Genomic DNA, 114,039 nt, shown 5'->3' with positions numbered 1-114,039 from the left:
GTAAAAAAAAAAAAAATGAACTAGCCATTAATAATTAAATAAGAGAGAATTATTTTAACAATTGTTTATCATTATTATTATTAATTTTTTGATTAGACTAACGAAATTTTTACAGCTTAAATTTTTTTTGACCACTTCAAAGTAACTGAAAGAAAATAGTAGAAAAAATAGTAAATTTTGTAATTGAAAAAATAAAAATTTAGTGTAGTAACATTTTTTTATTTTTTATGAATTTTTCTTTTTAATAATAATAATAATAATAATAATAATAATAATAATAATAATAATGGTAGTGATGATGGTGATGATGATAACGATGATGATGATGATAATGACAAGAATGATGGTGAAATTATCTCAGTAAAATAACTGTTTACTTAAATCAAGTCAAATAAAAATTATCCTCAGTAGTATTATTTTAGTTATTGTTTTTAATCGTTGTTGATTTAAACAAACAATAATAGTAGTAATAAATCATGCCAAATAACTGTAGGTGTCCTTTTGTCCTTCGGTCCGTTCCAGATACTCTTTTTCAATCAAAATATCTATACATTTCTGTAAGAAAAAAAATATTTATTGAATAATGACTTTTGTTAAATTGCACTGTAATTTCTTAAATACTGATGTTTTTAGAGATATAAGCTCATCCTCATGTTACACTCATCAAGAGCTTTCATTTGAGTACCCACATGCATTTTTGATATATTTTTCATATATACATATATATAATATATATAAATATATGATATATATAAAAAATTGATGTGGGTATTCAAATGAAAGGTCTTGATGAGTGCAATGTCAGAATGAGTTTATATCTTAGAAAATGTCAATAATTAATGAATGACCTTGTATCTTGTGAACTATTGACATTGTTAAAGATATAAGCTCGCCCCGACATTACACTCATCGAGACCTTTCATTTGAGTACCCACATCAATTTTTCATATATTTTATAAATTTATATATTCCACAAATATCATATATATAAAATAAATATAAAATATGTCATGTGGGTACTCAAATGAAAGGTCTCGATTAGTGTAACATTAAAATGAGTTTATATCTTAGAAAATGTCAATAATTAAGAAATGACAGTGTATCTTGTGAACTATTGACATTTTTAAAGATATAAGCTCATCTCGATGTTACACTCATCGAGACCTTTCATTTGAGTACCCACATCAATTTTTCATATATTTTGTATATTTATATATATATATATATATATATATATATATATATATATATATATATATATATATATATATATGTATATATCAAAAATACAGTCGTCGTCATTGATTTGTAACGGTTGGCAATGATTCGGGTAGAATAAAAAATTCTCAATTTGGACATCTCTCACTAAAAATTTCAATTAATAATATGTTCAGAAAATAAAAAAAATATACGAAACTATGAAGAAAATTCACATAAAATAAATAATTGTAAGCTCAGACAAACATAATTATAGAAATTTATCCAAATAAAAATTACTATGCATAAACATAATTAAAGATGAAAAATTCCTACATGGTAAATCACCAGAGAAATAATTTGAATATTAAAAACTATCCAAATAAAATATTTCAAATAAATTTGATGTTTCAATTAAAAGAAAATAAATAAAATATTAGTCTCCTTATAATTACAGTCGTAAAAATAAACAATATCAAATAACTATAGCTCAATATAAAGACATTTACTAAATTATTAGATCATATTATTATACAAAATTAAAATTGAAAGGGCCTAAAATTATAAAATTGTCCATTGAAACAATTTAGATTAAAAAATAATGGAATTATAAAACGAAGATACAAAAGAAATTAAAAAATAACGACAAACCTAAATTCAGACAGTTTGATTAAAAGACATCAAGGTTATTTGACATATACACAAATTAACAACTCTGAATATAGAAAAGCTTTACAAATGAACATCTCTAATAGTAAAAAATCCGAATCTATTCGAGACTCATCGGGTTGATAAGAGAATCAAACTTATTTTATAATAAATTTCGTATATTAGAAAATATACTAAAAATGGGTAGACAACAAAAATCCTGGACAGAATATTTTGAATTATTTTTCAAAAAATGATTTTTTATAAAATGTTGCAAAATCAAGATAAGAATAAAATTTTATACTGGACTTAAAGTATAAAACCTGGAGTATAATTATGGACAAGAAAATTCGGAAATCTCTCAATTTGGACATCTCTTATTGAAGAAAACAAAAAAAAAATACAATATTTTCCGAATTAAAAAATTAAAAATATTAAAAAAAAACACGCTTTAATATAAAACCAAATTTTTTAGAAATCTATCTATTAAACTGGTCTTTATGAATTTTATCATAGATAACCTACGACCTGGACAATTTGAGCGACGATGAGATGACGGGCGACTTGTCTCAATCATCAAATTCAGTGCATCATCAAAAGGGATCATCGCGTATCGGCGCAATGGAAATTACAACCGCACAATGAGCCGCGACTCTAGCACGTGCCGGTGCTAATACTCAATCGGCACCACACCCCTCAAAAATCTACCTAAAAATTAAAAAATCGTACATTATCTATGATGAATAAAAATTAATTTTTTAGAGGAGTTCTCCGAAGAAGATGTCTTGGTGCAGAGTTTATAACCCTTGAACAATTGTTTTTATCTGATCCCCACACTTATTTATATAAAAACGATTTTTTTTTTATTAATCACTTTGACTACATTTTGAATTATCCAAAAAATTTATTCCTACTTTTTAGTTTGGTTTTATATTAAAGCGTGTTTTTTTAAACTATTACTTATTTTTTAATTTTTTAATTCGGAAAATATTGTATTTTTTTTTTTTTGTTTTCTTCAATGAGAGATGTCCAAATTGAGAGATTTTCGAATTTTCTTGTCCATAATCAGAGATGTTCATTTGTAAAGCTTTTCTATTTTCAGAGTTGTTAATTTGTGTATATGTCAAATAACCTTGATGTCTTTTAATCAAACTGTCTGAATTTAGGTTTGTCATTATTTTTTAATTTCCTTTGTATCTTCTTTTTATAATTCGATTTTTTTTTTAATTTAAATTGTTTCAATGAACTATTTTCTATTTTTAGGCCCTTTCAATTTTAATTTTGTATGATAATATGATCTAATAATTTAGTAAATGTCTTTATATTGAGCTATAGTTATTTGATATTGTTTATTTTTAAGACTGTAATTATAAGGAGACTAATATTTTATTTATTTTCTTTTAATTGAAACATCAAATTTATTTGAAATATTTTATTTGGATAGTTTTTAATATTCAAATTATTTCTCTGGTGATTTACCATGTAGGAATTTTTCATCTTTAATTATGTTTATGCATAGTAACTTTTATTTGGATAAATTTCTATAATTATGTTTGTCTGAGCTTACAATTATTTATTTTATGTGAATTTTCTTCATAGTTCGTATATTTTTATTATTTTCTGAACATATTATTAATTGAAATTTTTAGTGAGAGATGTCCAAATTGAAAATTTTTTATTCTACCCGAATCATTGCCAACCGTTACAAATCAATGACGACGACTGTATTTTTGATATATACATATATATATAATATATATATATATATATATATATATATATATATATATATATATATATATATATATATATATAAATATACAAAATATATGAAAAATTGATGTGAGTACTCAAATGAAAGGTCTTGATGAGTGTAACATCGAGATGAGCTCATATCTTTAAAAATGTCAATAGTTCATAAGATACACTGTCATTTCTTAATTGTTGACATTTTCTAAGATATAAACTCATTTTAATGTTACACTCATCGAGACCTTTTATTTGAATACCCACATGACATTTTTTATATATTTTATATATATGATATTTGTGGAATATATAAATATATAAAATATATGAAAAATTGATGTGGGTACTCAAATGAAAGGTCTCGATGAGTGTAATGTCGGGGCAAGCTTATATCTTTAGAAATGTCAATAGTTCACAAGATACAAGGTCATTTCTTAATTATTGATATTTTTTAAGATATAAACTCATTCTGATGTTACACTCATCGAGACCTTTCGTTAGAGTACCCACATGACATTTTTTATATATTTTATATATATATATATATATATAGTATTTGTGAAATATATAAATATATAAAATATATGAAAAATTGATGTGTGTACTTAAATGAAAGGTCTTGATGAATGTAACGTCAAGTTGAGCTTATATCTTTAAAAATGTCAACAGTTCACAAGATACAAGGTCATTCGTAAAATCTATGATAAATATTTACAAATAAAAATTTTTTGTAATAATTTTATGAATAATAAAAAATTCTAAAAATTTTTAGATGTCAGTTAAATTAATTTTGATATTTTTTCGAAGCAAAAAAAACTTACTTTAATAACATGTACTCTCGGTTTGAATCTTGAACTCAATTGATTTAATACTTCAGCAACAAGCTGTTGATGTTTCAATACTTTCCGCATCTTCATGATCCGTACAATAGCTGCTTGGATCAGTAACTTCCTGTCTTCTTCAATGTGTTTATGTGTTGTTTCCTGTTCAATTTTAAGCTCCGTCTTCATTGGTATGTTAATATTAACTCGTAATTTTTTACTGAAAAAAATAAAATAATTAATATTGAAAAACTATATCCAATTTAAAAATTAAAAAATTAAAATTGAATATACTTTTTGTAGCCGGTGAATAATTCAACAGATGACAGTGGAGTAAGTTCAGCCTCATCGTCAACGGGAGCAGTTAGTAGCTTAGCTTTTAACAGTATTTGAATGACTTGTAACAAAAAGTCCATTTTAATTTGAGTAGCGTCGTGAAGCTGCTGAATTGTCCATGAGGTTGCTGCATTGTATTGCAACAATACCGCCATTTGAAACGTTGATGCCTGCAAAGTATATCTGTTCTTGAAACAATTAGTGTGCAGCTCTCCCTTGGACATGTTGTAAAGCCAGTTTAATTTTCGACCGCTGTGTTGGGAGCTGTAGAATGTTGTAAATCTATGGACCGAGCGCTCCAGCTGGAAAATAAATAATAAAAAAATTAGAAATGAGTCATTTATATCAATACAAAAAAAAATTAAGTACAAAGAAAAATTAATTCATGTACAAGTTTGTTTTTCAATATTTTATTGTTTTTAAAAATTTTTAATGAATTTTTTACCAGCAACCTTGTGAACTATAAATGAATAAAATTTTGCTTTATTAAATAATGAATTTTGTTAAATTGCAGTGTACTTTTTTAACTATTGACGTTTTTAACGATATAAGCTCATCTTGATGTTACACTCATCGAGACCTTTCATTTGAGTACCCACATGCATTTTTGATATATTTATCATATATACATATATATAAATATATAAAATATATGAAAAATTGATGTGGGTACTTAAATGAAAGGTCTCGATGAGTGTAATGTCAAGATGAGCTTATATCTTTAAAAATGTCAATAGTTTACAAGATACAAGGTCATTTCTTAGCTATTGACATTTTTAGAGATATAAGCTCATCCTGATGTTACACTCATCAAGAGCTTTCATTTGAGTACCCACATGCATTTTCATATATTTTTCATATATACATATATACAAATATATAAAATATATGAAAAATTGATGTGGGTACTCAAATAAAAGGTCTTGATGAGTGTAATGTCAGAGTGAGCTTATATCTTCAAAAATGTCAATAGTTTACAAGATACAAGGTCATTTCTTAATTATTGACATTTTTTAAGATGTAAACTCATTTTGATGTTACACTCATCAAGAGCTTTCATTTGAGTACCCACATGCATTTTCATATATTTTTCATATATACATATATACAAATATATAAAATATATGAAAAATTGATGTGGGTACTCAAATAAAAGGTCTTGATGAGTGTAATGTCAGAGTGAGCTTATATCTTCAAAAATGTCAATAGTTTACAAGATACAAGGTCATTTCTTAATTATTGACATTTTTTAAGATGTAAACTCATTTTGATGTTACACTTATTGAGACCTTTTATTTGAGTACCCACATGCATTTTTGATATATTTATCATATATAGATATATAATATATATAAATATATGAAAAATTGATGTGGGTACTCAAATGAAAGGTCTTGAGGAGAGTAACATCAAGATGAGTTTATATCTTTAAAAATGTCAATAGTTTACAAGATACAAGGTCATTTCTTAGCTATTGACATTTTTAAAGATATAAGCTCATCCTGATGTTACACTCATCAAGAGCTTTCATTTGAGTACCCACATGAATTTTTGATATATTTTTCATATATACATGTATAAATATATGAAATATATGAAAAATTTATGTGGGTACTTAAATGAAAGGTCTTGAGGAGAGTAACATTGGGATAAGCCTATATCTTTAAAAATGTCAATGGTTCACAAGATACAAGGTCATTTCTTAGCTATTGACATTTTTAAAGATACAAGCTCATCCTGATGTTACACTCATCAAGAGCTTTCATTTGAGTACCCACATGCATTTTCGATATATTTATCATATATAGATATATAATATATATAAATATATGAAAAATTGATGTGGGTACTCAAATGAAAGGTCTTGAGGAGAGTAACATCAAGATGAGTTTATATCTTTAAAAATGTCAATAGTTCACAAGATAAAACGTTATTTCTTAATTATGTATCTAGAAATAGAGCATTTTTACAAAAATTTCGTCTCAAAATTTAATTATTGTTAATTTTTACTCAAATTTCTTCTTTAAATCATTAAAAAAGTCCATTTTTAATTAATTTTTTGTTTAAAATAATATAATAAATTTTCATTAAAACTTGCTAAAATAAAAATTCAACAATTATTAATTTTAAATAAAATTTCTTCTTTAAATTCAAACATTAATAAATTTAAAAAAAAAGTTATAATTCCTACCAAACCAATAAATAAAAAAAACTACCTCAGTCGGCAGCGAGAAAGTGAAAGATTGCTGAAAAGGCCAAGACCCAGACGACAGAACCTGAATGCTAAAATCAATATCCAGCGGTTCAGCAGAATTAGTGAGATGTCTCTTGAAAGCCTCATTGAGATCCTTGGACACGCCAATATCCTGGAACATCCTCTGGAGTTTAGAAGTGTATTCGAACCCGCAAGCCTGCTTCAACTTGGAAATCATAGAAGCTTCAGCATCATCGCTGGCAGACATGTGCTGCACGAGCCTCTTGGCCAGCATCTTGCTGTAGAATTTCTGGAAGACATCCTTGTCTTCAATGTACTTAAACACAACCATGACCTGGTTCAACGTGTCCTCAAGCTCAGCTTCTTCTGGATTTTTGCTGCTTTTTTTCAACAGCAAGTCGCAGTACTTGGCCAACAACTCCGGAGACTTGCTGCTGCTGTTAGCAGCTCTGGTCACTGAATTACTATTTATAAATCTTCCGCAAGCTTTATCCAGAGCAGCGACGAATCCGCTGTCATTATTAAACGCGACTAAAACAAGTGCATTGTATTTTTTGTGTACTTCTAAAATAGTATTAACATAAATTTTTGGATCATTAGCTGCAGTGTCACCGCACTTGTCAATAGCTGCCAGACCTTGATTGGCAATGTGACACTCCAATAAATTACGGAGCTCTCCAAGCCCATTGGGTATCCTCGCGACCAATAAATACATTCTGCCCAGATCGGGATTTTTGTCAGAGTCCAGCAAATTCTGGAACTCTGCGTGAAATATGTCCAGGTGTTTTTCTATCAACACGCGCTCGCATGTCTTAGCCAGCCGCTCGTTCGTCGTCTGATGGAGATACACTTGCACGCGCTTCTGCTCTTCCGACAGTCTCTGCTCGGCTTTCTTCATGTACTCTGTTACTGGGTTTTGGCGCAGGAACTCGACACTCTCCCGGGTGTAGAAGCGCTCAGTGTCCTCCAGAAATACATTCTCAAATGAATCTTTGTATACTGTCAGATTTTGGCCCTTGGCTGATGGATCCTCTTCGTTAAGACCCAGCTCTACGTAACAGTTTATTACGCCGCTTACTAAACGTGTGTTTATTGTTTCACCGTTGCGTTCTCGTTCGATTAATTTCAATACTGCATTTGTAACCTGGAATTTTTATTTAGTTTTTATTAAATAAAACAAAAATTTTGCTGTCTTAAATAGTGACTTTTGTTAAATTGCACTGTACTTTTTTAAATATTGAGATTTTTAAAGATATAAGCTCATCCTAATGTTACACTCGTCAAGAGCTTTCATTTGAGTACGAACATCAATTTTTCATATATTTTATATATTTATATATATGTATACATGAAAAATATATGAAAATGCATGTGGGGACTCAAATGAAAGATCTCGATGAGTGTAGCCTCGAGATGAGCTTATATCTTTAAAAATGTCAATAGTTCACAAGATATTTGTTAAATTGCACTGTAATTTTTTAACTATTGACATTTTTAAAGATATAAGCTCATTCCGATGTTACACTCATCAAGAGCTTTCATTTGAATACTCACATGCATTTTTGATATATTTTTCATACATACATTTATATAATATATGTAATATATATAAATATATGAAAAAATTGATGTGGGTACTCAAATGAAAGCTCTTGATGAGTGTAACATAAAGATGAGCTTATATCTTTAAAAATGTCAATATTTCACAAGAGATTTGTTAAAAATGCTCTGTACTTTCTTAAATATTGACATTTTTAAAGATATAAGCTCATCCCAATAATACACTCATCAAGAGCTTTCATTTGAGTACCCACATGCATTTTGATATATTTTTCATATATACATATATATAAATATATAAATATATGAAAAATTGATGTGGATACTCAAATGAAAGGTCTTCAAATAAATGTAACCTCGGGATGAGCTTATATCTTTAAAAATGTCAATAGTTCACAAGATATTTGTTAAAAATGCTCTGTACTTTCTTAAAAATTGACATTTTTAAAGATATAAGCTCATTCCGATGTTACACTCATCAAGAGCTTTCATTTGAGTACCCACATCAATTTTTCATATATTTTATATATATATATATATATATATATATATATATATATATGAAAAATATATGAAAATACATGTGGGTACTCAAATTTAAGGTCTTGATGAGTGTAACATCGGGATGAGCTTAGATCTTTAAAAATGTCAATATTTCACAAGATACAAGGTCATTTCTTAATTATATAGAAATAGAGCATTTTTGAATTGACAAAATTTACTATTAAATAAATCTAAAAAATTTTTTTCACACTAAAATAAATTAATGAGACATAATTTTTAATAAAAAAAAAAAAACTTAGTAAAACTCCTACCTATGAATAAAATTACCTGTCTATTAAGATGCTTAAACAAATTATCCCTCCAAGTAACAAGAGCAAGCTGATAAATCTCATAAATTCCTTTCCTGCCTTCCTCGCACTCCCTGCGAACCCAGTGGCGATTTAAATACGCACAGACTCCATTAAGAACCTTGCTGCTAAACTGATACTCTTCCCACTGGCGAGTGTAGAATTGCAAGACATCTTCATCCATCAGATCAATGCCATGTTTTAACAAACTGATCAAATAATTCCTCAGAAAGTCTCTCAGGCGTTTGTACAGCTCCAGTCCAACGAGCTGAGCACCACCCGAAGCGTGTCCCTTTTTGAGCTTTGTAGACGTTCTGCTGACCTGCTGGTGGACACTGGTGCAGTAGTTGTAGACATGAGTGTACAGCTCTATGTACCGAGGCTTGGACATGCACTGTCGGTTGTACACTTGCTCGATTCCTTCTCTAAGATCTCCCCAGATCTGGTCCAAGTCTATTTGCTTCAGTCCAGGTGGTCCAGCTTGATGGCTGCCTCCGCTTCCTCGGTGACTTGACATGTTTATTTATATTCACTCCTTTTGTTAACTTTTTCTCAATTTATTATTATTATTATTATTATTATTATTTATAATAATAATTATTGTTAATATTATTTTATTTTATTTCTTCTTGATAATTACAGCAATTTTCTGAACAAAAAAAAATATAATAAAAAAAAAATTTTATTTTTGATGACAATAAATTTTTAGAAATTTTTTATTGAAGAAATTTCAATTAAAAAAAAATTGCACATGTAAAGAACTTGAAAAACTACAAGTGCAATTTTTTATAAATATTTTTTTAATTGTAATTTAATTTTAAAAAAATTTTTAGACGTCTGCTAACTTCAGTGTCATAAAAAAAATGAAAATGAAGTTAGCTGACATTTTAAAATTTTTCTTGAAGAAATTTCAACTAAAAAAATAATTGCATTTGTAAAAAACTTGAATAAACTACAAGTGCAATTTTTTATAAATATTTTTTAATTGTAATTTAATTAAAAAAAAAAAAATCAAAAATTATTAGACGTCTGCTAATTTCAGTGTCATAAATTTTAAGAATTTTTTTTATTGGAGAAATTATTAAAAAAAATTAACACGTAGAAAGTTTTAAAAATTATAACATGCAATTTAGTAAAAATATTATGAAAATTAAGTTAGCCGACATTTTAAAATTTTTAGAAATTTTTTATTAAAAAAATTTCAATGAAACAATTAAAAAAAAAAAATTTCACATGTAAAAAACTTGAAAAACTATAAGTGCAATTTTTTATAAATATCTTTTTAGTTGTAATTTAATTAATAAAAAAAATTAAAAAATTTTTAGACGTCTGCTAACTTTAGTGTCATAAAATATTTTGCTCTAATTAAATAAAAAAAAAATCAAAAATTGTTAATCTTAATGTCATTAATTTTCTAGGTTAATTTTTTTTTAATGATATAACAAGATTATTTTCTCCGAAATAATTAATCAAAGAACAAAGATCATGCTTTGGTGATACTGATGACGAAAAAATCCCCGTTAATATTTGTGATTGATATTGATGACGAAATTACAATAAATAAAAACTAAAAAAAAAATATATATATATAGTGTGTACAATTATTTATAACAAAACAAAAAAATACTGACCTTTGTCGACAATATTCCGAAGGTAATTGAAGCATGACCAATATTTAGCTTGGATTAAAAAAGTAAAATAAAATAAAAAAAAAAAACACGTTATCCGAAGATTTTTTAGTAAGTTAGCAAGCCAGCCAGCAATATACTTTATTCTTAATACTCTGCACAGTTACACACACAGTTACACAGTACACACAGCCAACACTTGACATGTACACACTGAAAAATCTAACGGCCTCACCACTATACTCAGACTCCAGACTATACTTTTAAATTCGATATTAAAATATATAAGCACTTTTTACATTATTTTATTTGTTACTTAGATTTTATCAACGAAGATTTTTTTTAAATAATATTGACTAAAAAAAAAGGTAAATTTTTAGCTTAGATTTTTTACGGGTTAACGGACCCCTCGTTACCCCTGGTGTTGTTCTCTTCCACTGTTCCACTGGCTCCAACACACCAACACACACATCCAGTTTCTCACTTTGCGTTTTAATAGATTGCTTGGCTTTTCCAACGATGCAGATGCATCATGCCTATATTCCCGTCTTTTTCGTACTCGTCTGGGATATTTAGGTACAATGTCTACTAACACAACCTTACTTTTATTTTTTTTACTGCAAATACGTCATGCTGACCAACTTTGATGAAAGAAAATTTTATTGCGTTGGAGTTTTTATTAAATTAGTTCTTTTTTATTTTTTTTAATCATACTATCCTTTATTTTAAAATTATTTATTATATTTAATAAATTATTTCTCTAATTAATCATTTTATTTTTAAGTTGTTAGCTTAATAACTGCGGAGTGTCAACTGAGAAAATTAAAAAATTTCCGCGCTTATATAAATGCGCGCAGAACTACTGCGCATAATTTTGCGCATGCGCAGAGTTCTGCGCATGCGCAGTATATTTTTTTAAAATTCGAAAAAGGAAACCTTAAAATTTTTTAATTATCACACCTCAAAGTGAATTTTAAATTGAATTTATGTTCGTATTAATGAGTAGATGTCATTTAAACATATCTTGATGATACATAAGTCTAAAAAATTAAAAATATTGGCCTCGATTAAAATTTCAAAATTTCAGACACTTTCCGCCACGCCAGAGTTGTATAGTTAAAACAAACATGGCGGCTTTGTTTATTTGTGGCAAGCATTTTTATTTCCAGGCCCAACACAATTGTTAGAAAGAAAAAGTTGTGGATTATTTATTATAACACTTTTAAAAATAATTATTTAAAAATAAATAATTAAAATGCCAAACCCACTGTTGACTGAGGCAAGAGAACTCGAACTTGGAGGTATTTATTATTGATTATTAATATTAATTTCATTTTATTAAATCCATAACCTCATTCAATCATGTCATCTAAGACTATTTTAATATTAAAATATTTATGAGAATTAATTTAGCAGATATTTAATAATTCAAAGAATTTTTTCAATAAATAAATTATTGCCTAAAAAAAATAAGAAAAAAATTGACATTCAGAAAATTAAAAAAAATTATAAATGCAATTTTTTAACAATAATTTTTTAGAAAATATTTAATTGTTAAATAAAATTAAAAAATGGTTAATTGATAGCTAACTTTAATGTCATAAAATATTTTTTTCATAAAAATTAATGACACTTAAGTATGAAAATTAAATTAGCTAACATGTAAAAATTTTTAGAATGTTTTTTTTATTGAAAAAATTCTTACAAAAAAATAAAAAAAAAAAATTTTTACTTGTAAATAACTTTAATAACTGTAAATACAATTTTTTGTTCTAATTTAATTTATCACTGAAGTTAGCAGACATCTAAAAATTTTTAAATTAAATTACAACTAAAAAAATATTTCTAAAAAATTGCACTTATAGTTGTTTAAGTTTTTTACATGTGAAATTTTTTTTTTAATTGATTGAAATTTTTTCAATAAAAAATTTCTAAAAATTTTGAAATGTCAGCTAACAATTTTCATAAAAATTAATAAAAATAAGTTAGCCGACATCTAAAAATAAAAAAAATTTTTTTTATTGAAAAAAATTGTGAAAAATTTGTTAAAAACTTGAAAAACTGTAAGTGCAATTTAAAAATATTTTTTTGTTCTAATTTAATTATTAAAAAATTAAAAACGTCGGCTAACTTTAGTATCATAAAAATTACTATTTAAAAATAAATGAAATAATATTTTTCAGCCCAAGAATTATGGCCACAATTAATAAAACTGTATCAACCACTGGAAGTCGAGCAAATATTATTACCCGACAATGCAAATTGTCTTGCCGTGCAAGCTTACCTGCACATGTGTAATTTAAATTACCAAGTAGAACCCCGTAAAAATGCAGAGTACATGTCTCCGTCTGGAAAAGTGCCTTTCATACAGTGCGGAGGCACTGTAATTTCCGAGTTCGACAACATTGTGTCCTTCATCAATAACAAGGGGACTACTTTGACCAATGACTTGACTCCAGAAGAGAAAATTGACATGAGAGCTTACATATCGCTGATAAACAACGGGCTAGCCAATGCTGAGCAGTATATTTGTTGGGTTGATCCAGTTACTCTTGATACTGTCACTAAGCCGAGGCACGGCAATGTTTATGCCTGGCCTTTGAACTATATTTTGAATTGGCAGAAGCACAGGCAGGTTGTTAAAAAGCTTAAGGTTCTTGGTCTTTACAGCAAAGGTATCAATGATATTTATCATGATGTCAAAATGTACTGTACTGCACTGTCTGAGAGACTCGATGGAAAGCCTTATTTTTATGGGAATAAGTAAGTTAGAAAAAATTATTATTGGTAATTAAAAAAAATTATTTGTTGAAATTTTCAATTTTTTTCAATTTTTTTAATTCTGGGCCAAATATTGAAAATTAAAAAAAAAATATATCAGATCTTTTTATAGAAAATTATTAATTTTGTCCTATCTCTAATTTTTTATCCAAAATTTGAATTTAAGGTTTCAGAAATCAAGGTAAAAAATTTATCCCTAGTTTTCAAAAGTTTAAAATACTTTCTGTGGCTAAAATATTGAAGATCAAAAATAATAAGAGACTTCTTTTATAGAAAATTGAATTTTCTATCAAAAAAAGTCCTTATCAATTTTTTCCTCTAATTTTTTGTCCAAAATTTGAATTTCAAATTAAAAAATCTAGGTAAAAAATGTATCCCTAGTTTTCAAAAGTTTAAAATACTTTCTGTAGCTAAAATATTGATGATAAAAAAATAATAAGAAACATTTTTTATAAATAATTAAATTCTCTATAAAAATTCTTTATCAATTTTGTCCTATCTCTAATTTTTTTTTGCCCAAAATTTGAATTTAAACTCCAAAAAAAATTATAAAACTTATTCCTGGTTTTCAAAAGTTTAAAATACTTTCTGTAGCAAAAATATTGAAGATAAAAAAATTATAAGAAACATTTTTTATAGAGAATTAAATTCTTTATAAAAAATCCTTATCAATTTTGTATTATTTTTAATTTTTTGCCCAAAATTTGAATTTAAAATTCAAAAATCATTATAAAACTTATCCTTAGTTTTCAAAAGTTTAAAGTACTTATTGTGGCTAAGATATTGAAGATACTGTTGTATATATTGCTATAAAATCTTATAAATTCTTAACATGAATTAGTGATTTTATTTCCAAACTTTTAAATCTATATCTTTTGTTAAATTTTTAATTTTTATTGAATATATATTTAATAATTTGGAAATAAAATCACAAATTTATGTTAATAATTCATAAGAATTGTATTGCAATATATACAACACTCAACAATATATACAACAGAGATTTTGAACTACCAAAATATTCTACTTTTGCTTTAGAAAACTCTTTTGTAGTCACTGCAATACAACTATGGCAAATTTTGACTGCAGAAATTGTAAATGCTAGTAGTTTAAGTTCGATTATCTACTTGAACTAGATTTTCAGTAGCTTCTTTATTTTAAATTAGCTTGCCTAGTCATTATTTGATATTTTATATTACAAATTAGTAAATCTGTGCAATTATTTTAGTTAGGTCCAAAAGTCATTAAACTTCAAGTTTATTATTAAATTTATCTAGTCAAATAAATTCCACCGAAAACATGTAATGTATTTTATAATTTATCATAGCAGCACTTATGTTATGTAAAAAATTAATTAAATTTTGTATACTATTATTGAAAACAGAACTATGTAAAATTTCTTGCCATTCGGCTAATTGCCTTGGCATAGTAATAAACACAATACAATACACTCGCTAAAATTATAAGAAACCTTTATAAAGGATTAAATTCTCTATAAAAAAGATCTTATTCTTAAATCCTTGAGGAATAATTTTAAAAATAAAAACTAACTTTCAATTTTATTCCAGGGGACCTACGGAACTCGATGCATTAGTATTCGGGCATTTATTTACAATCATAACAACACCTTTACCAGCAAATAAACTAGCTGAGATAGTTCGAAGCTTTCCTGACCTAGTTGATCTGTGTAAGCGCATCGATCAGAGGTATTTTCAACGTAAAAACGATGATTAGGGTTTGCTAAAAAGTACAAGTTTCAAATTTATTGATATTATTTACACGGATTATGACCGCTGTCAATTTTTGTGCTTAGCTTCTCAAACGGACAAGTGTCCTGAGGGTAAATTAATTTGTTCTGTTATGTAAACTTTACTTTGATTTTTTTTATAAAAAATTTTTTTTAATAAAAAAAAATTTTTTTTTTATTTTATTTTTAAAGTCAAAAAATTTAAAACTTGTACTTAAATTTTGTGTAGTTGTAAAATAGCAATAAATAAAATGAAATGTTAAAAATTGTATAAATAGTATAATATAAAAATTAATTATATAAAATAACGTGTTTCAGCTTTTTTACATCCCTCCGTTCCATTGGAAGCTTCAATTACGATAAATTATTCTCAACAATTAATCATGATGATTGCAATAATTTAAATGATGATAGCGATGATAATGAAGATAAATTAAATAGTGAAAAAAAAAATAATTATTTATTTTTTCCAATGATGTGAATTTTTTTTATTTTATTTAATATTTATTTATTTATTTTTATTTTATTTATTTATAAGGAAAATTATTTCCTATCATACTATTTATTACAATTATTTTTACTATATTTATAATTAAATCTTATTATTATTTTCTACTGAATTGCACTGACCTCAAAAACTGTTTTCAAAAAATTAATAATTATTTTTAATTAGAAAAAAATAAAGTACAAATATTTTAGACTAAAGAAGACAATTTGATGAATAAAATAAATTTTTTAAATACTGAGTAAAAAATATAATCTTGTTTTAGATTTTGTGCTGCTATTTGAGCTAAGTTTATTAAACATGTAATTAGTTTTTTATATGTGTGGATAATAAAAAAATTTTTTATTTTTTAAATAAGATTTTTTTACTATTTTTATTTAAGATATGTGTTTAACTATTCACTATTTATTTATTATATTATTATTGTTAGTTGTAATTGTTATTATTATTATTGATTAAACAGTAGCTACAATACTTGATTCTTTATAGAATAAAAATTTTAATAAATAACATTTGATAATTTTAGCCAATTTTTTTTATATTCTTTAACAGTGATTCCTTGATTAATATTAATTTTTATTAACAATGATTGATAATATTACAATTATTTCAATTGTATTTAAAAAATTTTTGATTAAAAAAAAATAGAATTACTATTTTTGAAGGGTATAAATTTGTATAAAAAAAATATTTACAATTTTAATTAAAAAAAATTTTTTTAATTAATAAAAAAACACTATAATAACAATTTCGAAAAAATAGAGTTAAAAAAAAATATTTACAAATGATTCAGTAATTTTGTAAGATTACAATAAAAATTTTTTAAAAATGTACCGAGGAAAAACGATAAAAAACTAGCAACCTTGCAGTCACTATGTGACTTGTGAACTAAAACAATTTTGCTTTATTAAACAATGATTTTTGTAAAATTGCGCTGTACTTTCTTAAATATTGACATAATTAAAGATATAAGCTCATCCTGATGTTATACTCATCAAGACCTTTCATTTGAGTACCCACATGCATTTTTGATATATTTTTCATATATACATATATATAAATATATAAAATATATGAAAAATTGATGTGGGTACTCAAATAAAAGGTCTTGATGAGTATAATGTCAGGATGAGCTTATATCTTGAAAGATGTCAATATTTCTCTAGATATTTATTAAATTGAACTGTACTTTCTTAAATATTGACATTTTTGAAGATATAAGCTCATCCCGATGATACACTCATCAAGAGCTTTCATTTGAGTACCCACATCAATTTTTCATATATTTTTCATATATACATATAAAATATATGAAAAATTGATGTGGGTACTCAAATAGAAGGTATTTATGAATATAATGTCATAGTGAGCTTATATCTTTGAAAATATCAATATTGCTCTCGATATTTATTAAATTGAACTTTACTTTCTTAAATATTGACACTTTTAAAGATATAAGCTCATTCCGATGATACACTCATCAAGAGCTTTCATTTGAGTACCCACATCAATTTTTCATATATTTATATATATTATATATATGTATATATGGAAAATATATCAAAAATACCATGTAGGTACTCAAATGAAAGCTCTTGATGAGTGTAATATCAGAGTGAACTTATATCTTTAAAAATGTCAATATTTCACAAGATATTTGTTAAAATGCCCTGTACTTTTTTAACTATTGAAATTTTTAAAGATATAAGCTCATCCTGATCTTACACTCATCAAGAGCTTTCATTTGAGTACCCACATGCATTTTTTATATATTTTCCATATATACATATATATAATATATATAAATATATAAAATATATGAAAAATTGATGTGGGTACTCAAATGAAAGGTCTCGATGAGTATAATGTCAAAATGAGCTTATATCTTAAAAAATGTCAATATTTCATAAGATACAAGATCATTTCTTAATTTAACTTATCCTGAAAACAAAATTTTTCTCATTCTTCTAATAATACAAATAATTGTAATATTAAAAAAAAAAAAAAAAAAAAAAGAAAGTATCACTGTTAAAAAACAAAAATTATAAAATTTCAATAAAGAAACAAGTATAACATTTAAAAATAATTCCAGTACCTAAAAACCTTAATCTGGAGGTAAAAAGCTAAATAATCTAAATTCATTCCTAATATGTGGCCTGACATCTCCGCCCGAAATAACCAAGTTCTCCAAGAAGGGTAGCAACTTAATCAACTCGCTATCAGTGCGGTCCGCGAACCAGCTCTCAATAGGAATACCATTTTCCAATTGATACCCAAACGCCTGCGGACTGTTATCAATAATGACCGTCTTTGATAGATCTCTCCCCAGAATGGACAAATCTTTAATATAATTACCATTAACACAAACGCAGTGCTCTCTAAACAGCCTGTACTTGATCAACTTCCTCGTGGGGTCAAGTAAGTTCATTAGTTTATTAGCATAGACCCTCTTGCTCGCAGTGAATAAAATTACTTCATACAAATTCGACACATGTTCCAGGAACTCTCTAAAGTAAGGACGAGTTCTGACAAAAACAGTGTAAGTAACGTCCTGGAACACCACTGGGAACCTGAAAGCCGCGTCTGAGAGCTCCTGCAAGCTGCAGTGGACCAGAGTCTCGTCTAAGTCCAGGACCAGACTGAACTCCGGACAGCTGCGGGTCTTCAGAGGCAGAGCTGGACAGCGAGCTCGCATTGCTGGGGTCAGAGGCGGCAAGTGTTTGATAAACACGTACGGGTCGAATGGCAGCCAGTCATCCTGAGACTCTTGGGTCACTATGTTCGTCATGTCGCTGCCAGCAACAACCTCGCTGTCATAGTCTTCATTGTCATTGTCGTCATTGTCATTGCAATTACTGACTATCTCATCACTGCTGAGGTTATTGACGTACAATTTATCGTCGTAGAATTTGTTACCATTGTCGTCAGAGCTTTTGTTGTCATCGTAATCACAACTAGCTACCTTGCAGTCACTATGTGGCTGCCGGGACTTGTGAACTGTAAATAAATAAAATTTGTTAAATTGCACTGTACTGTTTTAAATATTGACAATTTTAAAGATATAAGCTCATCCTGATGTTATACTCATCAAGACCTTTCATTTGAGTACCCACATCAATTTTTCATATATTTTTTATATATACATATATATAAATATATGAAATATATGAAAAATCGATGTGGGTACTCAAATGAAAGGTCTTGATGAGTGTATCATCGGGATGAGCTTATATCTTTAAAAATGTCAATAGTTCACAAGATATTTGTTAAAAAGCCCTGTACTTTCTTAAATATTGACGTTTTCAAAGATATAAGCTCACCCTGAGGTTACACTCATCAAGAGCTTTAATTTGAGTACCCACATGTATTTTTGATATATTTTTCATAAATACATATATATATATATATAAAAAAAATATATGAAAAATTTATGTGGATATTCAAATGAAAGGTCTCGATGAGTGTAACATCGGGATGAGCTTATATCTTTAAAAATGTCAATAGTTCACAAGATATTGGTTAAAATGCTCCGTACTTTCTTAAATATTGCAATTTTTAAAGATATAAGCTCACCTTGATGTTACACTCATCAAGAGCTTTAATTTGAGTACCCACATGCATTTTTAATATATTTTTCATAAATACATATAGATAATATATATATAAATATATGAAATATATGAAAAATTGATGTGGGTACTCAAATGAAAGCACTTGATGAGTGTAACATCAGGATGAGCTTATATCTTTAAAAATATCAATAGTTCACAAGATACAAGGTAATTTCTTAATTATTGACATTTTTTAAGATATAAGCTCATTTCGATGTTACACTCATCAAGAGCTTTCATTTGAGTACCCACATGCATTTTTGATATATTTTTTATATATACATATATATGATGTATATAAATATATAAAATATATGAAAAATTGATGTGGGTACTCAAATGAAAGCACTTGATGAGTGTAACATCAGGATGAGCTTATATCTTTAAAAATGTCAATAGTTCACAAGATACAAGGTCATTTCTTCATTATGTATCTAAATATTGAGTATTTTCGAATGCAGTCTAAATTACTACTTTGTAAACAAAATTTTTCTTATTCTCTAAATAATATAAATTACTTTTTGAATACTTACTCTTGTTTATGTAATTACTAGTGCTGTTATTAATATTTGACTGGGGTGGTAATGACGTTTGCATTATTGAGTTGTAGTAATCATTAGTACTGTCGGTGTTGTTGCAGATAGCTGAATAATGCAGTGATAATATGTCAACTACTGACAGCACTTGGGAAGTACTGTCGATATTTAAATCCAAGTTTGCTTCTTCCTGCAATAAACAAGACAAGTCAACGCTCTCCTCGATTGTCGGAGGAAGGAACTCGTTTATAAGCCGATTTGATAGAGAGTCTTGATCTTTCTTCGGCACATTTTTTGAACTTTCCAGTTGTAAATTCAACGGAGATTCTTCAGTTATTACACTCGCAGACGATGTCGAGGGATTGTCGATTTTTGGAGCCCGCTGGATTGGTGTTATAATCATTGAGCGTTTTATACACTTTCGCCGGCGAGGTAATCTCTCGTGGCGAATCACTGGTGATTTTTTGTAGCTCAACACATTCTCTTTGCAAACCTAAAATTCAAATTAGATACATAATTAAAAAATGACCTTGTATCTTGTGAACTATTGATATTTTTAAAGATATAAGCTCATCCTGATGTTACACACATCGAGACCTTTCATTTGAGTACACACATCAATTTTTCATATATTTTATATATTTATACATATAATATATATGTATATATGAAAAATATATCAAAAATGCATGTGGGTACTCAAATGAAAGCCCTTGATGAGTGTAATATCATAATGAGCTTATTATATCTTTAAGAATATCAATAATTAAGAAATGACCTTCTATCTAGTGAACTATTGACATTTTTAAAGATATAAGCTCATCTCGACGTTACACTCATCAAGAGCTTTCATTTAAGTACCCACATCAATTTTTCATATATTTTATGTATTTATATATATCACAAATACCATATATATAAAATATATAAAAAATGCCATGTGGGTACTCAAATGAAAGCCCTTGATGAGTGTAATATCATAGTGAGCTTATATCTTTAAAAATATCAATAATTAAGAAATGACCTTCTATCTAGTGAACTATTGACATATTTAAAGATATATGCTCATCTCGACGTTACACTCATCACGAGCTTTCATTTAAGTACCCACATCAATTTTTCATATATTTTATGTATTTATATATATCACAAATACCATATATATAAAATATATAAAAAATGCCATGTGGGTACTCAAATGAAAGCTCTTGACGAGTGTAACATCACAATGAGCTTATATTTTTAAAAATTTCAATAATTAAGAAATTACCGTTTATCTTGTAAATTATTGACATTCTTAAAGATATAAGCTCATCCTGATGTTACACTCATTAAGACCTTTCATTTGAGTACCCAAATCAATTTTTCATATATTTTATATATTTATATATATTATATAAATAAATATATGAAAAATATATCAAAAATGCATGTGGGTACTCAAATGAAAGCTCTTAATGAGTATAACATCGGGATGAGCTTATATCTTTAAAAATGTCAATAGTTAAGAAAGTACAGTACAATTTAACCAAAGTCATTATTTAATAAAGTAAAATTTTTTCAATTAGTTAATTAATTTCAATATTTTTGTGACATTAAAGCCATTTTTTTTTATTTTTGTTCAGAAAAATTATTTTAGTAAATTATTCTTCTGATTTTATTTCTATAATAATAATAATAATAATAAATTTATTTTACAAAAAATATTTACTTCTTTCAATAAATTCGGAGATCTCCTTCTCCACCGCGACAATCTTGCGCACCTGCTGGAAGTATTAACCCTCTGACTGCTATTATTAACCGCTGGAACTTTCCTCACACCTCCTGGAATCCGTCCTGGAACCTTCGCCCTGAATGAAGCAGTAGAATTAATACGGCCTCGGAGCCGTCTTCCAACATGTTCACTTCTTAGCCACATTTCAGGAATGTCAATCAATCTGAAAGCATAAAAAAAAAATCATCAAATCTTCTTAATTAAAAAAATAAAAATAAAATAAAGCCTTTTTTTTTCAAGGAATTTTTTCTTCTGCGTCACACCACTCATCTTTGGCTTGGTATCGATTCTATGACGGGGGTGGTCGACCCACTCTGGAGAACTCTCACAATTATTTGGATCGATATATTACCGGCTAATAAAATTCCTATTTTTTAACTAATAATTACTTTTTTTTTTTAAATAAAAAATTATTAAGAATTGTTCAATAAAAAATTATGACTTGAATAATTAATAAATAAATAAATAAAGACAGAAAAAATAAAAAACACTTAAAATAAAATATAAAATTTTAATTTAAAAATTTTTTAAAATAAATTTTTAACAAAAATAAGTGGCGTGTGCAAGTAAAGAGAAAAAGACACTAAATATATGTTTGTCAGTGATATATATTACACGAGCAAGCAAAATAAAACAAAAAAAAAATTCCCGCGTAAATTAATAATTATATCAGACATTTTAGAGTTTTATTATATAATACTTTTAATATTTACCATATTGTCTTTTCTTTCGGTGTGATTATTTCCAAAATACTTTTTAAAACACTTTATTATTTGAAATTTGTTGACATAAATACGGAATGAATGCTTGCGTTTTTCGTCCCGACTGAAAACTAAACAAACATGGCCGTCGAAGACGCTCCAAAAAAATATCCATACTAAATATTGACATGAGATTGATTTTTTCTACAAATTGTAAGTTTTAATTTTAAAATATTTATTTCAATATTTTAATTAATTTTGTTAAATTAATTTTTAATTTTTTAATCACTTTTAAGGAGAATAATTAGTTTGTTTTGATTTTTAATTTGACTGCGTAGTTGTTGTCTATATATACTTCCGCCATTTTCTGATAAATTATACCAACTAAAATTAATTATTGCTAATTAATTAATTGTTGGAATTGTTTTTAAATAATAATGAGATTTAATTTAATTTTAAAATGATTTATTTTTGTTATTTTTTATAATTATAAATAAAAAAAATCTGTCAAAATTATTTAAATATTTTGGAGTTTTTTATTAAATAATTTTTTTATAAATAAATTATGGCAAAAAAATTGACGGAGTAATTAAAAAAAAAAATAATTTTTTTTAATTATTAATAAAAAAAAATCTGTCAAAATTATTTAAATTTTTTATGTAAATATTTTGGAGTTGTTTTTTTATTAAATAATTATTTTTACAAATTATGGCCAAAAAAATTGACGGAGAAATTTTAAAAAACTTAAAAAATAAATTTTTTTTTATAAAAAAATTTTAGGGGTTAAAAATAATTTTAAGAATTAAAAATAAATAAAATATTAAATAAGTTTATTTTTTAATAAATTAAAAATTTATTTCTTTGATGATGGAACAATACTTCCAATCCAATTTAAATATGGCTCATTCCCATCATTGATCTGTAATAAAAATAATTTATTGATTTTATTAAAAATAAAAATACAATATTAAAAAAAATATCAATATAAATTAATAAAAACTTACGGGAAGAGATATTACTTCACAAACTTCATAAGGATGATTATTTCTGAAAAATTCCCTTAATTTAATAAAAAAATTTTAATTATACAGACTAATTAATCAAAGGATTTTACTCACTTAACAAAATTTGTTAAGTTTCCAATAGTTTCTGTTCTTGTTTTAATCATCTGAAATTAATATTTTTATTTATTTAATTTAGACGCCAAGGCATTAAGCCTAATGGTAAGTACAAAATGTGTAACAGATTTATTAATAATAAATATACAAAAAAAGAAAAATAATTAAACCCTTATCTTACCAAAAGAAGTTCCTGGTCCTCATTAATTTCATCTTTCCACTCATAAACTGATGTTACTTGTGGAATAATATTGACACAGGCTGCTAGTTTATTTTTGACCAATCCGCTAATTAAAAAAAATAATTATTTATGTAATACTAAAGTTAGCCGACGTTTTTAATTATTTCATTTTTTTTTAATAATTTAATTAAAACAGAAAAATATTCTTAAAAAATTTCACTTGCAGTTTTTGAAGTTTTTTACAGGTGGCATTTTTAAAAAAATTTTTTTGTAATAAATTTTTCAATAAAAAAAAATTCTAAAAATTTTCAAATGTCGGCTAACTTAATTTTCATATTATTTATTTATATATTTAAATTGATTATGGAGCTTTTGCTCCCTCTATAAATTAATAATTACATTGTTTTATAATAGTTATTATTATTAACAATAATGTATAACTCTAAATTTTATTAACAAGTTATAATTATTGGAGTAATAATAATAATAATAATTATAACATGAAAATTAAGTTAGCTGACATTTAAAAATTTTTAGAATTTTTTTTGTATTGCAAAAATTATTAAAAAAAAATAAAAACAAAATTGGACTTGTAAAAAACTTTAAAAACTATAATATTAAGTGCAGTTTTTAAAAAAATATTTTTTAGTTCTAATTTAATAAATAAAAAATTGAAAATTTCAGCTAAGTTTAGTATTATTAATAAAATTAACTATTTTATTTACTTACTGGGCGAGTTTTTTTGCAACATCAATATCAGGAACTGTAACATAGGCTACAGAATAAACTCCAGCTAAGGTAGTCATTGTCCGCTGTGCTAAGATTGGATTGAAATAATTTTTGACTAATAATAAACTAAATATTGGTAAAGTTAACGACAGACTTTTCATTTATTTAGTAATTAATATAATCTTGTTTACAGAGACGGTAAAAAGTCAATCTCTAGGTTATGTTAAACTGTTTTGTTATTAATTCGTTTGAATTTTAGAGTGGGGATAGAATTTTCTAGATGATACTTAACGTATGTACATATAAATTTAATTAAAATTAAATTATTAGCAATAAATAATAAGAAATATTAATAGCGATATTTTGTAGAATAGTCTTTAGGTGATACAACTAAACCGCGACCTTTTCTCGCTCCTCTATAAACAGTTTCAATAATGTCAATCATCTCTTGCTTGTCCTCCAAGGTCCAGTTTATTTTGTTGTTGTTACCAGTCCCAAGATCAATCATGATATGCTTGTTGCGGAAGAAGAACATTACTGTACACGGGTCGTACAATTCGTACATTTTGTTGAAATCTGGGACCTCGGTGATGTCTACTAAATAAATTACTGCAAAGTTTTTTACTTTCTCGGCTATGTTGTAGAGAACTTCGTCCATTTTCATACACATTGGGTCCCAATCGTGACCAAATCTAATAACCTGGAGAAAAAAAATTATTTTTTATTTTCTAGCTGACAGCTGTTAATTTTTTTTAATTATTAAATCAAATTAATTAAAAAAAAGCTTACTAATAATTATAATCGTTATTTTTATTACGATTTATTTATATTAAAAAAAATTCCATATTTATAAATTATTAAAAATTACAAGTGTTAATTCTTTAAAAATAATTTTTTTTTTTATAAAAATCAAAAAAATGATATTAAAGTTAGCTGTCACTTTACAATTTTTTAATTTTATTTAACAAACAAATTCGTTCCAAAAAATTATGTTTAAAAAATTGCATTTTTAATTTATTAAAATTTCGACATGTCAATTTTTTTACTAATTTTTTTTTGACATAATTTATGACATTAAATTTAGCTGTCACTTCACAATTTAAAAAATTTTTTTTAATAATTAAATTATGGCAAAAAAAATTATTAAAAAAATGGACTTGTAGAAATTTTAATAAATTAAAAATGCAATTTTTTAAAAACAATTTTTAAAAAAAAATTTTATTGTTAAAAAAAATAAAAAAATTGATGAAAATTAAATTAGCCGACATCTAAAAATTTTTAGAATTGTTTTTTATTGAAAAAATTATGAAAAAAAAAAAAAAATTCATTTTTAAAAAACTATGTGTAATTTTTTAAAAATATTATTCAGCTATAATTTAATAATTTAAAGAAAAACTCAAAAAATTAACAATGTCGGTTAACTTTAGTATCATAAAAAATTTTCAAGTGGCAGCTAAGTTTAATATCATTTAATTTATTTATTAAAAAAAATTTTTACAATTATCAAATATCATCTAAATTAATGTTAGTTTAAAAAAATTCTCAAATGTCAGCTGATCAGTATGAATAATAATTTTTTGCACATGTGGAATTTTTTGAATAATAATTTTATAGTTATAAAATTATAAAAAAAAGTCAAATAAACACTCCAAAAAATTATAAATAAATATACTTACAACAACTCGATCTTCTTCAGATAAAATAGCTTGATCCACTTGCCAACCATTGTGTAAATGTGATAACATATAAGACATTTTAAGTTTTTTTGTTTAACAAACTCCAATAATAAATTTTATAATAAACAAACGTTTAGAAACGTTTAACAGCTGATGTATGTAAATAGAATGTCAGTGTTCTTTTAAATAGGTTAGATCTGACATTTCTAGAAAACTACACTAGCGCCCCGGTGGCAAAAATTAGAACTAAAAATAAAATTTTTACTCCGAGATTTCTCTAGAAATTTGTAAAATTTGTGACGACATTCACGCGGTGAAATAATTATAATAGTAATAATATTCAACGATCCATAATTACTTTCTCGTGGAGCACGTTAATAAAACAAATATAAATTTGTTTTTTGAAGCTTTGATAATTAATTAAAAAAACACGATGGCAATGACACCAAGAACGAAACAAAAAATCGCAACAGTGTTGGAAATTTCAAAGACTATTTTTCACTGGGGTTTCATACCGACAGTCTTGTACTTAGGTTAGTAATTTTAATAATTATATTTAAAAAATAAATAGATTCTTTAGTAATATTATTATTATTTTAATTTGAACAGGATTTAGAAAAGGCGCTGATAATGGCATGCCGGAAATAAAATTAATGAGGTATGACATTTAATTATTTATAATAAATATAATGAATTATTAATTAATTAATTATTATTTTAATTTCAGCATACTATGGTACTGATTTATTGCTAAGAAAATAATTGTCTAAATAAAATAAAATAAAGCTGAATTTATAAACCAAAATGAATCTCGGTATTGATTTTCATCTATATAAGTCATCAAATAATTTTGCTGCTAAAGAGTACGCTATTTATGAATTAAACCCATTTAATCGACAAATTTCACTCCTCGAGCACAATATTGTCCTACCAGTAGCACAAGAACCACCTGATGAGTACTCCAAAGACGCGCTCATAAATATTCCTTGGCCGGCAGGGAATGTCGATCAAGAACAAATGGTAGCAATCATCAATGATTATTTAAAAATCAGCTCCTGCGTTATTGTCAGAGATGAAAGCATTAAAAATTTTATTTTAAATTTATGCAATGTAAATTTATCTTTAACTAAAATAACGAGCTTGTCTGAGCTGGGTTACATTGAAATTATTCCGAAACGCAATGCTTGCAATTATCATGACACTCAGGACAGCAACTGCGTGGTTGTTAACGCTAAAAATATGCTCAGCTGGTACATTGAATATTTTAGTATTTTATTGATTTAAAAATATTTTTTGATTTAATTTATTTAATATAAATTATTGAATAATGATGTTTTTTTGAGAGAAACTTTAATTGATCTTTATAACTATAATAACTCAACCTAAATACATAAAAAATTTAATCTTGGAGTTCTAAACTCTTTTAGGACTATCAACAATACATGTTTACACGTATACATTTGATACAGTGTTCGCAATACAATTTGAAACATTGATAATTAACGGTACTAACATATGAAAATATTAAACCATAGGATTAATGGTAACTAGCAATTTTGCAGTCACTACGTGACGGCAATTACTTGTGGACTATAAATGAATAACATTTTGCTTTATTAAATAATGGCTTTTGTTAAATTGCACTGTACTTTCATAAATATTGATGTTTTTAAAGATATAAGCTCATCCTGATGTTACATTTATCAAGAGCTTTCATTTGAGTACCCACATGCATTTTTGATATATTTTATATATATATATATACATGTATATAATATATATAAATATATGAAAAATTGATGTGGGTACTCAAATGAAAGGTCTCTATGAGTGTAATTTCGGGGTGAGCTTATATTTTAAATAATGTCAATATTTCACAAGATATTTGTTAAAATGCACTGTATTTTCTTAACTATTGATATTTTTAAAGATATAAGCTCATTTCGATGTTACACTCATCAAGAGCTTTCATTTGAGTACCCACATGCATTTTTGATATATTTGTCATATATACATATATATAATATATATAAATGTATGAATTATATGAAAAATTGATATGGGTACTCAAATGAAAGGTCTCTATGAGTGTAATTTCGGGGTGAGCTTATATTTTAAATAATGTCAATATTTCACAAGATATTTGTTAAAATGCACTGTATTTTCTTAACTATTGATATTTTTAAAGATATAAGCTCATTTCGATGTTACACTCATCAAGAGCTTTCATTTGAGTACCCACATGCATTTTTGATATATTTGTCATATATACATATATATAATATATATAAATGTATGAATTATATGAAAAATTGATATGGGTACTCAAATGAAAGGTCTCTATGAGTGTAATGTCGGGGTGAGCTTATATTTTAAATAATGTCAATATTTCACAAGATATTTGTTAAAATGCACTGTAGTTTCTTAACTATTGATATTTTTAAAGATATAAGCTCATTTCGATGTTACACTCATCAAGAGCTTTAATTTGAGTACCCACATGCATTTATATATATTTTTCATATATATAATATATATAAATATATAAAATATAAGAAAATTTGATGTGGGTACTCAAATGATAGGTCTTGATGAGTATAACATCAAAATGAGCTTATATCTTTAAAAATGTCAAGAGTTCACGTGATACAAGGTCATTTCTTAATTATGTATCTACAGATAGAGCATTTTTGCATTTACGAAATTTAAAAATTGATTTGATGAATTTTTCTTGCAAAAAAAAAATAAATTTCCTCATAATTTATATTAGAAGCAAAAGAATTAATTTTTTATTTCTAATTATATTAGAAGAAGATTATAACTATTTAAAGGGTGATAATAAATATGATAGTTGTAATTGATTTTATTGCCTACCATCTACCGAACGAAACCTTCGCACTGAAAGAATTCGGACTGTGGTCTATCGCTCCTGATAAGAATAATACTACAGTAACCTCGCATTATTCCTTCAAGCCACCTTACGAGTGGTCAAGATTGCCCTCAGAGTACCAACGGACCTACGAAGCGCATTCTAAGCACCACGGAATCCCTTGGGACAAGGGCACTACGCCGTTCAATGCGATGATACCAGCCATTGTTGATGATCTAAGACATGTTACTGGAATTTATGTAACTTCTGCGAAAGCTAAAGTTGTTTTGACCGAATTAATTGGCGACCGGAAGGAAATTGCTATCCTGGAGAACTTAGGCTGGTTCGATAAGAATGAAGTTATTAAGAATACTTGTAACTTACATACAGGAAAGGAAAAGAATTGCGCCTATGACAACGCAAGGAGGATGTCTATTTGGATTGGTATTAATCAAATGATTGTTGAAGCTTCTGGGTTTGATCCTACTGTCTCTATTATGCAACATGTTGATGTTAATAAGCGTAATTGATTTTTTATTTCATTTTAAATTTAATATTGATTTATTTAATAATTCTTCTTTTTAATTTAAAATTTGATGATTTTTTTTTTTTTTAAAGAAATTAGAGCAAGAAAAATTGATTTTAAAAACTCTAAAAAATTATAAATATAATTTTTTTTAAATAAATACATTATAACAATTAATTTAAAAATAATTTTAATAAATAAATTAGAGCAAAAAAAAATTAATTTTAACAACTTTAAAAAATTATCAATATAATTTTTTTTCAATTAATAAATTATAACAATTAATTTATAAATCATTAATTCTAAAAAATAATTTCAATAAATAAGCTATAGCAAAAAAAAACAATTTTAAAAACTAAAAAATTATAAATATAATTTTTTTTTAATAAATAAATTTTAATAATTAATTTATAAAACTTTAATTATAAAAAATTAATTTTAATAAATAAATTAGAACAAAAAAAAATTAATTTTAAAAATTCAATTTTTAGAAACTAAAAAATTCTAAATGCAATTTTTTAAAAATAACTTTCTAGACAGTTTATTTAAAAAAAAAAATTGTCAAGTACCTGGTAATTTAGATATCACATAAATTACAATAAAAAAATGTTTTTTTTTAATTCTATAACATTAAAGTTAGCTGTTGACCATTTTTTAATTTTTTTTAATAAATAAATTTGTACCAAAAAATTATTTTTTAAAAATTGTATTTAAAAATTTTTAAAATTTCTACTTATCAATTTTTTTTGCTATAATTGTTGATAAAATTTTAAAAATTATTGAGTATCTGCTCAATTAATTTTCATTTTAATTTTCACTTGAATTTTTTTATTAAAATTAATTTTATTGTTATAAAATTATAAAAAAATTTTTCTTACCTGTCAAATTTAGTGTCATGCACCAACAAAGTCTTTCACTCAAAGATAAACACTAATTTAATTGTAAAATACCTATTATAATAAAACAAGTAATTAAATAATCAATTATTAATTAAATTAATTAACAATTAATATAATAATTCCTGAAAAAACTGTTTGAAACATTTTTTACTCACAAATCAACTGAACAAGAAACCGTCACTAGCGCCATCTTGAATTCCAAAGAAGAAACAACAATGGCGGGACTCTAGCCGCCATCTGGTGAATGTAGTTCCCGGGTGCACATGCATAAACACACACGAGTAAATTCTGGTCATCAGAAAGCTAACCTGATTCTTTCTTTTACTATCCAAGATGTCGAAACGAGGTGTGTAATTTTTAAGTAAAAAATAAATCGCTTTGAATCGGGTATTTTTAAACAAATCATAAACAATAACAATTTAAATATTCAAAATTTAATTACTCAGTTTTATTTTTCAACTAAAATTTTTCACTTATATTGTTTAGTTTTTTATTTAATTGGATTTTAAGTTTTGATGTGTGAACTGTTAGTGGGAGTGATAAATTAATTTTTTTTCTTAAAAAAAAAAATTATTAAATAATTAAAATAATCTTTTTTTTTTATAAAATTTTGATAATAATTTAAACTTTTCAAAAAATTTAACCCGCGAAAACGTGTTGATAAAAATTATAAGGTTAAGTTTAAAAAAACAAAGATTAATTAATTATTGTAATTAATTACAGGTCGTGGAGGTTCTGCGGGAGCGAAATTCAGGATATCTCTTGGTCTCCCAGTTGGAGCCGTTATTAACTGTGCGGACAATACTGGTAAGTAATTAATTAAACAATTTTTAATACCTAACATGTCACTGAAAATATCAAACATATTTTAATATTTAAACTTTATCTTTTTTTTTTATGAAAATTAAATTAGCTGTCTTAAAATTTAAATAATTTATTGTATTAAAAAATTATTTATTTATAGGAGCCAAAAATCTCTATGTCATCGCTGTCCAGGGAATTAAAGGACGATTGAATCGTCTCCCAGCCGCAGGGTCTGGTGACATGATCGTCGCTACTGTAAAGAAAGGAAAGCCTGAGCTTCGTAAGAAGGGTAAGTCATTATTTAATTTATTATTTTGCATTAAATTTAAAAATTAATTAAGCTACCAGTGAACCTCAGACAGTTAGTAAAATTATTTTATTTAGCATCTACACGGAAAAAACAAGATGACATTGGATATTATCCTAGATTATACTCAGTGATATCTGTGGTGAAAAAAAATTTAAGATAGCTAAAAAAAATCCAGATTATACTGTGTGTTATCTGGATTATACTCATTGTAATCTGGATTATACTGGCTACTATCTGGATTATACTCATTGTAATCTGGATTATACTAGCTACTATCTGAAATTTTTTTTCACCACAGATATCACTGAGTATAATCTGGGATAATAAGATTATACTCAGTGATATCTGTGGTGGAAAAAAATTTCAGATAGCTAAAAAAAAATCCAGATTATACTGTGTGATATCTGGATTATACTCATTGTAATCTGGATTATACTAGCTACTATCTGAAATTTTTTTCACCACAGATATCACTGAGTATAATCTGGGATAATAAGATTATACTCAGTGATATCTGGATTATACTCATTGTAATCTGGATTATACTGGCTACTATCTGAAATTTTTTTTCACTCAGTATAATCTGGAATGATATCCAGTGTCATCTTGTTCTTTCCGTGTAGGGATAAATTGTTTGAGGTTCAGCTGACTTGGAGACATTAAAAAAAAAAAATTTTAACTAAAATTAATATTTTAACTATACTTTAAATTAATATTATTTTTCAGTAATGCCCGCGGTAGTCATTCGCCAGCGAAAACCTTTCCGCAGGAAGGATGGTACTTTCCTCTACTTCGAAGACAACGCCGGTGTCATCGTAAATAACAAAGGAGAAATGAAAGGATCTGCTATTACGGGTCCTGTTGCAAAGGAGTGTGCTGATTTATGGCCTCGTATCGCTTCCAATGCGAGCAGCATCGCTTAATTTATTTTAAATCTGTTTTGCTTCATTTCTCAAAAATAAAATTCTTTAAAAATACTTACAAGTTTTATTATTTTTATTGTTTTTCGGACAAATTAATTAATCAGCAAATTACTAGATAATTTTAGTAAATATTAAAAGTTTTTTTTTACTTTGCAAAAGAATATTTGTTTGCTTCTAATTTTATAATCCACGTGGTTAGTCTATTATGATAAAAATCTATTAGCCTTAACCTCTAAATCTATGATGTAGCCACAATTTAAGATATTTTAATTTTGCATGAAAGAAAATTAATATTTCAACAGTATTTATAGTATTAAAAAATAATAACATTAAAATTTTTTTATAATTTTTCACAAATATAATTATTATTAAAAAATTGCAAGTGGAAAAAATAAAAAAGAATTTTTTTTATTTAAATCGATTAGTAAAATTTAAAAAACTGATAATACTGAATGAAAATTAAGTGAGTCGACATTTAAAAATTTTTAGAAATTTTTTTTATTGAAAAAATAAAAAAAAAATTTTCACTTGTAAAAAACTTTAAAAACTGTAAGTGCAATTTAAAAAAAATATTTTTTAGTTTTTATTTAATAAATGAAGCAAAATCAAAAAATTAAAAATGTCGGCTAACTTTATTATTATTAATACTGAAGTTAGCCGTCAGCTGTCAATTTTAAAAATTTTTATAACAAATCAATTATAATAAAAAAATGCTTCTGAAAATTTTTACTTGTAATTTTTTTTAATTTTCACATGTCAAATTTTTTAATTAAATTTTTTTTATCATAATTTTATTACTAAAAAATTGAAAAGAATTTTTTAATGTCTGAACTTCAGTGATGAATATTAAATTAGCCGACATCTAAAAATTTTTAGAATTTTTTTTTATTGAAAAAATTATTTAAAAAAAAGAAAAAAAAATTGTCATTTGTAAAAAACTTGAAAAACTGGAAGTGTAATTTTTAAAAAGTATTTTTTTTTAATTTTTTCAATAAAAAAATATCAAAAAATTAAAAACGACGGCTAAATTTATTATTATACTTCAGTGTCATAAAAACTGACAGTTCTTAGCTGACTTCAGTCTTACAAAAATTTGACAGCTGTTAGCTAACTTCACTTCATACTATTTTAAAAATTGAAACTAACGTTTAAAAGAATGTCGGCTGTTATTTTAATTAAAGTGTTTTAATCCTTAGGCTCCAAAAAAAATTTATTTAATTATTCTTTTTTATCAATTTGAAGAGCTTTACATACAAACAACAATACATGTAAGTAAAAATAATAATAATTAAAACAATTTGATAGAATTACAATTTATTCATATATTTTTTTGGCATATAAAATATATATACATTCAATTACCCTTAATTAATTATTATAATGTTAACTCTTATATTAAAAATTAAGTATGAGTAAATTTATCATAAATTATTATGAGAATTATTTATTTTTTTTTTAAATTAAAAAAAGAATCCCTAAATTATTTACAATGTAAAAAAATGAATAAATAAATAATAATTGTTCAACTTAAATTAAATTAATCAAGTCATTTTTTTACATCCATTTTTTTTATTTAAAAAATAAAAAAAAAAAATTACTTGTTACATAAATTTAACTGAAAATATTTTTAAGCCTCTGAATTATTTTTTAATTATCCTTTTGCTACTTATTCTAAAGAGTTTAATTTAAAAAAAAGATAAATTTTTTTCAATGATTTTAATAATTTTTTTTTCGAGTTTTTCAAGTAATTATTTAAAACAATAAAAATAAATTTCTTAATCTACTTATTAAGTATTTAAATAATAATTATTAACATTTTCTTACTTCTATTATTTCTTCTAATTTTTTTTTAATAAAATTACATGTGTAATTTTTATTAAATGAATTTTATAATTTTTTTTTTGTTAAATATTTTTGTCGCAAACTAACATTGCAATAACATATAATTATTCCTAATTATATAAATTAATTATTAAAGTTGAACTTTGCTAATTACACACAATCGCATTCATTCAAAATCACTCTTACAATTATTAACAGTATTAATATATTTTAGAATTTTTTAAAAAATATATCCTAATTAATTAATCGCAATTTAATTTTTAAACTCAATAATTAAATCTTGATTTTTCATCACTACGTTTGATGTTGCGATATTAATTTACTGGTTGAAGTCTTCGTGTCTTTAGTAGAATGTTTTTCCTGCAACATTAAAATATAAAAATATTTTATAAATCTATTTTTTTTTTTCAAAAGAATTCAAACAATTTTTTATTTTAAATTATGTTAGTAATGAATGTGAATTAAATGAAGATGATGTGACAAAAAGTAGACAAAATAAATACTAAGGTATATTCATTAAATATTTTATTTTTTATTTATAAACTTTTAAGTTTAAAAAATAAATTATTAAAACGTGTCGTATGTACAATTTAAAAAAAACAATTTAATTTTATTAACAGGACACGTTTTAATTTATTTTATTTTACAAAAATCAAAATACAAATTATTATGATTTTTTATTAAATATAAACTTTTGATTATTTGAATAAATTTTTTACATTCACACTCATTCTTTGATTTTTTAAATATTTTTTATAAACATAATAATCTATTTATTTTTTTTTTATCTTACAAATATTATTATTTAAATAATAAAATTTTTTAAGACCTTAGTTATTATTTTGTCTATTTTTTTTTTAATTTTTTGATTTTTTTTTTACATTTTAAAACACAGTAAAAATTTTTTAATTAAAAAATAATAAAATTTTTTGATAAAAAAATTTTTTTTTTATAAAAAAAAAAGTAAAATTTTTTAATAAAAAAAAGTAAAATTTTTTGACAAAAAAATTTTTTTTTCAACTAATAAAAAAGTAAAATTTTTGTTTTTGATAAAAAAAGTAAAATTTTTTGATAAAAAAAGTCAAATTTTTTACTTTAAAAAATAGAAAAAAAAATTACTGTGCTTTAAAATACTAACAGCCATTTTAAAACTAAATAAATAAAATGAAAAAAAAATTTTAACAAATACAAATTATGCAAGAAGTTAAAAACCATGCACAAAATTGGCAAGATCAAAAATAACATTATAATAATAAATTTTTTGACATTGAAATCATTTGAAAAAATTACAATTATTTTAAAAACAACTTTTAAACTCTCAGATTTCAATATCAATTTAACACTAATATTTTATAATACTGAAGTTATCCGTCAATTTTAAAATTAAATCAATAACAATAAAATGCTTCTAAAAATTCCCTGCAATTTTAACATGTAGATTTTATTTAACAATTCAACTGCCCTAAAATTCAAAGAACATCTTTTAACTTCAGTGTCATATTTTAAAAAATTTGATTTAATATAATACTCTGATAAATCCCCCAAAAAACATCTAATAAATCATTAAAAAATCAACCACTAAAGAATTATATACAAAAAAAATTATTCCGGGTTCTCTGGAGGGGGCGGAGGAGGCAACGGTTCCGGAGGATGGTCAGGCAGCGGTGGTAAAAGTCCCTTATCCCCAAAATTCGGCGGTGGCACGGAGGTGTCAATCCCCAGAGGTTCAAAGTTATCAGAAAAATTACCCTGAGAATAGAGATTAAACTGGGAATACTGAAAATAAAAATTAGGATCGAAGTATTGTCCGTTGAAAATCGGTGGGGGAAAATTAGTAAAAAAATATGGATTTTGATAGATAGGCTGCTCAACAAATTTACTAAAACCATGCTCAGTAATACGCGAGTGTGGATAACGACCCAGTTGTTGACCAATGCAATTGCCGTCTCCACGTACCTTATTATTGCTCGTATAATGGCGTCCGTTCTGGCGATCAGAGCCTCGCTGCCCCTGATTTGGCTGCCCAGTCTGCCCAGTATTTGTCTGCCCACCCTGTCCGGTCTGCCCGCCCTGGCCATACTGTAACTTTTTAGCCGGAGGCTGGCCGCCACTCTCTTCTCTTTCGCGCTTGCGATTATCAATATTGTACCCCTCGGGCTGCCCAGAAGCCGCATTAGTCCTAATCTTGATCTTGAGCGGTCCTTGATGGCCAGCAGCGGGCAGCTCTTTATTCTTGAGCCTCTCCTTGGGAATCTTAATCTTAATCCCAGCACTTGGGCTCTTCTTTTTACTATCTGGCGTGTCCACAAGGTTAAGCTTGTCCTTAGGAATAGTAATTTTAATAGGGGCAGCAGTGACAGCGTCCTCATGCTTGTCCCTCTTCTCTGCCCCATCCTTTTTATCCTTCCCATCCTTATCTTTATCCTTATCCCGATGCTTGTCTTTATCTTTATGTTTATGCTTGTGTTTATCTTTACTTTTATCCTTATCTTTATCCTTATGCTTGTGCTTCTCCTTCTTCTTCTTCTTCTCGCTCTTATGATGGCTCTCCTGCTTTTTAGCTGCCCCTGCAGCTTCCTGGGTAGCAGGCTGCGTAACTATTGGCACTGAAGAAATAACCGGGGCTGAAGCGAACGCGCTGATGTCAACAGTCGACACAAAAGGTTCCTCAGAAACTTGACTAATATTTGGCTGAGTGCTGCCCAGAGATTTCTGCCCAGTAGGAACACTTGCAGTAACTGCAGGTAATTCCTGAAAATTCTGGCTGGACTCTACGGGCCCGCTCTGGGAGAAAATCCCCTCGTCTGAAGACAGAGTTTGCAATAACGAAGGCATAGGAGCTAAAGGTTCTTGGAGCAGCGCGCTGATCCCTTGGGCAGACTTCATAGGGCTCAAGTCGCTTTCTGTTTTAAACGGCTTTATGTCCAATCCGTTAAACATAAGCTCTGCTTCAAATGTCGGGAGTTTAAGACCCTCTTTTAAATCATTGCTGCCCAAAATGGGCAGTCGTTTTTTATCTAAATTATCTTCAGACTTAATCTTCTGTTCTTGATTTTCTTTTTTAATATTCAAGGATAATTCCGGAGACATTGAAAACAATTGAGTATTTAAATCTTCCTCCTGTTTAATCGATTTAATCGACACAGGCGGTGTTTTTTGTCTACTTTTACGCTGTAAAGTATCAGGTGTAATTTTATCTGGACTAAATAATGATTTATGTTTAATTAAAGGTACTTGAGTGAGTTCATCATGCTTTCGCTTATCAATTTTCTCATCAATAACTCCTAAATTAGGATTCTGAATTCCATTTTTATCTTTAAAAATCTGAGACATCTGATGCTGCTGATGCTGCTGCATCAGCTGCTGCTGATGCTGCCCCTGATGATGAGACTTAACAATATTCTGACTCTTGGATAAATCATGTGGAAAAATTCTAGAATTATGAACTAATTTATCTTGATTATATTTATTAGGATTATGCGACTGCTTAAGCATGTTAGCAATGTACTCTTCCTTCTGAATCTCCGCCCGAGGTTTAGGAATGGGCAGCGGCTTCTCAATGAGCTTCCTGACCTCCTCGCTGCGCTGCTCTAATTCGGGCAGCTTCCTACTAAGCCGGTCATTTGAGCGAATATGCTCGGGATACTTTGGCGGATTAGGATACTGGGAATTTTTCTGCTCCTCCTTCCGATGGTCAATCAATTTATTTCGCGGGTCGTAGCTACGTTTGTCGAACGGAACTGGACGAGTTGAACTAGAGTGGTGATTATTGCTGGGTTTGTCAACAGCGTGGCTAATATCCGGGATGGCTGGGTCGATTATATCAGGGGCAGAATTGCCATCTTTAGGGGCAGCTACGTGATTATTAGTAGTTAATTGATGTTGAGAATAATTAGGAGGTTGTTGTTGTTGTTGTTGTTGTTGTTGTTGTTGTTGTTGTTGTTGTTGTTGTTGGTAGTCCCGGGGGATCCGCTGTCTTGAGCTGTCGCGGTTTGGGTCCCGGGGGCCGGTCGAGTTGGAATGCTTCTGCTGGAGCTTTAAATCCGGGCGGCTGTGATGGTGGTGATGATGATTATTATGATGAACTGCTGCCCCTTTTTGAGGAACCACCATGTGCTTTGACATAGGAGTCCCGGAGCTTGCTCCAGACATGGTTAAGGTTGATGAAGCAGAAGAGGGGGTGTTTAACAGAGGACCGGGCACGGACGGCTTGTGGTGGTGGGAGTGGTGGTGCTTGGAGTCTTGAGGCAAGTTTCCGGAGTTCTGACTCATTTTCTCACGCTCCAGACGCTCGCGTTCTTTCTTGTCGCGGTACTCGCGGTAGTCTGTTGGAGGCCGAGATGAAGGCTGGCTTGGTGGCTTCTTCTTGTCCTCCTCGGCGGGGTAAGGACGCGCGGACTGGAACGATGGACCGCCGTCGTCTACCGCGGCTACTCGCCGCGGTTCCACGTCGAATGGTGAGTTAGGTAAGCTTGGGTGGTGCATGCTCGGGCTCTGACGCTCTGAGATGCTCATTATCTTCTTTTTTAGTCTCGAAGGGCATTTGTCGAAGATGTGAAGGAATTCTGCGGTTAATTGAGCCAGGAGTTCGGAGGTTACGCTTCGGTCCACGTACCAGAACCAACTTTTTCCTTCGTTACTTTGAGGAATCTGTTAAAAGGAATTTTTTTGGTTAGAAATGAACGTATCTTGGGAACTATTGAGATTTTGAAAGATATAAGCTCATCCTGATGTTACACTCGCCGAGAGCTTTCATTTGAGTACCCACATCATTTTTTCATATATTTTATATATTTATATATATGTATGTATGAAAAATATATGAAAATGCATGTGGGTACTCAAATGAAAGCTCTTGATAAGTGTAGTATCAAAATTAGCTTATATCAATAAAAATGTCAATATTTAAGAAAGTACAGGGCATTTTAACAAATATCTTCTGAACTATTGACATTTTTTAAGATATAAGCTCATTCTGATGTTATATTCATCGAGAGCTTTCATTTGAGTACCCACATCAATTTTTCATATATTTTATATATTTATATATATTATATATATGTATATATATAAAATATGTCATGTGGGTACTCAAATGAAAGGTCTCGATGAGTGTAACATCGAAATGAGTTTATATTTTAAAAAATGTCAATAATTAAGAAATTATCTTGTATCTTGTGAACGATTGATATTTTTTAAGATATAAGCTCACTTTGACATTACACTCATCGAGAGCTTTCATTTGAGTACCCACATCAATTTTTCATATATTTCATATATTTATATATATTATATATATTAAAAATATATGAAAATGCATGTGGGTACTCAAATGAAAGCTCTTTGTGAGAGTAACACCGGGATGAGCTTATATTCTTAAAAATGTCAATATTTAAAAAAGTACAGTGCAATTTAACAAAATTAATTATTTATTAATAGTTCACAAGTAACAGCAGTCACATAGTGACTGCAAGGTTGCTAATAGTTACTTAATAATTATTAAAAAAATATTTACCTCCCAATTAGACCATTTACACGCTAAATGAATGCAGAAGCAAGCGACGACAGTTGGCTTGTACTGAAGACACATCGTGGTGAGATGCAAGCTATTGAAGTTTAATGAAATTAATATCGAGTTTAAAAGAAATTTTAAACTTTTTTTTTAAATTCATTTTTATAGAAAAAGTCATCGGTCTATTTATAAATTTCATCCAAAAGGAATTAGATCTTTTTTTATTTTTCTTGATTTTAAAATTAAACTTGCGTAATATTTGGAGAAATTAGACTTTAATAACTTTGGAAAAATAACTGGGAATATAAAAGCCGTGTAAATTGAAATTAGAAGATAGAAGGAAGTATAATTTTGATAATCTATCAACCTGTTCGATGCCATGAAGTATGAAGTCTGGGCTAAGTCCTTGCTCGCTGTAAGTACAAACAATTGTTAATTTTTTTATCTTTAAATTAAGTTATGAAGTTAATCTACAATAAAATAATTTATTGTTTCTATTAATTATAAGAAAAATTAATTATTTTTATAAGTAATTTTAAATTTTAAATTTACCTTTCACTAAATGACAACATCTTACAACATGAGTGTGAGGATGATCAATGGCAACATCAAAACCCAGTGTTTGAAGTAAAACATTTTCATTGAATACTAAATCATGTGCTTCACTTTGATATGCCTGTAAAAAATAATTATTAATATTAAAAATTTAACAAAAATAAAATGATTAAAAGTTTAGAATTTTTAAAATAATAAAATCTATATTATTAAAAGAATAAGAAAAATTTTGTGGCCAGAGTATTTATATGATAAAATGGGTTTTTAAGAAATGGTGTTGTATCTCGCTAACTATTGACATTTTTTAAGATATAAGCTCATCCTGATGTTACACTCATCAAGACCTTTCATTTGAGTACCCACATCAATTTTTCATATATTTTATATATTTATATATATATTATATATATGTATATCTGAAAAATATATCAAAAATGCATGTGGGTACTCAAATGAAAGCTTTTGATGAGTGTAACATGAAGATGAGCTTATATCTTTAAAAATATCAATATTTAAGAAAGTACAGTGCAATTTAATGATAAAAAGATACATAATTAAGAAATGGCCTTTTATCTTGTAAACTATTGACATTTTTTAAGATATAAGCTCATCCTGATGTTACATTTATTGAGAGCTATTATTTGAGTACTCACATCCATTTTTCATATATTTCAATAATATATATATGTATATATGAAAAATATATCAAAAAAGCATGTGGGTACTCAAAAGGAAGCTCTTGATAAGTGTAACATCAGAATGAGTTTATATCTTTAATAATATCAATATTTTAGAAAGTACAGTGCAATTTAATAATAAATAAGATACATAATTAAGTAATGACCTTTTATCTTGTGAACTATTGACATTTTTAAAGATATAAACTCATTTTTATGTTACACTCATCAAGACCTTTTATTTGAGTACCCACATAAATTTTTCATATATTTATATATATTATGTATATGTATATATAAAAAATATATCAAAAATGCATGTGGGTACTCAAATGGAAGCTCTTGATGAGTAGTATAATTTCGGGATGAGCTAATAACTTCAAAAACGTCAATATTTAAGAAAGTACAATGCAATTTGATAATAAATAAGATACAAAATTAAGAAATGACTTTTTATCTTGTGATCTATTGACATTTTTCAAGATATAAGCTCATCCTGATATTACACTCATTAAGACCTTTTATTTGAGTACCCACATCAATTTTTCATATATTTCATGTATTTATATATATTATATATTTTTATATATGAAAAATATATCAAAAATGTATGTGGGTACTCAAATGAAAGCTCTTGATGAGTATAACATCAAGATGAGCTTATATCTTTAAAATATATATTATATATATATGTATATATGAAAAATATATAAAAAATGCATGTGGGTACTCAAATGAAAGCTCTTGATGAGTGTACCATCAGGATGAGCTTATATCTTTAAAAACGTCAATAGTTAACAAAATACAGTGCAATTAAATAAAAGACATTATTTAAATAATTGGTAATTTCAAGGATAAAAAAATAATTAAAAATACCTCAGATCTAACATCAAGAGGACTATTATCCCTGTGTAAGCACATATGCGCAACTTTAATAACATGTTCCAACTTCCTTGGTTGTTCTTCAACCTTAGCTGCCAAAAAAAGTGCAGCGGATGCAATTGAATTTCTATGAAATTGTGACAGTGAGTGAAACACATAGAACCTATGCATATAAACTATCGCCGTATTTATACATAGCTGAGTACTGTAAATCCACCAGAGATAAAAAATTACAGTTAAGGAAAATATCAAAAGTAAAAATCAACAAAATTAAAATAAATAAATAAAAGCATGATAAAAATTTTTTTCCTCGTTTTAGATTGTTGGTACACCTGTCAAACTACACCAAGAGCATGACCCGATTTTTCACCAAAAAAATAACACAAATTTCATTGAATTATTTTTAAAATTTAATTAAAAAATTATGTTATAATTTTTCATGACATTGTTAATTAAATTTTCAGGGTTTGCTTTCGGAAAAACGCCACTAAACGTAAACAATAACCAATATGGAGGTGCGGATATTACGCGTGACCTCAGTTACGTGTCGCAATGCTGTTTATTAATGAATAAAATAAAATAAGTAATCTAAAGGAGATTAAAAATCGAGGTGATACTTTGGAATAATCTTTAAAATTAATACTTATCAATTTATGATGAAATAACGGTGAATGTTGGGCTGAGAGTGTGATTAATGCGTAATGGGCTGACGGGGGTAAGAGTGAAGAGAGGTGCTGAGATACTTGATCAGTAAAATGGTAAAATTTGATGAGTTTAGTGTCTTAAATTAATAATTAAGGTTTGTTGTTATTAAAAAGGATACACAACAAGCCTCTGGCCCATATCCTGGATGAAATTAGCAGCTTGCTGTCTGTAACTCAATTCTTTATCTGCGTCGATCCCACATTTTCGACTTGGTGTGTTTGCTAATTGCTCCTTGGTGAAGTACCATTTTTCCTCCGTAGCCATTTATATATTTACACAAATATAGTTTTATTAACTGTCACTTAGCTTTAAAATCCTCTGTACATTTTATTACTATTTATTTATTAATATAAAACAGTGGTACATGCAAACAAGCGCTTGTGCACCATCACTTTACGTAGAAACTTCAACAGAAGGGAAAATATAGACTGACATCTTTGTTGTCATTTTGGCCGGATGAACCCACGCGACATCTGGTGAGTTTTTTTTCAAGTACTTTTTAATATTTGTTATGTCTGTGATGTTATATCACGGTTTACCTGGTCGCTGGAGGCGCTACCACGTGAGAATAAATTATGACAAGTTATAGCGCGAGAAATTCAGAAACCTATAAAATGGTTTATAGCACGCTAAGGAAAATCCCATTAATATTTTAGTCGTCTGGTCACTCTCTAGAAATTTCCCATCCGTTGTAATTAGAATAAGTATCGTAAAAAGATAAAATACTATTGTAATAGGATTAGAGTAAAATATATATAGCTATAAGTTTAGTATTGGAGATACTCCTCAAGTGTTGTAGGCTTATAAGGTTTATTAGACTTATTACAAATTATACCTTAAGTACTATATTTTACATTTTAAGTATTTATGAAAGACAGTCTGGGCGGATTATTGACCCTTATTTGAGGACAATATTGTCTGGCCGCCAGGCCTCTAAAAAGGTTCCCAGTCATTAGGGAGTTGGGAAATTCTCCTGCCAGACTCAGGATCCAGGGTGCCTTCCTGTAGTTGTTACAGGATACTACACTATATATTAATAATGATAATAATATTTGCAAGATTAATTAATATTTAATGATACTAGAATTTAATTTGCGCGCGCAAGCGCGCGCCTCATATTTTTTGTCATGATATATTTATGTGTCGTTTATGTATATTTTATTCACTTTCAACCAATCAGAATGAGATTATTTATTTTCGACCAATCACAACACGAATAAATTGGTTTCACATACGTTTCATCTCAATTTTACTATGGGAATTTTATTATGGGACTAGAATTCAAATTTGCGCGCGCAAGCGCGCGCTTCATATTTATGGTCATGATATATTTATGTGTAGTTTATGTATATTATATTCATTTTCAACCAATCAGAATGAGAATAAATATTTTCAACCAATCACATCACGAATAAATTGGTTTCACATACATTTCATCTCAATTTTATTATGGGATTTATTACACAAGTTACTTAGCGTCTCTTTTATATCTAGTCAGGTCACAATCAATAATAATAATAATAATGCACAATTACGCCACAGCTATGGCGTGCTAAAAGGCGGGATTATTTGAATCTGTGCGGGATTGTTTGTTGGAGAGAGTGAGAGGGTTTCCCGCTCCGATGACTGGCGCTTTGGTAGGTTTGATTTGACTTCTGGCCGCTGGGAGCGCGACCGAGGCGGCAGGACCGCATATCTTTAGTACAGCAGGTTCCCCAACCTTAGAATTCAAAAGTTCCTTATACCTTCTGCATTTTGTCCCTCCCTCCGCCACATTCCATCCGATATAAGTGACATCTTCCGAATGATGATAAAACCAAAAAAGTCCCTATCCTCAAAGACAATTACATTCAGTAAACTGATTTACTGATTTGACCCGCCAAGACATTTTTAAAATAAGATAATTCATAAAATAGACATTATTCGAAAAGAATTTTTGATTTTACAGAAGTGTCTCCTTCCGAAAGGTTATGAAATCCGAAAAGACCCTACCCCCAAAGACAATAACAATAAACTAATTTAACCCGAAAAGACATTTTTATAATAAGACAGTTTAACAGTATTTAACATAAGGTTGAGTTCAGTTTTATGAAATTGTACACTAGCGCCACTGGTGTCAGCTGATTAAATTAAAAAATTTATTTATTTAAATTTTTTTAAGAATTAAAAATTAATTTTCTATAAAAATTAATTTATTTTAATAAAATTTAAGTAAATAAATTATTTTAAAAGAATTTTTTTTTATCATTTAATTTTTATTTTTAAAAATTGTCAGCTGTTTTAAATGTTACTAAAATTCGAACCCCGCCATTTTGAGATTTGCAAATAAAATATAAATTTTATTCTGACATAAAATTAAAAAATTTTTATTTTTAATATCAAACTTTAAGAATTTTAATTCGAAACAAATTTTTAAATAAAATTAGTAAATTATTAAGAATTTTATTATTTATTTTTGCAAAGTTTCAAGAAGTGTGAATGTAGTTGTAGACCAACACAGTCAATAGTAAGGTAATTGTATTAGAGCTCAATATTTTCATTGCAAATTTTTTAGTCGTAGATAATCACTTTGACATTTGGTTGTAGAATAAAACAAAGCTGAGAACAAGAATACATATAAATATATTTTATAAAAATCATGCCGAATTTATCGAGTATTTCTCACTCTACATTGAAGGTAATGTTATTATTATTGACAATTGACAATCGTTAAAAAAAATATTAAAGAAATTCGAGCGTGAGTTTTTTTTTTATTGCGTAAGTTATTTTTGAAAGATGATATCATGTAAATTATATTACAATTTATTGTAGTGGGCGTATGGAAATTTAATGAGTCATATTTGTTATCTATTAATTGTATTTTGATTACAGATCATCTTTGTCATACATTTTGTCCTCACAACATGGTAATTTTTTTTAATACACTTGTTTGAATTATGATTCATGTTTATTTATTTTATGCAAATGAATTATTATTTTTAAAATTATTAATTAAGAATTTTTATAAATATAATAATTTTTCAGGGGACTGCAAGGAAGATGGTGCCCGCAATCGGCAATTTTTTATAATTTATTATTTTTTGGATGTTTAATTTGGGCTACGCATAATACTGAGTCGGATGAACCTTTACAGTTTGTAAGTATTAATTTTGAAAATTTTAAAAATTAAAAAAAACTATCAAATCAAATTTTGCTTTATTAAATAATGACTTTTGTTAAATTGCACTGTACTTTCTTAAATATTGACGTTTTTAAAGATATAAGCTCATCCCGATGTTACTTTTATCAAGAGCTTTCATTTGAGTACCCACATGCATTTTTGATATATTTTTCATATATACATATATATATAGTATATATAAATATATGATATATATGAAAAATTGAAGTGGGTACTCAAAAAAAAGGTCTTTATGAGTGTAACATTTGGATGGGCTTATATCTTTAAAAATGTCAATAGTTCACAAGATATTTGTTGAAATGCCCTGTATTTTCTTAACTATTGATATTTTTTAAGATATAAGCTCATCCTGATGTTACACTCATCAAGAGCTTTCATTTGAGTACCCACATGCATTTTTGATATATTTTTCATACATACATATATATAAATATATGAAAAATCGATGTGGGTACTCAAATGAAAGGTCTCGATGAGTGTAACATCAGGATGAGCTTATATCTTTAAAAATGTCAATATTTTACAAGATACAAGGTCATTTCTTAACTATTAACATTTTTTAAGATATAAGCTCATCCTGATGTTACACTTATTAAGAGCTTTCATTTGAGTACCCACATGCATTTTTGATATATTTTTCATATATACATATATATAATATATATAAATATATAAAATATATGAAAAATTGATGTGGGTACTCAAATGAAAGGTCTTGATGAGTGTAATGTCGGGATGAGCTTATATCTTTAAAAATGTCAATAGTTCACGAAATACAGCCGTCTTTCCTTAATTATGTATCCAGAGATAAAGAATTTTTGAATGCAGCCTAAATACTGATCATAATAAATTAAATATCCTGGAGAAAAAATTTTTCTTATTCTCTTAATAATATTGATTGATTTTTATTATAATTAAATATTAACAAATAAAAATTTAAAGGCGCTGATTATAAATGTCCTGGCAATATTATTCGACGTGATAATGCTAGCGATTTACTTCAATGGTGACAGTGAGTAAATAAAAAACAAATACTTGGTAAAATGCATGTATAAAACTGTGAGAGGAAAATAGTTACTTAATCATCTGACCTACAGAAGTTTCTGTCTGATCGTCATCTTGTAGATGCGTCCCAGAGATTCAGCGGGATCCTGATGATCGCTAATCTGATCTTCCGGCTCTTTTCGACCAAGTATCTGGTGAAAATCGGCCAGCAAAGAGGCGGAACTCTTGCTACATTATTTCCTTCTGGAGCTGGAGGTTCGTTCTTACGACTAAATCCGATTAATTATTTATAAAAATTAAATTTATATATTTATATTTTTTTTAGAGTTTGGAAGACAACAGTATGAAGATATTTCGTACCCAGTACCTGAGAACAACGACTTTGCTGGAATTTAGGAGGACTTTTTTCAGTATGCTTAATGTATAAATACAATTGCTATTTTTTAAATATTTATCAGCGGCACTAACTTTAATAGCACATTTTTATTATAAATATCTACGAATTCAATCACCGATACTGTTAAAGTTTAAAATAATTATGTATCAAAATATTTAATTGTCAATTTTTTTTTTATATATATATTTTAATAATATATACTCACTGTAAGTAATAAATTAATAAATAATTATTAAAGTAATTTTTTTTACAATTAAAAATTTATAAATACTAAAAAATATTTATTTTGTTTAATATTTTAGTCAAAAAAAGATTTTTAAATATTAATTTTATTAAAAAATTAGCAGACATTTAAAAATTTATTTTTTTAATCAATAACAATAATTAAAAAGTTGCATTTAGAATTCTTCAAATTTCCTAAAAATTATTTTTTTTTTAATTATAAAATTTTAATAAAAAAAAATTAACCGGTGAAAAAAAATATAAAAATTAATTTAGCAGATATTTATTAAATTTAATAAATAAATTTTGGCCAAAAAAAATTGACGTCAAAATTAAAATAAAATAAAAATTCAATTTTTTAAACAAATTTATGACAGTAAAGTTAGGAGTCACTCTAAAATTTTTTAATTTTATTCAATAAGAAATTTATTCCAAAAAATAATTTTTAAAAAATTGCATTTTCAATTTTTTAAAATTTCTAAATATCAATTTTTTTTATCATAATTTTTTTTGTTTTAAAATTTTTTAAATTATTTAATATATGATGAAATTAAAATTAGCAGTCACTTAACAATTTTTTAATTTTATTTAACAAAAAAATTTGTCCCAAAAAATCATTTTAAAAAAAATTGAATTTTTTATTTTTTCAAATTTCTAAAGATCAATTTTTTTTGTTAAAAAAAAAAATAATTGCAATGATAGTTAAAGTTCAGAATCATAAAAAAAAATTGATGAAAATTCAGCCGACATTTAAAAAGTTTTAGAATTGTTTTTATTGAAAAAATGATTACAAAAAAAGAAGAAAAATAATTTCCCTTGTAAAAAACTTTAAAAATTGTCAGTGCAATTTTCAAAATATTTTTTTGTTCTAATTTAATTAAAAAAAAATCAAAAAATTACAATCGTCGGCTAACTTTAGTATTATTTTAAAAAATTGCATTTTTTATTTTTACGTCAATTTTTTTTGCCATAATTTATTTAAAAAAATTCTTAAAAATCTTCTAAATTAATTTTTATTAATTTTTATACAAATTTTTTATAATAATAAAATTAGCCGACATTTTTGATTTTTTTATTTTACTTAATTTATTAAATTACAATTAAAAAATATTTATAAAAAATTGCACTGATAGTTTTTGAATTTTTTAACAAGTGAAAAATTTTTTTTTATATTTTTGTAATCATTTATTAATAAAAAAAAAATCATTGAAATTTTTAGATGGCTAACTTTATTTATGACAGTAAAGTTAGCAGTCATTATAGAATTTTTTAATTTTTTTTAACAAACAAATTTGTTCCAAAAAATAATTTTTAAAAAATTGCACTTTTTATTTTTTTAAATTTCCACATGCCAATTTTTTTTTGCCATAATTTATTTGTTAAAAAAAATCATCAAATATCTTCTAAATTAATTTTTATTAATTTTCATACAATTTTTTCATAATAATAAAGTTAGCCGAAATTTTTGATTTTTTTATTTTGCTTAATTTATTAAATTACAATTAAAAAATATTTATAAAAAATTGCACTGATAGTTTTTGAAGTTTTTAACAAGTGAAAAATTTTTTTGTAATCATTTATTAAAATTTTTAGATGTCGGCTAACTTTATTTATGACAGTAAAATTAGCAGTCATAGAATTTTTTAATTTTTTTTAACAAAAAAATTAGTTCCAAAAAATAATTAAAAAAAAATTGCACTTTTTATTTTTTAAAATTTCTACATGCCAATTTTTTTTGCCATAATTTATTTGTTAAAAAAAAATTCTAAAAATTATTTAATATCTGTTAAATTTATTTTCATAATTTTTTTTATTAAAAAAAATAAAAAATTGCAAAGTGACAGTTAAATTTAAAATCATAAAAAAATTGTTTAAAAAACTTCAAACAAACTATATCAAAGCATAAAATAATAGAGTATAGAAAATAAAATATAATACATACAGGCAGAGGATAAAGTGACGGGAGTATAGTATCTCAGTAGCTTGTGATCTGATCACTAGTATTTACTGGCCTCCCCTCCAGTAGCATCACATCTTCCCACACACACACACACACACACACACCCACAAAGATCTCATCTCATTGTCGGCGTACAGTGGCGCCGCAGACGGCAGTTCCCTCAACAGATATCCACAACCGACAGTTCATAAAAACATGGCTGCCAGCGACGACGAGCCGATGCACCTCTACGAGGTTTTTCAAAATTGTTTTAATAAAATAGCCAACAAACAACCCGGTAAGTAAACCACTGATTAACACACTAATTAATAATTTATTTCTTCACTGCATCCTGCAATTTACTCTCAGTTACTCATTAATCACTGGCGAATCTTCGAGTGAGTTCGCAATACAATAATCTTTGCTAATCCCAGTCGGTTTTCGTTTTGTCGTTAAAGATTCGCTCCAGCTTATTTTTATTTTTAATTTTTTCTTACAATTATTCTGAACTCTGGTGTGTTTAATTTAAAAAGTGTTTTCATTTATTAATGTTTTTTTTACGAACCACGGCCTGTGTTTTGGTTCTACTTGTCAATGTGCTGAACAGTGCTGCCACTTATAGGTTTTATTCTAGCCAATATAATAACCTACCCCTTTATTCGCTGAAAATTTTATTTGTCTTGCAGAAAATAATTTTACATTTTTTTTTTCTTAATTTTATTTCAAAAAATTTTCTAAATTTTTAAGAGAAAAATAAATAAAAAAAAAAAAATTTGAAGAAATAAAATAAAATAAAGAGCGCAATTAATTAAAATTTTTCGCCCAAGATTTGTTCGGGATTTGTGTAGCGGAATCGAAAGTTGAATCAATGAAGTTACACCTGCCGATTGGGAATTCGTGTGGTATATGGGATAGAATGCATTGCAGTGTTTCTCATCCCTATAAAAAATAAAAAATAAAAAATAAAAAATGAAGTATAAAATTAAAGTGAATTCTTTAGCTAGAACTTGAGTACTCGATTGTAGTAATTGAGCTAGAATTGTCGAGAGCAATTTAAATCGTATGTCAAGTACGTAATTAATCGACACAATTAACCCGGGGTTAGTTTTATATTTTTTTTTTTATGCATATTTATTAACTATTCTTGATTTATATATGTTATTAAAAAAATAAGCAAAATTTTGTGGCCAGTGTATTTATAATTAAGAAATGAGCTTGTATCTTGGGAACTATTATTTTTTAAGATATAACCTCATCCTGATATTATACTCTTCAAGATCTTTCATTTGAGTACCCACATCAATTTTTCATATATTTTATATATTTATATATATTATGTATATGGATATATGAAAAATATATCAAAAATACATGTGGGTACTCAAATACAAGGTCTCGATGAGTGTAATGTCAGGATGAGCTTATAGTTTTAATAATGTCAATTGTTAAGAAAGTACGGGGCATTTTTTAAAATATCTTGTGAATTATTGACATTTTAAATGATATAAGCTCATCCCGATGTTACGCTCGTTAAGATCTTTCATTTGAGTACCCACATCAATTTTTCATATATTTATATATATTATATGTATGTATTTATGAAAAATATATTAAAAAAGCATGTGGGTAATCAAATGAAAGGTCTTGATAAGTGTAACATCAAGATGAGCTTATATCTTTAAAAATATCAATAGCTAAGAAAATACGGAGCATTTTATAAAATATCTTGTGAATTATTGACATTTTTAAAGATATAAGCTCATCCCGATGTTACGCTCGTTAAGATCTTTCATTTGAGTACCCACATCAATTTTTCATATATTTATATATATTATATGTATGTATTTATGAAAAATATATTAAAAAAGCATGTGGGTAATCAAATGAAAGGTCTTGATAAGTGTAACATCAAGATGAGCTTATATCTTTAAAAATATCAATAGCTAAGAAAATACAGGGCATTTTAACAAATATCTTGTGAACTATTGACATTTTCAAAGATATAAGCTCATCCCGATATTACACTCGTTAAGACCTTTCATTTGAGTACTCACATCAATTTTATATATATTATATATATATGTATATATGAAAAATATATCAAAAATGCATGTGGGTACTCAAATAAAAAGTCTCAATGAGTGTAATGTTAGAGTGAGCTTATATCTTTAAAAGTGTCAATAGTTTTCAAGATACAAGGTCGTTTCTTAATTATGTTAAATTGTACTGTACTTTTTTAAATATTGACATTTTTAAAGATATAAGCTCTTCCCGATGATACACTCGTCAAGATCTTTCATTTAAGTACCCACATCAATTTTCCATATATTTCATATATTTATATATATATTATATATATGTATATATGAAAAATATATCAAAAATGCATGTAGGTACTCAAATGAAAGCTCTTGATGAGTATAACATCAGGATGAGCTTATATCTTTAAAATATATGACATATATATTAATATATGAAAAATATATCAAAAATGCATGTGAGTACTCAAATGAAAGCTCTTGATGAGTATAACATCAGGATGAGCTTATATCTTAAAAAATGTCAATATTTAAGAAAGTACAGTGTAATTTAACAAAAGTAATTATTTAATAAAGCAAAATTTTATTTATTTATAGTTTACAAGTTTAGGCAGTCACGTAGTGACTGCAAGGTTGCTAGTATTTATTAACTCACTATTCTTGATTTATTTTTATAAAACTTATCTCAGCTGATATTTTTTTATCATTTAATTTAGATTTTCCAGGCTGAGAGGCTTGATAACTTTAAAAATTATTACTTAACTTTAAATCTAATCTTCATAATAAATTACCGAACCTAAGTAAGAGCAGGATCGGTCTATATATAGCCGATACACACATGAAGATAAATATGAAGAAGGATTTTTATCTGTTGGAGTTTCTATAAATATATCTTGCGTGGAAGTTACCTCGGATGGCCGGTCGTAATTTTTGAATAAACTATATAATAATAAAAAAAGAGAAATCTTTGTTCGATCTACCGACAGGTGTTGGAGCGACGAGGCTGTAAAGATTATGATGGACATTCTGTTATCCTCTCAAGAAATAAATGAAATAAACTGTTCTTGATCAAACGTGAATTTCCCCATTGAATTTTCCTCAGTATAAAATTTTTAGAAGCCGGCTGCATTTATAGTTTGTGAAAAAATCCGGATCCAGACACAACACTGCGTGACTTGGGCCTCTAGCAGCCTCAGCCTCTGTTACTTTAACAACCAGCATAGTGTGTAGGGAGTGTCACCATGATGCACCTGCCTCTTCTCCTCTTTCTCATTTTCTTCCTGTTTCTCTCGCCGCCGGTCCTCTCCCTCTCGAGTCCTCACACGCGCCTCGCACACGTCCTCGGAATTATAATAACTGTTGTCGGATAAAAATTGGCATATTTTACCGGCCATAAACTAACGGAATTTCCAGTCATAATTCTGATAAATTTTTTTTTTTATTTTTTCGGGCTTTGCAGTTATTTTATCAATTTTTTTTTTATCAAAAATTATTGTACTAACATTGAAAAAAAATTAGTGAAAAATTTTTAAACCAAAAAAAAATTTTTTAGTCAAATTAAAATAATTAAATTCTCCAAAATTATTTACTTGATTCAATTTTTTTTATATAAAATATTAATTGCAATTATTGAAAAAAATTCCTTAAAAATAAATATAGAATTTTTTTTAACGAGCAAATTTATGTTGATACTTTTAAATTGCTTTGTTTTGGTTGTAAATGTTATTTAATTTATTTAAAGTAAGCCCTGAAAAAGTAACTTTTGGTCACGAAATGTTTTTCTAATAAACAAAAATTATTTATTCTTCACTAAACAAAAAAAAATTACACATTTTTTTTTATGGCAATAAAGTCAGCCATCTAAAAATTTTTAGAATTTTTTTTATTGAAAAAATTATTAAAAAAAAACTATGACAAAATTTCACATGTAGAAAGTTTGAAAAATTATACGTGCAATTTTGTAAAAATGTTTTTTTTTGTTCTAATTTAATTGATAAAAAAAAATCTAAAATTGTTGAACGTCGGCTAATTTGAATGAAAATTAAGTTAGCCGACATCTAAAAATTTTTAGAATTTTTTTTTTATTGATAAAATGATAACAAAAAAACTAAAAAAAAAATTCATTTGTAAAAAACTTCAAAAATTAGCAGTGCAATTTTTAAAAAATATTTTTTTGTTGTAATTTAATTATTAAAAAAAAATTAAAAACGTCGGCTAACTTTAGTATTATTAATTTCAATGTCTTTTTTTTTTTTTTTTTCAAATTATATTAATCTAAAATCTTAAAAATTCATAAATTTTCCACAGTTTGTTTAAAGATCTTAGAAACAATCCCTTTTTCTCAAAATTCTAATCTCTACCAAATAAATCCTCCAAATGTCTTCATTTTACAATTAAAACTTTCCATTAACAAAACAACTTCCTCCATATTTGTTTACCGCGAAGAAGACCATCTGCTCGTACACTTTCTCCGGATTACCTTATTCATTCCAAAAGGAACTTACATGCTTTAATTTATCTTTCCAACATTATTTTTTTTGGAAACCCTGGTCCGTGGATTTACCACCCTAGGAGCGCTCCATAGGCGTGGTACGATAATTATTCTCAAGTTCGATATAACTTAAAACATTCCCTCCACATATACATCCCAACGAAGTTAATACCATATTTCGTAACATAATTTTTCTTTTATTTGTTTATCGTGGATTTAAAAGCATATGGAGTAAACGATTTGGCACCTGTAGAACCTGAGAGCTGGACATGGGGCAATACACCCTGACACGACCTGCCTCGAAGTAGACATCTGGCCAGATTCCGTAGTGAGCCCTTATGTTGTTTAGTGGCTAAACATCCCCCAATAAATAATAGTACGATTAATTCCTGGGTCTCAAAATGTTTTGATTATGTCAGCAGAGCCAAAAAATAACCTGCCCTTTGCCAGGTGTCACTCTTTCAATCGGTACGATAATGTCTATCAGTTTGTCAGGCGAAAAGGTCACCGAGTTTTCCATGACAGGGCTGTATAAATTACCGAAGCAAATCTTTGTGTTTCTGAGCGAGTGTAAATACAAACCCAACATAGGTAAACTGTACATTAGCTCTGTTAACAGATAGCGTCGGAATACACCCAGAGACCCGCGGAAGAAAAAGATGGGGGGGAGTGAAGACGAGTAGACACGTGCGGGTCACGTGCCCTGGCACGCGTTTGCGTTTTGCGCCAACAGCAACCCTGCTATTTCTTCCTTTATTGTTACACCTTTCCACTAACAATTCGATCAATCTCAGTTATGCAATCTTTTTCATTTATTTTCCACTAATTACACCCTGAGTAGTGCCTGTCGTCCTAGATAGTGACGTCAGTCCCCAAATCTACCGATTGCGACGTTAACTGCCTAGTTAGGTAGCCAAATTCGGACCAAATAAAGTTTAGATAGTCACCAGCAAGTGTGCTTTCCAAATTGCAACCTAAATTAGGCTGAGCTTACAACTCAGCGCAATTGCGTTACATCCCAAACTTTGGTCTGGTTCGGATGCCTCACTTATTGCAATTTTGCAATTCGGCATGCCTTACCTTGCGCCAAATCACTGCCTCACTGAAATTTCTAGTCGGAAATGGGTCTAGTGTGGCAATTTGGGGTCGAATTTGAAGACTAATTGGACTAGCGTGGAAAATTTGATCAAAAAGGGAACGGAGAACCTCTGATGGGTCTTTGGGCCCCAGCGCCCTACGCCAGTGTCCCAGTTGGGCCCCAGTGTAACGCGAAGGGGGGCAGCAAACGACAGCTGCTAAGTTCCCCTGCGTCTCATTCCCTTTTCCCCGTGTTCGGTTTAGTTGCTCGCTCGCCTTCTACAACTTTTTTTTACCCCCGTGCCCTCCCGCGCCCCGTTACCGAGTCCCCCCACCAGATTCTGGTCGCGTGGCATCACCCGAGTATACGTACGCGTTCCGTTTACTCCCGAACGGTGCAACGGACGATCATTTTGCTTTTGTTTTATTGTTTTTGGGCTCCTCTGCCTCCTCGGCTTCCTCTTCTCCGGGGTGCTCAGTTTTGGGGTCTTGTTTTTAATTTTGACACTTATTATAGAAACCGAATCAAGAAACCAAGCCAAGAAACCATCACTTGCATTTCAGCAAAGATGGAAAATTTGAAGGGTAAAATTTTGGGATTTTAAATGAAATCAAGCATCGTTTTTTAAGACCAGGTCTCGCCCCACTATTGTTACCTGGTCGCGTGGCAGACGGCCTTCTCCGATACACCTTCGCATTAAACTCACTTCCAGCAGCGTCCCGTCTCCTTTCTCTCTTACTTTTATATTTTATTTTTTCTTCCAAATTCTCGGTCTTTGTTAGATCCGAAAAGAGTAACCCGGGACACCCTGGGGCTTCATCAAAGTATCAAATCTCTCAGCCCCTCTACTTATTTAAAATAAAACGCAGAATATATTTTATATGATACATATTAAAGTAATGAATTAAGAACAGTGAGTAGTTTTAGAACGGAAATTGCGAAATAACTTGAATAACTGGTAGAAATCTTTGGAGAGAAGGGTACCGGATACCCGGGAAGGGTCTCTACTACCCAAAATGAGAGTTTTATCGATGGTAAAACATCAACTAACATATTTAATAAAAATCCACCGGGTATATCATCAAGTTATATTATCTATTGAAAAGGATGTTTGACCTCTTCCTCCTCGACATCCTGTGAGTAAATCCCGAGTGCATATATTTCTTGGACATGTTAATCCCCTGGAGTTATCGATCAATCGAATGGCCGGATGCAGTCTTAAAACTGTATCGTTCTCCCGTAATAAAAATACTGCAAGCTGCGCCTTTTAAATTTTTGACCGCGGTCGTTCATCCTCGATTATAAAAGGGTCTGGCTACTCTCATTCCCCTCTAGCCCAACTCAGACAACTTAGTACTCGGTATTTCGTATAAATATAACCAAGAGCAGACCCAGGAGTTGTTATTTTGTTGGGTTTGGTTGAGCACCAGTGGCTACCTGAGCCCTTTTAAATGTTTTTATAAATTTTTTTCCTTGTTCATTCTTCGGTAGTTTCAGCCCGGATTCTCTCTATTCTTCTCTCGGCTCCTCGACTTCACCCCTCGGCGATCCCATTGGGGTTGTAAGGCTCCCTGACAGCCGAACCAAGAGAAGGTACAAGGTTCAAGGTATAAGGTATTATTTTCTCTAGGTAGTGGTATTCTACTGTAGCTATATACTCACAGAATTTCCTTTTTATTTCATTTTTTGTCATGTCCCTTCTCAATTTTATTTTACCTGTGCAAGAACCCTTTGAGTCGCGTGGCACGGCCACACCAATTCACATACTCTCTCCTGGTCTACTCGATATCGTTATTCGATTCCAAAAACTATCCTTTAAAAACTTGGAAAAAAAAAAAAAAAAAAAAAACGATTCATGAAATCGAGAACCTTTTGTTTTATATTTATTTTTAGTCATACATTCGAAAGTACTCTTGTAGTACGCCAGCAAGGCAGGTGGACCGATTTTAAATCGTCTTTACTTCGAAGGTGAACTGGCTGTTACTCACCTGTGTTAAGTCTGTTGAAATTTAATGAAAAAAAAAATCCACGGAATATTTAGGAATTAATGCAAACTATAAGAATAAAAAAATAAATGTCTTGGTTTTGGTCCTGGTCTTTGGGAAGGATATGTAGAAAGTTAGTTAAGACCAGACGCAATTTAATCTTGATCGATTAAGAACACTGCAACGAGCATCATCGCTTAGGTTTTATTTACAATCCTACTAGAGTTACTTTGAATTTTTAAAATTCTCAGACGACATGTGGCTAATATATACACCCCCTTAATCTAGTGGAAAAAATATCTCTGCTAAATTACTCGAGTGCGTGGGAATAAATAACCGAGTCTATTTGCCGGCTTAGCTTACAAACCAGAGATAATGTCGACGGGTGAGAATATTTTTCAGAATATTTAGATATAAAGAACTTGGCTTTAATTGCAGTTTGACCATTTTCGATGATTTTATCTAAAAGCGTATTTTTCAGAATGATAAATCAGTTTGGGCCATCTAATTGGGTGATGCTGCAGAAAAATGGTAACCTTTTAGAGAAAATTATTGTAACCGTGAGAAAAGCTTCAGTGACAATTGCTTTGTTGGAAATGACTAAAATATTTACTATAAACTCACTCTAAATTCATTTATTTATTTATTTATTTATTGATAAATACCAAAGTATAGGCCGGATGGTAAGGTATTTAAAGTATTTATTTATTTATTTTAAACACCAGAAAAATATAATACATTCCTAAAATTGATACAAATAATTAGTTAACTAAATAAGTAGTGTACAAAGTATATGCTTTCTTAACCTTTTATTAAAATTTAGAGCTTTCAGATTATTGGGAAGTAGATTGAAGTATTTTATTGCAATATAAAGTGAATTTTTAGTGAGTGTTTTATTAATTTTTGGTCGAGTTAACTGACTGGACCGTGTAATAACTATTCTCTGAGAGTACAAAGTTTTACATTCAGAAAAATAATAAGTGAAAGATTATTTAATTTTCAGTGGGATCAACGAATCATCTGTAATTTTTATTTTAACAATTTACTTTGAAGATTTAAGGTAAAAGCCCCTATATATGATCATGTACCAGTATATGATCACTCCATGTATTTGTATACCTATATTTGTGAGTATAGATATACAAATACATGGAGTGATCATATACTGGTACATGATCATATAATGGGGCTTTTACCTTACTATAGGTTTTAATGTTTTATCATAGGAACTACTCCAGGGTTTAATTCTATAGTTGATAACACTTTTAAATAGATCATAATATATGATTTTCAGTATCGATGAATTTATCCAATTACTTAGTTTATAAAACAGGAAGGTTAAGTACTTAACTTTTTTCATTAGTTCCGAAGTATGTTTGTTCCATTTAAACACGGAAAAAAGTAAACTGTAATATTCACTCGAATTACGGTTAATTTTTATAGTTTCAAACAGTAAAGCGGACATCGGGGTAGCTAGAATATAAATATTAAAGAACTTAATGTAGAAAGTATAAAAGCCACAATTTATAATTTAATATCCAAAATGAGTGATTAGCAGCTGTCACTATAGTAATTAACGACTCTTTCATCTTAAAAAATTACAGTTTCAAACAGTAAAAATTGCCATTTCAATATATAGTCGATATTATGAAGAGAAGGGGAACTCAGATGAAAGATAAGGGGGTCTCACTCTGGGAGAATTGAACATTTGAAACAGTAAAAATTATTCTTTTAAAATATACATTTTACCAGTCCAAGCAAGTCAATAGTTACAGTTTGATTTTTAGCGTTGCGTTTAAAATTTACCATTTCACTTTGTAAATATTGACGTTGCTTGTATTAAAAATTTAATAACTTTATTTTATACTTTTTACATATCATAAGATCATTTTTTAGGTACGAAATGATAAATATCAAAGTCTGAATTGTTAATTATTATACTTAAAAATTTTAGACATTTACATAGCGAATATTACTGTTTAAAATAGTATTTTCTTTCATGTAAAGAGTAAATTGTAACGTTTAAATCGTAAATATTATAAAGTGAATAGTAAAATTACGATTTTACCGTCTGAAATGGTAATTTTTAGCAGTTGATCATTACTTATTATAAATCGACTATTATTTATTACAGTTTACTTTTTTCCGTGTAGAAAGTGTAAAAGCCACAATTTATAATTTAATATCGAAAATGTGATTAGTAATTGTCACTATAGTAAATAACGACTCTTTCATCTTAAAAAATTACAGTTTCAAACAGTAAAAATTGCCATTTCAATATATAGTCGATATTATGAGAAGAAGGGGAACTCAGATGAAAGATAAGGGGGTCTCACTCTGGGAGAATTTAACATTTGAAACAGTAAAAATTATGCTTTTAAAATATACATTTTACCAGTCCAAGCAAGTCAATAGTTACAGTTTGATTTTTAGCGTTGCGTTTAAAATTTACCATTTCACTTTGTAAATATTGACGTTGCTTGTATTAGAAATTTACTAACTTTATTTTATACTTTTTACATATCATAAGATCATTTTTTAGGTACGAAATGATAAATATCTCAGTCTTAATTGTTAATTATTATACTTAAAAATTTTAGACATTTACATAGCGAATATTACTGTTTGAAATAGTATTTTCTTTCATGTAAAAAGTAAATTGTAACGTTTAAATGGTAAATATTATCAAGTGAATAGTAAAATCACGATTTTACCGTTTGAAATGGTAATTTTTTGCAGTTGATCATTACTTATTACAAATCGACTGTTATTTATTACAGTTTACTTTTTTCCGTGAAGGTACAAGAATCTATTCAATCGAATAATTAATTATAAATTTTGATTTATGATAATTAAATTTTTGAATTCTGTTTGGTAACTGAGATTTAGATTCAGATAATAGAAATTAATTAATAAGATTTAAACAAAGTCAATTATAATAAAAATACATTGTTAGAATAATTGAATTAGAATTTGGACAATTGACACTTGATAGTGAAGAATTTCAGCTCGGTTAACTATAACAGAAAAATATTAGTTACATCTAGTACTTTCAGTACTCCCTCCATTTTATTAAGGGTCAAGGGGTAGTGAGGGAAACATTACCAGGTATACTGAATGCAGGACATTGTACTGTGCAACTTTTCTCTTAAATAAATCTAAAGATCAATTCTAACAAGCTTGAGTAGAAATAGAGAAAAGGAACCTGTAAAGTAACAAATGGTTGATAATGAAGGATCGATTTGGATGGAGTTGTTTGAGAAGTAGAGGATGATGAGAGACAGTACGTCATAACGGGGCTTACCATAGTGTCCTGAGGATGACACATTGGTACCTAGGCTTGTCCTTTGATGCATGATATTACTGGCGTGCCTTCGGTAGTGGATCTACGCTCCGACGAACGTGTCACAGACAAGCCGAAACTGTTAGGATTCATAGTTATCTGAGCAAATCTGAGCGAGTCTGGTGGCATGTCCATGCATCCTTGCTCTTGGAACTGGACATCAGTGTCTCGTGATTCTCCAGAATCTGAAACAACAAACTTTGGTTTATGTTACATTAAATTATAATTCCTGAGAGCTGTAAGTTTCCCGGGCAGAGCTCTGACATCTGTAAATTTTTAAGTTTATTCTAGATCACATATTCACCATAAATTTATCCTTGTATACGGTAGTTTTCAGAGTCTGAATGATATTAATATCCAATGAAGTCTCGTTCCTCCGTCCATGGATACAGAATTCTGAGTTCTCATGCTCAGCGAGCGATACCTACCGCGTTCCCGAGGTTTTAAGGGAGTTTCCACGGCCTAGATGCTGTGCTGCTGCTCCTTTCTGCCGAGTTCAGCCAGATATAATGCTCTGATCGGTTATTCTGTGCGTGTATCACGTTCCAACTTCGAGAAACAAAATAAATGGCACTACCATGTTAAACCTTTTGATTTATAAAGATGTATCGTCAGTATATGCTGACATTAAATCCACAGTTTTATTTTATACATTCTATGTTTTTCGATCCCCAAAAAAAAAATTTTAAATTCATCACCAGTCTTTTGTTTTCAAAATTACACTTTATAAATTTAAGGAGATCCACGCGAAGTAGTCAAATTTTTTAAATTTGTAAATTCAACCTACATAGCCTAATAAATATTTAGGCTGCATTCGAAAATGCACTATCTCTAGATACATAATTAAGAAATGACCTTGTATCTCGTAAAATATTGACATTTTTAAAGATATAAGCTCATCTCGATGTTACACTCATTGAGACCTTTCATTTGAGTACCCACATCAATTTTTCATATATTTCATATATTTATATATATTATATATATGTATAAATGAAAAATATATCAAAAATGCATGTGGGTATTTAAATGAAGGCTCTTGATAAGTTTAACATCAGGATGAGCTTATATCTTTAAAAACGTCAATATTTAAGAAAGTACAATGCAATTTAATAATAAATAAGATACAAAATTAAGAAATTACCCTTTATCTTGTGAAATATTGATATTTTTTAAGATATAAGCTCATCTCGATGTCACACTCATCAAGACCTTTCATTTGAGTACACACATCAATTTTTCATATATTTCATATATTTATATATATTATATATATATGTATATATGAAAAATATATCAAAAATGCATGTGAGTACTCAAATGAAAGCTCTTGATGAGTGTAATATCAGGATGAGCTTATATCTTTAAAAATGTGAATAGTTAAGAAAGTACAGGGCATTTTAACAAATATCTTGTGAACTATTGACATTTTTAAGGATATAAGCTCATCCCGATGTCACACTCATCAAAACCTTTCATTTGAGTACCCACATCAATTTTTCATATATTTCATATTTTATATATATTATATATATGTGTCGGAGGAACAATGGTTTGGGCATTATTGGAGTCCTTTGGATCATTTTCAGCCATCTTTATTTATTTCACAATAATCAAATATAACACAAACTTTGATTTAAAATATAACGTACATTAACTTGTAGAAATAATAAATTTAATTACAAATGTTCTACTACGATTGATATAACAGTTAAAGACGTTGGGGGAATAAGACCGAGAACGAATCCGGAGTCAGCAGGATGTATGCGATCTTCACTTGATCAATGCTCAACGAGAACTCTCTTCCAAGTACCCTAAGTACTTATTCCCTCAAAAATATTTCGACAGCCCTCATTGTCTGTCGATATTTCTAACTATATACTTTTTAATTCTATCCTGTGACCTCGGCTACGTTTGGTGACCATTGTCACTCCGGACTTAATTACCTAAGCCCATCGTCATAACCATAAAAATATAATCAGCTTAAGTCGTAAATAATATCTAAATATTTTCTATGCTTTACAATTTTGCTTAAAATTAACAGACAAACTAAAATGTTGGGAATTTCCTATCTTTGGGAAAACCTAGCTCGATATTATCTCCGACGTATGTATATATGAAAAATATATCACAAATGCATGTGGGTACTCAAATGAAAGCTCTTGATGAGTGTAATGTCGGGATGAGATTATATCTTAAAAAACGTTAATATTTAATTTAAATATTAATTTTAAGATGCATAACAAAAGTATTTTTACGCATTATTTTTTTATAGACATTCTTTACACTAGGGTACTTGGATCTCCTTAAACCCTCAGAGTAAAAATTCAACAATTATGTAAAAGTTTCTCTCAGAAAAATTTATACAACTGTTCTAGAGAGTTTAATATACTTAACAAGATAATAAAAACTATTATTTGAATATTTTACAGAAAAGCCAGGCTTCCAATCACCGTACGGACCAACAATGGACAATGGAATGGTGAGTTATAAATTTAAAATAAGAAAGTAAACATAAAAGGTTGAATGTATAATAATTTAAAAAATTCCTTTAAAATATTAAGTACACACACGTATATATGAGTCAACACTCGTTAAATAGCGTATCGTAAAATTTAGTAGAAAAAATGTTTAGTAAAACAAAGAGGAAGAAAGAAAAAAATAATATTTAACGCATATATTATCTTTCTACCCAGTCTTAAGACTCTCCCTTTTGTACAACCCTCGACATAATCCAAAAACTTCGACCCGAGTAATATTTTCACCGAGTGGCTCTCAATTTCCATTTTATCCTCGTGAAATTTTTTATCATACCATTATTTAAATATTACACTTTTAATAATTATTAATAACAAAATAACATTCATTATTTATATTGAAAATTGTTTAATTAACTCGAGGTTGTTTCTTAGATAAAAGTTTTACCGATTTAAAATTTATTAGCAGTAAGTTGAAAGCCACTGATCGGGAACTTTAATATCACTTACGCCTTCCCAGCTATTATATCGTAGAGTTGTATCTATAAGTATGTACAACTTACTGTAAAGATAAAACAAAGCTGAAGAGAGTGGCTAAGAAGGTTAACTGGCCTGGATGAAAAGTTATCCTTTAAGGATAAAGTCTTAGTTCGCTTCTGCCAAGTTAGGATCCGAGAATCCAAGGAACGAGCTTGTCAGTTTAATAAGTAGCAAATCCCGTGAAATTATCATCAAATCCCCGATATTATTCCCCCTTTAAGACTCGAAATATTTATTTTATACACGGAAAAAAGTAAACTGTAATAAATAACAGTCGATTTATAATAAGTAATGATCAACTGCTAAAAATTACCTTTTTAAACAGTAAAATCGTGATTTTATTATCCACTTTACAATATTTACCATTTAAACGTTACAATTTACTCTTTACATGGAAGAAAATACTATTTCAAACAGTAATATTCGCTATGTAAATGTCTAAATTGTTTAAGCATAATAATTAACAATTCAGACCTTGATATTTATCATTTGGTACCTAAAAAATGATCTTATGATATGTAAAAAGTATAAAATAAAGTTAGTAAATTTCTAATACAAGCAACCTCAATATTTACAAAATAAAATGGTAAATTTTAAACGCAACGCTAAAAAAACAAACTGTAATTATTGACTTGCTTGGACTGGTAAAATGTATATTTTAAAAGTATAATTTTTACTGTTTCAAATGTTAAATTCTCCCAGAGTGAGACCCCCTTCTCTTTTATCTGAGTTCCCCTTCTCCTGATAATATGGACTATATGTTAAAATGGCAATTTTTACTGTTTGAAACTGTAATTTTTTAAGATGAAAGAGTCGTTATTTACTATAGTGACTGCTACTAATCACATTTTCGATATTAAATTATAAATTGTGGCTTTTACACTTTGTACACGGAAAAAAGTAAACTGTAATAAATAAAGTAATGATCAACTGCTAAAAATTACCATTTCAAACAGTAAAATCGTAATTTTACTATTCACTTTATAATATTTACCATTTAAACGTTACAATTTACTCTTTACATGGAAGAAAATACTATTTCAAACAGTAATATTCGCTATGTAAATGTCTAAATTGTTTAAGTATAATAATTAACAATTCAGACTTTGATATTTATCATTTCGTACCTAAAAAATGATCTTATGATATGTAAAAAGTATAAAATAAAGTTAGTAAATTTCTAATATAAGCAACCTCAATATTTACAAAATAAAATGGTAAATTTTAAACGCAACGCTAAAAAAACAAACTGTAATTATTGACTTGCTTGGACTGGTAAAATTTATATTTTAAAAGTATAATTTTTACTGTTTCAAATATTAAATTCTCCCAGAGTGAGACCTCCTTCTCTTTCATCTGAGTTCTCCTTCTCTTCATAATATCGACTATATATTGAAATGGCAATTTTTACTGTTTGAAACTGTAATTTTTTAAGATAAAAGAGTCGTTATTCACTATAGTGACAGCTACTAATCACTTATTTTGGATATTAAATTGTAAATTGTGGCTTTTATACTTTCTACATTAAGTTCTGTAATATTTATATTTTTGCCACCCTGATGTCCGTTTTACTGTTTGAAACTATAAAAATTAACCGGATTCCGAGTGACTATTACAGTTTACTTTTTTCCGTACGATATTATTCCCCCTTTAAACCTCGAAATATTTATTTTATAAAATATAAAATAACAATATTCCTCGGCACTATTTCACTCTCTGTAAATAGACTTATCAGATATGATTATAGTTTATAAAAATATGACAGAGTTTAAATAAATTCGGTAATATTTCTTGTGTTATTGATAATCATATCTAATCATACTCTGATCGTTAAACAGTTATTGATAAGAAAAAAATCGATCCACCAGATGATTTATTCCCCAAATTATGCCTTTTGTTAAATATTCATTTATTTAAGCTATTCATTGTCAAGTGTCATTACTCTTGTAACTATAAGTAACCTTTGTTCCAGGCGTATGGTGGCGGTGCATTCGGCCCAGCGGCGAACGGCCCAGGCAGTGGTCCAGGTGGCGGAGGTGGAACAACAGTCGAAGGCGCAACATATCCTCCGGATTCTCCTTATTTTCCTTTTGGGACACGGGGAGTTCCTCCACCCTCGGTTGGCACCCCGACCTCAGCGTCTAATCCTGCTACGCCGACAGGAAACACTGCACGGTTACCAAATTCCGGTGAGTTTTATATTATTATATTTATGGAAAATAATGTCATTTTTATAGGTTTTTTTCGTGAAATTTTATAATTATTTAGGCTGTATTCGAAAATGCTCTATTGAGAAATGACCTTGTATCTTGTGAATTACTGACAATTTTAAAGATATAAGCTCATCCTGATATTACGCTCATCAAGACCTTTCATTTGAGTACCCACATCAATTTTTCATATATTTTATATATTTATATATATGTATATATGAAAAATATATAAAAAAAGTATGTGAGTACTCAAATGAAAGCTCTTGATAAATGTAACATCAGGATGAGCTTATATCTTTAAAAATGTCAATATTTAAGAAAGTACAGTGCAATTTAATAATAAATAAGATACATAATTAAGTAATGACCTTTAATCTTGTGAACTATTGACATTTTTAAAGATATTAGCTCATCCTGATGTTACATTTATCAAGAGCTTTCATTTGAGTACCCACATCAATTTTTCATATATTTTATATATTTATATATATGTATATATGAAAAATATATAAAAAAAGTATGTGAGTACTCAAATGAAAGCTCTTGATAAATGTAACATCAGGATGAGCTTATATCTTTAAAAATGTCAATATTTAAGAAAGTACAGTGCAATTTAATAATAAATAAGATACATAATTAAGTAATGACCTTTAATCTTGTGAACTATTGACATTTTTAAAGATATTAGCTCATCCTGATGTTATATTCATCAAGACCTTTCATTTGAGTACCCACATCAATTTTTCATATATTTTATATATATTATAAATATATATATGTATATATGAAAAATATATAAAAAATGCATGTGGGTACTCAAATGAAAGTTCTTGATGAGTGTAACATCAGGATGAGCTTATATCTTTAAAAATGTCAATTGTTAAGAAAGTACAGATCATTTTATCAAATATCTTGTGAACTATTGATATTTTTAAGGATATAAGCTCATCTTGATGTTACGCTCATCAAGCCTTTCATTTGAGTACCCACATCGATTTTTCATATATTTTATATACTTATATATGTTATATATATAAAGATATGAAAAATATATAAAAAATGCATGTGGGTACTCAAATGAAAGCTTTTAATGAGTGTAACATCGGGATGAGCTTATATCTTTAAAAATGTCAATATTTAAGAAAGTACAGTGCAATTTAACAAAATTCATTATTTAAAATTAAGAAAAAAATTCTTGAATCAAGTAAAACTTATTAAATTAAGAATAATTTATTAACTTAAGAATTCTTTAAATCAAACCAAGAAAATCAAATTCTTCAAAATTATTTATTTGATTCAAGTAAATTTTTTTTTTATACACATTTATAATCCTTTACACTCTTTTTGATCCAAATCACCACAAAAACTATTTTTTTATACTTTACCTCAAAATTTTCCAAGCTCTCAAAACCTCCATAAAACCAAAAAGTATTATTCTCATTAAATATTACACATAAAAGCATTGAAAAACCTACCCATATACTGTTTTTATTATAAAATATAAAGTAAAAACTGTAATCTTTATATCTTACAGGCGCCGCTGCCGTCAAAAGAAAGAAAGACGTAAGTGTTACGCTTTTAAGCTTGGTTATTTCATGCATGTGTGGACATTAATAAGTGTACATGTTAATGTTAGATTGTAAAAACATGAGTCAAAGCGCTACGATTTGTAACTTACATTAGCGTCAGACTATATATATTTATATGTCGTTGTCGGTAAAAGTAAACCTCGATATAACGAATTATTTCGTAGAGCTAACAAGAAATCGATAGTCGGTACTTGATTGTACCTAAGACTAAAGTTTCTTTGATTTGTTTGTTAGCGATTTAAAAAGCAGCGGCTTTGTCTCTATTATTCTCTCGTTTTGCACGTGTGATAATGCTAAATATATTATATTATATTTAAATATATAAAATAATCTCTCTGTTGTACAGAGCTTGGACAGCGCAGACGGGGAAGTGGTCACAACGCAACACTGGGTGAGTCCAAAACAAAATTATAATACACCATTATCATTTAGCTTTACCGACTATTCTAGTCCTTAGACTAGATATAACGATCTATGAGGATAATCGTTTTAACATGGGACTCCTACGCAAACAATCCATCCGGGAGAGACTTTCCCAGGCGCTGTCCTTTTTCCTCTCCAGTCTGTCTCAAGTTAATATTTATTATTTCGGTATCTTTTTTTTTTTTTCTCTATTTCTAAAACTTTTTCTCTCGACCCCAGCGAGCGCGAACAGCGTGACTGCGTTTTTTGTCTCAGACAAACTTTGCCCAGAGTTATAATTCCTCGGCAGTCATTTTATTTTATTATATTTTTTCAGCGCTGTCCTCTTGTAGTAGTTCCGTCGTCTACTACTATTCGTCTACTCGATCATGCTCTTATACTTATACTTACACTTAACTTTAAACAAGACATTGAAATTCGACACCAGTTGTTGAATTTAAAACTGTCCAAGACAGAGTTTTGTTTGTTGTTGATATTCCTTTAGCATCCGACACAGAACACGAGTTTCCGTTTCTGTAACGCGACACCTAGATGTAGACGAGCGTAACCTCTGATCGTGTTAGTGTTTTACAAAATGTCCGAGTTTCATATATTACTCTTATAGAACAAGTACTTATACAGGCATTTTATTGTATCGCCCTATAAGCTATAAGCTTGCGAATTCCCCATTGTAGTAATCTTAGGGGTATAGTGTAAGTAGAGTTAGTTAACAATTGTCAAGAGGGGTGACCCTGCTGCTCTGTTATCGAAAATTATAGTTTCGAGAAAAAAGCTTATAAAGTTTTCACTGAATTTGAGTACAATTTAACAGAAAAATTCATTTCTAGATACGTTTTTTTATCTTCAGAAACTAATGCTCATTTTGATAAATAACTCAAATTGTTATGACAAAACGCTATAACTCGAAGAATTAAATGTTATATTAATTTCCACACGGAAAAAAGTAAACTGTAATATTCACTCGGATTTCGGTTAATTTTTATAGTTTCAAACAGTAAAGCTGATATCGGGGTGGCAAAAATATAAATATTACATAACTTGTAATTTAGAAAGTATAAAAGCCACAATTTATAATTTAATGTCCAAAATAAGTGATTAGTAGCTGCCACTATAGTAAATAACGACTCTTTCATCTTAAAAAATTACAGTTTCAAACAGTTAAAATTGCCATTTTAATATATAGTCCATATTATGAGGAGAAGGGGAACTCAGATAAAAGAGAAGGGGGTCTCACTCTGGGAGAATTTAACATTTGAAACAGTAAAAATTATACTTTTAAAATATAAATTTTACCAGTCCAAGCAAGTCAATAATTACAGTTTGTTTTTTTAGCGTTGCGTTAAAAATTTACCATTTTACTTTGTAAATATTGACGTTGCTTGTATTAGAAATTTACCAACTTTATTTTATACTTTTTAAATATTATAAGATCATTTTTTAGGTACGAAATGATAAATATCAAAGTCTGAATTGTTAATTATTATACTTAAACATTTTAGACATTTATATAGCGAATATTACTGTTTGAAATAGTATTTTCTTCCATGTAAAGAGTAAATTGTAACGTTTAAATGGTAAATATTATAAAGTGAATAGTAAAATCACGATTTTACTGTTTGAAATGGTAATTTTTCGCAGTTGATCATTACTTATTATAAATTGATTGTTATTTATTACAGTTTACTCTTTTCCGTGTATAATTTCGAGAAAATAGCGTATAACGTTTTTACAGAATTTGAGTACAATTTAACAGAAAAATTCATTTCTAGATACGTTTTTTTATCTTCAGAAACTAATGCTCATTTTGATAAATAACTCAAATTGTTATGACAAAACGCTATAACTCGAAGAATTAAATGTTATATTAATTTCCAATGCAAAACAGATACGTTTTTTTTTCCTTTTATATATGCACATTTAATCAATATTATTGGCATAATTAATTAAATTAGTAAAATTTTGATGATACCCTACAATTAAGTGACACTAAAAAAACCTTTTTGATTAAATTTAACGCGATGAGAATTTGGTTGAGGAGCACTGCTGTAATTCCCTATGTATTCAAATCGATACGATTATCTTTGAATTTTATTTGATAACTGATAAGATTGTTGGTAATTAAATTGGCGCCACGACTTGAAAGTTTGTTTATTGAGTTATTTATTGAAAGAGGAAGCTCTTGTTGAGAATATACATAGATTATGTAGATGGAAGTTAGTTTTGTGGGTTGACGTTAAGATAAAGATCGTGCAAAGAGGTTGCTATCACAGGAGAAAGATCGGTGAAGGACTGGCTATGGAGAATAGCGGAAACCTGAAGTAACGTTGGTAGGGTAAGAGAGTTGACCATATGGTGTCGCGTGCTGCGGTCGCCAGACCGTACAACCATTTCACCAACTACCATGCGCCATAGTGAAACCTTTGGCTCGCTTTATACTAATTCGTGGTGTGGCCTCGAACGAATTCTTCGAGGCCACACCATACACTGCAAAAATACGTGTATAGAATATTGTTCGGGTATCTTTGTACCACAAACATTAATTTTGCATCTTCTTAACCAACCACAACAGTCGCCAGCCAGCTAAATTACATGCTACCTCAATACACATTGTTTAAAATGTTTTATATGGAAGCTATTGTCCAAAAATAAAAAAAAGAATAAATAACAACAACAACAACAACAACAACAACAACAACTATCTATGTACGGGTATTGTTCATAATTCTGCGGTTTTACTTCCGATGAAATAAGAAAATTATGCAAGATCCTTGCTGGTAATTTCAATGGACTTTTCCATCCACCGCCGCTTGAAATAATCCCCCTGAGTAATGAGTAATGAGACCTGACGTTTCCCCAGTCCGTTTACTCGACAACGACAAATCAATTACGAAGAATCGCGTGCCTAGAATAGCCGCGAGCTGTTTGACGGACACCTGTTGCTGGAGTTAACGCGGGAGTTTAATGTGTCGCCGCTCTCCAGCTCTCAAACTCTCCAGGGTTTCCCACTTATCGTCTTTCTCTTTCTCTTTATCAAACATACTTTTACTTTCCATTTATCCCCTCGGTCTATGGTCATTTTGCCGACCCTCTTTTTCTCTTTCCGGATAGCTACAACCAAATTCATCTCCCAGATGCAAATTATCAATAGCCGGCATTAAATAATCGGAATAATTGGCATTTATTGCGAATTATAATATTCCTTGCTAGAAAATACCAATAATTGGCATAGTTTGCAAATTAAAGCGACCTCTTCAGCAGATACCTTGACCTTTCTTATGTTTCTTTCATCACAAATCCATTAACCATTAAGATAAAAATCTCCGATCAAAATCTTCTTACCAAAGATGGTAAACACGGTTTAGGTTGGAGTTATAAACTGATATTGTAAGCATATAGATGCGTGGAACTTCAATACAATAGATTAGCGTAATAAATTATGTATAACAACTGCGGTTATTGGAATATCGATACTATAATTGGGTCGTAGTTTAACTCTAGATTATTAGACGATATTGATAACAATTGTGGCACTAACTGGCATTATTTTCAAAATCTAAATTGTCCAAATCTTTACAATACATCGAATTCCAAAAACGTTTCAAAAGTGTGTGACTGTGAATCTCTACTATACCGAAAGCCACTTACATTAATCTAATTATCCAATTCCATGTAATAGAACAGAATGACTGATGATAATGTTTATATAGCAGGGATATAATTTGGACGTATTACTCAACGGAAAGGCAGGCACGCTTGCTCCTAAATACGTGCTGAAAACAAAACACACAGCACACTTTGACATGACGCACTACTACTCTGTACTGTCTATCGATATATTATTGTAATCCCTTGAACCAACAAGCATTTTTGAGTCCCCCGTAAGGGAGAGGGTTGTTGTTGATCATACGGCGAATCCTTTGGATCATTGAATTTTCACGGAGCTGTTGGTTCTTCTCGACGATTAATCTATTGCCTGCGAAATAATTTGGCGTTTTGAGTGGTTGTGTGAGCGAGCACCCTCCGGGCCACGTGGCTCACGGCTGTCTTGTCCAGGGGATGCTTTTTCATTTTGATTGTCCGTGGACCGCACTAATACACATTCACCCGCACGAACGTCTGGTTCATTTTTATTGGGGATTAATGACACCACCGAGAATTCAAAACTCGGTTTTCAAATTAACATATCAATAACCATTTATTATCTCCTCCATTACGGTTACCATCGCTTTCATTGTACTTTATCTTTTTTTGTTATTGGATTATCACCGTTAGTTTTTAAAACTCGATGAATATTTTGATAAAAAACCCAAAAGATAATGACCAAACCCCCGATAATAGTCGGTTAATTTAAGCGAAATTGAGATCCCCTTGAAAATCCAGAGATAAGGATTTTTAGCGTGACATGTAATCGGCATATGGTAGCAAATTTGCCAGACAATGAGTCCGAGAAGCAAACAATCTATTGGTGATCTTCTCACACTCGGATAACCCGACATTCAAACATAACAACGTCCCCGTATATATCTTGCGGTCCATTTGTCGCTCCGAGTATACACACCCACTAAAATCCACCCTCGAGCTGAACTCGGCGTACCGATCTCACCTTACCGGGCACTCGAGCCCGTCCGCTTGAATGACTGCGGGGATTTTTTGGTTCACCGTTCAGCGACAATCGACAAAACCCATCCCTGCTTTATTTCTTTATTTTTTATAGACATATCAATTCGGCGACATAAATTCACAGTACAGTTGTACCAAAGCCTACGTGACACTTATGTGACCACCCTTTCTTTTTTGGGATTTTCAGACTCGGCCCCTGGTCCGAGGTCTCTAGTCTCACCCTCGGGGGATTCTACTTAGGGTCGACGGTTAACTCGTAAAACGGTTGTCTACGTGTTTACTTAGCGTGCGTGCTTCAGTTTACTTACCGACTGGATCCAACATGCTATTTCATATTTTTTGGCTCTGCACAAAAAAAAAAAAACATACAATAGAAATTATCTCCCGCGAAGAAATAATCTCAAGCCCTCGAAATTCATCCCACATGATTGTGTGTGTGTGTGTGTGGGTAAATAAGTTTACCCTAGAGAGTTTGAGGACTCTCTACTCTATTCCCGGCGTGTGTACCGAGTAAATATTCCCCTACACCTAACAATTGAATCATATCCCCACATTTTAGTAAATTAGCTTCATCATATGTAAATATCTCTTCTATCCCTTACTATAGATAAATTCCTCCATATATTATTTTTATAATTTCAATTCAGCTCTTAGAAAATAAATTTATTATACTTTTTTTTAGAAAAATCGTAGATCATTATCGAGAATACGGCCATTTCCCATTTACGTTCGCTTTCTGGAGAGTCACTCGAGTACTTTTCAGAGACTACTCTCAATTTACAGATAAAAGGGACCGACTTGAAAGTTTTCAATCTTACCCTCCCTTTAGAAGGTTCTTTCCGTTTTTAAGGCACCAATTTAACCGCCTACGGATTTTGTCTAGTTTTTATGGGCGTTATTTCTTTTTCAAATTAAAAAAAGCTAGCCAGTAATTATTCAAAGCATATGAAGAATTATTTAAAATTTAACTGCGCTTGATTTGTTAAAAAAATTACAGAAGTGGGTTTTGCCTGAGCAGTAGTAGCTCCTAAATCTCACCCTAAAGCATCCCTATCCGAGGGATCCCTAACTACAACCCTGCCCTGGAGTACAATGGCGTCGGCATTCGGGGTCTGAAAACAAACGAAAGCAATAAAAATCTAAAACAACATGTCTTCCCCAATAGTGTCTAATTGAGTTTAACAGTTAACATTGTCCTTTTGTTAGCGTTATTTCCATTATATATAAAGACAAATACAAACAAAGGGAATCAATAAAAATGGCATTAGCATTTGAGCAACCGGGTCACAGATCGGCTCGATAAATCTCAATCTTAATGTCATCCATGATCTCTATAATAATAATAATAATAACAACAATAAAATTACATACATGGATGTGCACACGTAATATGTAACTGCAGACCAGTACAACACGTGCACGCATATTTAGCTCCGGAATATTGTATATTTATATATTTATATATTTGTTTAGATATAAAGAGGCATTGTCGTGGTCGTTGTTTGAATTAATCCAAATATAGAGGTTTGTAACGAATCTTGATCATTTATTCGCGAGCAAACGGACTTATCGGGTCGTAACGGGCTGAGAGCGGACACGCGCTAGCGAAAACAGTGCACGCAATCTAATATTGTATTGTACATACCCTGGTGCTGTGGTTGGAAATGCCACCAGTGAGAAAGATAGTATTGTGAAAGGGAGGAATCATCCTAAAATGGAGAAACGAAAGCCTTGACTTCCTTATCTGATGGCATTATGTGTAGTTTATTCCTGACAATAGTAAACCACTGAAAATATGTGCCAAGTGATTTTATTATTTTTAATCTTTCACCAGTATATAGTTATAGGGGAAAAGAAAGTTGAGAGGAGCTAAACTATAAGTATGAGCATCAGGCCAGGGTAAAACGATCGTTTTCCCCTTATATGCGTGGGACTAATCGCTCGGGTGATTCCGTTCTCCATTGAGTTTACTTACGCCAGTGGGGTGGAAAAGCATCAGAGGCGTCCCCGGTCCTCCAGCCCCTTGTCCTCCACTTGCTCTGCAGTTAATGTGTTCCGGAGTTCACCCTCTACTCGGAAAGCTCGTTTCTCTTATAGCCGACCACTTTCCTCCCGTAGTATCCTCTATCCTAGCTCGGATGAACCAAACCCAAACCAGGTACTACAATATACTGCCGAGTTATAACCTAATTCTCTGCTATTTCTATTTCAATCCAAAGACATCACGATCCTTTTCTCCCGTCGCCTTTTTAAATTGTAAAGACTCTCTGTTAATAATTTATCTTATTTATTTTATTATTTTTTTATTGTACCTCGTTTGGTTATTATTAACATTATCGTTTCTTTTTTTTTTTTTTCTTTCCTTTATTCTTTTTATTTAAATACACACTCACACTCACACTCACACTTACAGACTTTGTTCGTAACTCAACAACATTATAACAGTCGAGTAAGAACATGTAGGAATAAAGTTGACACAGTTGGTTATACAAGGTTACCTAATTATTTTTAAATTCCTTTCAATATAATAATTATCATATAAACTATTTTTTCATCATCAATTGGTTAACTTGTTATATTAACTCTCTTCGTTTCTTCTGCTGGTATATATCTTGTTCATTGAACCTCCAAATAACAAAATAATATTTTACTAACACACGGGTCAGGTTAATATCCTCCTTTGAATGCCTCAAGAGGTACTACGCCCGCATTTGAGAAACTAACAAAACTATCCACTTTATTTACCGTCCGGGTTTTACTAAGACACTTGCCAAAATTACAGGAAATCATCTATTTTCTTCTATTACGGTCTTTGGATTTTCAAAGAAACGGTAATAGGCTCACTGGTACTTGGAATTAATGGATAATTCTTGTAGGATCATAAATTTAACCTATTTTCTACTTTATTCCCTTCAGATATTTTGGATCTAGAGAAAAAATTAATGCAAAAAAAAAAAAAAAAAAAAAAAAATAGGGAAATTCCTGCGGTATAGACATTTATCGTTTTCAAATTTACGTTGTACTTGGCCTCGACCCTTGGTACATTGAGCCAGGTAGTCGATTTAAATCTCTCTCTGAAAATGCTGGTGGGCTATTGTCAAAAATTGGTCACGGGTAGCATGCGCCACAGGAATATTGGTTGCTTTTAATTATTTCGAGTTTTCGATCCATCATTTGGCTTTCTATTTTTCTATCCCTATTTCTAACAATTTTCCCAAAGATATTTATGGCTGTAAACATCTGTTTTGTATTTTAAAGAAAAAAAGAGAGAAAAACATCAGCAAACAAGTGTAATAGTTTTATAACTTGTAACATTATTATTTGATTGTGTTAAGTGTAACATTGATATGGTAAATAAAAGAGGGTAGATGGTGGTCCCATGGTGAAGCAGAATTGAGAATATAGAAGATGGACATTGAATATCCCCGTTGGGAAAACACGTAAATGATAAATGCGGTTGTTGTTATTGGTTGTATGGATTTGTCGGTTGTTGCGGATTTAAAGTGGCCTCCGTTGTCAAACTGGAGCTGATGTCGCTCGCCAACTGGGTTAGAGTGGGCTTTACTTGGGTAATTATAATCTCTCCCACCACGACAGACAATATACAACCGTATACAAATGACACCAAAATTACACTTATGTGTATTATTATTGGGTGGTGATTCAAAGTTTGCTATGGCCACAACTAATTATAGTCATTGGAATTGGTAACCCATTCATATCAGCTCTTTGTTCATTATTGGCCCGAGTTGAATGAACTGATTTTTGCCATACGGCATTACTTTAGTAGATAACAAAAGTTCCGCTGACTCTTTTCAGTCTGACAGAGACAGACTGATGGATCATCGAACGAGTCTCAGCTTTTAAGTGAATGAATCAGATCCAAAAGGTAAAACAGAGAACTTGCAAATACACACTGTGTTACAACCAAAGAATCAAGACTGCAGTTGGGCTTTAGCTCACGACTCGGTAATCAGCGGTAGGATCATTCGGGGTTTTTCGGCTCAACAAGTGGGCCAATGTTTTCAGAATGGATCTGCCCACAGTTTTTAACACAACACCCACGAATGTATACGGCCAAGCATTTGCTACTAGCATAACATAGTCCTACTGAAGCAATTTTTAATAATATTTTGACAATAGGTGAAAAATAATTGCCGTTGATGATTTTTATTAATGAAAGCTACCATTAACCAAAAAACTGATAAATTACCACTTTTTATGAAGACTTTGATCAATTTTTGATCAAGTGAAATTGTTTATGGTCATACCGAGGTAATTTGACTGGCCTACAATTGAAGATCCTCTGCAAAGAGAGTTACAAATAAAAGCGGATGGAAAACGGCAGCTCGTTTATATTCGGAGCCCTTTGCTACAGCTTTAACATCTACACTTGTATTTCCCGTAGTTAAGCGAGTGTAGGGGTTGCTGGTTGTTTCACTTCCCGCGAACTCAAAAGGGACAAGCTGCACCCCAAGGGGAAAAGAGTTCACCCAAAAGAGAGAGACACCGTTTTATGTTCATCTGCCGTTGGAGGAAGAGGGAGAACCCCAAGAGGAGAATGATGGAGTTACGCCGTACTGAATCTAGCAAAGTGGGGGAAACTGCGCTGGAGGGGACTCTACCGTCGATTGGACGACGAAGGGAGGGAAGATCAGCTTGCCTCCCCTAGTCGAGCGTCAGTCGCGTCGCGTACCTCGACCGCATGAGATTTTGTCGCTTTTTCATGTGATCCCGAGCTTTTTTTTTATTATTTCGGTTATCTCCTTCTCTGTCGAAGGCTACTTGTCTGCAGTAAAACGGTTTTAGTTTTTATTTATCCTATATTATTTATTATTACTCTTTTTTGTATTAATAATATTATTTATGACACGAGTGAATGCGTTTGATATGGACCCGGGCTACGAGAAATATTGACACGGGATTTTGTTCGACTCACTGCGGAAATACAAGAGCAAATGGTGCGAAAACACGAAACCAAGTTTTATTTTAAATATTTATACTTCTAGTCGAGATATATATTAATTTATGTATTACCAGTGAAAGACTAGTGATTAATACCGCAATAGATTCTTCAGTGATTGACGTACCCATTACACGAGTGTTTTGAGTGGTTAAATTATTTAAAGTGCCATCAAAGTGTTCTAGAGCTTAAATCTTGTACAAAAAACGCAACAATCTTTAAAATTATTTTATTTATATCTTAAAACTCGAGAAGAATATCCAGCAAAGGAAGAATAAAGAAGAATATATGTATATTTTTTTATATGGTGGATTTTAGTTGGTCTTTTTGGCGTTGTAACGACGCGACTCGTGCCGCCATGTGTGTCCGACGTTTCAGCCGCGTGTTCGTTTTCTGATAGGACCTGGGAAGAAATATAAATAAAAAATCGAAATAATACCGAAGGAAAAAGGCAAAAAAAAAAAAAAAAACGCTTTTTTCGGTTGTCACCCATAAACCTTTTTACGTACGAGCCGTAAATTTAAAATTCACCAGACACTATCCGGCGACTATTGACACTTTTATCTGTCAAACTGACAGGATGAATTTAAACTGGTGACCGTTTGGTTGTACCAGTTATGATTTTTCCGGGCTGTGATTCTTTCTCCAAAGTTATCCGTATTTAGTGGTAAAAATGTCAGCAATAACAAACGAGACTGCTAGTGTGATTTGATATTTGTTTAAACTCAAAATAAAAAGTGGTTCTAAAAGTATAATTGTGCAAAAAAACGAATAAGTAATTGAATAAACATACCATTATCATCGATGATGCAGTCAAACACTATTCTGCGCGACATCAGTACCACCGAAAAGCTAATGGGAAATAACAACAACCTCAACAACAATGGATCTCCTGGTGACATAATGTTCCACATGGGAGACGAAGGAATGACGCAGCTCGGCAGCGTCTTCCAGTCAGCTTACCAGTCAATCGTCGATGGTGGTCCTCAGGTAAAACAAATCTAAAATAAAATATCCAGAAAAAAAAAGTAATAATTGATAAACTTTTGGAGCATCCGGATTGGATGTGTATCCGGATTTTCCACAAACCGTCGATTATTTGACACCCCTTTGTTGTTCATTTGCTGGCACATTGAATTACAAAGCATTTATACACACGGGAATGAGTTTTTCAATGGTGAATCCTCAGTCCCAAGCTCTGAATGTTTCTCTATAATACGTTTTTTTTTTTTTTATTTTTATTATATTCCGGGTGGCGCTAAAAGGATTTAATCCTTTTCCTGCCGGTTTTATATTTACCCGATTGGTGAAATAAAAGGTCTGAGCATAACATGCTACCGGAAATCCAATAACTGTAACAAGTTGATACCTCTCAATTAATCCATAATTAAATTTAACGCTCACAACATTGATTATTTTGAATTTATTGTTTCCTCTTGATAGTTGTGTTAGTTTTTATGATAAAAACTAGATAAAAATAGTTGGGAGGTGGACGGTTTGAGGGCGTTATTCAGAGCAGGAGGATGTGACTCGTGATCCGGGAGGCATTATTTCGTTAAATGGAATTTCTATCTAATTTAAATGCGGCTTAGCCAGAAATAATGCGATTATGCGTTAGCTTATTCTGTTTGTTAATCTCCTTTGCACGCCATTGTTATCCGTATAGTAACGGAGGAAAGGGCGGCAATGAGAGCGAGAGGGGGCGGCTGCACCAGAGCTACAGCATCACTACATATACTCTATATAGAGAGGACTTATAGAGTATGAGGGACGTTATAGTTGTTGTACCGAGTTTGAGTGAGAAATAAGGCTTTAACCCCCCGACTCTCTCTCACACACTTTACCCTCCTTTTCACAGCACTCCGATCTACTGAATGTGAACTGTGTGTGTATTTCAGTACAGTTTACTCCTCTGCTCGGTTTATTCTCTCTCTGGCTTATGGACTGGATTCCAGTGACTCTCAACCGTTTCACCATTTATCATCACATCCATGCTTTAACTCCCCTCCACCTTACACCCCCTGGCCTCCCGCTGCTCTTTTTAAAGCTATTCAGTTATGATGATAATAAAATTATAGCCGAAGAAGGAAAGGAAGAACCACAAGTAAAATGAGGAGCAAGAGAAGAACGGAGTGTAGAAGGGAGAGCTGATACACACAAAATGATAATAAAAGTCAATTAGTATTTCATTTTTAATTCCCCTGTTGATTGTTAATTAAGATAATCAGCGCAAGCATAAATTACATAAAAATGGACTATAGTTTTATTTTATTTTTTTGTCTCTTAACTCTATAGTAGTAACTACCAACTGATCGTCTCTTTCAAGGTCTCGACACATACTCACCGTGGAAACGAGACAGCAAGATGAGTTTTATGAGTAAGAGAGTATTCAAAAAATAAACTAAAATGAAAACTAGTGGCGCCCTCAACGCACACATATGCTTCTTCCTCCTTCTCCTCGTTTTCTTCTTCATAATCTTATTTTATTAGTTTTATTTTAACGTACCCATTGTATGTATGTGTGTGTTTTCTATCAGCATTTTATTAAGCCGCTTATTAAACTCATAACGGTACACGTTTTTTTATTGCCGTAAGTAATTACTCATTGTATGCACTGTACAACCCGAGGACAATTTAAAAACAATCGATCATCAAGAGTTGTTTGTTCCAACATCTACATAATTATCGTAAATATCTTCATTTAAGAAATTGCACCAGTTTAAAAGGAAGACAAGTATTAACAATCACCTCACCAGAAAACTTGTTTTCGTAAGACATATTTCCGGCCTTCTCTCCTGTATCCGGCCTTCACTGGTTAGATCAAGATGAAGAAACGCAAATTGATGGATTCTTGTTCTCGGGAGCAATAATAGTTGGATATTATATGACATGAACATACAAAGCATATTGTACTGTGTAGAATCGCTGCCGTTAATCTACTAGATTACCATTATATTAGTACCCGGTTGGCTCTAACATAGAGGTCTATATCTGTATCAGTGGTGCACAATTCTGTGTAACTTGCACGGACTCGGACAATGACACACAATCGCGGAAGCCCGAGACAGCGATTAAGGGGTAGCAAGAGGTAGAGCTAGAGCTGGAGCTAGAGGGTGGATGTTCATGTTAGGCTCTATTTCCAGTCCACCACAGAGTTGAGAGTACGCACGCAACATGTGTGATAATACAGTATATCACGATGTTGTATTAATAGCCCAATGCTATCTAATATGAGATACATGTCTACTCCATCGTGTCTTGCTCTTACCGATGATATTAGTCATCATCTACATAACCATTGTACACGCTTAGGTGTATTGCGAATTAGCAACTGGGCTGTTGGTTGTTCCTCGATCGAACTAGATCATATCCGATGTATGTGCACACACGAGCTACTGGATCTTCGCCGTCCCAGCTGATGTATGCGTTTACCAGAGAGATGGCGCGACAGGCGAGTGATGTATGGAACTAATGAGCGGCTACGATGTTACACTCTATACTTTTTGAGAATTTAATAGTTTAAGTCGCTCTAATTCACGCCTATTCCCCAACTTTACTAATGACTAATGACATTTCTGTTGAAAAAAAAAAAAAATATTATTCAATGTCCCCCCAGTTTGAGCGTCTACCGTGGATAATTATTAAAGCGAGTGCAGTTTGCCGAATGCATACTTGGATTACATTTTGTTGAGCGTGACGTCAAACAGAGTGAAAGAGAAAAGGAAATAAATAACAAACGAGCAGAGGGAGCTCAGGAAGAAAAAGGAAGCTCAAAAAACATAGTAACCAAAGGGGCCATATGGCGTGTTTAGTCTTCTGCCTTTACTTGGACTACCCGAAAAAGGCCCCAACCTCAAGATTCCGAGACTAAATTTTTCTAACCCCCGTCAATCCTCGACTACTGATTATACTTTTTTTTTTTTTTTTTTTTTTTTTTTTTTTTTCTCCTTCGGCCTTTAAATATTATTTTTGGCCCCTTGTACTTACTCGAGGACCTTTTTCCCTCTTGAACTATCCCACGAGCATACAAAAACGAGAATTTGTTATTTTTGTTTTCTTATTCACGTATTTATTCTGTCGGTGGAATAATATTGTTTCGAAAAATTCATTTAAAAAAAAAAAAAAAAAAAAAAAAAAAAAGAAAAAAAACTTTAGTGTAAGGCAGATAAGACAAGCGCATATTATCTCCCAAGAGTTGTTACTTTTAATAAATATCCATATTGTGTGCATCATACACATAAGGCAGTGGTGCCTTTCAGTACCTGACTCGAGATCTTAGATCCGGCGACGGTTGCTACCATTTAGAATATTAAACTACAATAATAACATCCAGCTACTGTACACATTATTTTTTGAGTTACTGACGAATGATTGGGGTCTTGGCTGAAGTTAGTGCTTTTCCTTTTTCTTTTAGTTATATGTGCAAGATATATGTATAAAATATAAACTAAACGAATTACAGCAACGAATTGCCCGGTAGTCTAGTGCCAATTTATTGACTTTTACTATAAATACTTCAATAGAGCAATATAGTTGTTGTTGAGAACTGGACTTGTAAACCCTCGAGTGACCGGGAATCAGGTATACGCTTACTTTCGATTCTGCAACGACAATTTATTATTGAAAAATATCCGGCTATTCTGGTATGTCGTGGCCATTGGGGCATGGAGCCATGTATGATTTAAATAGCCCGTTGGTGAAACACTAGACCATACCAGCAACTCCCAACTCCAAAGAAGAAGAAGAAGAAGAAGAAGAAGAAGAATAAGAAGACCAAGTCAGAATTCTACGCCACTGCCAGGTCATTTCCTGAGTGTCGAGTCTTTCTTGTTGTTGTTCCTTCTGTTCTTCTTTTTCAGCGAGTCTTTTATCCCCGTTTTTATCCACCGGGGTTTAAATCGCGGGGCGTATAGGCACCTCATCCAGAAACTACAGAGAAAATAGTCAGGACCAGTGGAAAGGAAAATTACGAATGTAAAAAAAAGGGCGAGTACAGGAGAAAAAAAGCGTCTACGGGACCACAAACCCTGGAAAAAGCATTTATCTCCAGCTGTGGGTTTCTATCTTATATTACACTTATAATCTCCGAGCTTTGGCTCATCCTAACATTTATTTTAACATTTTTTCAGCCCCCGTTCCCTTTCAGTCTTTCCTACCAAAGTATCTTTTTTCTTGCTCTTGATTTGTTTTAATATTCTGACGTAACGGCAAGATTAAATTTTTTCTTTTTCGACTTGTAATTAGCGAAATCGCGTTGTTATATCGGTTGAAATTAAAATTTTTTTCTATTTACACAAGTGCCAGTTCTTTTATATTAAAATACGAGTTTACGAGATAAAGATAAGTAACTCTACAAGGACAAGTTTCATATTTAACTCAGTGATTCTATATTCGATAATCAATTTGGTTGCTCGGACGGTAAAAACTAAATAACATTTTCACAACAAAAGCTTGTACTAGATTTTTTATCAGTTAAAAAGTGTCAAAACCCTAGTTCTTGGGTAGCCGAGTAAATTGAGGTTCAAAATAGTAAACTAAGGTGTTGAAAACTGGTTGGTAAATCCACCACTAATCCCCGACGAGGTCTATTGTCTCCAAAAACTGGTGGCGACTTTACCAGTAGACTATATAAGTATACCTGTTGTTATTATTGTACTTGTCTTCAAAGTTCTGGTACGTAACTAAGTTCAGAAAAGAAGGTTCAGCCATAAAAAAATAAACCAACACCAGAAGATACCAAGTTTCGGCGTTGTAAATTTTTAAAACCTATCATGGAAAAACGGTAACTGTTAATACTCTTCCGAGTTCCGTTGGCAGTAAATACAACTACAAACTATACACACACACACACACACACACACACACAAACACTTGGAAAAAGAGGGACCTGCTTTGTAGAAGCGCGTGCGCTTGTAGTAGTGCGACGGCAGCTGTCCGCCAGGTGCTCGCTCGACCGGCCAATCGGCGGGCTTTAGGGCCCCAAGAACCCCACCAGGGTGCTTAACCTTCCAAAGCTGAATCGCCCCCTCATTTACCTGCCAAGGGCTGAGTTTCCAGCAGAGGGAGGACCTGTCTGAGCCTTTATTCTATTTATCTCTCTTTTTAGTTGTACATTGTACCGGATTTGAGCGATGTGACCGGCTACTAAATCAATTCCCTTTCACATCACCAAAATTATAAATCATTCTTCCCATTGTCTGGTTTATATTTTAAAAAATCATTTTGGTCTTCTGATTTTCCGGTTCATCAACGACGTTAGATCTGTCCTTTTGTAAAACTAGCCGTAAAAATGCGTCCACCCTTGCGCAATGATCAGCAAGTTGAGCTAGTCTAATAAGTCAGATCTGGAGAAAGAATTACAATCGGATTAGATAGAGCAGAAAAGCAAGTACCGTTTGTCTGATAACCGTTTAGGGAATTGTCGGTGCCTTTGTCACGCCTACGCATACCTCTTGGGCGGTCTGAGATAGATTCTCTTGGCGTGTGTTGTTTAAATTAAACATTATCTGTCGCTTAATTCAACATTTGGATATACATAATACACCGAGCAACATGATAGTTGAGCTTGTGCACGTGGTTAGCGGAAAATTAAAACAATTAAATGCTGAGTGAACTCATTGTATGACGTTGGGAGAGAAAGACATGGGAAAGAGAGTTTTGCACCAGGAAACACCGCATATTCACCCTTTTTATCCTACATAACGCACGTGGCTTTATTCTAAATCGTATAAATCAGATAAACCAACTTTACGGTCAGCCCGTTATTTGAATACAATGCCACCAACTCTGTGATCATTTTTACAATTATTTTTAATATTTATAATTCCCTCTTTGGACGGCTGATAAATTATTCAAACAAATTATATTATATCGCTTCTTTACCGTCCATCGGTCCAAGCTAGATTTTTCTCCGATTAATTGTTATATTATAAAATCCATATAAAAAATATACTATTGACGATATTTGTAACTTTGATCAGGAATTCAATATTAATATTAATATTTATTTATATTTCTGATGGAGGATTTATTCATATCGAATTAAATGCGCGAGTGATCCCGGAATTTTTTGGCGTATGTAAATTTAAATCTGGAAACTAGCGCTCGCGGCAACCGGAAAATTCAAATAGAATTATTGCAAGTGGTGAGGGTGCCTGGGGTGTCTGTTAAATTATTACATAATTGTTATTCACATTCTGAATCCCAGGCGATTAAATCAAATTTCATTTGAATTCTTTTCAACGTACGGAAAAGTGTTTTGATGATGTAAATAATTAATAACCTGACAATTGGTAAGCTAACTCTCTCCAGAGTATTGATTTTTTAAGCCATTTTTTCATAGCACTTGAATTTATCTCTCGGTACAATATGAAAAATAAAATGAACGATATTTTTTTCCCTCTGCGTCAAGGATAGAGTCCAATTTCAGTGGATAACTGCTTCGATTTACCCTCGTTTTTTTTTTTTTTTTTTTTTTTTTTTTTTTTCCATTTCATTTTCCCATTTTTTGTATTTTTTTACAGGGATTTACATATTTCGGTGTGCGTTTGACCGGTAATAATGTTGCGCTCGTTTTCAACGAATGACTTTTATACAAGTTAAAAACTCTATGGACGACTACGGGTTATTGTGCTTTGAAAAATCAACCCACTACTCCACACATATATATGCGAAAAGAGGGAGGGATTCCATATTATTCTATACAAGCATTGCAAGGCAATACGCCCTAGACATCACCCGTGGCGAAAAGGGAGGGTGCGCAACTTTTCATATAACTGACCGGTACACATGAGCAATTGATCAACCGAGTCTCGGTAGTTGAATTGTGAAATAACGAATTTGCTATAAACTGTTCATTGTGCGATTTATTATTTCTCATTTGCTCCCTCCCACTATCCGCCCGATACCCGTTATCGTCGGCGTTATATTAAACATCAAATTGTTTATTTATTATCTCACCAATTGGTAATTTACGAGTGAGATAATCTTTCACCTTGTGAATTCCAGATCCGAGATATAAAGAGATCGAAAAGCTCTGGAGATAAAAGTAGTTAAATATTTAAAGAACAAGATATTCTACTCCGGAAAATGTGAAAGACACTTCTCGTATTTCCTATTCACCGATACCGCCTTTTTTTTTTTTTTTTTTTTTTTTTTTTCTTCTTATTTCTCCATATCCTCCGATGCTTTTATTCCGGTGCACCCTTAACTCCAAAAGTCCGCTAAGTAAGTTTCAGTGTCTTTCAAATTCTTATCCAGCTTTTGTAAAATTTATCCTCAAGTCTATTTTTTTATCTCATCATTAAAACCCTCTGAGTTACAATTAGTTATTACCGTGACTTTTTTTTTTTTTTTTTTTTTATATATTAAATCCGACTTTTCAATTTAAATAAATTTTAATTAATTCCCGGAGGAATATCCGGTGGAAAATAAAACTAAAAGCTTTTATGGGCTTGGAAAATAAAATTCACTATACAGTATATGATAAAAATATTGGAAATAAAAATAAAGTTTATTACATGCTCGATGGATCACGTTGAAACATCAAGATATCAATATATCCTAGTGAGTGACAGCCGTTCTCAGTGATTAACCGCACAAAGCTGCGCACTATTTCCACTGAGAATATAACTAACCTTCCCTCTTTATCTGTATCGAAGCTAGTATTCTGACAGACAACCACAGTGGCGCCACCCCCATTATTCTCATTCTGCACATATAATACAGTAATAAATATCCTACATTACATTACAAACCTCGTAAATATACTTATGATTTTATAAACACGATATACTCGTTGATTTATTGTATTTTTGTGGCTGTCATGAACTTATCGTGGCTGAAGTAATAGAATATTTGAAAATGTCAAGATTCATAAATAAATTCAACAAATATTGCTTCCATATTCCCACTTATCGTCAAAACCTTCCTTTTGCTCATTTTCCACCCAAAAAACCTTACTTAGAATTACTCTTTGCACCCCTACTTACGATAAAAAAGCAATAAGTCAGTTTGTTAACCTTACACATATCAAATAACAAATCGGACTGGATTTAGTGATCCTCAAACTCTAACAAACAATAAAATATGTTTATCTGATTGAATTTGTTGCATAAGAAAGAGGATAATTTTCAGCTCTGAATAATCTCGACGAGGTCTATTGTTGGCTCCCCCTCGAGAATAATATAAGACGAAAAAAGCTTCTCTTTAGAGTTTATGCTCGGAGCAAATCCAGCCCGACGCGTATAATTCTATCGGGCGATCAAATAATTGAAACGCTTAATGCGTAGGTGACGCGAAGAACCCTCAGGCTCTGACAAAAAAGGGATGAACACACTCACCCCTAGAGGGCTGAATCTACTGCGTAGTATTTCGCCCTGAAGCGAACCTCCCTTTTCTTCAGTAGTTTTTCGTGTAGCAATCTTTCGCACGGATCACATACGTCGAGCGTCGAACTATCGGCACCACGCCCTCACAAACTAAAACTAGGGACCAGAAAAATAGTAGTACAATTTCTATTTCACGATTATTTTTTTGTCAAATCCGAATTATATTTGGCAAAATGAGCCACTTAACAATCGGAAGTTTACAATTGTAATAGCAAGAGACTAGCTAACACCCCTTTGGACTTTGGACAGCGGTCACGGGGGTGAGCGACATAATTCTGTGCGGCATTGCCAGCAAGTGCGACGGATTCACACACAGACAAAGCAGAGAGCACAGTTGAACAATGCTCGGATAAGACAGAGCCGTTATTATGCCACAGTGTGTGTTCCGAGGGCGAAAAGGAGAGGGTGATACACCCGGGGGGTACAGTTCAGGCATTATAACGCAGCTACAAATCATAGGGCAGACCCTCACCGCTCAGAAGGGTCCGCTACTCCCTGACAGTGGGACGTTACAACGCTCAATGTATATTCTCTCAGTGTTTCACTGTTGTACGGATTGGGGTGAGGAGCAAGGGGTAAATACACCCCCGACATCGTCTCACCCTCCTCAAAATGTCCGACTAACCCACACTCCCTCGTTGTTTGGAAGGGACCCTACCAACTACCATGTTACTATTTTCTCTTGAGCATCTACAAAAACATTTACCGCAAGCTAACTACCCCGTCAGAGTTATTTTTCTTTGTTTAAACATTTATTTGGACAAATTTATCGAAAATAAAAACAACTCTTAAAATATCATCCCGAGATAGAAAAAGAAACTTGTTTTTGTTTGGATTCGTTGAATTACAAGGTTATCAATAATTGATGAAAGAAATAGTGGTAATCGTTTTAGTAGTGAGTTAGGTGCGTTTGATTAATCGAAGGATATATATTTTGTGAATGTATGCTCAATTTCACTAACCAGTACTCGCTCGGGCGTTTACTCAAGCATTAAACATCGGAAAGCCATAAAACTGGCTAAGATCAACAAAAAGACGAATTTATTGGATGTGAGAAATAATAGCGGAGATAAATTAAGGAATAGAGAAGTTTGTAATGGTGTTTAAAACATCGAACCCATTTTAAGAATTGATAACATTTAAATTATAGACTATGAGCTACGAATTTAGTTTTTATGATTGCTGGTATAGGATTAAAAGGGGTTTCGTGTTAATCTAAAGCCCAACAGTTATTTGATAACCACTGGTGTTATCCCGAGAAAGGGTATAGCTTTGTTTCTGGCTCTCTGTTTCTGTTTCGAAGATCCCTCGACGGCTGTAACAACTTTTGTGAAACGAGTAGCCGAGCGGTGTTATATAGCGCGAGCCGAGCGAAGCGCGTTATTAAATTTTTAATGTGTCTAAAGTTGGTACAACTCACCGCCCTCTAGGTGCTGAAACCAACGATTCATCCCCTTTGATAAAACGGGTAAAAACCGGTGAGATAGTTCCCGAGCAGAGGAATAGAGGAACAAGGATGGAGTATCAAGAAAATAGAAGATAGAGAGTACTGTATAGTCTAAAGGATGAAGAGAAAAGAAGAAAAGGTCATGTCTGTCGCAATAAATTCATTAATCGCTTCCAATTAAACCGTGGCTCTCAATCATCATGTTTTCTGGGCTTGCTGCGGATCAATTGTTTTCTTGAAAATGATACTCGCGGATCAAGTGTAACCGGAATGCAGCATCATCAAGAATGTCCTTACCTCTTTGTCGAGATTTTTTCTCTATTGTTTAGTCCTCGTAGCTTATGGTGCTGGTGGATGATGTCACCGAGGTGTTGGATGACAAGCAAAACTATTTACTTGGTTTAGAAGACGATACATTGTTTATGGGATAGAAAAATGAATTTGATTAGTCACACAATAGTAGATCATATTTTCAAGGCTTACTGTAATGAGGATTTATCAAAGCTCCCTAAATGGCTGTTCATACCCGAGGTTATGTTCCGTGAGAATAAATTTCGAGGCTATTACAGTGTGCTTCGTCATTGATTTGTAAAAATCGCAACTACTGGAGTTAAGTCTAGAGTAGTGTGCTTTTTGTTTTACCTCAATTTAACCTTCGAGTAAAACCAATTAAAACGTTTTTCTTATCTCGGTAGTCGTCCAAGCTCTTTATTTTATACAACATCATATGACTACTCGAGTACAAAAGAAGAGCTAAGAAAAAGATTGATGAAAACGATGAAGAAAAAGCAGTTAACATTAGTATTGCTTTGGATGGTTATATATATGTATATATAAATATAAACTGGACAAAAAGCAGAATCATCTCTTGTTCCTCTGGAGAGATGCGGTTATACACATTTCAGGGTCGTTAGTCTTGTATCCGATGAAAAATTCATTGGATCGTTCGAGTGCCATATTAGCCGTTGTCGCAAACTACGAAAATGGCGGGATGCCTGCTGCCTGCTTTGGGAAAAACTGGAGATTATAAGTCGCCGGACCAGTCTCGAGAAAGAGGAGGAGGAGGAGGAGGAGGAGGAGGATTGAGTAGTGTTGTATGACTCGCGTGTGACTTGTTTCATCAACAAGATCTGGCCTTGAATGTGTGGAAGGGCGTATAAACATATAATACTTTTATACACTTTTATATAGTATAATATAATGATAATATAAGGTGTCTTTTACAATAAGAGACCGATAGATATTCCCATAATCCATAAGCCATGTCTAACGGCTGTAATTGCTGCGGTGTATTGTATCAAGGTCGACGGCTTGTAGTATATCGAAAAATATCTATGGATATGTGTCTATAAAAGCAGCATAATCATCAGAGCGCTGGGTATATATTGATATATGGATGTTTGTAATATTAACGGTTTATATGGGTAATCTAAAGAGAACAAAAGACAGTTAACAAGAGAGAAAATATTGAATAAACGGAAACAGTGTGACAGGTTAGCATTGTTGGAAAAAGGCTGGTGATAAAAGTGTCAAACGAAATGCTCTGTCCAACGGCGACAAACTAGAGACCAACACAATGGCCGCCGTTTGGACGCATGAGATTACGCGCCATCTATAAGCGTCCCATTCGTCCATGCATGTATAAAACAAAAGCGTGTGATACATGACACTGTGTTTAAACCTCCCGATGAATATTTCATTCCCTTTCTCCAAATCCCATTTTCCCGGTAAAATGTGTTGTTACCTGAAAAATTGCGTAAATATCTGAACTGGCAAACAAATTTAAGCTTACCGACTGATTAGCGACATTCCATAATAGCATTATTTTAATTTCTTGGGCTAACAATGATCAATTACCCTCATTAGTCATAACGTCATAATCCTTTGTCTTGAGTATCTCATTTAGTTGGTACTCACCAGAAAATAATCCCGGGTGAATTCTTTATCGAGTAGAGAGACTGTTGAACTCGACGGTAACCATTTGTTCTTGTCGTCGGAATTATTCTGTTGGTTGACCGTCGTCGTTAATACCTACATGACGTCTTCAGTCCGTCAGATAACAAGACTACATTGTAACTTCTAATTAGCGTCATACAAGTTAAAATATGTATTACACAACGGTTTATAAATAATACACTTGGAGGTTTTAGTCCTGCCAAAAATGACGACAATAGGCTTGATTACAAGAAAACTAAAGACCAGAATGACATAATGTCTGTTCATCTTGAGGAAAATCGATTAGACTAGTATCAAATGCTCTCTCTATCTCTCTTTCTCTTTTCCTCCGTTGGGTGCAGTGTTACGTGAACGGCGACAGGCAGTCTGGCCAGTTTGCCTCCTTGGTGGCCAGTTTGTTACCGTCCTTCTCAAGCAGAATAGCTTTCTCTCTTTAATGCTGAGCGTTATACACCTTCACCGGGTAAGTTTCATACGTTGAGTTGAGTCTCGGACTATGTTCACTATGTTCTGCGTTCTCTAAGTTACCAGTGGGCGTCGCGTACACTTACCCAGCTACATAATACAGATCTTAGTATGCCAGGGACTAGTCCTTTGTGACTATAGCTTTCAAGTATTAGTTTATACCTCTCAAATGAAATTCTCAGGCAAGTGGTTCCACCAAGAACACCACTGTATAATCCCTTTAGTATTAAGGACCAAAGCGTTTCTGTTATTGACAAATATAAGGTGATTCACAAATCGAAAAGGACTTGCAAAACCATCAACCCAATATGTCCTTAGCACGTGCGTCGTCATTTAATCCTACGACCTGTTGCGCAATTTTTCCTTTCTTCGGGAATCATAATTAACAATTGGCGTTAAAATTGTGTCCGCTAAAAGGGACTTTTTGGTGTGTTGATGTCAAGTGGTGTTGATGTAGACTGTAGAATCAAGGGCTCTCACGCTTCCGTCCTCGACAAATCCTCAACTAAACTCAACTCGGTAAAGTCTTACGCGTAATGCTAGTGTTTACTTAACGACCCCAACTTCAAACAAAACGTCCCGGTTTAAAGGAATAGCACGGAAATACCAAAGCTTAAGTACAAATACATATAATCCACTGTGTTTTTCTCCTTTGCTTTTGCTTTAGCTGTTTTTGCCGGCACTCTCCCACTGGTGTTTTCTATATATGTGTATATGTGTGCTGGATTTTTTAAGTGAATTTATTTTTGACCGGCTCACGTTCGTCTTTTGTACAATCTTACCAATAAGACCAGTACAGAGAAACAATAAAAAGACTTACAACTACAAAACGTATTTCTTCGGGGCTGGCTTATGATGTCTAGACATCTAACCAAGTATCAATATACGCCGGAGCAGAAATAGTAAATCATAATAAATGTATTTATGATAATTCATATTGTAAGATAATAAATATTAAGTTCCGCAATAAGAAAATTTCTTTGTCTACCAACGGAGAGTGTTTCAGTCTCACTCTGGATGATATTATACATTAGACGCTGTAGTCTAAGATGAATCTGTGGGTATACTTGCGAGCAATGATATAAAAGAGAAAAAGAGAGAGAGAGGAAACTGGTGGGAGAGCCGCTTGGACCCCAACAAGCTTCAGCAGTCTCTTTATACAACAGCAGAGTTAAGAGTTAGCCAAAGCCAAGTATCCGAGTAACAAAACCAGTCGCCTCAGTACCAGCGACGAGCCAGCTGCCCGTTACCTTCTAATTCGCTGGCTTGTCAACTCATGCGTCTAATGTTCGTGATAGTTTAATCGTTTTTTATCTCCTGTCTCTCATCTTTCGTACAGTGGTTTCATTAAACAACAAACACAGTGTTGGATGTTACGTATATATGTATATATAAAGTGATGAATAGATGCTAAAAGGGTGTATACATTATAAATTGCACATTAGACATTATTGAAGAAATTAGAGATCTACTGGCAGCTTTAATGGTGTCAAGGCAATGCTCCAATGCAATCAATTGATTGTCAAACGTATTGCACCAGCAGAAAACACAACCTATAATTCATTTGATCGCTCGTGCCACGTTCGTGCCGAAGCCGACGCATTCCTCCGTCCTAGGACTGGGAAAGCTGCCTACAACTTGTAGTGTTATGCTTTTTTTATTAAACCAATTGATCGGCATTCCTCATGCCGTTGCCGTTCATTCACGGTGAATATTAAAATGGACAGAAGCTTCAAGCAGGACCCAAACTTCAAGATGAACCACCAGAGTTTCAAACTGAGTGATTTTGGTGTTGATACCCATCGATTCAACGGTTACACCAGCAAGTCCAGGATGACACCGAGTCCTCGGGGATTCGCCAATGGTGTTCCTTCTCCAAATTACTGGAAGTGCGGTCAGGAGAGCGGGGTAACTATAAAAAAAAAAAAAAAACACAATTATAGCTTCTGTATTGTTCGAATACTGTTTTCTTAGTACTCGAGCTGGATCCTAGCTTTGGTATGCAACTGCAAGTTTCATCTAACACCCAGCCATCGTGCTACATACTAATTAGATTAACCGTACGTGCTTTGAATCATTTGAAACTATAAATTGGAGGGTGGATCCGTCCAAGATAAGAATCTCTCTCTCTCTCTCTCTGGAAATACAAGAAATTGGTGTGAATTGGAGGCTGGATCATTCCTAATTCTGTTTAGCGGTATTACAGTAATTGGTTTACAAGATCGTTAAATCCGTTTAATTTATAAAATCGTTTAGCTTTGAAGGAAAAAAGGCTTGAGCGAGAAATAATTAATAACTAGTAGCTCTAGGGTGTGGTTGTGTATCCGGGATATCATTTATATAATTACGATTTAGTTAATCCATAAATTGTCTTTTTTAAGATAATTAAACAAAGGTTTCGAAGAAAAAGCGGTTAATGTTGCTTGGGGATTGATAAAAAGACAGTGGTGTTAAGTGTTTAAGAAAGACTTGTAGTTTTGTAGAAGGTGGAACGTCCTTCGCCAGTAATTGCACCAATTAAGGCTATTAGGAATATAATAAATCCTGGAAAATGCCCAGCCCTCTAGATAAAGTCTCAAACCATAAGACTAATAAACGCCTAGCCAGGAATCTCGCCGGGAGAATCTCAAACTGCTGGAATTCGCGGTTATTTATTTAGTTTATCTTCTAACTAGAGGACTGAAGAGTCAGGATTGATAGCAAAAGCCTCTTTCTCGAAATAATTCGTTTCATCAGACTATAATTGATCTGTGAACAATTATACTGATTAGAATCTGATTATCCAGTGGCTAGAACGTCAACCGGAGCAATTACAATTATGAAATACTAGTTTTTCCTTAGAAACAACTTGTTTAAATTACAACACTGCTGTGTTGTATTTAACAACCTAAAAATGATATCTAATATATATACGTTGTATATTATATTAATCATTTATTCTTAACGTGACACACCTAAAACGTCTAAATGATCGTTTATAAATGTCATCCGATCAACAAATTAATTAGTATCATTGTCATACCGATCACGTAGATTATTGCTCGCTAATTGTCGGTTATATGTCTAGCGTGTGGATGTGACTGAAAGGTACTATCGTTAACTCACTTACACTCATAAACGCATCAGCAAAACTCAATACAGCCAAACGATCTGATAAATAATGTAGGCGATGACATTTATACGCCCGATCAACGTCCACGGAATTGTATATGCACACCTGGATGCGCCGTGACAAGCACCACAAACAACAAAACGCTAACCCAAGGTGCTAATTTATTGATACTAACTTTTTATCCACATTCTTGAGCTTCCGGCGGTTCCTTCCGATGCCAGTGACCGCTGTGAGCTTCTCTGAGACCCTGCCAACAAAAGTCCACCTCTAAAATTAGCCGACTTTTAAATATTGTAACCACTTAATCTCTTTGTTTTAGAATTTAGCTCTTTTATCATATTTATAATTATAATATCTAGTTTAGCAACAGGATCCAGTGGCGTATTGGGTGTCATTGATACCAAATACTTAAATTAAATATTGTACAGTCACAACTTCTCTAACCGGGATTTGTTTTAAAAACATTTATAAACCGTTGAAGCAATAGCATCATCAATGTTTTGATTACCATCAGTTTAGCATGAGAACGTCTGGATAGGAGCCTGAAGCTAAAACTGGGGAAGGAGAGGGGAGTGTCTCTACGAAATTCAATCTCTTAAAACAATATAGATTATTATTATTCTTTTAAATTTACTTTTAGCTTCTCAAATATCCTTCTGTAAGTTCTGCTGGGATTGTTGTTTTAATACAACCTTTAATTACACAAACATCATTTATTATAAGCATTATTATCCTCCTTGTCCTTCTGTAACACATTAGTTTCTCCATTATCCATTAACAACACTACTTCTATTAGTATCAGCATATTAACAACCAACGGAAGCGTTCATTTCCTTTATTGTCACCGATGCTTTGTGGTCTATAATTTATTGCATCAAATGTTGGTACAACTTGCACGTTATTCCACGGTTTGTTCCCAACAAAGACTCTTTTCTTAACAAATTCTCTCAAGTTAATTGCCGCAAGTTCATACCCGCATAAGTAACCAGGACACCTGTCTTACATGTCCTATGTCCTGAGATCATTTAATAACAACATACATTTAATATTCGAACGATCGGACGATAGTAATAGACGCAACTATGAGGGTTCCCACGAGGACACCTGGACAATAATTGTTATTAATAGTCATCAGGGTCCCCGTGTGTTATTAATATTGTAAATTTATCCATTTTTTGGCGCAAGCTACAGCTAAATCAATCCAGACATTTTTATATTGCTTGGAAATGCTGACGCGGTTAGAAATGGACAGCGCGAAGATATTAAGATTTCTGATCCACTTGCTGTACATTTTTATTATTGGTTTGCTTCTAAAAGGAACATAAAATATGAAATATCGTCCAGCCTGTCACGTATTATCTATTTTTTGTCAATTCCTCCCTCGATTTCCAGCGAACAAAGGGTAATCTGGTTTACAACAAATTTACAAATAACAATTCCTTTGTTCTGTCCGATAACTGTTTGTTTATCGAGACCTCATTGGGAATTATCTCTTCAGGGCCGAATTCTAACTCGGGAGTCAGTTATCTGATTTTTTTTTTCCGTCATTTATCTGTTGAACTTCCGCGTTGGAAATTCAGGGCGATCTAGCAATATAGAGCAAGCAGATAGAGCTTCACCGCAACTAAGTGCGAATATAGAGGATCAGAGATACAAGTGATAGAAGTTAGCTTAACGAAATGCAATAGGAGATGGAGATCACTTGGAAGCAATTCATTTGAATTAATAGCTCGAGATATCTTTGTACGTTCTTAACTAACATTTTGTTATAAATTATGCTTTATATTTACGCAAAGATTTATTAACAGGCTTATCGCAAGTACTTTGTATCGAAGAAATTTGTTTGTATAGTTGTTTCTGTAAATTCTTTAAAGATAACTACATTTTTACACACACTAAAACACTTATTAGGTTTATTCACTAGATTACATTGTAGAATTATTATACCGATGATCAAGAATCCCATTGGTCAAGAACTAGCCCCCACTTTTTCCCCCAGAAGCGACGTCTTGCGCTTGGCGTGGTGTATCGTCAAAAATATGGCCGCAGTCGATCTTCATCCACGCGGTTGTGTCCCTCGCTACTTTTACCCAAGGATAACTTTGCGTAATGACAGTTTAATTATTTATCGATTTAACGATACAAGCTTATAGCTTATAGCTTGACAAAAAAAAAAAAAAAAAAAAGATAAATTGACATTAAAACTAGTGCAGTGAGTGGAGGAACGAGCAAAGTAGTTTGAATTCCAAAAGGGTAAACTGTCTTGAGGGAAGTTTCCCTCAGTCTTCAATTTTAGTGGATTCTCGCCAGGAACTCTAAACGTATAAGTTCGACGATTCTTTCATGGCCCGAGAACCCGTTAAATTCTCGAGTGCCGGAATGGCATCGTCATCGTCCTCGCGTTAGTCTTGGCTCTCACACCACCGTTTACTTTTCTCAACGACTTAGTGTTCAGAAGGAGCTAGTAGTCTTTCGGGATTCCGGGTTCGAGGAAGGAAGCTCAAGACAAAGCTAGATTGCGAACAAGTGAAACAGAACAAGTGAACGGGGCAAACTTTGAGCCCAGCTTATAGATATAATACAACACTCGAGCACTGAATAAGAAACGTCTTTAACTTGAGAATAATTTACCATACGTCTCTGTTTACCATATTCCGTTAATTATGTTTGTCTGCCATTCCGATTATGCCAATTTTAAGATGGTACTAATCCATACCAAATTTATGTTAGACCAAATCATCTTCCTGATCTAATCTAATCTAATCTAACTTATCTTTGTTTCAGTACGGCTCAGACGAATTCGGCCAGGACTCTCCAAGGTACACTTCGCCGAAGGCAACCACCCTCTACGCGGAGCCCTACTATATCGGTAAGAACTATATAAACCCATTAAACAACCTTGCATTGCCAAGAGTAGTCTTATGATAAATTTCTTTAGTATCAGCAAGAAAAAGAAACAAAGTTTTATCAGAGTTTGTGTTAAAAAATAGCGCAACTTTAGGCGAGTTGGTCCGGCACGAAATTACATAAAGCAAAGTATCAAGAAATACGTTAAAGCTTATTGCTGTTGTTTCAAAGAGAAATAATGGCCCAAGCTCAACCACCCGTTACTTTTTCTTTATCAGCTACACCAGCACACGTTACCAATTACTTAATTTACCAGTTTGTAAATACCATTCAAATACTGGGTATACCACGTGTCGACACGTGCTGCTTTAAGTGATTATTGTTTTAACTCGTTGATTCTATCATTTAGACATACAAATTTCGGTGCAATGAAGAAATACTCACGGGTTCTGCTATTTCGAATTGTACCTTCAGTTTTAAGGATAAAAAATGTTTATAATACTAATATGATAGTATAATTCTCAAGAACTTGGACGGGAAATAAATATTCAGTGCTAGATTTTTAAATTTTGCAACTTTTCGTTGTATTTCACAACTTCATCAAACAAATTATTAAACAATATGATCAGATTAACAAAAATAAATTAAAAATCTTACATTTAAGGTTAACATTTGTGTATCAAAGTTAGCTCCGAAAAATTTCATCGTTTTACAATATTTAAATACGAGGAATTTAAATTGCGCGCTTAACTTTTCAACCAATAAGGAATCGGGGACCATATTTTTGCGATAATTCGATAGTTAACTTTACACTTATTTTCAATTTATCTGTTTTAATATAGAGGAAAGTCAGACAAATGACAACCATTATATTAAGAAACTCAGTAAATATCTATTCATAATTTAAAAATACTGTTTTTGTAAAACGCATAATTGTGATACCATTAACTCATATTTAAATATGAATTTTATGGCTGTTACTTGAATATGATGGTTCTTTGATGATTGATGATTATTTATTATTATTTTTGAAGATTATTTCTATAAATTATAAGATTTTAAACATTGGACTACTACAAAAAAAGAAAAAAACTCGAAAAATTACATTATAAATAGCAATAAGTGTCCTGTCGTATTAAAAACTAGAAAAATTACAGTTTGAAATAACATTTTTCTAAATTCAAACTTTGAATATTAATTTTCAGAGCTTTCAATGTAAATATTACATTCTACATTGTAATTCTTATAAAATCTGTAATAATTACAATTTGAAACTGTAATTTTTCTAGTTTTCTGTTTTCCGTCTATATTGTATCAAATATATATTTATGGTGACCGTCTTTTATTTCTCATGCAATAATTAACTACGACAAAATTTCTCAGCAAAAATTTCTTATGCAACATTTTATCCTAGCAATATTTTCTCACACACACAAAAATCATGATCAAAAGGCCATTTTATTGTTGAAGGTATATAAGCATTTTTGTAAATCGACAGTCTAATTAGCAATTTGTCTCTCCTTATTTTTTAGAGGGTGATTTTTTAACATTTTGATGTAGCAATAGTCGAATTATAAATTATTTGAATGATTCAAACTAAAATATTATACCTTTATTAGATATTAATGATATTAAATGGTTTTTTAAAATGATAATAAATTTTGAACTAATTGTTTTTTTCGTACAAATAGAAGATTCTCTAAAATGGAGTTAGACAATTAGCTAATTAGAACGTCGAAATGATGATTAATTTTCGTCAGATTAATTTATGTTGTGATAAATTTTGGTTTTGTACTTGAGCTTAGTATTTAGAATTTATATATGATGGTCTTGAGGGAGCTATGGCTCCAAGATCAAATAAAGCTATCTATCTGTCCATATCTACTCACGGGTTCTGAATTTTTAGATGGAAATTCCGCGGGAACGGGTCCAGGGGATCCTTGGAATGGAAGCGGAGTTCAGCCGCCATACAGCGGATATGCTCCTCCACACCTGGCACAACCTGCCTACCCTATGCACATAGCACACGACCCCATGGTAAGTCTTTCTTTCTTTCTATCGAGATAGGTTAGATTAGTTCCAGGAGTCATCTTCATTTTTAACAACTAACCTGCCCTAGTAGAAATGATCAATTTTTGACTCGATTAAATCTAGTATCTGGCTAGCGATGATATCTAGTAACTGGCCAGCGAAACTAGGTAAAAACTAGAAATTGCGCCACCTACAACTAAATCGTAAACATTGGTCACACCGATGTTCTACTTATACCAGTGTGTGTATGTTTATTTTTTCACTTTAACCTGTAAGTTGAATTATCTTTAGTAAATATTAAGAAACAGTTATATATATGAAAAAATAGATAAAATGAAAAAAATCGACATAATAACCAAATTACGGTTGTGGGCATCAATCAAAACAAATACTCCAGACTGTCATCGAGATAAATTATTAAAAATTTTATAATTATTCCGTTTATTAATTACTACTATTTTTATTATTATTACTATAATTTTGAATTGTAACAAACTTATCCACATTTAATTTTAAGTAACCTAAAATCCTACAAGTGTCGCCATGTTTTATTTGATGTCTAGTAAAACTGGCCAGTAACTAGACAGTAACTGGATATTATACTAGCCAGTTTCTAGCTTAAGTCTAGTTAAACTAGCAAGTTACCGGCCATATACTTGATTGAATTTCTACTAGGGTGCCTTGCGTTTTCAATTAATTAAAGAACAATTTAAAATTATAAAAAGTGCTAGTTCTGGAAATGAAAGGTGGTTGGGAATCACTGATGACAGTGTTGATGGCGGAATACGGCAAATGAGTCACGGCCGCTATATATAGAATTTTGAATCCTCCTCCTCGTTCTGTTAAAGCAGCACCTCATCCACCTCCATGGCACTACAATATAATATGTGTTCTAGTCAAGTGCACGCGTAGCGTCCATTTGATTTACGCTATCCACTGATACCCATCACCCAGTAGTGCACCCTAGTCCCAGCAACCGTATCACAAACTATCACTTAACATTCGTAATTAATTCACATCAATATGATAATGCGAGCAGCTTCTATTGTTATTGTTATTGCTGTTGCTATTACTATGCACAACAATTATTAACTTATTAGCAGCAGACTGTTAATAATAAATTAGGCACTTGCTGGATGAGCATACACGGAAAAAAATAAATAGTAAATGCAACATGATGCAGTCTTGGTAAATGAACATAATGAAATCATGTTGAAGCCACATGATTTGTCATGTTTCGGCTACATGACAATCCTGTTGCGGTAGTATAAGAAAAATCATGTGGCAGCAACATGATTTTTATGTTTCGGCTACATGACAATCATGTTGCGATAGCATGAGAAAAATCATGTAGCAGCAACATGATTTTCATGTAGCCTTAATAGCATAAAATTAAGCTGCAACAACTAAAGATTTATAATATTGTATGTAATATTAGTGTATAATAGTCTATCATGTTGCTGCCACATGATATTTCTCATATTACCACAACATGATTGTCATGTAGCCGAAACATGACAAATCATGTTGCTGCCACATGATTTTTCTCATGCTACCGCAACATAATTGTCATGTAGCCGAAACATGACAAATCATGCTACCACAACATGATTGTCATGTAGCAGAAACATGACAAATAATGTTGATACAACATGACAAATAATGTTGATGCAACATGACAAATCATGTTGATGCAACATGACAAATCATGTTGATGCAACATGACAAATCATGTTGATGCAACATGACAAATCATGTTGATGCAACATGATTTCATTATGTTGCATTTACTATTTATTTTTTTTCCGTGTAGCTAAAATAACCTCCAACATTATTTCGCAGTATAAACCTAGCGCAATAAAATAAATCTAATAAAATAATCTAGACTTTGAACACTTCTCTCAAATGTTTCTAATAAATTACTAGTTATTTTAATCTCCATTCCTCGAAAGCTAAATCGTAATATTTCCAAGTAAATCTTTAATTAAATCGCTCCGGGTAAAAATAAAAACAAAGTGCATACCTCTGGTTTGTTTTCTTTTGGTTAACATTAACAATCTTTCAGTCATACTCGGCGATGTCACCCAACGGAGAACCACCAGCCCCAATCCTTGGTTCCACGGTGACAAGTGCCGCGTCTTTACCCCCAATGTCCACCTTCAGAGGCAGCGCCGCGGTCGCTGCGTCCGGAGGAACTGGAGCACCTTCTCCAGCGTCGTTACAGTATAATCACAGTCCTGGGGCGCCTGCACCGGCACCCACTACTGCCAGTGCACAGCAAAATCAAACTACCACTGCTGATAGTCTAGGAAAAACACTTGCGTCTGTAGTAAGCACACGAGTATGTTTATCATATTCATATTATTTATTTTTTATTTTATTTTTAGTTAAGGTCATCATTGCTTACTTACTTACTGATTGGGAATTTTTTTCAGATCTATCCGACGGACCAATCGGTATCCAGTTATAGTAGTAATCCCTCGACGCCAGTCAGTTCCCCGCCACCATTAACAGGTTAGTTTTTTTTAATTATAATCAGCTTAATATTTCAAAATCTTTAGAATCTTGGTAATTTTGTTTTATATTTTGAAAATTAAAAAATTTTTGGTGAGGTTGAGGCAACGAGAAAAGAATGTATGTTAAAACACGAGCGCAGCAAAGCTTTATTTACTCATTTTATATATCAAAAATATAATAAAAGAATAAATTTTTTTACAATCTAAAAATAAAATTGATAAAATGCTCAATCTCTAGATACATAATTAAGAAATTACCTTGTATCTTGAGAAATATTGACATTTTTAAAGATATCAGCTCACCCCAATGTTACACTCATCAAGACCTTTCATTTGAGTACCCACATCAATTTTTCATATAATTATATATATTATATATATAAATATATGAAAAATATATGAAAAATCGATGTGGGTACTCAAATGAAAGGTCTGGATGAGTGTAACATTAGGATGAGCTTATATCTTTAAAAATGTCAATATTTAAGAAAGTACAGTACAATTTAACAAAAATAATTAAGAAACGACTTTGTATCTTTTGAATTATTGACATTTTTAAAGATATAAGCTCATACTGATGTTATGCTCATCGAGACCTTTCATTTGAGTACCCACATCAATTTTTCATATATTTATATATATAATATATATAAATATATGAAAAATTGATGTGGGTACTCAAATGAAAGGTCTTGATAAGTATAACATCGGGGTGAGCAGATATCTTTAAAAATGTCAATATTTAAGAAACTACAGGGTATTTTAACAAATATCTTATGAACTATTGACATTTTTAAAGATATAAGCTCACTCTGACATTATACTCAGCAAGACCTTTCATTTGAGTACCCACATCAATTTTTCATATATTTCGTATATTTATATATATTATATATATGTATATATTTAAAATATATCAAAAATGCATGTGGGTACTCGAATGAAAGCTCTTGATGAGTAAAACATCAGGATGAGCTTATATCTTTAAAAACGTTAATATTTAAGAAAGTACAGAGCATTTTAGCAAATATCTCGTGAACTATTGAAATTTTTGGAGATATAAGCTCTCACCCCGACATTATACTCATCAAGACCTTTCATTTGAGTACCTACATCAATTTTTCATATATTTTATATATTTATATATATCATATATATGTATATATGAAAAATATATAAAAAATGCATGTGGGTACTCAAATGAAAGCTCTTGACGAGTGTAACATCAAGATGAGCTTATATCTTTAAAAATATCATTAGTTGACAAGTTACAATGTAATTTCTTAATTATTGACATTTTTAAAGAAGAAAATTAAATAAGTTTTTAAAAATAAGGCAAGAATTATAAAGAATGTGAATTAACAGAGAATACTTTTCAGGTTCAGCCCCGAGTTGGGCGCCAGGTGCGACACCAGTCTCCCCGCACTTCACAGCGGATCCAAACCGCGGTACAATCCACATGGTAAGTTGTTGATAATCAAAGCTTAAACTTATTGCTTTTATAAAATAATTGTCTCACCATTCAGTGTCATTCACACGCACTAGTTATCATTGACCGGGTACTTTTACATATTTATTTATTTATTACCGGGTACTTATTAATTACAATTGAAACATTTAATTATCACAGACTGGCTTAAATGTACAATTTAAAACAAAGCGGCGCTTAACAAATATCCGCATGTAAATCGTTCAAAACTTTTTACAACTAAATATTTAAATTAATTATTTATTTATTAATTTACAATTAAAAAAAAAAAAAAAAAAAAACATTTTATTTAATAATTCTGTGTTGTGTACGTTGTGTTTATTTGACTTGGTTGTTATTCTTTTCTTTTTGTTTTTTTTTTTGGTTTTGTTGTTGCGTTGGTGTTGTGTGTAAAGCCGGCGCCCGAACAACAGAGGTTAGACGATGCCATCGGCTTTCTTCGCGACCATGCCGAGGTGAGGATTGCCGATTTTCATTTGTTTTTTACTCTTAATTCGATTTCACCTCATTCATCACTTGTAACTATTTTAATTATTATTTCAATTAAAATTATTATTTTAATTAATTTATCTGATTTTGCCATTGTATTTGTAACATGACTAACATTCATGCACAAGGCATAATCAATTTGCTTTTTTTTAATAAATTTTTATTAATTAATTAATTTAACTACCTAATTGTTATGTAATATAACAACCTCAACAAACTTAATACGGAGCCAGCGTAATCGAGACGATTTTTGGGTATTCTGTTGGTACAGGGATCCCGGATGGAGGAACGGTTAGACGACGCGATCAACGTCCTCAGAAATCACGCCGAGAGTCAGCTCGGGCTTCATCTAGGTCCCGTGGGTCCCCATGGCGGTCTTTACTCTCATACATCTCCATCGCAGCTGGATCACCTGGTAAGTTTTATCCATTTTTTATTTTAACTACACGGAAAGACCAAGATGACGCTGGAAATCAGCTCAGATTATACTCAGTGATATCTGTGGAGAAAAAAATTTCAGATAGTAACTAAAAAAATCCAGATTATACTGCGTGATATCTGGATTATACTTGTTGTAATCTAGATTATACTCATTATAATCTGGATTATACTAGCTACTATCTGAAATTTTTTTTTTACTCAGTATAATTTAAGATGATATTCAGTGTCATTTTGTTCTTTCCGTGTACCTTATTATTATTGATCACCTAAATTAAAATGGGTTTTCAATTTCAGGCGAGTCCTCATCCAGCGGTAACGGTAGCACAACCTCAAGGAACATATCCCGGACTCGCTCCTACGCCAGATACTGACGGTTCGATAAAAATCGAGAGGTTACCTGTCTCCAATGCAAGTAAGTACCCGCAACATATCAGAGGATAAATTATTATTTTTAGACGGTATCTTGAGAACAATTGACATTTTTTTAAAGATATAAGCTCATCCCGATGTTATACTCATCGAGACCTTTCATTTGAGTACCCACATCATTTTTTCATATATTTTATATATTTATATATATGTATATATGGAAAATATATCAAAAATGCATGTGGGTACTCAAATGAAAGCTCTTGATGAGTGTAAGATCAGGGTGAGTTTATATCTTTAAAAATATCATTAGTTGACAAAATACAAAGTCATTTTTTAATTATTGACATTTTTAAGGATATAAGCTCATCCTGATGTTACACTCATCGAGACCTTTCATTTGAGTACCCACATGCGTTTTTAATGTATTTTTCATATATACATATATATAATACATATATATAATATATATAAATATATAAAATATATGAAAAAATGATGTGGGTACTCAAATGAAAGGTCTCGATGAGTATAACATCGGGATGAGTTTATATCTTTTGAAATATTATTAGTTGACAAGAAATAATGTCATTTTTTAATTATTGATGTTTTTAAAAATGTAAGCTCATCCCGATGTTATACTCAGCAAGACCTTTCATTTGAGTACCCACATCAATTTTTTCATATATTTATATCTTTTATATATTATATATATGTATATATGAAAAATATATCAAAAATGCATGTGGGTACTCAAATGAAAGCTCTTGATGAGTATAACATCAGGATGAGTTTATATCTTTTGAAATATTATTAGTTGACAAGAAATAATGTCATTTTTTAATTATTGATATTTTTAAAAATGTAAGCTTATTCCGATATTATACTCATCAAGACCTTTCATTTGCGTACCCAGATCAATTTTTTCATATATTTATATATTTTTTATATATTATATATATGTATGTATGAAAAATATATAAAAAATGTATGTGGGTATTCAAATGAAAGCTCTTGATGAGTATAACGTCAGGATGAATTTATATTTTTAAAGACGTCAATATTTAAGAAGGTACAGTGCAATTCAACAAAATTAATTATTTAATAAAAAAAAATTTTATTTATTCACTTGATTTAAAAATTTTTCTAGCAACACTAGTTAGACTTTATTAATAAATATTCAAAGACTTTCTCTAAAGAATAGTGAATCTTGGAATGACAATAACTTTGAATAAAATTCCTAGCCGCATCATTGAACAATACGTTTTTCCCATGGATAAAATAATAACAGCACCCAGGTGTTCTGTGTAGCGCTCGCCCGATAAGGCAATATTAGATAAATCACACGACAAACCGCTATCGTGTAAGCATTCCATTGGCCATTATTATCTACTCTCGCTAGTAGTTGAATCGGCATATCCAACAAACGCATATCGAACTAGAGAATCCTCGGATTAATCTCTTACTATTATATACTTAACAGCAGAATTTAACTCCCGGTGAATTTTCAAAATGTCTAATGTCTTACGTCTCGTGTTTTAAATCTTAAATATCCGTATTTAAGCATTTAAAAGCCCATTTAAGGACGATGGCATCCGGAGCACTCTGCTGTAACCCTTTTACCAAGGGACAATATACCCAGCTCTGATTTATCTATCTCTCGTTTTACATACACTACAGTTGTATCTTTTAAGGAGATATAACTATATCAGGAACGCTCTTCCTGCTCGTAATTGACTCGCTTTTTCATTCAATCCTTCACTTTTGTCCTTTGTTTCTGCGTTAGCTAATTATTGCAAAAGGACATTTGATTCTAGTTCCGTATAACAGCAAATCATTTTTTTAAATTAAAAAAAAATAATAATTTTGCAGTCACTATGTGACTGCCGTGAATTGTCAACTATGAATAAATAAAATTTTGCTTTATTAAATAATGAATTTTGTTAAATTACACTGTACTTTCTTAATTATTGACGTTTTTAAAGATATAAGCTCATCCTGATGTTACTTTTATCAAGAGCTTTCATTTGAGTACCCACATCAATTTTTTCATATATTTCATATATTTATATATATGTATATATGAAAAATATATAAAAAATGCATGTGGGTACTCAAATGAAAGGTCTTGATGAGTATAACATCAAGATGAGCTTATATCTTTAAAAATGTCAATAATTCACAAGATATTTCTTTAAAATGCCTTGTACTTTCTTAATTATTGACATTTTTTAGATACAAGCTCATCCCGATGTTACACTTCATCAAGATTTCATTTGAGTACCCACATCAATTTTTCATATATTTTATATATTTATATATATTATACATATAAATATATGAAATATATGAAAAAATGATGTGGGTACTTAAATGAAAGGTCTTGATGAGTATAACATCGGGATGAGCTTATATCTTTAAAAATGTTAATAGTTTTCAAGATACAACGTCATTTCTTAATAATTGATATTTTAAAATGTAAGCTCATCCTGATGTTACACTCATCAAGACCTTTCATTTGAGTACCCACATCAATTTTTCATATATTTTATATATTTATATATATTATATATATGTATATATGAAAAATATATCAAAAATGCATGTGGGTACTCAAATGAAAGGTCTCGATGAGCATAACACCGAGAAGAGCTTATATCTTTAAAAATGTCAATATTTCACAAGATACAAGGTCATTTCTTAATTATGCATAAATTTTTAATACTAATTAAAACCATTAATCAGCAGAATACATATCGCTGGAAAAAAGAAAAGACCCACCAGACAGCAGCGGAGGAGAAACAAAGGCGTCTAGTAGCGACCTCGCTGGTGGAGTGATCGGTGGCGCCACTGTAAACTCGACCTCTCAGGGCAAAGGAACCAAGCGCTCGCGCAGATAGTAAGTATCTCAAAAAATTAGGTTTTTCCTAAAAATATTATTATTAATATAATTGATGATGTTGATGTAAAAAAACAAGAGAAGAAGACAACAGCGTTGTCTTCCTCTCTAGTTAAATGTAATCAGTTGTGACAATATAAACTAACTTGCTGTGTCTTTAAACAACTGTTGTTCGAGCGCCGACGAAGACTGCGATGATCCTGGCACCAAAGCGGTGCGCGAAAAAGAACGTCGTCAAGCCAACAACGTTCGCGAAAGGTTAGTGAACACACGCAGTACGCTCAGAAATTAAAACAATACTCCAGTATAAAACGTTGGCAACTCACTAAATATTTATTTTATTTAACTATTAATTTATTTTATTCTAGACCCACAACACTGAATTCGTCTTCTAATTATTGTCATTATATATTTCATTATTAATTTAAGTTCATCTTTTTTTTTTCTGTTTTTTTTTTTTTTTTACTAATCATTTATTATAGGGTCATCATTTATTTCATTGTCATCAGGATTATTATTATTGAAGTTTTAAAAATGCAAGAATTACACTCAAGAATTTTTTTTTAAATTTATAACAATTAAATTATTAAAAAAAATTAATTCAAAAATTCTTATTAATTAATTAATTTAAGAATTCTAATTAATTAATTTAAAAATTCTAATTAATTAATTAAAAAATTCTAATTAATTAATTAAAAAATTCTAATTAATTAATTAATTTAAGAATTCTAATTAATTAATTTAAAAATTCTAATTAATTAATTAAAAAATTCTAATTAATTAATTAATTTAAGAATTCTAATTAATTAATTAATTTAAAAATTCTAATTAATTAATTAATTTAAAAATTCTAATTAAATAATTAATTTAAAAATTCTAATTAATTAATTAAAAAATTCTAATTAATTAATTAATTAAAAAATTTCACTAGTAAGTTTTGTTTTTTAAAGTGAATTTTTTAATTTTTTTTATATTAATTTAATTGCTATAATTAAAAAAAAAAAAACAAAAAATTTATTGTAATTCATTTTTAATAAAAATTGACATTTTTGCTTTATTTTTTTTAATTTTTAGTAAAAAAATTACAGCTGATAAAAAAAATTTTAGGTTAGTTTTACTACTAAAATTATCACCTGGCGCCATCTGTGTGTTTTTTTAGTAAACTAAAATTATTGGCTTAGAATTAAATATAAAAAATTGAATTTATAAAAAAAAGTGACTTGAGTGTAATTAAAAAAAAAATTTACGGATTCAGTAAAAGAATACGGGCTTAAAAATTGCCATCACCTGCGTGTGTTCAATTAATAAAATAAAATCGTAAGTTTTGAGTTGGAGCTCGAAAGTTGTTCACTTTTCTAACCTAAGAATCAAAGATAATGATTATAAGATTTAACTTGGGTTAAATCAGGTAATTAATCGAGTATTGTTATTGCAAAACTGTTGTTCGAGCGCGGAGGACGAGGACGACGATCCTGACGTCAAGGCCCAGAGGGAAAAAGAAAGAAGGCAGGCTAACAATGCGAGGGAAAGGTAAGCTCCGGAAATTCAGGGCTTGAGATATTATTGAAGGGCCCGTATTCTTTTTTTATGATAATATTATTTGAGTTTGCCGACTTTTGATATTGGATTTATATTTATTTTATTTTTTGTCGACTGTTATTTTATTCACTGAATTTCTTCTTAGGATACGGATCAGAGACATCAACGAGGCGCTGAAGGAGCTCGGGAGGATGTGTATGACACACCTCAAGACGGACAAGCCTCAGACCAAACTTGGGATACTTAATATGGCTGTTGAGGTTATAATGACTTTGGAGCAACAAGTTAGAGGTAATTTTTTATTAAATTGCACTGTACTTTCTTAAATATTGACTTTTTTAAAGATACAAGCTCATTCTGATGTTACACTCATCAAGAGCTTTCATTTGAGTACCCACATGCATTTTTATATATTTTCCATATATATTGTTATATATTATATATATTTTACAAATATAAGCTCATCCCGATGTTATACTCATCAAGAGCTTTCATTTGAGTACCCACATGCATTTTTGATATATTTTTCATATATACATATATATAATATATATCAATATATGAAATATATGAAAAATTGATGTTGGTACTCAAATGAAAGATCTCGATGAGTGTAATCTCGGGATGAGCTTATATCTTTAAAAATGTCAATATTTCACAAGATACAAAGTCATTTCTTAAATGTTGGATTTTTAAAGATATAAGCTCATCCCGATGTTACACTCATCAAGAGCTTTCATTTGAGTACCCACATGCATTTTTGATATATTTTTCATATATACATATATATAGTATATATAAATATATGAAATATATGAAAAATTGATGTGGGTACTTAAATGAAAGGTCTTGATGAGTATAACATCGGGATGAGCTTATAACTTTAAAAATGTCAATAATTCACAAGATACAAGGTCATTTCTTAATTATTGACATTTTTTTAGATACAAGCTCATCCCGATGTTACACTTCATCAAGAGATTTCATTTAAGTACCCACATGCATTTTTTATATATTTTTCATATATACATATATATAATACATATAAATATATGAAATATATGAAAAAATGATGTGGGTACTTAAATGAAAGGTCTTGATGAGTATAACATCAGGATGAGCTTATATCTTTAAAAATGTCAATATTTCACAAGATACAAGGTCATTTCTTAATTATGTATCTAGAGATAGTTCATTTTATAATTATCATAATAAATTGACTATTAATTAAATAATTTTTTTCAGAGCGAAATTTAAACCCAAAAGCAGCTTGTTTAAAAAGAAGAGAAGAAGAAAAAGCTGAAGACGGTCCAAAATTACCAGGCCACCTAGCGGCTCACATAGGTCATCCACATTCGCATCCTCACGCCCATTCACAGCCGCCATTTTCTACAATGCCCGTAAGTACCACCCGCCATTTCGTCGTCCTTTTTAAATCTCATAAAATACTAATAAAAATATAATCTTCAGGGTCCTCCACCATCACTCCAACACAATCAAGTCCAGCCGCAGTAGCAGAGGTTAACCGACGGCATCGTCCTTTGTTAAATAATAATAAAATAAAAAATAAAAAAGAGTGCAGTTCGTGTTCGCCTGTGAGAGACTTAAACACGTAAATATCAAGACTCGGGTATCAAAGCGATCCCACGTTTACTTAAATAAGATAATAAAAGTTATATATAAACATATATATGAATATGAACGAAAGAGTATATATTAAAAAAAAAAAAAAAACAAATATATACAATATGTATAAAATTTAAAATAAGCGTCGTCGCGACGAAAAAATGACCCGGTGATGGTTAATCTGGCGAATCAAATGTGTGCTAGAGGGTGCTCTTTTGTTCTTATTAATCTAGTTTATTGTATATTGTTTCTTATAAATATTGATATAAATTGGAGGAGTTTCCTGACGGGTCCAAATTACGGTAGAATGCAATTAGCTTTATAATTACAGTATGCTATCGTATCTGTACGATCAAATACCGCAGTTATATTGTAGAATATGATTAAACTACCGCAATATCGTAATCTACAGTAGCTATACGATAGATCTACCGTATTTTAATCGTATAACTATCTTAACTTAATCATATGATACGGTCACTGCAATATCGCAATCGATGGTAGCTATACGGCAAATGTACCGTATTACTATTTTAATCTAACTATACGGTTAAACTACCGCAATATCGTAATCTAAGGTAGCTATCCGGTAAATCTATCGTATTTTAATCGTATAGCTATCTCAACCTGTTTATATTGTAGATATACGGTAGAACAACTATAATCTACGGTAGCTATACGGTAAATCTACCGAATAACTATCTTAAACTATATCGTAGGATAGTTAAACTACCACAATATCGTACTCTAAGGTAGCTATATGGTAAAACTACCACATTACCATAATCTACGGTAGCTATATGGTAGATCTACTGTATTTTAATCGTATAACTACCTTAACTTAACTATCTTGTATAATACGGTTGAACTACCGCAATATTGTAATCTAAGGTAGCTATCCGATAAATCTACCGTATTTTAATCGTAATCATATCGTATAATACGGTTAAACTACCGCAAATCGTAATCTAAGGTAGCTATCGGGTAAATCTATCGGTACTAATGTCGGAAATCTACTGTATTTTAACCGTATAACTATCTTAATAGTAATCATATCGTAGAATACGGTTGTCCCACTGCAATACTGTAATCTATGATAGCTATACGGTAAATCTACTGCGCTACCTTAATATACAGTAGCTATCCGGTAAATCTATCGTATTTTAATCGTATAGCCATCTGAACCTATTTATATCGTCGGTAACAATAAAACTATCTCAATACCGTAATTTACAGGAGCTATACAATAAATCTACCATATTTTAATCGTATAGCTATTTTAAACTATTAATATGATCGATTACGGTAAAACTAATGCTATAACATAATCTAAAGTAGCTATACGGTTAAATTATCGCGATAGCGTAATCTAAGATAGCTGTACTGTTGCCGTATATTTACCTAATGTAGCCTATTTTTATTTTAAAATACGGTGAAACTACCATAGTATCGTAATCTAAGGTAGCTATCCGGTAAATCTACCGTGTTTTAATCGTATAGCTATCTTAGACCTGTTTATATTGTAGCTATACGGTAAAACTACCATAATACCGTAATCTAAGGTAGCTATACGATAAATCTACCATATTTTAACCGTAAAACTATCACTATAACATAATCTACGGTAGCTATACGATTTAACTACCGCGACAGTGTAATCTAAGATAGCTATACTGTAAATCTATCGTACCGTTGCCGTAAATTTACCTATTTGTATCGTAGGATACGGTAAAATTGCTGCAACATCGTAATCGATGGTAGCTATCCGGTAAATCTATCGCACTACCGTAATCTAAGGTAGCTATACAATAAATCTACTGTATTTTAATCGTATAGCTATCTCAGACCTGTTTATATTGTAGCTATACGATGAATCTACCACACTATTGTAATCTAAGGTAGCTATACAATAAATCTACCGTAATTTAGACCCGCTAGGATAATAAAATAATTGTGCAGCTATCACGCACAATCTGTAATTGGAACCAATTGGGATAGACCGTTTATAAATAATGGTAATAATAATTCTAATAATTACTAAACAAATACCGATTGATTTGTTTTTTATAATCATATCGGGATCTAATGACAATAAATAAGTATTATTCATATTGTATGTTATTATGAATAAACGGGACTCCTGATACTAGATAGGTTTTATTTCAATAGTAATTTTTTTTTTTTTTTTTTTAAATATATCAATCAGAATTTTATTTCCGGGGATGAATTTTAATTAGTGGGATTTCGAGTGGAAGTATTGGATGATTATCTGAAATGGTAAAAAAAAAATTATTACGCACTCGAGTGAAAAATTACGCTTCGATCAAGAGTTGAGTTTTTATTTGCCGATAATAAAAAAAAAAAAAAAATTAAATAACTAATGGAATAAAATAAAAATATTTAAAATATATATATATATATATATATATATATATATATATATATATATATATATATATATATATATATATATATATATATATATATATATATATATATAATAATGTATATTTAAAATTAAACTTAAAGTTTAATTAAGCGGCCTCTACATTGGAACTGTAGAATTGGTCCGCTTATTTTATAATTTATAAAATAAAATGATAAATATATATATAAATAAAGTTAAATATTTACAAATGATAGCGCCCACCATCATTTACGGGGATAATTAAATTAAATAATAAATTAACGTATATATAAATATTTATAAATGAATATTGAATAATGAGAGAATGATTATAAGTGATTTTAAAAATCGATACGTAGAAATAACACGTGCAACAATTTTATTAATTAATTTACAACAATATTACTTTCCAAAAATTACTTGATTTTTTATCCCTAAATTTTCTTAGTTTATTTCTATTATTTTAAATTGTATCAATAATATTAATTATTATTATAAATAATTGAAATTTAAATTAGTTTTTAAGCATCAAGTTCGTAAGGAGAGTACTGTAGTTGTGATTATAGAGGACAATTTTAAATAATTAATAATTGCTATATATAAATACGGCGGCTTAAAATTATTTTTATAAATAGCGAGAGACTTAAGATTACGATGGTTCCTCTTTTTAAATATTTAAGTATCTAAACAATCTAGTGCTCGATTTTGTATAAAATTCACTTTGTATCACCTTACTTATAGGTTATGTCTTCGTTTTTTTTGGTTATGAACAATCTTCATGCGTTAACGCTTCACGCTACTGTCAATCAAAATGGCGAACAGAGATTATGTTATCAATTTTTAATTTTGTTTTTTTATAACCAAATTAGTTATTTTTGCAAAAATTTGCTTCAAAATTAAACAAAATATTATTTTAAAACAATATAGCCAAACCTAACCTTAAAATTTTATTTAAAAAAATGGCGCCAAAAAATAGAAATTCAAATATTTTATTTTTACCGCCAAAATTTTTTTTTTAACCAAATATTTTTGCAAAAATTGACCTCACATTTTTTTTTAATAAAAAACAATATTTTAAAAGTAAAATGGCCGAATTTAATCTTCAAATTTTATTTTTAAAATTGGTGCCAAAAAATTTAAATTTAAATTATTTTATTTTTAGCGCCAAAATTTGTTTTTAATAAAATATTTTTGCATAAATTAACTTCATATTTTTTTTTTTAATAAAAAACAATATTTTAAAAATAAAATGGCCAAATTTAACCTTCAAATTTTATTTTAAGAATTGGCGCCAAAAAATTCAAATTTAAATTATTTTTTTTTAAACGTCAAGATTGGTTTTTATAACAAAATATTTTTGCAAAAATTAACCTCACATTTTTTTTAATAAGAAAACAATATTTTTAAATTAAAATGGCCAAATTTAACCTTTGAATTTTATTTTAAAAAATTGTGCTAAAAAAATTTTAATTTAAATATTTTTTTTTACCGCCAAAATTTGATTTTACAACAAAATATTTTTGCAAAAATTAACTTCACATTTTTTTTTAATTAAAAAAAAAATATTCTAAATTAAAATGGCCAAACTTAACCTTAAAATTGTATTTTAAAAAATGGCGCCAAAAAATTTAGATTTAAATTATT

The 114,039-nt window shown here is 30.3% G+C and overlaps 9 protein-coding genes and 2 long non-coding RNA genes across 29 annotated transcripts; 5 read left to right on the top strand and 6 right to left on the bottom strand.

Annotated features, from left to right (window-relative positions):
• Positions 1 to 411: 411 nt before the first annotated feature.
• On the bottom strand, positions 412 to 11,601 carry LOC123268772 (cullin-1-like). Its single transcript, XM_044734127.1, has 6 exons — positions 11,009 to 11,601; positions 9,358 to 10,026; positions 6,968 to 8,110; positions 4,710 to 5,053; positions 4,416 to 4,635; positions 412 to 555 (listed from the first exon to the last, which is right to left on the bottom strand). Exons 2-6 carry the CDS (start codon positions 9,892 to 9,894, stop codon positions 475 to 477), a joined length of 2,325 nt encoding a protein of 774 aa, XP_044590062.1. The 5' UTR covers positions 9,895 to 10,026; positions 11,009 to 11,601; the 3' UTR covers positions 412 to 474.
• Positions 11,602 to 12,137: 536 nt separating this feature from the next.
• On the top strand, positions 12,138 to 16,014 carry LOC123269342 (metaxin-2-like). 2 transcript variants are annotated; one of them, XM_044734954.1, is made up of 4 exons: positions 12,138 to 12,306; positions 13,189 to 13,768; positions 15,355 to 15,492; positions 15,852 to 16,014. In XM_044734954.1, the coding sequence occupies exons 1-4, from the start codon at positions 12,261 to 12,263 to the stop codon at positions 16,012 to 16,014; spliced, it is 927 nt and encodes a 308-aa protein (XP_044590889.1). In that variant the 5' UTR covers positions 12,138 to 12,260. The 2 variants fall into 2 exon arrangements, with proteins under 2 accessions (XP_044590889.1, XP_044590890.1); XM_044734955.1 differs by lacking the exon at positions 15,852 to 16,014 and having other exon boundaries at positions 12,139 to 12,306; positions 15,355 to 15,669.
• Positions 16,015 to 18,052: 2,038 nt separating this feature from the next.
• LOC123269495 (CTD small phosphatase-like protein 2) lies at positions 18,053 to 22,847 on the bottom strand. 2 transcript variants are annotated; one of them, XM_044735234.1, is made up of 4 exons: positions 22,673 to 22,847; positions 21,897 to 22,122; positions 20,216 to 20,678; positions 18,053 to 18,987 (listed from the first exon to the last, which is right to left on the bottom strand). In XM_044735234.1, exons 2-4 carry the CDS (start codon positions 22,101 to 22,103, stop codon positions 18,143 to 18,145), a joined length of 1,515 nt encoding a protein of 504 aa, XP_044591169.1. In that variant the 5' UTR covers positions 22,104 to 22,122; positions 22,673 to 22,847; the 3' UTR covers positions 18,053 to 18,142. The 2 variants fall into 2 exon arrangements, with proteins under 2 accessions (XP_044591169.1, XP_044591168.1); XM_044735233.1 differs by having other exon boundaries at positions 18,053 to 19,035; positions 20,183 to 20,678; positions 22,673 to 22,845.
• Positions 22,848 to 23,469: 622 nt separating this feature from the next.
• Positions 23,470 to 24,866, bottom strand: LOC123269499 (protein CutA homolog). 2 transcript variants are annotated; one of them, XM_044735237.1, is made up of 5 exons: positions 24,689 to 24,866; positions 23,960 to 24,065; positions 23,783 to 23,828; positions 23,665 to 23,711; positions 23,470 to 23,579 (listed from the first exon to the last, which is right to left on the bottom strand). In XM_044735237.1, the coding sequence occupies exons 1-5, from the start codon at positions 24,847 to 24,849 to the stop codon at positions 23,514 to 23,516; spliced, it is 426 nt and encodes a 141-aa protein (XP_044591172.1). In that variant the 5' UTR covers positions 24,850 to 24,866; the 3' UTR covers positions 23,470 to 23,513. The 2 variants fall into 2 exon arrangements, with proteins under 2 accessions (XP_044591172.1, XP_044591173.1); XM_044735238.1 differs by having other exon boundaries at positions 23,665 to 23,707; positions 23,779 to 23,828; positions 24,689 to 24,860.
• LOC123269501 lies at positions 24,734 to 25,155 on the top strand. Its single transcript, XR_006510437.1, has 3 exons — positions 24,734 to 24,824; positions 24,882 to 24,980; positions 25,063 to 25,155. It is a non-coding gene; the product is annotated as an uncharacterized LOC123269501 (long non-coding RNA).
• On the bottom strand, positions 24,826 to 26,556 carry LOC123269497 (thioredoxin-like protein 4A). Its single transcript, XM_044735236.1, has 2 exons — positions 26,365 to 26,556; positions 24,826 to 25,388 (listed from the first exon to the last, which is right to left on the bottom strand). The coding sequence occupies exons 1-2, from the start codon at positions 26,440 to 26,442 to the stop codon at positions 25,038 to 25,040; spliced, it is 429 nt and encodes a 142-aa protein (XP_044591171.1). The 5' UTR covers positions 26,443 to 26,556; the 3' UTR covers positions 24,826 to 25,037.
• Positions 26,557 to 30,886: 4,330 nt separating this feature from the next.
• On the top strand, positions 30,887 to 32,749 carry LOC123269500 (60S ribosomal protein L23). The gene is made up of 4 exons (XM_044735239.1): positions 30,887 to 31,004; positions 31,382 to 31,465; positions 31,623 to 31,751; positions 32,499 to 32,749. Exons 1-4 carry the CDS (start codon positions 30,992 to 30,994, stop codon positions 32,693 to 32,695), a joined length of 423 nt encoding a protein of 140 aa, XP_044591174.1. The 5' UTR covers positions 30,887 to 30,991; the 3' UTR covers positions 32,696 to 32,749.
• A 1,818-nt stretch (positions 32,750 to 34,567) lies between these two features.
• LOC123269492 (cyclin-T-like) lies at positions 34,568 to 43,311 on the bottom strand. 2 transcript variants are annotated; one of them, XM_044735219.1, is made up of 7 exons: positions 42,987 to 43,308; positions 42,158 to 42,368; positions 40,602 to 40,725; positions 40,417 to 40,462; positions 40,053 to 40,143; positions 36,494 to 39,187; positions 34,568 to 34,897 (listed from the first exon to the last, which is right to left on the bottom strand). In XM_044735219.1, the coding sequence occupies exons 1-7, from the start codon at positions 43,130 to 43,132 to the stop codon at positions 34,832 to 34,834; spliced, it is 3,378 nt and encodes a 1,125-aa protein (XP_044591154.1). In that variant the 5' UTR covers positions 43,133 to 43,308; the 3' UTR covers positions 34,568 to 34,831. The 2 variants fall into 2 exon arrangements, with proteins under 2 accessions (XP_044591154.1, XP_044591153.1); XM_044735218.1 differs by lacking the exon at positions 34,568 to 34,897 and having other exon boundaries at positions 35,909 to 39,187; positions 42,987 to 43,311.
• Positions 43,312 to 45,290: 1,979 nt separating this feature from the next.
• LOC123269496 lies at positions 45,291 to 47,610 on the top strand. Its single transcript, XM_044735235.1, has 7 exons — positions 45,291 to 45,379; positions 45,455 to 45,545; positions 45,740 to 45,774; positions 45,893 to 46,004; positions 46,992 to 47,061; positions 47,175 to 47,309; positions 47,380 to 47,610. The coding sequence occupies exons 2-7, from the start codon at positions 45,507 to 45,509 to the stop codon at positions 47,448 to 47,450; spliced, it is 462 nt and encodes a 153-aa protein (XP_044591170.1). The 5' UTR covers positions 45,291 to 45,379; positions 45,455 to 45,506; the 3' UTR covers positions 47,451 to 47,610.
• A 2,148-nt stretch (positions 47,611 to 49,758) lies between these two features.
• Positions 49,759 to 112,170, top strand: LOC123269493 (protein daughterless). Of its 15 annotated transcripts, none has more exons than XR_006510436.1 (19): positions 49,776 to 49,910; positions 62,981 to 63,030; positions 65,538 to 65,754; positions 67,313 to 67,341; positions 67,714 to 67,758; positions 96,527 to 96,611; positions 98,496 to 98,626; positions 100,686 to 100,961; positions 101,056 to 101,134; positions 102,516 to 102,598; positions 103,021 to 103,080; positions 103,377 to 103,529; positions 103,850 to 103,967; positions 106,670 to 106,823; positions 106,992 to 107,081; positions 108,508 to 108,653; positions 109,608 to 109,762; positions 109,833 to 110,399; positions 110,567 to 112,170. XR_006510436.1 is itself a non-coding variant. In XM_044735221.1 (18 exons), the coding sequence occupies exons 1-18, from the start codon at positions 49,829 to 49,831 to the stop codon at positions 109,875 to 109,877; spliced, it is 1,998 nt and encodes a 665-aa protein (XP_044591156.1). In that variant the 5' UTR covers positions 49,759 to 49,828; the 3' UTR covers positions 109,878 to 112,170. The 15 variants fall into 15 exon arrangements, 12 of the variants coding, with proteins under 12 accessions (XP_044591156.1, XP_044591159.1, XP_044591157.1 ...); XR_006510435.1 differs by having other exon boundaries at positions 109,833 to 110,626; positions 110,741 to 112,170; XR_006510434.1 differs by having other exon boundaries at positions 109,833 to 110,740; positions 110,962 to 112,170.
• LOC123269502 lies at positions 60,090 to 61,239 on the bottom strand. Its single transcript, XR_006510438.1, has 3 exons — positions 60,853 to 61,239; positions 60,510 to 60,733; positions 60,090 to 60,222 (listed from the first exon to the last, which is right to left on the bottom strand). It is a non-coding gene; the product is annotated as an uncharacterized LOC123269502 (long non-coding RNA).
• Positions 112,171 to 114,039: the final 1,869 nt, after the last annotated feature.

Source organism: Cotesia glomerata, linkage group LG7, assembly GCF_020080835.1.
Source record: "Cotesia glomerata isolate CgM1 linkage group LG7, MPM_Cglom_v2.3, whole genome shotgun sequence".
NCBI classification, from domain to species: domain Eukaryota; kingdom Metazoa; phylum Arthropoda; class Insecta; order Hymenoptera; family Braconidae; genus Cotesia; species Cotesia glomerata.
The sequence above is the reverse complement of the archived record's forward strand: the minus strand, read 5'-3'. Positions and strand labels throughout refer to the sequence as shown.

Excerpts from the sequence above, each read along its gene's own strand:
- LOC123268772 (XM_044734127.1), bottom strand. The coding sequence starts at position 9,894 with ATGTCAAGTCACCGAGGAAGCGGAGGCAGCCATCAAGCTGGACCACCT. Across the intron at positions 5,054-6,967 it reads CTTTCTCGCTGCCGACTGAG|CTGGAGCGCTCGGTCCATAG; the intron begins GTAGTTTTTTTT and ends TTTATTTTCCAG. Across the intron at positions 556-4,415 it reads CGAGAGTACATGTTATTAAA|AAATGTATAGATATTTTGAT; the intron begins GTAAGTTTTTTT and ends TTTTTCTTACAG.
- LOC123269342 (XM_044734954.1), top strand. The coding sequence starts at position 12,261 with ATGCCAAACCCACTGTTGACTGAGGCAAGAGAACTCGAACTTGGAG. Across the intron at positions 13,769-15,354 it reads CCTTATTTTTATGGGAATAA|GGGACCTACGGAACTCGATG; the intron begins GTAAGTTAGAAA and ends ATTTTATTCCAG. Across the intron at positions 15,493-15,851 it reads TGTAAGCGCATCGATCAGAG|CTTTTTTACATCCCTCCGTT; the intron begins GTATTTTCAACG and ends AACGTGTTTCAG.
- LOC123269495 (XM_044735233.1), bottom strand. The coding sequence starts at position 22,103 with ATGTGGCTAAGAAGTGAACATGTTGGAAGACGGCTCCGAGGCCGTATT. Across the intron at positions 20,679-21,896 it reads CTCCGAATTTATTGAAAGAA|GTTTGCAAAGAGAATGTGTT; the intron begins GTAAATATTTTT and ends TTTGAATTTTAG. Across the intron at positions 19,036-20,182 it reads TAGTAATTACATAAACAAGA|TTCACAAGTCCCGGCAGCCA; the intron begins GTAAGTATTCAA and ends ATTTATTTACAG.
- LOC123269499 (XM_044735237.1), bottom strand. The coding sequence starts at position 24,849 with ATGAAAAGTCTGTCGTTAACTTTACCAATATTTAGTTTATTATTAGTC. Across the intron at positions 23,712-23,782 it reads TGGAAACTTAACAAATTTTG|TCAGAAATAATCATCCTTAT; the intron begins TTAAGTGAGTAA and ends TAAGGGAATTTT. Across the intron at positions 23,580-23,664 it reads GTGAAGTAATATCTCTTCCC|ATCAATGATGGGAATGAGCC; the intron begins GTAAGTTTTTAT and ends TTTTTATTACAG.
- LOC123269497 (XM_044735236.1), bottom strand. The coding sequence starts at position 26,442 with ATGTCTTATATGTTATCACATTTACACAATGGTTGGCAAGTGGATCAA. Across the intron at positions 25,389-26,364 it reads CTGAAGAAGATCGAGTTGTT|GTTATTAGATTTGGTCACGA; the intron begins GTAAGTATATTT and ends TTTTTTCTCCAG.
- LOC123269500 (XM_044735239.1), top strand. Across the intron at positions 31,466-31,622 it reads TAACTGTGCGGACAATACTG|GAGCCAAAAATCTCTATGTC; the intron begins GTAAGTAATTAA and ends ATTTATTTATAG. Across the intron at positions 31,752-32,498 it reads GCCTGAGCTTCGTAAGAAGG|TAATGCCCGCGGTAGTCATT; the intron begins GTAAGTCATTAT and ends ATTATTTTTCAG.
- LOC123269492 (XM_044735218.1), bottom strand. The coding sequence starts at position 43,132 with ATGGCTACGGAGGAAAAATGGTACTTCACCAAGGAGCAATTAGCAAAC. Across the intron at positions 42,369-42,986 it reads ATGGGCCAGAGGCTTGTTGT|TACTCAGCTATGTATAAATA; the intron begins GTATCCTTTTTA and ends GTGGATTTACAG. Across the intron at positions 40,144-40,416 it reads TACTTCATGGCATCGAACAG|CTTGCATCTCACCACGATGT; the intron begins GTTGATAGATTA and ends AAACTTCAATAG.
- LOC123269496 (XM_044735235.1), top strand. The coding sequence starts at position 45,507 with ATGCCGAATTTATCGAGTATTTCTCACTCTACATTGAAG. Across the intron at positions 45,546-45,739 it reads TTTCTCACTCTACATTGAAG|ATCATCTTTGTCATACATTT; the intron begins GTAATGTTATTA and ends TTTTGATTACAG. Across the intron at positions 46,005-46,991 it reads CGGATGAACCTTTACAGTTT|GCGCTGATTATAAATGTCCT; the intron begins GTAAGTATTAAT and ends AAAAATTTAAAG.
- LOC123269493 (XM_044735221.1), top strand. The coding sequence starts at position 49,829 with ATGGCTGCCAGCGACGACGAGCCGATGCACCTCTACGAGGTTTTTCAA. Across the intron at positions 103,968-106,669 it reads GTTACCTGTCTCCAATGCAA|CAGAATACATATCGCTGGAA; the intron begins GTAAGTACCCGC and ends ACCATTAATCAG. Across the intron at positions 108,654-109,607 it reads TTTGGAGCAACAAGTTAGAG|AGCGAAATTTAAACCCAAAA; the intron begins GTAATTTTTTAT and ends AATTTTTTTCAG.